This window comes from Prinia subflava, chromosome 8 (genome assembly GCF_021018805.1).
Source record: "Prinia subflava isolate CZ2003 ecotype Zambia chromosome 8, Cam_Psub_1.2, whole genome shotgun sequence".
Taxonomy (NCBI): domain Eukaryota; kingdom Metazoa; phylum Chordata; class Aves; order Passeriformes; family Cisticolidae; genus Prinia; species Prinia subflava.
The window spans coordinates 17016165-17157024 of record NC_086254.1 but is presented as its reverse complement, the minus strand read 5'-3'; the positions used below and the strand labels follow the sequence as shown (position 1 = coordinate 17157024).

Here is a 140860-nt window from a genome sequence, read left to right as displayed (position 1 = left end):
TTGTTTGGCGGGGGGGCATGTGAATTTTTTTGGTTTTGTTTTTATTAGTACTTTCCTCACTCTTATGCAATTCATTGAGTGTTGCTGTCCAAGACCAGTTTCAGTCAGTGGGAAGTTAGTTTGTCTTGCAGTATAGCATTGTACTTAAGTAAAAGCTGACTTGTCAAACTGAAGAGCAACTGTAAAAACCATGTGATTAAAAAGAAGCGGTATACAGACTCTCTGAATTAATAATAATATAAATGCATGACCGAATATTCTGTCTCTGTTGCTTAAGGAATGAACACTTTTGGGTGTATTTTCATATTTTGCCCTGGTAACTAATGTTGCATATATTTCAGTGGGATTCTCTTCTCAGTTGTAGGTATTTGGTGTTGTGTTCATGGCTATCTGTAGCCAAATGCACTGTAATGTACATTTCCTATAATCAGTTGATTTAATCCTACTCTGCTGAATAAAGTGGTCTGAAATCGGAAACTATTTGTCTTAGGGCTAGAGATTTTGATAGGCATGAAGAGGTAAGTGCACAGTCCAGCAGAAAAATAATTATGTATGTCTGTTCTTATTTAGCCTGACCCTTTTGAAAGCACTGATCCTTTTACGTCTTCCAGTATCTCATCAAAAGGTCCAGGTAAGAAGTAAACATTTTCACATGAAGATGTATTAGGAGGTATCTTTTTATGAAAGAAGAATCAAATATAAGAGTTGAGAATAAAGAGTCTTGTGAACCATTGGCAAAAAGCGTTGCAGTCTTGTTGCAGTTCATGAGAACTGTCTTCGTGGCACTATATATGTTACTTTTTTCTTGTGTTTTCCCTCCAGACAACTGGTAGAAAACCTATTCTGTGGAATTCTCTTTTAACATCTCATGGCAATTCAAAATGCAGGTGTATTTTAATGACCTCTGCCTAGTTCTGTGCTTCATTGGTACCATCAAGCATTCCTTTTAATTCTGAAGTATTATTCAAAATAACCTTTTTTTCCCGCCTATCTGTTCCAGATCCATTTGGAACACTGGATCCATTTGGAAGTGGTGCTTTCAGTGGTGGTGAGGGATTTGCAGACTTCAGTCAGATGTCAAAGGTAAAGGTTAAAAGGAAAGCAACTGTCCTTTTAAAAATGTATGTACAGACACTTTTTTAAAGAGTGTGATATGATTGTAACTTTTCAGCTGACAATCTGGTTTTGTTCATTTTTTTTCCAATCAGCCTCACCAGTTACATAGAAAAGAATTTTCTAATCATGTCAGATATGGCAAAGTCTTAGTAAGACTGGTAGATTCAGTAGGGATAAATAAATTTTTCACAAATATTTTAAAATACCAGATCAGGGAAAGAAATTAACTTGGAATTCTAACTTGTGAGAAGAGTTAGTTGTTGCGGATATTAATATATTTCAGTGTCCAGCCTTCATCTAAGTCCTGGAATTTGCATCTTGGTTACTTTGTAGTAAGTATCCTGACTTGTTTCTAAACTTAACATAGAATCAGTAAGGTTGGATAAGGCTGCTAAGATTGAGTCCAACTATTAATGAAATACTACACTACTAAAGGTACGTAAACTAACCTTACTCTGCTCTTAACAGTCGGTCTCTCCCATGTTTTAAATGTGCAATTTCTGTTCATTTCACATAGCAGATGAAGAAAAAGGTTCAGGACTCACATGAAAAAAATGGATCATGGTCTGCTGTTACTTTCCTGAGGTGGAGTTTGGAATTTACAGTTAACATCAGTGCCCAACTCCTTACATTAGTTCTGCAGTAACACTTGAACACTGTAGAGTAAATGTTAAAAAAAAAAAAATAGGTTATCATTTTACTTCGACTAATTACATTTCTTGGTGGGTTTTTTTCCTCCCCTAACTTTTACTGCTTTGGGGAGGGTTTTAGCTCTCCACTAGATGGCAACAGCCTTCACCGATAGACATGGGTGGCTTGAGGTAGAAATTTTAGCAAAAGTTTGACTGTGATTTTAACTTCGCTCTCAAAATTCCTGTTTCTTCATTTCACAACGATAAATTTCCCTGAGTGGCATAATACTTGTGTGCTTCTTAATCAATAGGAGAGTCCTTTAGAAAAGCCGTCTGAATATAAGAATATTTGAACGCATGCTTTTGGATATTCCCAAAGGTTTTGATAAAAAGTCAAATACCTGTGTGTTGTTACTATGAGACAGGTATTTACCGTGTGGTCTTGTCAGCGTGGCAAACAGCAACAGTGTGTATCTTCAGAAAAGCTTGGAATGAAGTTAAGCCTTCCGCAGTGTGCCATGTTTTTCCAGGTTCTGTTTATCGAAGTGAAGGTCAGGCTGTGGTATGACTGTTCATTGCCAAATAGTAAAAAGTAGAGTTTTACTTCCTTTTATTTTCTCATCAGCTTTTTTGCTAGGACTGAAAGTTCTAGAAGTACTTAAATGATTAAGAGCATAAGGTGTTCTGAATGTTAATGGAATCTTAGCACCTCTGTCATTGGGCATTAGCCTCCTACACCACTGACAATTCTTTACATCTGCCCTCAGGTTTTGAAATTAATGCTTTTACTTGACCTAATCTGTAGCTTCATGAAAACACAGGTCTTCTACAGGGTGCTTACATCCCTTTTCTTTTCTTTTCTTTTTCCTCGTGTAGTCAGTAGCTTCAGACCCCTTTGCCTCCTCTTTTGGAGGGGCAGGATTTGCCGATGACCCTTTCAAAAGCAAATCAGACACACCAGCGTTGCCACCGAAGAAAAATGTCCCTCCACGACCCAAGCCACCCAGTGGTAAGGAGGTTTTCTTCTTTTAAAAGCTGCTTCTTTCAATTTACGGTGTATTGCTGGATATAAGAACAAGTTGATAGTCTACTATCTATCTTATTTTTCAACCATGGAGGAAGATACGAAGTTATCAGTAAATTGACAAAATTATCAGTAAACCAGACTGAAACTCTTCAAACTGGAAAACAGATGATGAAAGAGTGCTATGACAGATCTGTAAAACCACATATGGCAGGAAAAAACAGGGGAAAAAAACTTGTATTTTCTAAGTTGGCAATACAAAAAAATTAGTAAATGGCATCTTTGAAATAAAGAGGTTTGTTTTTATATGGTAATCTAAATTTAAGATTTATTTCTATGTTTGATAGAGAATATGGTGAGTGCAAAAATTTTAAATGTTCTTAAAAAAACCCTCTAGATAATTCTCAGAAGAAACAGAGGCAACGAGGTGTCCCAAAAGCCAAAATATTGGCTCTAGCTCCTTTGTAGCTGAGTGGCAAGGCAGTCTAACTATGACTGCATCTTTATCATGTTCTTCCTAAGGCATCTGCCTCTAGATAGTAACAAGAGCAGGCTACACAGTTAGACAGACCTGTCCTGATCTATCTGTTCCAGGTAGGATCATTCTTACATTTGCATGTTACTGCATGAATTAAATAGGAAACACTTTCTGAATATGTATCGCTTTGTTCCTGTCTCACGTCCATTGTTTATGGAAATCTAGGAGGTATATAAATCTCATGTATTGAAAATAAGATCTCTCTTAGTGGAGCTTTAATTTCTGTTCTCCCTGGAGTTGTTTTCAAGATACTCAGCTACCAGTGAAGCTGTTTAAAGAACTGAAGTCATGTAGTTTCAAGTCTCCTTTTAACAACAGTGGTAGAGTTCAGTTGGTATTAAGAGGGAACTTGCAGTTGGCTCAAAAAACCAACAAAAGCTCAATTCTGTTTATGGATAGGCACAGAATTTTGCACTAAACACATTGATCGTGATGTAGTATCTTTATATATCCACAGACAGTATTAGGAAGCATAGTACAAAGAGAACAGGTCCATGATAAATGTCGCCCGCAGTGTGTGGATTCTCTGCCTTTCTGCTGGTGCATTTTGGAGCAGAGCATGCGGCCTGTTTGTAATGGGTATTGTTGATCTGGCTGGTTTTGCAAACCAGTTATTCTAGAAGAAACTCCTTGGATAATGTGACAAGTATTACTTATTACCAGACTGTCTGTAATGTCATTATCTATCCGATAAATTGATACAAGATACGAAAGATACCATTTCACACAGTAGACTTAAAAGTGCACCATTGCAGCAGCATTAGTTTGTTCCTGTTGCTGTGATTTTATTGCTTAAGAGATGCTGGTGCATCCTAAAACCCTGAGAGCAACAAATGAGAGGTTTTTTTATAGGTGAATATTGATGCAAACTTGTCAGGAAATGCTCTAGGATTGTGGAAAAGCCCTGAAGCAGTTTATTCCATGCTTGCTTTGTGTATTTTCCACTACTGAGGTACTAAAGAGCTTTCAGTAATTAAAAAAACCCTACATAATATGTCATGTGGACAAGTTTCAGTCACTAGGACAGACATGAATAAAAGGAGAAATAGAAAAGATGAAGGGAATCTTATTTGACACTGTGAATGATGTTATTTTTCTTTATTTGGTTTTCAAGGAAAGAATACAAATGGCCATCCTTCAAAAAAATGTCAACATAGAATATTTGAGTGTTAATGGGGCCTATATAAAGTTGGATTATTCAAATAAATACTAAATATACCCATGTAATCTCTTACATGTGCTTTATTTCTGCTCCTTGTTAGAAACATGATTACTCTTAGCAAATGCAGTGTAATAGTAGCAGCAAAGGTGAGTACTGACTCACTGACATGAGGGGTTTTTGATTTCTGTGTCCTCATTCTCTTTTTTGTACGTATTGAGGAATTTAGTGAATAAGCAGCTTTGTTAATAAGTTTTTAATTTAGACATGTGCACTCACCCTTTAATCAGTTGGTCAAAAATGGTTTAAGTGTGTCTCTTCCTCCCTTCTAGGGAGATACAATATTTATGAGGTTCCGCTCCTCTACCAAAAGCAAATGTTGTTATGATAAAATAGACTAAGGAGGAAACAACAGGGGTTTTTTAAAGCAAATGAGCCTCGTGTGCTTATGCAGTTCTACTCCTCCCTTCCTTCCACAGCTAAGACAATCTTCAGTGGTTACTTAAAGCATGAGAAATTATATAGTAATATAGTGCGATTGTAGCAAGAGATAAAGGCATAAAATGTGTGTTAGAATGGGCTCAGCAAACAAACAACAGACAAGAAACTTCCGTTGTTTCTTACCTTTCTTATTGGTTTAATTAAAAAACAAGTAAGTGAAAGATCTTGCTGAAGGATGAATAAATGCTAGTTATTACCAGACAAACGTGTAATTTGCCTTTCTGTTCCATGCTCTTTTTAGTAAAACTGTTCTCTCTGTTGGCGGGGGGGAAGGGTTTTAATATTGAAAAACACTTTTGTGGTTTGGTTGCATTTTGTAGGCAGGTGCAAAAAGCTCTAAAAGAAAACTCCACTTGTCCTCAAACCTCTGGAGTCAAGTAGAAAATAGAAATACTTTCGCAGAGTATTGGAAACTGTCTGATTTCCCAGGCAGTTGATAGTGAAAACTAAGCAGGATCCACCAGGGATTTTTCCCGATTATCCATGATTTGGCGCTTTTCTGTATGCGAAGCTTTTGCATGTGACATGTAAACATTGTCTGATAATGCACTTAAGGATTGCACAATGTCCTGGACCAAAGTGTGCCACAGTTCTCACCTTTCCCATGAGTCTCTGTTTTGTCCCCATGAATGGGGAGTTCGGCATCAAATCGCATTCCTTCATGAAAACAAAGGCAGCAGAAACACTTGGAACTGAGCACAGGATCAGGGAAACACTTAAAATCATGTCATGTGCTGAGTTGGAGGGGACCCATAAGGTACATAGAGTCAAACTGCTGGCCCTGCATGAAACAGCCCAACAATCTCACCCTCTGGCTGAAACCATTGTCCAAACTCTTCTTGAGCTGTAACAGCCTTTAGGCTGTGACCTCTGCCTTGAAGAGCCTGGTCAGTGCCCCCTCACCCTTAGGGGTGAACCTTTTCCTGAGATTGGTCCCAACGCCTGACATAGCTCCAGCTGTACCTGGGGTCCTGTCCCTGTCCCAGAGCAGAGCTCAGCCTTTGCCCCTCCAGCTCCCCTCAGGAGGAGCTGCAGCTCCCGAGGAACCTCCCCTCAGTCTGCTCTGCTCCAGCTGAACGAGCCCAGTGCCTATACCCAATCCTCAAACCTTCTTCTCAAGATCCTTCCCCATCCCTGTGTCTGTCCTTTGGACACTCTCCATCAGCTTTAGATTCTTCTGATCTTGTGATGCCCAAGGTGCCCCCAGCATTCAAGGTGTGACCATGAGAGCAGAGCAGGAGAATCCCTTCCCTTGCCCAGCTGGGGATGCTGGGCCTGGTGCTCTCCAGGACATGGTGACAACTTCAGGCTGCCAGGGCACACTGGTGACTCAAATCCAACTTGCCACCAACCAAGGACCCCCAGGACCCTTTCTGCAGAGCTGGTTCACAGCCTCTCATTCCTCAGTCCGTTCATGCATCCAGGGCTGAACTGGCACAGGGGCAGGATCTGGCACTTGTCATGTTAAATTGAGGATTGCCCAGCCCTTTCCTTTGTCGAGATCTCTCTGCAGCACATCTCTGCCTTCAAGGGAGTCAACAGCTCCTCCCAAGTGCGTGTCATCACCAAACTTAGTCTGCCTTCCAGTCCCCCATCCAAGTCCTTCATGAGGACATTGTAGAGCACTGGTCCTGAAACAGAGCCTTTTGGACATGACCTCTGTTTATTGTATAATGATGGTCAGAGCAAAAGGCCTTCAGATATACCTGGAAAAACCTCTAAAAGGAGGTTGTTGTTCACAGGAGTTGCTCTCATATCCAGGCTCTGGACACAGTCTTCACACACCATATAGAGAAACTTCTCTGCCAGTGTTGTCAGCAGTAGGATTTCAGTGGGTCATCAGGTCTGGTCCTACACATCCTGATGTGTTTGCTGGCTGCTTGTAAAGAGAAAATGGGTTGGTTGTTTTGGTTGGTTTGTTTATTTTTAGTTGATGTTTGGGTTTTTTCACTGGAACATTGAGGAGCAACTGTGATATGAGTGTATTAGCAGATAGTTCAGTTCACAGCTCTCTCTGGTTGGTACTATCAGGGTTAGGCAAACCCTTACTGTGTCGCATGGATTGGATACCCTTCAGATCCATATCTTTCCCCTCTTGAATACTAAGATTAAAAGAGGGTATGACAATCATGAGATTATTTAATTGGAGTTGTATCTTGGGTAGAATATCAACCTTATGCTTGTTCTCTTCATCATAAATAATTTTCCTTTTTTCTTACTCTATTGTTGACCAGTCTGTCAAGATCTTTTAGATGTTTCAAAGTCCTAATCTGATCCTTGCTTTGTCCAAGAGAAATCTCATGTTTGTTTTTACGGTAAAATACTTTACTGAGTATTTTTTCAGTATAACTGTTTAGAGGTTAAGTGCAGAATCTTTAAAGAGAATTGGAGAAAGGTTAACAACTCAGTGAATCCCAGTAGAAAATAGCAAGGAGAAGGTGTTCCAGAAGCAGCAAACCTAGATAACAATGTACCTCAAAGCTCCATCTTACTGTTTCATGAAAAGATTTGGAAAATCACTATCTCTGTCCCATACATGCTTTAAGATTCTTATTAGGTTGAGGAAGATCAGCCAAGAAAAAGTTCATTAGCTCTTCTGACAAGACTGTTCCAATGAAAATCACCAAGAAAGTGTGCATGTTCTTCAGGAAGGTGTTGATCTCCATGAAGTTCCTAATGGTCCGAGGTTTCATAGGGCTCCCCTAGGACTTGGCTGGAGTAATTTGATATTCACCAGGTGCTACTGGAGAACTTGCAGGATTCTTTGGAGAGTAGTGGAACATTTTGTTAATTTATTGATGTTATATCTTGAATAATGCTCAAAAAGTACTGAAGAAATGCCAGTGCTTTGTGTAACAAGCTGTGATAAACAGAAAGCAAATAATAGTAAAGTATCTCAACATTCTTAAACAAAGGTGCCCTGTGACAAGGATCTACATTCCACTGCACATTATTTTCTTAAACTCCCTTAAAACATTGCTGAGTTTTGTAGATTTATAACTACATTTTATTTTCTGGCAGAGGACTGCCTGTGGTGTTCAACACTACCAAACTTATGGATGCTTTATATTTCTTCTGCACGTTCTCAGGATTTATGGGACTTCTGTGTAATTACGGATAAAAAATCTGAAAGAACTGGTAGACTGAAACCTGTCAGTTAAAATGGCTCTTGTAGGTTCTCACAGATTAAAAATTATGTTTTCTGCTGTGAGCTGCAGATTGAAATCAGTCAGAGTTTGCCGCTAACTAGTTTCTAGGTAAAAGTTGTTGATTACAAAACGAGAGAAACAGATTTTTTTTTTCTTTTTCTTTTTTTTTTTTTTTTAAAGTACAGGAAGTTGCTGTGTGGGTGTCAGTGATTGGGTTATAAGTAAAATGCTCTAGTGCTTTGATCGTGGGACCTAGTGCTTATGCCCCACCCTTACCACTTCCTTTCAGTGCAGCCCTATGCATTCCACATTGCGGTTATAGCAGTGCTGTTAACCAGTGAGATTAACCACTACTGACAAGCATCTGACACATTACTCTCTATGCTCTGGACTCCTTGTCAGGCCCTCAAGTTCCTGAAGGAAGCCACTCTATATCCAGGGAGGATGAGCAACACTTGACCCTTCCTATTACAGCAGGTTCTGCCCTGCCTTACTGATGCTGTACATTAAGGATGTGAGGAGAAAACACAGGCACTGAGCTGTGTGGTGCTGCATCTGCCTTTTGTGTACCCTTTCAGACATGAGAGTTCCTTTCCGATCAAGTTAGCACCACAACAGGAGTATGTGACCTGCCTTCCAAGGGGACAAGGCACACCAGGTTGTAGGATACAATCAGTTCCCAGTGATGCCTTGCATTGTCTTTGGTTTTACCACTGAATATTCCTGTAGGCCTCCTTAGGGATGGGAGAGCTAAGTCACACACCCAAGTGTCAGAGAGATAGTTTAGCGCATTTAAGGCTACTGGTGCATTCAGTGACCCATACTCCATATTCACCACTCAGAATTCCTGTATGGTATTAAAATGACAAGATATAGTCAGTGCCACCATGTACTAGTTGGCATCCTCCAAACAAACATTACTGGCCGTGCTCAACTAGTGGTGGTCCAGGTGCACATGGTTGCTGGAAAAGCTGAGAGACAACATTTTTTGCCATCAGCAAGTTCTTGGATGAATGTGATTCTGCCTTAATCCTGCTTTCAGGAGTGATGGATGAAGTACTCAAATTTCAGAATGCGTGGAGAACCCTAGAACTGGCAGTAGGTTCAAAATGGCTTCTCATGCAAAAGTCACCCTGAAGCCTCCAAAGTGGTGCCCTCGGTGTTTCCGTGACTTGTGTTGGCAGCACTCTCACCTTGCTGCAGAAACGTGCTCAGTTATGAGGGATTACAGACAAGGGAAGCCTATCCCTGGTGAAATTTCCAGATTCCAAGTTAAGTATTTAGAAAGAAACTTGAGCATAATGGGCTGGCAGAGTTTACTGAGGAGCAGTGGAAGATGCTTAAATCACTCAGAATCATCCAAGACATAGCGGTCGAGACTCTCAGGAAGAAGAGATTTTACAATGAGTCCTCAAGCTCAAGGATAAAAATGTACCCATCTCTTGGGTACCCGGCACAGGAGGGACATGAACCTGTTGGAGCAAGTCTAGACAAAACACCAAGATGATCAGAGGAATGGAGCTGCTCTGCTGTGAGAATGAGCTGAAAGAATTGTTCAGCCTGCAGAAGAAAATCTTTGGGATGACCTGACTGTGGCACTCCAGTACCTGAAGGGAGCCCAGAAGAAAGATGGAAAGAGAGTTTTACAAGAGCTTGGAGTGACAGGACAAGGGGAAATGGCATCACACTGACAGAGAATAGGGTGAGGTGGGATGTTGGGAAGAAATTCTTCTCTGTGAGGGTAGTGAGGCACTGACACAGATTGCCCAGAGAAGCTGTGGCTGCCCTGTCCCTGGCAATATTCAAGACCAGGTTGGATGGGGCTTGGAACACCCTGGAATAGTGGAAGGTGTCCCTGCTCATGGCAGGGGTAGCACTGGATGAGCTTCAAGATCCTTCCCACTCAAACCATTCTGGGGTTCTGTGATATTAGTGGGAGAAGCTTCACCACAGAGCAGTGTGAAACTTTTAACCTTTTCTAAATTTTTGTTGCTTGCTTATAGTGATTTTCACCTTTTTAACTTTGAAAGAATGAGAAACGCAGGACAAAAATACACTTTTCAATTTCAGTGTGTTTCTTTCTTGCAATGGTTATTTAATATATGCAATTATTTTAACACTACCTTTTTTTAGCTTGTGTAAATGTTATAATTTATATGATGCTATTGTATATTAGTGAATAATAGAGGTAGTGAATATTGTATTAATAGTTAAGTTCTTAAGTGCTAATGCACTTTAAAAATCCAGTTTTTCTTTGGGGTGCCAATATGTAAATTGCAAAAAATACATTGTAACTTGGAATGCATAGAATCATAGAATCTCAGAGTCATATATGTTGAAAGGGACATTAAAGATCATCCAGTTCTAATGCTCTTGCCTGGGCAGGAACACCTTCCACTAGACTAGGTTTTTCCAAGCCCAGTCCAAACTGGCCTTGAACAATTCCGGGGATGAGGAGTCCACAACCACTGAGTAAATTTAAAGGAATAACACATTGAATTCATCCTATATAAGAAATAAATTAGTGGGGTTACTTAGCTGCTATTTGAAATACAGGTATTAAAATAAATTCCATTGGTAAATTACTATTCCAGACTGCACATGGGGAGTTTGTCAAAAATCTTCAGCTTTGTTTTGTCATCCATTTATTTTTTGTAGCTCTGGTCTATGATGGCAACTGAATATTGGCATTTCAGAAGTTAGTGGTTAACACCTCTGTGCTAACCTTTTTGAGTTAAGGGCTTCAGTTTTGTTCTCACAGTGTTTTTATTACTTGTTATGGTTTTGAAAGGTTAAAACACTGGAAAAATATAGAGGAGAGTAGCCTGCCCTGGGTTAGGAAGCATGACCCTGATTCCTTAGAGAGGTCTGGTTCTGTGGAGCTCCAGACCTCAGTGCAAACACAAAGGTTTGCACAGTGTTTGAGTGACTAGAAAGTATTAGAAAATAATAGTAATAATGTTACTGATAATAAATTTAATCAATCGAGGTGTTAGGGTTCAGTGCTTCACCAAATCACTAATTACAAGACTGCTAGATCTATTTTGCTGTCCTACCAAAAAGACAGAAAAGGCTGATTGAAGCAAAATCTGACTGATCAAGTCCTGTTTTTTCATCTTGCCAGTTGGCTCATAAACAATATCTGAACCTGTTAGTAGCTTAAAAAAAATGAAAAGGGATCAGGGGTTTAAGATCTTAACAGGTGTTCAGAATCTTAATATTGTGTTTATTGAACGAATCTGAAAACTTATAGCTCTGCTGAATGTTGTAATCCATCATCTACAGAAACACTAATTCCCTAGTTCGGGGTGGCCATCCTTTGTCTTTTCTTAGAAGTGTGGTTGCAGAAGGTTGTTGTCAGGCCCAGAGAAGCTAGAAGTGCAAAAACAATTACCAGCAGAACATCTTTCTGTTCAGTTCCTGTGGTGCAGGGAGCTTGCAAGAGAAATTGTGGATAGATTTGCCCACTCAAGTACTCACAGTTAGGGAGGGATCCCGAAAGAGCCTGTTCTGATGGCACTTTGACCTCAAAGCTTAAGTGAGTACATACCCAGATAACTGCGTGTATGCAGACATATTCCCAGGTTTCCCTGGACCAGGATTGTCCAACTGTAAGTTTTAGATTCACACTTTGAGGATGTCTTTTGTACCCCTGGGACCATTTCAGAAGCCTCTTGCTCCTTCTGTGTGTAACCAGCAGCTGGCCCAGCTCAGGGCAGTGCAGGCGATGTTTGTGCAGCTTCTGCTGTTCCCTTCCTTTGTGTTTGATGCTTCCTCCTCCTTCATGTCAATGATAAATATAGTTCTTTTTTGTATGTGTCACTTCTCTAAATTTAAGGCATTTTATGGTTTGACTGTTTTTGCCATTTTACACTTATTTTTCATCTTTAAGGCAGCCCAGGAGCACTGACAGTGCACATTGGCCTCGTATTGACACTTTCCAGTGAGGTAAAGAAAGCTTAGATCTTTGCTACTTTTTGAGTTGGACATATAAATGGATTTTAGTAGTTTGTTTGCCTAAGATGTGTCTTCAGTGTCTCAACTAGATCAAAACTAAGACTTCACAATTTGTTCAGTATCTTCCCTATAAATTCAGGCCAAAGTCTGAATGCTTTGTCTTGTGCATTTACTGGGTTCAGTTCTTGAAAGAAAATGATGTCATGTGAATACTTAGTGTTTAAACACATCATGTTTTTGTGGACTTTTTTTTTTACTTGCACCATGTACAGAGTCCCCATGTAAAAATTTCCTCTGTGTATTGAGTCAGCTAAATTTTAAAAGAAAGAAGCCATGTTAGGTATAATGGATGTAATCAGGAGTTAGGAACAAAACAAAGGATTGTGTTAATCAGAAAAAAATTTTGTCATATAATTCACTTAATTTAATTTAGATTTAACTCTAAATTATGTAGATTTATTGAAGTTGTGGGGATCAATCATTTGGTCTAGAGCAGGGTATATAGAGTTCTGTTCTTTACTCATTGTGAGACCACAGGAGTGTTGGGATGTTTATTTCTGCATGATGCCACACACCTGTTTCCTTAGAACTTTTTCAGCACCAAGAGTTTATTCACAAGTACCATGGTGCCTGTTCACCTTTATTTTTCTCCTCATCTGCAGCCAAGAGTGAGCAAGTCAGCTTCAAAGTTGCGACTGACAGGAAAAGTTTTTTTATTTTTCATGCCATCTAGAAGACTTGACAGTTGCATTAGAACACAGGCATCCCTTGTTGTGTAGGATAAATGACTCATGGGTGGAGCACCTGCCTGGCCACAAGCTAAAAATTCCATTCACGCTTTGATTCTCTTGTTTATGCTGGCCTCTCAAAGATATTTCAGTACTGATGGTTGAAAGAGATTGTCCAAAAGCTGTTTCAGAGCAGATTGTTGGGCTGAACGTGTAACGATTTCTCACCTTTCAAGAAGTTGGTAGATTGTCAGAATATTTCTCTTAAGCAAAAGTTTTCAGTGAACTTAAGGTGCAGGCTTTGCAAATGTTAAGCAAAAACAGTTCTGAGGGGGTTTTGCATGGGAAAACTTTTCCCTTGTGTTACGAAAAACATGTTGTGATTTTTTGCAAAGAACATTATCATCAAATAGTTGAGTTTGAAATACACCGCAGAAGTAGTCCCTGTTGAAGACAAAGACCTCCAAGTATTCTGTAGAAAATTTAGTTTAATGTAACTAACCTTCAGGGGAAGTTTGAAGCTAGTAATTATTTTTCTGTGAGTTTGTAAAGTTGCCTTTGTGAAGATTTTACTCTGCATAGCAGGAAGAGCTAGATAATCTTAACAGGATGGTGGCAAACATGCTGAGTAAGTTGGGAATGAGATGTAATTTGGTAAACTGCCGAGAGAAAGACGTGTTGGGAGGCACCTGAGGCTTCTGCTGCCATTTGAAAAACAGGAGAGGTGTAAATCCTGGGATTATATGTTGAGGTATAATCACAGGTATGGACTTAACTCACCTATCACTCATTATCTTCTGCAGCACAACTCTGACTTCTTCAAGGATATTTTTTAGTTTAGAAAGTCTCTTGGAAAGGAGCCCTTTTTTAGTGAAAGCGTAAGGTTGTGTCATTTCCACTCTGTCCTGTTTGCCCATGAGCATAATCCATCCAGGCTTCAAAGGCAGGAAAAATGCTGCTTCTCATAATTCAGCAAGATCCTCTTCTTAAGCAGAAAGTCAGGCCCAGCATTGGAACATCATAGACTATTGAGACAGCTCTAAATATTTCACTTTGTTGTCAATATCTTGTAATTCAGTAAGATAAATTTTGTGTTTGCATCCTACCAGTGAGGTTATATTTGCTTTGAAATACAGATCTCAGCCCTCCAAACTCAAGTTTGCTGTGGGGTATGAAATTAGATAAAACCCTTTGTATGGGTGGAGTTCACTCTAAGTAACAGCACTTGCTGTGGTAAACCATTTTGTTCATCATCTCTTTTTGCTGAAGTGAGTCCTCTGTGTGGTTTGGGTGCACCACTTGGGTAACTGCTGAAACTGCTGTGGTTTCAGAATAGGACCTTGTTTTGCTTTTTTCTAAACTTCTTTCCCCTGAAACTATTAGCAGAAAAATCAAATAAGGGTTACAACTGTTTGCCTGCCATACCCCAGAATGATAAGCAGAGTCATGAAAAAATACAACATTTTCCAGCAAATGGAAGATTAATGCAATCTCAGTTACAACTATATTTTGCAGTATTGCAATTTTACTGATGTCCAACAGTACAGCTGGTAACCTTTTACTGTGGCTTGGGTACATTTGCTTTGTGTTGTAGAAATCCCATTTGACACACTAAACATGGGACTTCAAAAATCTTTGTGTAGTTAAGTGTACACTCACTAGGATGGGAGACTACACTTGCCATAAGTCAGCAAAGGCATCAGAAAGATAATGCTGGTGTTGTTATTACTAATTTTTGTCTAATAAATGAGTAAATTTGAACATCTAACTGAACCAAACAAACTTCTGCCAGGCCTCAAAAACATGTTTGCAGAGTATGGCAAGATAAAGCAAACTGTAAGCAACATACAAAGGATACTAGAAGAGAGATTTGGACTTGGAGTTTGACTTGATGGTCTTCATGGATCTCTTCCAGCTCGGGAGGTTCTGTGATTGTAGGGCTCATTGAGGATTCTTGTGCATGCTGGGGTTGATGTGTTCAGAGTAGGTGCCCTTAAAGTTGCTCTGCAAAAGATAAACCTGATTGCATAAGGGTTTCCCTCTCACTTTTTTCAAAATAGAAAAATTACCACCCTATTCTATTCTTTAACATCTAAAAATCTGAGAAAAGTGCCACTCCATATGTAAAATGAAAGCTTTCAATATCATTAGCAGTAACTCCCATTACGTGTTGGCATTTCCTCTACAACAAAGTGATTCTTTGTGATCTTTTGTGAAGATGAAGCACGAGAAACCCTGATGTTCTGTGCAGGTTCAAAACCACCCGGTGCTTTGTGCAAAAACTTAAACAGGCCACCCAGAAGAACCAGGCTTGCTGAACAAATACGTTGCAAACCCGGCATTTGTGTTAACAGTCACCAATTCCACAAGGTGGTTTCGCTAGCAGAAGATTTAACGTAAGAAAAGGGGCAGCTTAAAATGGGTCAGTTTTGCCTCCATCAGTCCAAATTGATTTTGGGCAGTACAAGGTGAAGTATGAGGGGGAGTTTCTTGCTGGTAGCTGGCAATAGAGGAAGGAGAAATAGCACAGAGGGTCCTTTTTTGCCTTGACCAGAAGATGGAAATGCAGATACTTTAATTCTCTTCATAATTCTCCAAGGCCAGTTTGCATTGAGCTTGGAGCAACCCAATCTAGTGGAAGGTGTCCCTGCCAACGGCAGGGGGTTAGAACGGGATGAGCTTTAAGGTACCTTCCAACCCAAACCATTCTGGAATTCTATTACTCTAATTTGAAACAAGTTAAAATAAGTTGCTCTTTTATGTGGGGCATTACATATGAAATGCTGAGTTGCTCATCCCTTGCTGGTTTCTATGTCCCCTGGCATGGGATGGCTGTAGCAGTGGTGAGATCTGGAGGCCATGGGGATGAGCAGGATGGAAGTGCAACACTCCATTCCAGAGGGAAAAATCTGGCCTGTGGAAAGGTGGGTTGGAGTCAGGGAGGGTCTGCTTGTGAGGAAAGCAATTTCCTCTATATTATGTCACTTCCTTCTATGAAGGACAAACCACTGGCCTGATCTGCCTCTCTTTAGGAATTGCACAGGTGGTTGCTGCCATGGGGGATCTGTATATCCATATGTTATCCGGGATGGAGCATGTACTGAACCATGGAAAATAGTGGTGGGGTGAGCTTTAATAGATCTCCTTTATCTTCCAGCTTCAAGGCAGCTGAACCAGTGTTATTTCTGCAAACTTTCTCAAACCTCGTGGATGTGTTGATAGAATGGCTCCCAAGAGCAATGGTCATGGCCAGAAGGCTGCCAGAGATCAAGGAGCATTTGGACAATGCTCTCAGGCACAGAGTGGGATTGTGGTGGTGGCTGGGCAAGGCCAGGGGTTGGACTGGATGATCCCTGTGGGTCCCTTCCAACTCAGATGTTCTCTGATTCTGTGAATGTGATAAGTTCCCTGGGCAGTCTGGAGTATCTTTAAGTTTTAACCATGTTGTGGATTGTGTGATGTGACTCTCTTCTGGTTCAGTCTAAATCCATTCACTCCTCCATTTTTCCTCATGGAAGACTTGCAGGACTATGATCAGGTTCCCCTTGAACACTGTCAGGACTAAACAAATCCGGTTCTATCTCCTACTGCACAATGCCTAGTTTTCCATGTCTCTCTCTGTCTGCTTGTTTGTCTGGAGACTTCTTTGCTTCCCACTTTCTATGCAGCTCAATGTCTGCCAGTGGTGCCTATATTCCATCTGAGTCTGACATTGACACTGCACTAAGGAGAGTCTGCGTGATTTCCTCAGCTCCATGTAAACCTGATTCACTGAGTTCCCTGTACACCAATTCCTTCAGCTCACTGGCCACATGTGCCTCTGACTTTGGGGAACAGAGGCCAGCTGAGTACAAGAGAGGATGGCCTTTTGGCTAGCCCTGAGATAGGAGAGGCTGAGCTGGGATTTACTGGAAGTTGCTGGATAGATCATTTAGTTAGTGCAAGTTTGTTGATCTTTATTTCCCTTTGATAAAAGTATTTCTGCAGATCTGAGCATTGCTTATGAAGTTCATGAGCATGTACCAAAGTACTTTCTGAAAAGCTCCCAGGCTATGACTTAGATGTGCCAAGTACACTCTGAAATTTGGGGGTTGATTCCATTTCTCTGTGCTTTCCTAGTACATATATCATAATGGGAATAAATGATAACATTCCTGTTAAATTATTGTTCAAAGAATTGGACATTTCAAAACAGCTTTATTACTACAAATACTGTATGGAATTCAGGTTGTTATGCAGGAAGTTGTAAGTATATGTTTATTTTATAATGTTTTTAGATTTTCCTTTATCAAGTACACATTGCAATCACGAATGTTCACCCAAAGAATATTTTCCCTGGAAGCTGGACAAATAGTTGGTCAGGAGCAATCTTTTTTTTTTTTTGAAGATGGGGCAGGAGGGGGAGAAATAGATTTATCTGTTTAATTGTTTGACCTCACAAAATAGTATTTTGTCAAGGGGAATTAAAAAATCAGCCACTGAGGCTTTAATTACAGCAGATGAAATATACACATATTATTTATGAGCACACACAATCACAGCTCCCATGATTTCATTTGTTGTTGGAGTGGAATATAAGAAGAAACAGTTACCTACAAAAGGTGGGTTGTGGAGCAAATACCCCAGAGAGAGGTGGTTTCTTAATCAGCCTCCTTTTCTTTGTGTGTGTGATGGTAGAAGGATAAACCAGTTCCAGGGAAAAAAAGCAGAATGCGAGCATTCTGTAAAGTGACAGCTAAGTTACATGACTTACCTTTAACGATACATGGTTTTTTATTTTGCCTTCTATATAATACCAAACTTAATTTGAAATATCTCAAATCCTGGAAAATCAAACTCATACTTGTCAATTTTTTCTGACCAATTGTCTTTATAATGGGTTTCATAATTTAAAATCTTGATGGTATTTATATTTTGGTATGTATAAGATAATAAATCCACTTAAATAAAACAACCGGTTTAGATTATTTGCACTGAGAAATGAATACCATTATATTTGGTTAAATTTTCACTCACCCCAGGAAGGATGGATGATGCTAAAGTGTATAGCAGTTTCCTATTACAGGGCTTTGCCTTGTCCATGGTAAGTAACTTCTCTTTTTCTCCTTTTCTTTTTTTTTCTTTTTTTGTCCTAAACTTTCCAGGTAAAAGTACTCCCGTAAGCCACCTTGGGTCTGCAGATTTTCCCAAGCCCCATGATCCATTCCAGCCATTTGGGGCTGACAGCAGTGACCTGTTTCAAAGTAAAAAGGGGTTTGGGGACCCATTTAGTGGAAAAGATCCATTTGCTCCCTCCTCTTCAAGTAAAACTTCTAAAGACTCTTCCTTGGGGTTTGCAGACTTCAGCTCTGTAAGTTAAGTTCCTTGTCTCTGAGCAAACCACTTTCTGCTCTGCTTGCAGCAATCTCTGTTGGGTTTTTGTCTTACCTGCAAACCTACTGTTCCTTGCCTTCTGTCTCTCAGTACTTCATGCTGTCCTCATTGTTTTTGTATTAATATTTCTGTAATAAAAAGGTTATTTCAATAAAAAAAGAAGTTTCATACTAAATTTTCAAGGGTTTACGTGCATTTTAGTACAGTGTGCCTTTACTCTCAAATTCTTTGTAGCAGAATCTGTGTATTGTTTTTGTTGCATGGAGGCTATTTTGTAAACAGATTTTTGGGAGCCAATGATGTAAAGACTCAAAAACACTTGATAAAAACATTTCTACAGCAATTTCACCATATCCTGAGAAGCAGGTCCTTAAAGGGAAAGTTTCATATAAGTATTTGTAACTGTTTGTGGAGAAAGTTCTGACAATCCTATTGAAACATTTACTGTATATGATGGAATGTGGTCATAGAGAGACACAGATGAGACAGAGATTGAAAATCTAGCTGTTGAATTTTGTTCCTTTTACTGATGATGTAGAAAAGACAAAAGAGAAAATGAAATGGTTTTGCAGAAACAAGATTGAAAGGTCCACAGTGCACTCCAAAAGACAGTCCCAGAAGGTCTGAAAACAAAGCCAGGTCCCCATTCAATTAAAAATATCGGGTTTTCCGAAGCCTGGCTTTGGTTTTAGAGCTGGAATTGGGAACCATTGTAAATGCAATGGTTGTGTGGTTCTTATTGCTTCCATAAGTGGATAGAATCTGTTCCATCCACAGCCTCAGGCTTCTTCCTCCTTTTGCATGTTTTTGTTCTCTCACGTTGCTGCGCAGTAAAATTGCAAACTTACTCTGTTCCTTAACTCTGCTGGACACAGGTCATTGTTCAACAAGGGAAGATATTTAAGCTGAATCTTTGAGGTTGTTTCTTTTTAATGTTTTGGGGGTTTTTTCCCTAGTTATTATTTAATATTAAATGTGTATCACTTTTCTATTTGATATTGTTAGCTGAGGTCATCTGTGCAGACTTTAGGTGGCCTCAGGGCTTTAATTTATCACTTTTGAAACGTCCAAGTTCAAGATTTGTTGTATGTTTGACCACAGCTAGTTGGATTTGAAGAGTCAAATTCTGATTGTATACGAACTGGTGACATTCTTAATAAAATAAGACACAAAACCTGCTTTATCTGAAGTTTCTTCAACAACATCTAATTTCTTCCTGGAATGAAAGACAAATGATAGAATGGAATGACTGTTACCCAGTTATTGTCATCTTACTTTCCAGACTGTATTTCTTAAGTTAAAACTTTGTTTACTCTGAGTGATTGTATCAAATGATTAACCAAAATCTCTGGTCCAAATCCTAGTGGGTGCTCTAGGGTCAAATTTGCTGTGCCATCAGGTTCTCAGTTCAGATTAACTTTAGAAGATAGGGAACAAGTAGGAAAAACGAGATTATGAGCAGTAGCCACTAAATAATTCCTGTTAAATGGCATTTCATCAAATGAAATACATTTTTAAAATTTAAACTTTAAAGTTTTCTGAATTAATTTATCTTCCTGTAGGGAAAAAAAAGGAGTGTTGACTGAATTTGGCTGAAAAGACAGATTTGATCCCTTTTCTCTTCAGATCATTGGGTTTTTTACTTTTCTATAACATAATTATGCTACTACACTTGACAATTCCTAATCCTTCTGTACGATGTTTTAAGTGTTCCAGTTACCTTGAAATCATTGAGAATATTGTGCTTCTCTTTGCCCCATGGTTGGGAAACTTTGTTCATAGTGGGAATGAAAATCAGTTTTGCTTACAGAATGTTTTTGACATCTACTTTGAATCCATGGAATCTGAGAACTGAATCATCAAACAACCTGATTTTTAATTGAAACCCTTACTGTTTTAAGAAAGAGCATGAGAACTTTGATTATATTTTAGTAGGAAAATCTGGTGCTTTTTTGACGCACTGGCAAATTCATGCACACAGAGTTTCTGTATATTTTCATTGCATTCTTAACTTTGATGCTGTCATTATATATGATTCATTGGAACAAAACAGTCCTTTGCGAGCTCAGATTTCAGGTATTTCTGGATTCCAGCTGCAGTTTACACAACAACAATAAAAACCACTTTTTTGCCAACAGAAAGTGTTTAAATTTCCAAGAAACGGAACACTTAGGACTAAGCTTTTTGTCTCAGTACAAGCTAGCAATTCAGTACTCACAAGTTAGTGAAACTTTTTGTGATTTGATTAGTCTTGCTGCAGTCTGCTGGTTTCCTCATCTGTGCCTTGGGTCTGACTGTACTTCTGAAAAAGAAAAGAAAAGAAAAAGGAGGGGTTTAATCCAATTACACGTGTGACATTTATAGACTTGTTGAAACCTGGACATACGCAAAAAATCGGTATTGTATTAAATTATCTGTCAATTATCTTTTTATAGACAATCTGTGCAAGAATCTGTGGCATTAATGAACTGTTCTGTAGTTATTTCACTACTCAGTGGTGAGAGTTATCTCGTGAAAATTGTACTTTGTGCCAACCACTTGTTACAGGGCACATCCAGATTTGTTTCCAATGAATCACTTGCCTGTTTTTCCTTTTTTTTTTCCACTCAGCTCTTTTAACCACAAAAATATAACTTGTGTCCCATAAATAAGTTATAATTGGGACTCTCAGAAACTTTGGAAGTCTTATCCTAGAATGGAAGTTATAGAAGTAAAACTGGTTTCTCAACATGAAAAAAATATCCCAGATAGTTTGACCAAAGCATCTTGTATTTCTGAAAATACTAACTGTTCATTCTCCATCCCAGCTGTTGGATCTGCCTAAATCCGTGGACTAAGGAGAGAATTCTTGCTTCCATTTTTATCTGTCATTACCTTGAAAAAAATAATCTATTTAAAATCTTAGTGAGCTTTTCAATCTTACCTGTCAGGTGACATTATTTAAATGAGGAATCGTAGTAGGGTCTCTCCATTTTAAAAGTAAAATATCAAAAGGTGTGACACTTCTGTTGTATTTCAGTAACACCAAATGCAAAGATTCTCATCCAAATTTTTATAGCAGTGAAAGCAGAGATACTGGATGAAGAAAAGTATTTTTTTAATCTCATCTCAATCAAATTATGATTTTCTCAAATCATCTCAAAAGTCATACTGGGAGAAATAAAATGAGGAATGATGGGCATCCAGAAGCATGATTAAATTATGAGTAAATGAGAATTGCGCTTAGGTTGAAAGAAATTCAAATAAGCGGGTTTACTTCAAAATACATAAAAAATAAAAATGACAGATACACTGCAGAGTGGAGGAGGAAACTGGGGTGGGGCCATCACATAGTGTTTTTGCAGCTAGGCAGGGTTTAGCACTGAAGCTTGCATTTTAACACTCAGTTCAATACTTCAGGTTGGACTGGGCGGGTGTAGCTGTGTCAGTTTGTGCCATGGCACAGCAGGCTGAGCTCAGAGTCACCATGTCCTGGGCCACAAGGAATTTCTGCAGTATACATCTAGCTGAAATTTTTCTCCTCAAAAATACCCTCAAATAATATGTTTTCCTGCATACACACACACAAAAAAAATCCAAAAAAACCCCAAAAAACCAAACCAAAACCAAAACAGCACAAAGCAGATTTTAGAACTGGGCTTTAATGCAAACATTTGCATGCGGCTGTTCCCATCCTCCTCAGCAAATGCTAAAATTAACTGAGAACAGATTATATTTGAATTTGAAATTGCTATGATTTCAATTAAATGGTTTCAGATTTTGTTCAAAAAGTTCAAACTTTCGCATCCTTTAATGGTAAATACTAGAATATAATTTTGGACAAATTTTGCTGCACTGGACTTGTGTTTTGGGAAGCTCAAACAGGTTTAGGACCTGAATGTTATAAAGTATGATATTTTCTTAGTGTTCTCTGCTGAAGTAAATTGGATTCTCTCACATTATTTCTTACTGGTGAAACTGTCTGTATTTTATGAACAGCAACAGAAGCACTTTCGATAACTTTTGATTTGGTGATGAAACTTCCCACATGTCAGCAGTCTCCAAAATCACTTACCAACCCCCTCACCCTTCGCAGGAACTACCGCAGTAAGACTCTCTTTTGTGCAATTGCACAAGAGTAAACTATTAGCTTTACCAACTATTTACCAGCTTTTACCACTATTTATTCTTAAAAATGGTTGTAGTTGCTGTGATTCCACAACATTCATTTCCCCTTTTTTGTGCTTGTGGAGGGGTTTTTTGGCTGTTATCGTACCCAGCTGAGCCACAGATGCAGGGACTTGCATCCTGTGGGGGTTAATTTCCAGGTGTCAGGAAGAAGAAACTAAGGAAATAAACTAAGTAAGGAAGTAAAGGAAGGAGGAATTAAGGAAATAAATCAAGTAAGGAAGTGAAGGAGGAAGAAATTAAGGAAATAAAGGATGAAGTGAGAAAACCAGTGAGTGAATTTGTATGTCAGTCTAAAACTGCTCTAAGACAGCCTGGTGTACTTGAGCTTTATATTTAATAAGTCTGATTCTTTGTTATTTTTGTATAATTTCTTCATGCTGATTGATAATTTTAATAATTCATTTTCCATTTTCATTTTTTAGTTTGGAAATGAGGAACAGCAGCTGGCCTGGGCGAAGCGAGAGAGTGAAAAAGCAGAGCAGGAAAGACTGGCTCGGTTGCGGAGACAAGAACAAGAAGACCTTGAGTTGGCCATTGCACTCAGTAAGGCTGACATGCCAAACTCTTAAAGAGGGTCTTGGGCTTCACCCTTTTTAAGAGAAACCTTGGAACAAGGCTTTTATAAAAATACGAAATCCTTGGTTTATATTGTGAAAATAATTTTAGTCACCTTCAGATCTAAACAGGACTGGCTGGTTGTGTCTGACCAGGCTCTGTGTGACCTGTATTCTCAAGTGCATAATCTGCAGGAAATACTGTATAAGCTGTATTATATGTTCTAGATAAAATTTATTGTAAGAAATTCAGTGTCTAATCCAAAGGTACTGAAAGTTTCTTTATCTGAAACACAACTATTGCATAGAGTAAACTGCAGCTTGTGAATCTGTTTTTTTATAAACTGAATTCCACTGGGTCTTTGAGGCTGTAGTATGGATTTCAAACAAAATGTCATAAAAAGAGAATATTTATAGAATTAGCTTTCACTTGTTATATTTATTTAATAATTCATGGTAGGCTAATTAGTACTTATTCTGCATCATCTGTGTGAAAGCATAAATTCATTATTAGACGGTTCCTTTTTATCCAGAAGTTGCAGCTTTTACGAAAGAATCTGACAATTTATATGTGATGGATACAAACACTGAGCTCTGTAAAAACAGTACAAATTTGAAGACTCTAGAAATTAGTAGTTCTTCTAATTTAAACATTTGTTTGCATTGAGTTTTAATAAATGTGTGTGACTAAAAGAGGGAGTTAATTCAGCTGTAGTAAATGGGATAAATAATTTAGCAGTTAAATTATGAAGTCAAATTTTGCTTTATTGTAAGCAAACAGGATTGCAAGATGGTGATACAGAATTGGGTGCTGCTTTAATGTGACATCAAGAAATCAAGTGGTGGAAAAGTTGCCATGTTTTAGGAGTGCTCACCCCTACAACTCATTGTACCCTCATTTACTCCAGCTCCCAGGACACATACTAGGTTGTGTTACCCAAGTGACTCTCTGGGACAGTCTGTACCTCTGCTTCTTCAATTCCACCTCTTTGGGGTTACAGATCAAGCAGATGTAGCTGAAATGAAGCCAAGTTGAGTCTGATTTTAGTTGCCAAATACACATTCACACATCAATTCTGGCAGCACTGGGTTGGCTCTAAAATATAGTTTGCGGTACTCGGACCAGATAGGAACAGGTTTTATAGCATGGAATGCTTCCACCTGGAAAAGAGAACACAGAATGTGTTTGACATGTCATAGAAAAAATAAGGCTGTGAATTTAATTTGCTTACTATAAATGCCTTTTCTAATTACAGGAATTCTGAAACTTCAGTTGTGTTTGCCTTGGAATTTTCAGTCTTGTAGAGTAGGGATCTAGCAAGCATTTTTAAATGTCCTCAGACTTCTTTCCTGCCCTTTGTTCTCTGGGAATACAAAAGCTTTACATTCAGTGGTTTTACTGATGTGGCCCTTATCTTACAACATTTTCTCTTTTTTTTAAATGTTATTCCTTCATCATCTTTAATGCATTTCTATTTTTTATGTCCTTGCTTCCTTATTTTCATACTACAATGATAGTGCCTGCTCAGTGAATGAAAACAGTCGTTCCCTGTTCTGTTGGGATTGCCTTATCCTGGATACTTTCCTTACACAGAGGATCGTTTTAAGCATCTTGGTAGTTTTCAGCTCTGAAATGAAGCCAAGACGTATAATTTATAGTCTCAGGCTTTTGTGGAGAGGTAGGTAGGTGGGTGGGTAGGTGTGCAGACACACGCATCTATCTGTGTTTAGGATCTTATTTTTAGGAGTCACAACTCCCCTTTTGCTGTGTGTCTCCTGTGCTAATGGTATTACAAATAATGTGAACCTTTTATTCTCCTCAGAAGGAGAGAAGATTTATTTCTAATAACAAAACCAACCATATAATGATCTTTAATACTGTCTTTTAATGAGCCCTTTGGGATGCAATAGAAGCTATGTCTAATTTTGCAGAACTTGATTTGAAATCCCTTCCCATTGCAATAATTTTTCTCTAATATATGCTTGATTACATGATCAAACAAACTAAAATGTCAAAACATTCTCTCTTCTGTTGGTTTATAGAACTTGAAGTCTCTGAGAGCTAATTTGTGTCCATCTTTAGGTAACATGACAAAGCTTTTGCTGTGAAAGAGCATCAAAAGCAAATGGCTGCAGGATTCTGAGTGAAGTTAAACAAACTGTCCATGTGTAAGATCCTCCTGTTCACTTGGACCTGAGTCCTTGTGGTGTCTCTTCTGCTACAATAAAATTTAGAAAGTAATACCAGTTCTGGACTGGATGATGTCACTTCAGTGGGACAGGTGGATGACTAAAAAGCTTGATGCATTTTTGAAGTTCTGTACCATAACAAGACCTTCTGCTGCTTTGTCAGGGCCCCAAAATACTGAATTTATAATGCTTCTAGGCCAATGAGATGATGTTTTCAAGATGTCCAGCAAGGAGGCAGACATGTTAATTAATCCATCATTCTGTATAGTGTTAAGGCTCGTTTTTGTATTTCCTTATTGTCTCTTCCTCACATTTGCTTGGACAGTAACTGCAAATCAGCAGATGAGCAAGGACAGAACAAAACATATTGTCTATGCACAGTATTAGATTTAGGAACCTTAAATTCACTGAAACATTCTTGATTCAAAATGTTGTTGCTGCAGTAGAAGAAAACCTAGCTGTGATTTCTCACTTTGTATTTAATATAATTTTCCATGTAAAAAGGAAGATTTCCCACATTCTTTCCCTATCTGTAACTCAGTGTTTGTACAATATCTGCACTTGCTCTTTGAGGCAAAACTTTATTGCAAGACATTGATCTTCTTCCTCCAGACCAATGAAATTTAAAGCACAAACAGACTTGTTGCTATTTGGGCATGGAAAATATGTACAATGTAAGATAAGGAAAATGTGAATACCCCCAGTGCATATACAATGTACAGCGAGATCCATATTATTTGTGTCTATGTGTATATATATATATATAGTATTGTATAATGTAATCTTAGTGTGTGTATATACTCCACATGTCCACATGCTATGTCCAGTACATAGTTCCTTGTGCTGTACATAAAATGTGTATATACAGTGAATATGTAGAATATGCATATATATTCTATATATTAAAGCTTGTGTGTATGTATGAATTCTGTAACCACAGATGGATACAGAATTGGAATCTTTATGGAAATTCAGATTAGCTCATGGCTCTGAGAATTTCAAAATCCTGGTTAAAGATGAGAAATAATTTCTAATCAATTTTTATCAAGATTTCTTTCATTGATATGAAAAACTGTGTTCATTAGCTGTGCCAGGTGTAAGAGAACCCTTGCAGAAAGTAGTAATCATCTGCACTGGATGTAATTTCACATTCTTTGTAGTTTTTAAAGTACCTGTTTGGAATGTAGGCACAACTGCTGATCTTGCTTGTCATTTTTCTTCTCTGGGCTGAGGCAATGAGTTTTTTCCTGTGTTTGCTCATAGTTTCACTTCCCTCTTTCCTTTTTTATCCTTTTCAAAAAATTATTTTTAAGGAGCTCTTCCCATACATACACCCCAAACAATCACAGGCAAAGGTGGAAAACGTTTTTCTTGCTTCATTCCAGTTAGATTCATTGCACGTAATTGCCATCTGGATTCTAGTTCTGTTTTTCCTCCATTTCCACCTAAGCTTTTTCTTCAGGAGGAACGAACATGCATTGCATATTTGGCTTAGAGGAAAGAGTGGGAATGATTCTTCTTTATACTTAAATAAATTATTAGACTCTGTGGTACCTTGAGCAAATACCAAGAGTTTAGCAGGATTTTATGGTGGCACACATGTTTTTATACAAAATATATACTACTGGAATGACTTGTGGAAAGCCCTGGATTCCACAGAGCACTGAGGCACAACAGTTAAACAGGACAGACAATTATTCACATTGGACCTGCATGTGCAGACAGTGTTCATAGGATGCAGATATTGAATTACCACGGTATCCGTCACAGAACTGTGATCACATTTGCCTTGAGTAGTTTCCCTGAGTTACCTTCAAATTGTCTTGCTGTAAACCTCCCAGGCACCCTGCAATAAAAACAGATGCTCATAAAAGTCATACTTCCACAATAATGCTGTATGAAATGTTTTTATATAGGCAACCTTTTCTTCATGGAACCTCTGCCCTGTGAGGGTCATCAGTCCTTCCTGTATCTTGTTCCATGTACTGTGCTCTCAAAGTGTAGGAAATTCCAAGCTGTGTCTATCTAAGTCTTTTTATTTTTAATTCCCATCTGTCAAATCTGTTGACACTATTGTAGAAATTATTTTGTCATCTTATGCTCAAAGATAATTCACTTTTCTTGAATTCTTCTTATAATCCTTTTGGGGTTACTATTTCTTCTTTAGTGTTTCTCCATTGAGAAGAATATTTGTTCTGTAGAACCATGGCCCAAGGAGTTTTGGTCCAAGTAGACTTATTGCTTTCCCTTGTGTAAGAGTTTGATTTCTCCTTTCTTCTGCATTTTATTCCTCCCTCTCAGGAATTTAATTTCTGCTTAATCCGCATTTAGAGCTGGAACTCTGTTGAAGTGAATTGATCTCTGCTGCTAGTGATCTAATTCAATTATCTTCCTATACTAGTGGAACAGCCAAGTTCTTGGTTATATATTTGGTTACATATTGTATCTATGTAGACTTCACAACCATCTTTTCATAGAAAGGAATTTTGCTTGGAGTATGATGGATGTATTTTTAGAGTAAATATGTTAGCTATAATTCATTGACACATCTGTTTGATCAGTTGATATACTGCTCTTTTTACTTGAAGGTTTTATAAATAAAGGGTAATTTGTCATAAAATGGAATTTTCATTTTTCCAACGTCTGCCTCTACCTTTGAGTTTCAAAGGAAAACTCCTAGTGACTGTGGTTTCTTCTGCTGTTGCAAGTACAGAGTGCTCTTCTGGTGTCCCTTTTAATATATCTTTCTTCAGTCTGACCTGAAAAAGGTGGAAACACAAAGTGGAAACTGCAATGTTGACCTAAATCTGACTAATATCTCCAAATATGTACATTACTATGGTTATATTTATCTTTCAAATGTTATAACAAATTGTAAGGTATTTTAATTTTAACCCATCTCATGTGCTTATTGTTTAATATAATAAGAGAAATGTTATTGTTTAATATAATAAATGAAAGTTACTTTTTGGAGCTCTGAGATTTCAGCACTCTTTCTTTACTTTTTTTTTTTGTCCGCAATTTCACAAGTTCTGATGTTAAGTTTGTGAATCTTGCTTTGAACAACAACTCTATTCTCTGCACTGAAATCTTTTTCCTGTTGGCTGGTGCCCTCTGCACTGTTTTTCCTCCTGTCCTTCCCTTTCTTCCTTGTCCCAGACAGATTTGGGCTGAGCAGACCAGTCCCAAATCCAACACCACATCCTTTCCAAGCAAACTATGCAGCAATACTAGGTGTCCTGGCAATTTACACCAGGAGTGGGAGATTACTAGAGACAACCTTTGGCTGGCTGTCACCAAAACACACTCACTATTGGGCTGTTCCATTTACTCACTTGGACTCATTCTTTTCCCAGGTATTCACTGGCTGTTCCTGTTCACCTAGCTAAAGTGAGCAGCAGGTTGCCAAGGGAGGTTTCTCTCCAAGATTTTTAGTATGTTGACATTTTGGAGGATATTATAAGATCAAATAATTGTGGCTGAAAAATCAGACCTCAAGAGAGTAAATCAAATATATTTTCTGCCTAACAAGTTTAGGATAAATTGGTACATCATTTGTGTGCTGCAAGTGGAAGGTGGTAGTTTGTGGCAGGGGTTGCTCCCAGTCTCAGGTGAAGTGATAGGGAATGAATTGTTTGGGATCAAATTATACAGAGCTTTAAGGAGTCTCTGGGAATCAGCACATTGAACTAATGACCTCCAGGGCCTGTGAATTGATTAGGTTACTTTAGGCTACCAGTGTTGGGCTTGTAAACCAATTACTTCTCCAAATGAAGTGGGAAGTATATACATGGCAGAGCCTGGGCCGTGGTAGAGGAGCTGCTGCAGTACCAGAGTTCAAAGCTCTGCTTCACTCACAGCACATAGGACATGTCTTGGGCAGGCAGGAACTGGGACAGAGCCAACTGAGAGCAGCTGCTTTGAGGACACCAAGGAATTTTAAGGTTTGTAGATGCCACCAAGTAGGTTTCTGATGCTAGCAATGGGGATGGCTTTCTCCTTGTTAAATTACTTGGAGGTTGGGTTGCATTTTTTGCTAGTAGATGTGATGGCTAGTGATGGCTAGATGACTTTGTTGTAGTTGTTTTATCTAAATATAGCAAAATAAATTGCTAGAGCTTGGGGTTCTGGCTTCAAAAATTCAATTTAAGCAAAGCCTAACGGCTACTCTGTGTTAGAGGTGCACAAAATAGCTTAAGAAACCACAGAGCTGCTATGACAGAAAACCACAGAACCACACAATCATATAATTTGAAGAGTGGACAAACTTATTTTGGCATTCTTGTGGAGGAAAGACCAAAGTTTAGAGCCAGTCAATGTTTTCAGGTAGTTTGTACATGGCTGTGAGTAACCAAGGGCTCGCACAGCCTGAAATGCCTCATCCTTGCATGAAGTGAGCCTTGTCCAGCACTAAATCTTCGGCTCTCCCAGATGTGATTAGCTACAAAACTGAATATTAAATAAACTTCCAGTAAAGCCAGGGGGTTTCTAGTCCAGCCTTCCACTTTAGGGTTAAAAAAAAGAGATTTGAAAGTGCCCTGTCTGCTGGTTTGCTGGGTGGTGGTTGAATGCAGGGTGCTGGTGCAATGCTGATTGTGTGCAGGGTGCTGGGGTGGTGGTGCTGGGCCATTTCACAGGGTGCTGGTGTGGAGCTGGGTATGCACAGTGTGCTGGTGTGGTGCTTGGGTGGTGCTGGGCTGTTTCACAGGTGCTGCTGTGATGCTGGAGTGGTGCTGGGATGGTGCTCAGTGAGCACAGGGCACCGTGTCACCTTCGAGGGCCCTGTAGTGGCTGGACCTGGTCCCACTCTGGGCTGTTTCAGAATTACGGTGTGTTCTGACAGTGAGGTCCCATCTCAGAGGAGTTTAACTGACTCTTCTCAAGTCACTGGGTGAGGACAAAAACATTTTCAGCAGAGTGAAACACAATGCTCTGAAATTTCATGTAGAATGATCTGACTTTGAGCAGTGAGTGCTCTGGATGGTACCTGAGTTTGGCAATATTTACTAAAGTTTTCACTAGGATCATTGCACAGGATTTGCTTGTTTCTGCACTTAACCTCTCCAGCTTATCTCACAGTCTATCTTACAACAATAGGGAGCCCATGGCTGTGGTATCTTATATTAATATGTGTGAAAATGTTGTTTTCAGTGGACTCTACATTTCCTCCCATCAGGTTTAACTAGAACTTCTGTAGTATTTTCCTTTCCCTGGTATGTCAAAATCAAATCCAGGACAGCTGCAGGTTGTAGTCTCTAGATGCTCCCTGGGAGGCAGATGGTTAATTGGAACAAAATTACTTAAGAGATGACAACCTGATGATCCGTTATTAGAAGATGTGGAACATTAGTGGTTTTCTGCTGACTAGGGGAGGCTTGGTAGTATACTGGAATTATAGTGACGTATCTTTGGATGTACTCATTCAAAATAATTAAAGGCAAAAAAAAAGAGTTGACAATTACTCATAATGGAATGTGAAAAGAATGAGATCAGCATCTCTTTTTTTTCTGCTACAAGAGGATCTCAAGATTCAAGAACGTGCAGTTTCCTGTAAAGACCACATAGTAATTGTCACAGATGCCCTCCCTTAAACAATTACAAGAAAATGTATTGTGAACTTTTATTAGTGATTTGTCCCCCCACCCCTTTCCACTTTCAGAGGACTGACTTATAGATTATAGATTTTTATATTAAATCTTCTATATTTCTGTATGAGGATTCCTCTGCTCTATTTTCAGTTGAGTCACAAATCTAAAAACTCAAGAAAGCACCACCTGCTCCTCCTTCTACATCTCCACTGCTCATCAGGGTTCGAGTGCTATTTGGTAACATACTATCAGGCAGATATCATCTGTTTTATCTGAAGACTTTTTAGTGAGCAGGAACAGAGGTGGCAGAGGTGATAACCCTCACAGCCAGCTTTTCCCTGGAGCAAAGGCAGATTTGGATGCTCCCATGCTGAGGCAGTGAAGGAGGAGGAGAAGGACCCAATGTAGTGGGTGCTGCAGAATAGCCACATGGGGGTTTTTTAAGGGTTGGTGACTGTGGTGACATTTATTCCTGCACAAAGGCCCTGAGCAGTACACAATGCCTTCGTGCCATTCACTGGCTGCAGCTGACTTGGACTCACAGAATCCCAGAACGGTTTGGGTTGGAAGGGAGCTCCACCCCCTGCCATGTGCAGGGACACATTCCACTAGATCAGGTTGCTCCAAGCCCCATCCAAGCCGGCCTTGAACATTTCCAGGGACGAAGCAGGCACAATTTTTCTGGGAATCCTATTCCATTCCTTCACCACCCGTACAGGAAAGAATTTCTTTCCAAATGTCCCATCTAACCCTGCCCTCCAGTGGTGTGAGGATATTCCCTCTTGTCCTGTCACTTGTCCAAAGTCTGTCTCCAGCTCTCTTGGAGCGCCTTTAGACACTGGAAGGGACTTTGAGGTCTCATTGGAGCCCTCTTCTCCGGGCTGAGGATTTGGAAGGGAAGAAAACTGGTCTGACCAGCAAGAGGTCAGGAGAGTGCTGTGGAGAACCAGAGCCAGATAAGTATGTTACGATGTTGTGATGCTTCCAAGATCTCTTCCATCACTGGAAAGCTCTGGCTGGGCCCTTCCCAAGGCAGCTTTGGGGCTGGGCACTGAGGTGTCACACCTCTTTGCCTTTTAAATTGCATCACAAAAAAGGGAATCGTTTAAGCTTGCACTGTATTGCTGAAACCTGGGTTGTAACAAAAACTGGGAGTGCTGAAAACTGGGAATGACTATAACCATTTCCAAGTTCTTCAGAAAGAGCAAAGGAAAGCCAGGTGAATATGAAGAGATGAGAGTAAGAATTTTAAAAGTTGTTTTCTTAAAGTTATAAACACCAAAGGACATGCTGAAATATGAAAATATTCAGCTATGGGGAAAGAGAAGGAAATACCTAGAACTGTTGCAACAATGAATGTGCCAAGTTTAGAACATCTTTAAGTCATCCTCACTTTCTGGAATTAGATTGAGCAATTTTTTTTCCTACCAAATAAATGAGTTTTGTTTGTGATGAAGAAACATTAACGCTCCCTTATATCTCACTTTGAAAGAACTACAAAAGTGAGATGTGGAACTCGTTCTTCCATGCCAATGATTAGAAGCCCAAAATACATCTGTTCCACATGAACAACTTCAGCCTTTGCTTTCACAGAAGAACAGCTATATTTGTAGTTACTCTAAGTGCATTCCTGTTGATTTCATTCTTGTGTATTGTAACACATAAAAAAAGAAAAAAGGTCACAATCTTAATTAAAACTGAGTTTCAGGTATCCAGATGTTAAGGAAAAAATGCTGCAATATTTAGCTGAATCTGTGTATTTGGTTAGCAGTGATGCACAAGTATCAAGACTCACCACAACACCAGAGGTGTAAAGACAGAGGATGCCCATCAGACTGTGAGAACAACTGCTTGGATTTACTGCCTGGCCTTCTGAGCTCATTTACAGCTGTGAAGAATTTTTTGGGAGCTCAATTTGACTTTTGTAGCTGTCTTTACTGCTATAGCTGTTGCAGTGTCCAGTTTACTTGCAATTACTTTAGTTTTCAGAATCTTGATTCCTGGCTGATTTTTCCCTCAAATAGTTACTAACTTTCTCAAGTCCTGAAATCTAGGAGGCACTACAAATTATTAAGCGAATTTAAGTTTTGGGGAATGAGTTATGAAGGTATTTTAACCTGTGTTGTGAATTCATGCTTGAATTCCACTACTGTTCTATTGGAATTCTGCACTGAGCTCTTGAGAACAAGGATAAATTATGTATAAGAATGCCTTAAAATAAGCCTCCATAATTACAAAAATGTAGTGTTTAAATTTATAGTAAAAACCCACACATTGCTGGCAAAACTATAACTGCATCTGGGAAACATTAAGAATGCTATTAAAACAGTCCAGCATAAACTAGAAATGAGACTGAAATTACAGTGTTGCTTACTTAACCATTTTTACGAAGTATATTTTAATATGATCTACTTTCCTATTTGATTTTTTACTAAAGCACTGTAGTATGTCTTATTTACCACTGAGAATACCTTACTTACTCTGTTACCTATTTCAGAAAAATTCATGGCTCAGATTTTTTTTAAGTGTCTTGTTACAGTTGTCAATAATTTAAAACACAACCACATGGTTGCTGGTCCAGCCATCAGGGAAAAAGTAACAAGGATATCTCAAAGGAGAATAAAAATCACAGCATTTAAACCCTTATTTTATTAAAAAGATGGAATGTTTCCAAACATTGAAAAATTATGTTTTTATAAAAACAGAAATAGGCAAAATACCCATTTGTCTTCTATTTACATATACAATATTTCTCATTGTATAAAATTATTTACAATATATAAAAAAATTACAGTCAATAGGTTATTTTCTTACAAGACATCAAGCCCTGTACTTCTAGTGTAGATCATGGCAAACAAGAATACTATTGCACCTGTGAACCAAACAGTCTAACAAGAGGAGTGTTCTCTTAGCCATGCCTTCAACTGAGATCTAAACTAACATTGTTAGCTACAGTAACATTCATTTTATCTCTTCTAGGGTCAACTTCAGGCAGTTTCCATACAAACATTGTCTTGTAAATCTTAGGAATGGGCAGTTAGAATTGGGGAAGAAAAACCATATTTACAGCTTCTTCTATACAATTTGTATGGAGTCTTACAGAGTTTACCCTTCACAGAAGCTGCATAAATAACCCCCTGTTCTCCTGACCGGGACGGGCAGGTCACTGATTCAGTCATGCCAGATTCTCTGCAGGAGAGGCCTGGCTAAGCCTCCTTGTGTCAGATGTGTCAGATCCTCAGTGTCCGTCCTGGAGCGTCGGTCGGTGCCTCCCTGTGTAGTACCAGCTACAGATTTTTAACGCTTCTGCACCTGAGCAGTTAAATAAGGTCCACTGTTGGCAGGGCAGAGTCTCTGGGGCTACATGTGCCGCTTCATGTGCAAAGCCAGGTGGTCTGACCTGGAGAAGGCCCTGTCACAGAGGTGGCACTGGAAGGGCCGGTGGCCCGTGTGCTTGCGATAGTGACGGGTGAGCTCATCAGAGCGCGCAAACTTCCAACCGCAGCCTTCCCAGTTGCAGTGGTAGGGCTTTTCACCTGTTTGGGAAAACCAGAAAGCGTGACTCAGCATGGCATTGTATACCAGGCAACCTGCCGAGTTTTATTGCAGCATATACCTTTATTTGTTACCAAGCCCTTCCACAGCAAGATCCAAAGGCTTTTAAGCTAAACTACTAGAAATTCCTTTACCCACCCATACGTGCAGTGAAAATCTTTGGAGAAAGGACTTTAGAAGCCCTTAGAAAAGCTTTGACTACATAGGTAAATACCTAGATGTTACAGACCCGACCGGTCACGTAGCTCAGCTGTGAATTTAACACACTACAGGGTAAAAGCCCAGGCTGCAAACTGTTTTACAAGGGCTATCCCAGCCGGCACACAGCACATCTCCGTATGAAGGCCACCAGCAATATTTACCTGTGTGTGTCCTCAGGTGCGCCTTCAGGTGTGAGCTCTTGGTGTAGGTCTTGCCACAACCGGCATAGCTGCACGTGTGAGTGGCCGTCCTCTTCCTCGGCCAGGACCGGCGTCCTCGCTTCGGTTTGGAGTCCAGCAGCTCGAGAGGGGAGGAAGGAGGGGTGAGCATGCCCCTAGGAGCCGAGGGCTGTAAGGGCAGGCTGTCCTCGAAAAGGCCGAACTGAGAGGTGTTCTGGTACTGAAGGTGGGTCTGGGGGTGGTGGAAGCCGGAGGCTGGGTGGTAGCTTTGCTGGTAGGACACGGACGAGGGGCACATCATCTGTGTGTGGCAGTCATTCACCATGAGATCGTCGGGGCTCAGCGGGGGCGTCTCTGCCCCAGGGATCTGGGGGGAACTGGCCACCCGGGGCTGCTCGTAGGCCCTCATGCAGGTCGCGTTCCCCTCCTGCTTGATCTTTGGGCAAGCCTGGGGCACCAGACCCAAGACCGGTCCATAATTGTCCATGTCGGGCTCGGGCTTAATGTTCTCAACGAACTGTGGGCCCCCGAAGGTGGGTGTCACAAAGAACCGCCCGTGGACGCTGCCAGAAGGGCAGTAATTGGAGTCCATCTCGGAACGCATCATCTCCGGCACGATGCCGGCGTTGTAGGGCGGGGGGCTGCCCTGCTCCAGGGCATTGTAGCATCCCGGGGACGGGTTTGTCTGGTAAAAGCCACCGCTTTCGCCTTGGGCAGGGGGATAGTCCCCGCCGGCAGCGCCCTGGCCATAGCCATCGCTGCCCATGGAAAGGATAAAATCCAGCACGTTGTTGAGATCCTCATCCTCTTTCCGTGGGGAGAGGCCGCCCCAGGTGCCGGCGGGGGTCTTGGTCTCCTGCTCACACTTCCATCTCTGGGGAGAGAGAAGAGGGAGAGGGTTAGAGGTGCCGTTCGCCTTGGGGGACGGGGAGGGAGGGACTCGGGGCGCAGCGGGTCCGCCGCCCCCCGGTGCGATGAGCCGTCCGTGCTGAGCGCGGGGGACACTCACTTCGTGCAGGGCTTTCTCGCGGCAGGGGCTGGCGAAGGTGGCGAAGGAGGGCAGGGCGGTGTCGCTCAGCGCCATGGTGCGGGACGAGCGCGGCCGGCCGCCCTCCGCACCTTATAACGCGGGCGCGGGCGGCCTCAGGCCAATTGCAAGAGCGGAGGAAACGCGTCCCGGACGGGGCGGGCGGGAGGCAGCGGCTCGGGCGCAGCCTAAATTTAGCCCCGGTATAAAAGGACGCGGCGGCGGCAGTCCCAGCCCGAGCGGGGCGGAGCGGAGCGGGGCCGGGCTCCCTTCGCCGCCCTCCCCTCGGTGCGGAGCTCGCGGGCGGCCCGGGACCCCCGACCCCCGCCTCAGAGCAGCGGCCGGGGACGGGACACGGAGGGGTTTATGTCCCGAGTGAGCTGGAGGAACGCCAAGGGGACTCTACGTCCCTGCTCCAGGGACACTGAGAGACCCTGTCCTGTGCTAAGAGAGACTGTGAGGGCCTTCGGTGGAAAGAGGGGCCACAGGGGACCCTGCCGTGGAAGCACCTACAGGACCGTTCTTGCCATGAGCAGACCCTGTGTGAGATGCACTGTGAGGGACCTGCTGCGGGGTAGAGGCCATCAAGGGCTCCCTGACTTGGAAACACCGAGGGACCTGTGTGTGACAAAAGGGGATGCTGATAGCTACAAGCTTCAACAGGGACTATGAGGGACTTGCTCTGGGGTGGGGAACACTGAGGGGTCCTTGCCCTGGAGACACTAAGAAAGACACTATGAATTAGAGGCTTGATCCCCTCACACCTCAGAGCAGCTGCCCCACAATCTAGCCTCATCCCTGGGGCATGTGGTGCAATCAGACTCAGAAAAAGAAGTAGGTGGGAGTGGAAGGTGTCAGGAGCACAGTGAGGGAGAGACATGCCCTGCTCCCGTGGGTAAACTGCTGAGCTGATGATGGGGGCAGTTTATGGTCTTGGGCTTGATTTCTCAAAAGGGAAGATTGTTCTCCCTTACCTTGACCTCTAGCTCAGATGCTATGTCTGAAGGAGCAATTCTACTATTTCTGATAACATGCTCCAGGGCTCCTGTTTCTGAGGATCATGGCTGCTTGGCCATCATCCAGGAGCAAAAGTGGCAGATCTGAAAGGGAGAAAAACTGTGATCTGTCAAGGGACAGACTAATTCTTTGAACACCTGTTCAAAGAAAGAGCTATGCTTTCTCCTCTCCTCCTCCATATTTCCTCTGCAATCACTTTTAAAGGGGTTTTTAGGTGAGCTGGAAATCAGGAGAGTGCAGGAGAACAGCTCTCACTTTTATGCGGGGTGTGCCCCAGTAGGGGAAGGAGCAATGCCCTTGATGGGCTCTGGTTCTCTGAAGCACTTTGAGCCTGTTTACCAAAGCCCATCCCAGGCTTGTGGCTGTGTTTAGCCACCTCGGGAAAACTCAGTTGCTAGGGTGAGTAAATGATCTTTTCAATAACCACACGTGTTTTAAAATCAGGAATATCTCTTGTTTAACTTTCTGTAGTTTTCATTCTAAAAGTTCACAGGTTGGCCAGAAGGAGCAGCCAAACTTCTGTGACTGGAGCAGAATCAATACACTGAATGCATGGTAACGCTGTACACAAAGATGTGTGACTCATGGCTCTGTAATGTCACACTTGTGTAATCTTTCAATGTAAACTCTTTTCCTCTAATAAAATGTCCGTAAGCGAATGATACGTATATATGGGGCTGTGAGTCAGCCAAGAAAATATACTGTGATGAATTCAGAATGAATGTGAATGCTCCCTTGATAACACACCCTGAATGTCTGTGTCATTTTATGTGCTTGTGATTTCAGCAACAGCTATAACAAAATATTTTGTTTCTAGGATATACAACTGGACGTGTAGGTTTCACTGAGAAGCTCCAATTGGATGCTGCCTTGCAGTAGACACTGGAAGGACTTTGTTTATATCCCTGCAGTGGCTCCGTCACCAAACTCTGCAATTTCTTTGTGTAAAGGAAATGTTTAGTGGGCAGAGAGAATAAAAGCCAAGCACACAAAATAATAAATTCACTACCTTTAGTTTGTTTTTTGTTGGTTTTTTTTTTTTAATATTTATTTTTATTTTCAAGAAAAGCAGGCTAAAAATTGAGATCTGCACTAAACCTGGGGTGACAAATGTGAGAATTTATTTATGTTGTGAGTCATTGGTTCTGCACAAATTGAGAACAACTTTGCCATGACCTTCCACTCGGTCTGTGACAGTTGTGCTGACATTTTCTGGCTTTTAGCTGCTCACAACTCTTATTTTAAATACCTAAACGAAAGATCCTGGCAATGATCTCATTTAGCATAGATCAGGAGTGATGCCACTGGTGTATAAATGTGAAGAATGTGAGATTAGAAAGTATTTGTTAATCTTCTATGGGTAGAGGAGAGCTAAATGATGTGTGATTTGTCTTCCAGCCAAAGCAAACACGGACTCAGCCATTTTTATATGGCAAAGTGCGTTTTCCTAGGTGTTGCTGCTGCTTTTAGATCAAGGAGAAACTTTTTAAGGGACTGCAATCAAGATTTTGCATGTTAATAGAAGAATCCAAACTAGGGCTGTGCTGGGCTGAGCCCACTGAAGCTCGCAGTTGGCTGGGTTGGTGCAATACCCACGTCACCTGTCTGCCCCAGCTCTGAGTCATTACAGAACTCAAACAAACAAAAAGCTCCTTTCTCATGGATTGTTCTCAGAAAGTCCTGACTGCACCTAGAGCAAACTAGTAATAATAGTAATAGCAGGGTAAACGACCCGAAAATGACTCCTCTTAGCACGTAGAGTACAAGTACAGGTAACACCGTAACCAACCCCTTCATATTGAAATGAGACGGAGGATTTCCTTGCTTGAGTCTCAAATTGTCACAATTCTGTTGACTATACAATTTTTTTTTCTATTTTAAACTGCAGGTTCTGAGTTAGCACATTTTAGAATCTGCTGTCAAGGAAGTTGATAAAATTATGTAAACAACCACATAAAATGAAATATACAGGTATATGTCAGAGACACACATCTTAATTTGGAGAAAGTGATGTAATCCCATGGGGTTTTTGTCTGAATAAAGTAACATCATTAATTAATTGGAGAAAGGAGCATTTTTGACCAGACCTTTCATGATTGGAGATAATTCCCATGCAGGGACTGACAGATGAAGGTGAACCATCCCTTTCATGAGCTGAACTTGAAAGGGCTCATTAATTTTTTGAAAAACGTATTTTCCTTGAGTATCTTTTTCCTTAGTGATTCTCCTCTGAACTCTGTGTATTGTCAAAGTCTTTCTTGAGGTTTCAGCACTGAAAAAGTGGAGTAGCAGACAAATATGACTCACTTTTCTTTAAGGATTTGAGTTGTGCTCTTTGTCATGGTCTGCTGCTGAGTAGCTGCTTGGCAAAGGCCTCCTCTACCCAGGCCACCATGTACACCCTCTGCACTCAGTGTTGGCTCCCAGGCTTTTTGAGAAGGTTGAATTTATGATAATGTTGAAAGCAGAGCACATGGGATATGTGGGAAGACTGGAAGGTGGAACAAAGCCCTGGGAGACCTGATGAAAATGCTGGTGGCAGAGCTATGAAACATCAAGAGAGAATTGGAACCGCTGGGAGAAATCCAGCTTGTTTAGGGTTGCACAGATGGAAGGTAGAGGCTGCAGAAAGGTACCAGGAAACATGATGTCTGAGAGCAGAGCAATATTGGTGTCCCAGTTCTTCTGAATAATTCCCTGTTGGACTACAGAGGAACCTATTTTTGTCCATGCCAAAAAGCAGGGCTGCTTGCATGTTCCGTTCCTAGAACTGTGGCCTTCAGCTTCCCTGTATTGCCATGAGTGGGGTTTGTGTCTGCCTGGATAGTTAAAATAATCCTTTAACAATGACATGTTCCTCAAATTATGTTGCACTTCTGTGATCCTTGTCATCTAGGATTTTATCAGAAAGATTTTCTGTTTTCTTCTAGGTTATTGATAAGAAAACTGAATGGTAAGTAATGATAAAAAAGATCAAAAACCAATAAACCTGCTTGATTAATATCTAAATTCCATTTCCAGATGTATCAGCCTGTGGTTGGACCAATTTGCATGAGCACACCATGGTAATTTGTCATGTGCTTATTTCTCACTGTGAAAATCACACTGCATGGAGGCTTGTACTTATTTAAAATACCATTACAAACATCATTAACCAAACCATCTTTATTTAGAATTCTTTTTATGTCTCAAGTCCTCCCTGTCGCTGCCCAGGTTTATGTAACACTGACAGGCATATCTGGGTCATTCTGTTTACCCTGTTGCAATATTGACATAATATTAACATTTTCCAAGTTACCTGGGGCTTCCCCACTGCGCTGAAATGAATTTATAATAAACATTAACCATCTGGATATGTCCTTAATTGGTTCTTTTGAAACACTCACTTCTAAATTACCCAGACTTGCCAACTTAATACTATTTGAGATGAGTAGCAGTTGTTTTAACATCCTCCTTAGTTACTGTAATGGAAAGTATTTCAACATCATTATTGTCTGATCTCAATACAGCATCTGGCCTTTTCCCAAAGAGAGAGCAGAAATATTTTTTAGCACTTCTGCTTTTTCAGTGTGATTATTGACAGTTCTATCCCTTCCATTCCTTGTGATGGCAATCTTAACTGGTTTTAGTGGAAGCCTTATTAATTTAGTTCCCAAAGATTAGCAAAAATCAAGCTCTGATGCTTCCAACCTGCTTCAACAAGGCAGACTCCCATCAATGCAGAGGGAAACCAGCTTAAATTCCATTTAAATAAGTAAGTCAAACTATGTAAATAAAACTTTTCTCAGAAATATGCAAGAAAATGTGTTCATGGTTGAATAAATCATGCAAAACACCAGCTATTTAGTGAATATAATTGAGGTTATTATGTATAGCTACTTGAATTTGCTGTGTGAAGAACGATAACATTCAGCTCTAAATGATATTTTGTAATTTTTGATCTGGGGACTCTTCAAACCTGAATAACATATGCCACTTTTTAAATGATCAGCCTTGATTAGGTATGTAGTTGTGTTTCTGCCAGCTTTTACTGGTGTGTGTGCTGAATGCCCATATGTTGTACTGCAGATGTCCCTTTCAGCTGTCAAATAAAAACAGGTTTGAATTTTTTTTTTTTTACAGAACTGTGAGATGATACCACAGTTTCCAAAACTTGGCAAGAGTGTTGAATCGTATCAGCAAAACTGCTTGAAATGTCAGCCACTGATCATGACAAGTAGTTTTCAGTTGCTGCCAAATACTTCAGACTACAGAACCAAATATTTAATGGAGAAATGGGCAATTTGGGCATGGAATAACAGGAGTATAGGGCAGAAGTGCCTATGTGGTTTCAATCAGAAAAATTACTCTTGTGGTTAACAAATATTTAATGGGCTCTACAACATCAGAAACCCAGGAAGACAAAACATTTAATTCTGGAATACAGGAGTGTTACACTTTGAGTGTTCATACTGGTCATGTCATTCCTGGCCTGCATTTTTAATAGACAATTTGTATAACTAGTTGGAGATGACAGGAGGAAAAGAGAAATGATGTCTTGTCTGTCATGTCCACTTAGGACAGTAGGTGTTGTCAGGTGTGCCAGGTTAACTGGGTTTAGAAGTGAGAACTGTGTTTGGGGTTTAATAAATGCAGAGAAGAAAATCTGTTTGAGGGAACTTCAAAGCCCTAATCAGCAGCACTTTTTTCTCTTTTTAATTTGTGAGATATGTTTGCAGTCTGACTCAGCAGGTGCCCTTCTTAGCAGAGTTTTTTGCCACTTTGAAGTTTACATGTTTTAACTGGGGCGGAGTCAGGGAGTGGGGAGGGAGAGAAGACCGGACAAAGCTTAAAACCAGCCACAAGAAGAGAATTATTTAGGAGTGAGGAAGGCTTTGGGGTTATTTCCCTTGTTGGCATGTAAAACATGGTTATACATTATGGTTGGATGTGATAAGTGGAGCTTTAGTCACCAAATATACCAAGTAGGAGTTCATGTAGGGTGTGGTTGCAAAGCCTTGTTTAACGTGATGAAAATGTGGGGTTTAGTTCTCCTTCATAAAATACCTTCTATGTACTGCACCTGTATGATTTATTAGTCATATGTCCTGCAGTAAAGTAATGGGAAATATTGGAGCAACCATTTCATTAACAGTGATGCTCTTAATTGGTATTGCTGGCTGCCTGGAATTACTTTCCCTGTTTGAATACATGGAAGTATGAATCAGAGGTATGAACTGGCAGTGAGAGGAAGACAGGCACCTCTGCAGGACAGGCTGCATGCATAGAGCAGCTGAAGTCATTTGTCTTCCTGGCTTCTCAAGTCCTTGCAGGCTTAGATCACTGAAATATTCAATATGGTATATAATTTTTTTCCATGATCACAATTAGTCATATAAGTATGATTAAACTTTGAAACTTCAGTGCGATATTTTGGGATAGACTTTTTTTCCCAGATGTTTGTGTCCATTGTTGTGATTTTTTTTTTCTTGAGCTATTAATGCCTACACTTTAGGATATATATTTAAATTCCTGGCTATGTCTGAGCTTGGGAACAGTGTTTTGTGTTTCATAGAAAATGCTTTCTATTCAGAAGCAAAACTTCAGCTAATTTTGTTCCTCACACCTGAATTTTACTCCAAATTGTTCAGCTGATGCCTGTGAGGAATGTCACACTTACTGCTGAGGGTGGAATCAAGTGCCAGTTGTCAGGGTTAATACTGATCAAAATTATTAATATTTGGTGCTGTAGTGTATATAGCAATTGTAGCAGAAGAGAACAACGCTTTTGAAATCCCTTGAACGGTTACAGCTATTCTTGAGCAATAAAATGCTTTTTCAAGGGACAGCCTGATAGAATGCAACTTTGTAGAATGAGTTGTGAAATTCTCTTTTCATTTGCCACTTAAAGTGCCAAATAAATGTTTGTAATAAAAACACTAGCCTGGGAAGAATGTGTTTTGCCAATTACAGCATAATGTGAGCTGCAAAGAAGTGCTCAGCATGGACTGCATGGGGCTGTTAGTGTCAGGTTACAGCAGGGGAAAAGGTGCCTTAATTTACCAGATAACCAGTGTGGGTTTTATCCCACATTTGCAAAGAAAACCACTGCTTTGTGAGAAAAGAGATGGGCCTAATCCCATGCAAAATGAATTTGGAGAGGAGAAGCAGGGTGAGAAACCAAGGCAGGGGGACTGCACAGCTCTGATTGATGGTGGGTAGCCAGTCCTTCAGCTTGTGGTTGCCACATGCATGTCCTCAGCTGGGCGAGGGGGACACAGGGTGGGACTAAACCTTCTGTAGCAGAAGTGGTACAAGCCACACTGGGCCTGATGGTAACAATTTAGGGGGCCCTTTCACCTATTGCTCAAGACCTTGCATGGTTCGCCTTGTTCCCCTTTTCAGGTTTCATATCACAGAAAACCGAGTTATTTTTTCCAACATAACTTTTACTTCAGCCTAAAGTTAGATGCTGAAATGCTCCGTGTCCACGGCTGTGGCTCAACTCAGCCTGACAACGCTCTTGAAATAAAGCCTGGATCCTACTTGCTGGAAACTCAGTAAGAGCTGCCTTGTGTTCAGCTTCTCTGCGGGCTGTTTTCTGTCTTCTTCTGCTTAAAAACCACCTGCTCTGAGGGGATGGCAAAGCATCTCATTCACATGGAGTCAGCGCGAAGCAGCAGCCAAGAGGCAGCAGCGAGTGTGAGTGAGAGGGGATCCTTTGCAGCCTTTATATACCAGAGTTATTTTTAACCACAGCCTCCATGCTTATTACAGTGTTTCCTCTCTCAGATGCTCAGGAAGCCCACTTGGCTCTGTTTCCTGCTAACATTCAGCCCTGGCTCACAAAATCTTTGAGAACAACAGGCCTGAGACTGCTCGGCTCCATTAAAAAAACTGGCAGCTTTTCAAGCCCTGACAGAAAACCTTTGAAAACTCTGGATTTCCTCCAGCTAATGTATGAGGCTCCTACATCAGTGACAAATTAGACTGAAACAGCACAAAACACTCCTATGTAAATAGTCTTTTTCTACGTTCACTCTTTTAATAGTTCAAACATTATTTATAGTTATTTCTCTGGGTGGAAAAATATTTTTATATTTTTCCAAAGATGGGTTCTAGTGAAATGTTTTCTTTGTTTGTTTGGATTTTTATGTTTTCTTTTTTCCTTCGAGAATTTTGTGACAGTTTTCTTAGGCTCCAGGAGCAACCTTTTCTTCCTGGAAACCAGGACAAAATGGTTGTTGTGAGTTCTTCACTGAAAGACCTCTGTCCAACACTGAGCACAAGTCTCTAAATGCTGCCATTCCCCCAACTATTAAATAATAGTTATAACAGGCATGACTGAGTTCTGATTGCCTGAGAGACAACAGGAGAGCTCAGCCGCACTTTAAACACTGACTTTTTACATGTAATGTAAATTGTATGGAAGTTTTTCTTCCAGGGTTTTCACTTCAATTCCAAAGGGACTCCTACTTCCAAAATTTCTTTCAAGTATCAAAGTAGATGTGATCCTCACGGCTGCGAATGCTATCTTATTCCTGCCATTGTATAGCATACTAAGAAATCCTAATGTTCAATCACTTCTTATATCTGTGAGTAAAAATGACCTGGAATCATAGGTGATAAATTCAGATTATTAGACTGGTGGGGTTTAATACTAGGAGTATTTCTAGTGTTTCACATCCTTTTCTGCATCAGCACCACCTTAAAGGTAATTTATTGCCCTAGGCATGAACAGAAACCATCAGTAACTTCGCCAGGTCCTTTGTAGTCTCAGTGTCTGTCTCGGAGTGGTTGGTGATAGCAAGTTCACTGGAGCAGGAGCATTTCCCTGATTTGCCCATTTTCTGGGCAGTAAGGTGTTTTTATTGTCTCCCAGTTTTAATCATGCCCAGCTTGAGTGTGTAGGCTCAGAAATGTTAAGTCTCTGTACTTGAAGGAAAAAATGATGGAGAATTCATCCTTCCCTGGGATGATAAGGCCAGTTCTTACCCAGCTAAAGGCAACTGTAGCTCATACTATTGCAGCTCTGCAAATACAAGAAATTCTCTTCTGTTTTCGCCTCAGAGGATTACCTTCACTCCCTTAGTTGTGCCCTGAACCACTAGATTGTGCCTATTACTCTGTTTTTTGAGGCTGATCATCTCTGTGGGTTTGTATGACAGTAGCATTTTTGCCATCTGCCTTTTGGAGCTTGACTGTTGTGAGAGAGCATCTCCAATGGGAAAGACCATCTGTATCACGAAGAAGTGTCTCAGTTAACTGTTCAAACAGCTGTGCTTTCCTATACCAGAGGCAAGAAAATACTGAAGGGGGAGCTGAGTGTATCAAGCATGATCTTGAACAAGTAACTTCCACCATCTCTAAGCCACCATCTCTAAGCCACCATCTCTAAGCCACCATCTCTATGATGACCCTAATTCTGATTGAAATCACTTTACTTCCTGATTTATCTACATTTCACACAGATGTGGCTAACTTGTGCAGTTGAAAATTACTCTTATGAGAACAGAAAAGTGTAAACAGATCCTACATGTGAAAGAATTGAATTCCACATTTTTTAGCATTTAGTAACTCGTTGTGCAGTTCAGTTGCTTTTTGGGGCTTTTATCTCACGTCATATCCAAGAACGGGGTTTTGGCTGTGCCAAGGTTGCGTTCTTTTGAATGGATCTTGGCAAGTGAGGCTTTTAAATCCTGCATATCATTTTGGCAAGTGATCCTTATTTTGCAAATATAAAATGGTTCCAGTCATAGCTCCCAGCACTTACCCTTGTAGTTTATGGAACATGTGGTATGGAATAACAGATTCACGTTTACTTTCAGGCAGGAAGCCAGTAGTGCAAAAATGCCTCATGAACTGAAGGTTCAGGGTGAAACTTTTTTAAAAAATAATCAAGGTGGTTGGGTGGTTTATCATGCACAGCCCAGAGATCTAAAAATTACTTGTTTTGATGCTATTTGGAGCTCACTGTAAAACTGACTTTGTGCAGATTGACTTTCTGCGTCAGCCCATCTTGGGACAATAATACCAACAAGGACAATTAGTTTAACTGTCACTCACAATTTCTGTTTGTCTGTACTCAGTGGTTTCTGGTAGAAGCTGCAGGATGACCCTTCCATTCCCCCTCTTGCCAGCAGCCTCAGTAATTGCCTAGCAGTCACTGAACGACAGACTCACCAAGGACTTTCAAAGCTCACTTACCCTCCTTAAAATATAATTGAAATTTATAGCTAGCAGCTTCTAAAATAACTCACATCACTGCCACCTCCAAAAACAGCTCTGGAACCATGTGGCCTTGTGGTTATGGCTCTTGGGTTGTGGTGGTGAAGTCAGAGATTCAAATCCAGTTGTAGGGAGATAAAAAGCTTCAAAGAAAGTGAAACTGGTTTTGCCTTGATTAGGTGGAAATAATAACACCTCATTATGTTTACAACTGAAAACCTAAATGCATAGCCAAAAATAAGGTACAATGCAGAATTCTGTATTACAGCAAGAGATGCACTGAGTGTGAAAGCGTGTGGTGGCTGTGAAGACAGCTCATGCCAATTGTCATGTCAGACAGGGTTTGCTTCTCTTAGTACGTAATATCGAGGTGTGAGATGATAAAATTCAAGGTCTGAAGCCTTCACAGGCAACACAGACAGAGACTAGTAAGGTCCACTCTATTTTTCAGTGTACCTTTTGGTTGAGTAGCTGTTTCAGGTAGGACAGGTTTTGTTTCTTACTACCTTAGAGCTGCCCAGAGCTCTCTCTCTAAGCATTTAGGCAACATTTGCAGTTGTGCAAGAATTCCATAGATGCTACACTGGAAATTGTTATTATTGTACAATAATTAGTAAATGCAAATACAATAATAGCTCTATGATTTTACATTATACAGGAATTACAATTAGAAGGAGCCAAATACAAACCAGACAGTTTTAAAGGTAGATGGCCTTAGCCCTCAATACCAAAATTATCAGAACCTGGACTAAATGTATATAGATTTCTGAGTTATGATGATAATGTGCATCAATGGTACATATTGTCTCTGCATAAAAATCCAAACCTGATTCTTTGGTGAGAAGCTTGGCAGATTATTACTGCGTTAAGTCTGCAGTAGAGACTGATCTGAAGCATTTACAGAAAGAGAACTGATGTTTCCATTGTTGAAATCCAGTGGATATCAAAGATGTCTTTGAATTTCTACAATTAGAAGGAGCCAAATAAAAACCAAATAATTTTCTAAACATATGGCCTTAGCCTTTGATACCAAAATTATCAAGTTCCCTACATAGTGGTTTTAAGATAGATGTTAATGGATCTTTGAGCAAGAAGCCTTAGTGATCTGGACTAAAGCAACATTTTAATTAAAAAGTTGTACAATAACAGACTCAAAATGTAAACTTCAAAACATTTAAAGCCTAAATTACCATGGGTTCAGAACTGGCATTGAGTATGTAATTTTTAACATTCCAGACTGCCTTCATTATAGCTCAAGAAGCCACAGAAATACACCGTTATGAGCCAGAAATAGTTCGTCCTTTTATTTGGAAAGAGAATTACAGAGGGAGCTATTGGGAACTGAAGTTAAGTTCCTAAAGCAGGAGCAGGCTACAGTATTTTTATACACAACTGCAACCACAGACTTGCACTCATTCAAACATGCCGGACTAAATGGTGCCGGCTGTATAAATACTCAATGCTAAGTTAAAACACAGGTTCTTTTTTATTTCAGCTTTGAAGGTTTATCATGCTATTTCTACATTTTCAATATCATTTAAAGTCTAGGTCACATATATATATACACATATATATATATACACACATATATGTGTGTGTGTATATGTATACATGTATATACACACAAGTGTGCCAGCAACTTAAAACTACAAATTAAGACCATGGTTCTTCAGTACGTTTGGAGAAAGGCTGATTCCTTTCTGGACATTGTTGATGGACACAAAGCTTGCTTTCATTTGTGAACATCCACTTAAAATGACAAAGTAAATTGTTGTATTTTTTTTTCCCAGTGAGTTACTCCACAACTGCATCATAATACTCATATAATCTTTTTTTCAGAAATTGGACTCACATAACTTGTTGGAATGCAAAATATGTAAGGCCCCAGTCTGTTCTGAATTACACTCATACAAACCGTTGAAACTTAAAAGGGAGTTTAAAATGCGCATGAGTAAGGAAAACAAATGGAGCCTCACTTGGCAAAATGCCTTGAGATCTTTAGAAGATTTTCTGGAGATCTTTACAAGATCACTGTACACTTGGTTACCTGTACCTTCAAGAGAGGGAGAGGTTCTGATTCTTAAGCTACTGTAGTCCAAAACAGATTTTATCAATGCTTTTGATAAATGAAAATGGTAGGAGCAGCAGATGCCCCACATTAATATTCTAAACTCATTATAATTAATTAAAAAGCTCTAACAGAAAAATATCCTAAATCTCATGGCTGGTCAGAAATCAACTCTGGTTTGGTTTTACCAAGAGCAGTAAATAAACCATAGACATGAACGGACATTGTAGAAGTGGTTGATTGTGATAGGTCTGCCCAGGAAGCTGCTGAAGAGCACCACAGACTGGCTGCCCTCTCATTTGTTGTCTTTTTTTCCCTGCATTGTTATAAAATCAGGGGAACTGATTTTGCTTCGTGACATTGGTTGACTTGGATGATAGAGCTGCACTTCTAAAGCCTGCACTTTTAACATGCTTTTCAACCTGTTTTGGCTATTTTCAGAGTGACTATTGAACCACAGTGGAAGTCTATGTATTCAAGATATTCTGGGTGATTGTGTAACTGGAAAAAACTGTCCTGATTTAAAAGTATTTTTGGCCTACAAGTGGAAATAAATAAGCAATTTTAGAGACTCACTGGAAAGTAATTGCTCCTGCAGGATGCTGGCTGTGCCAGGAACTCTGGCAGATGCACTGAACCCTCACTATTAAGCTTCAAAACCCCCTATTTTCTGCTAAAAAGGATCAAAACCAAGGATATATAATCTAAAATGTAAGAAACTTGGACAGAACAGATGTCTGTGAAGGGAAATGCCTAAACATACGAATTACATATGCAGAAGGGAATACAAGGGAAAGAAGGCTTGGTGAAGTCCAGAGACTCCTTGGCTTGTCGTGATGGGATGCAGGAGCTGTGGTGGCAGTGAGAGTGCCGAGCTGCTTGTGACACACAGACCTCCAGGGTTATCAGATGTGAGACCTTGGGCTGATCAAGAGCTTGGGGAGGAAGATCTGCTGACGACAATGACAAGAGAGAGAGCAGGAGCAAGAGAAGCACCTTGTTTTGGGTGACACTGAACTACTGGATTGCAACCCTTTGATAAGAACAGTCTGTCCCTGCACTTCCATCCAGTGATTCATCGGTGACTAGGAAAGAGTCATAAAAGCACCACTGTCAGCTAATGTGTCATTAAAGGAAATGTTCTGCTTGGTTTTTTCCTAAACAAGAAGTTAACAAAATGTTATTTTTCCCTGCTCACACTGTAAACTGGCATTTCAAAGGCTGGAGTGACTTGCCTTTGCTGTTTCTCTACCTGCATCTCAAGGCTGTAATTGAATTCACCCAGGCTGGTTTGCAGGTCTCCACTGTCTGTTCTCTCCAGGGTTCCTTCACAGAAATCCCTGCTCTTACCTCCAGCAGCCCAAGAGTTGATCAGAAAACGTCAAGAGGCTGTGGACAGCCACATACTCTGTAGTAAAGGACACAGGCAGCTTTGAAACAGAAAGAAAAGTTTTTCACCTGCAGAAAAACTTCAAGATATATGTATGACCAACTCCCTCTCCCTGAGTCTACTTTTGTTTTTCCTTTTCCTTTTCTTTTTCCTTTTAATTTTTCTTTTTTCTTTTTTCTTTTTTCTTTTTTTTCTTTTTTCTTTTTTCTTTTTTCTTTTTTCTTTTTTTTCTTTTTTCTTTCTTCTTTTTTCTTTTTTCTTTTTTCTTTTTTCTTTTTTCTTTTTTCTTTTTTCTTTTTTCTTTTTTCTTTCTTCTTTTTTCTTCCTATATTTGCTTGAGCTGCCCTTTCCCTATATTCCCAGACTGGGGGCTATAGCACAGCAGTAGTTTTTTGGTTGCGTAGATTTATCTTCATTGATGCCTCTTTCCCAATCCAGCCCAAATGGGCATGTCCAAAGAACTTTAGCTTTCCTGAAGCACCCAGAATAGTTCAATACAGGATGACAACAGAAATAAAGGATTTTAAATGCTTCAGGATGTATGACTTTGTCTTTAGGATTTGTATCTGGGTTCAATCAATGCAGTAGCAGAGTAGTTAATCAACCATATGAGCATTAGCTCTCTGTTTACTCTGATGGGACACTCAATTTCCTTCTGAGACACGCTGAGAGGAGAGCGGAAAGCCTCCAGAGAGAGACAATCTTCCCAATTACAATAAAATGCCGGTGCCATGGTGAAATGTGCATGTCTCTGTTTTTCTATAGTGTCATAGATAGTAAGTATGAGCTGCTGAATTCATTAATATTAGCAAAGGTCCAGTTTCCTGTCTGATAGAAATTTTTAGCATCATAACTCATTTTTTGTTGCATTTTAGAGCAAGCATAGTGAAGTCATCGCATTCTGATTAAATTATATGTATTTATATATTTATAAGCTATATTTACATGTACACACACATGTATATGTAAATTCAAAGATTTTATCTGAAAGCGGCACTGACAGAAGGCTACAAGAGGAGAAGGGCCAGTGCCATCTGTGCAAAAAGAAGCTGTTTAGCCTTAATGCAGGTTTTTAAAATAGTTTCCATACATTTTTTAGGAAAAACAAACACCCTTGTTGTATAATAAATCCATGTCACATGTATAAATACACCAGAAAACATCACTAGCTCAGCATCATATGGCACAAAACAAGCACACCCCAGTTAAGTCTCCCGAGATAGCCCGCCCAAAGCCACAGACTTAAAAAGCTGGAAGAAAAAAGTGCAAGGTTCAGGTAGCTAGCCCATGGATATAAATCTCGTAAACTCTCCTGTCACAAGCTCATATGGGTCGTTGTGTTTGCCTGGGGTTTTTGCTTACAAGCATCACCCCTCCAATGATATGTTGGCTCAGCTGGGCTGTGGGAAGGGTTGTTTTGATGGGATGTGATGCCAATACTGTGCTTTTTCCATCTTGTCACTGCCTCTGGCTGTGTGGCAGCACTTCCTGAGTAAATGGGCTTGTGGCAGCAGAGGAGCAGCTCAGTTTTTCACCCCAGGAGCTTCTGCAAATGGATGATCCTGCAGAACATGAGTTCACACCTTCCAGGAGGCACTGGCACTGGCAGGAGGGAAACTGGCAGCTTTGGGAGTGTAACAAGTTGCTTCAGGGACAAGGTGCAGGCCTTGTACTGGCTTTTCATTGGTCTGTTTGGCCTAGAGCACAGCTGAGTTTTCGACTCCTCCACAATTTCATATCAACCGAACAAGTCGTTGGTAACCACCGAAACTCAACCCTCTATGAAAGCAATGGTTCCACAACCCTGATCTGCTGAGCAGCAACTGATGTAGGGTTTGAGCTGACATGGTATAAATTACAGTGACTATTAGCAATGCTCCTTTTTCCCTTTAGAGCTGGTTGGGAGAGTGCTGCTCTGGCCAGGGAAGACACTCCTGGAGGACAGGACAGCTCTGCGTGCCAGGCAGTGAGACTTGTAGTTGTCCCCTCCTCCTGTTGGTTTTCTGAGAGCTCAGTCTTTTTGACAGAAAAGCAAGTTTTCAAACTTATTGTCATCTTTGAAACTGTTGCCTGAGCACAAACAAAACTCGTTGCATCTCACCAGCAGCATTGCCTGAGCTCTCAGCCTGTGCTATCACTGACAGTGGTGTGCACGGTGGGAAGTGCACGGTGGCCCTGCAAGGAGAGAGACAAACCCAAACAGATTTAAATATGAATGACAAGTGAGCTCTAATGAGTGAGCTCTTTAGGCAAGGACTGATTTTCTCTTTGGTGTTTGCTCACTCTGGGGTGCAGGGGAGTTTTTTGCGTGCTTGGGACTTCTTGATACCACAGCACAAGTCAGTGCCAATAAAATAACCTGAATCAGGCCAGGTCAGTACCAGGAGCAGTGCGTGATGTAACACCACCGAAAGCAGACAAGTGTCACTGAGAGCTGCAGCGCTTCCAGCAGATGTGACTGATCCACCGCAGGAAATGCGAGAGAAATTCTCTGCCCCCTCTGGTGTGGGTCAGATGGGGAATCACAGCCCTCTTCCAATTCTCTCTCCCCCTCCAAATTACTCTTGGCTCCTGCACTGGTGCAGCTGGTAAGGACATGCTGTGAGGCAACCCTTACAGGCATTCTGGATTCTGAAATGTGCTGCTCAGTGAAGCAAGTTAGTAGTTGTCATTCCCTCAAAAAAATCCAGAAATAATATCTTAGAGCCAAAGTGAAGCCTGCCAAGGAACGCATGCCCTAGGGTGGAGATTAGTGATGCTGTATTTGTTATACTAGGCAGGAGAGATCAGACCATTCTTTAAAATAAGCTACAGTAAACAAGTTGGGTAGCTGAGCCCTTCAAAAGTTTCATTACTGATGAGTTTTAACGTTAAGAGCTTCTATCACACAAATCTTGATAGAGGGAAAGATAAATGTGCTGTTTTTTAGCATTTCACTACAAACATGGTGTTTGTGCCAACTGACACAATGATTAAATATGATTGTCTCTTCTGAGAAATGAGGAGAACTGTAACCACACCGAACTCTCCGCCGCCGATTTGAGATAAAAAGAGTCAAATCATATGTGGTTTCCTTCAGACCAAACTTGTGGTGTAGTGTTTCGTGAATGATGTTGTCCAAAGTCAAAATAATCTGTTTTGCCAAAGGTATTTTTACAGAAGACTGCAAGAGTGTATTTTTCTCCCATGGAATAATAGAAGTTAATTTATCCTTTGCACTATACTCAGGGATGGCTCTTTGTTAGTGCAGAGCTTCAATGCTACAGTGTGGGATGGGAGTTATTATATGCCCAATTACTTTCATTCTAACAATGGCTAAAAAGGCAATAGCCTCAAAACAAGCTAAATATCTGATGGGTTTTTGTAATAAGATCTAAAACTCAGGCCATTTTCCCACCACTGTGCCCTAGCCTCTGTGCCTCCTCTTCCTGATTGGTGCCCCCAATACTCCTGAGACAGGGGCTTAGCCCAGCTTCATGCAGCATTGTGGGGCTGTGACAGCAGCCCTGGCACTGACGGGTGTTGTTTTACACAGAAAATGAAAAGCACCTGTTTCTTTCTTTTCAAGAGTATCAGAAAAACAAGAGGATGGTTCCCCCCCTATGTGGGCCAAAGGCTCTTTCAGCCCTTTCACTTTCAGCCACGCTGGTAGCAATAGTTCTCTGCCTTTCTCTGAGGAGGTTTTCCAATTTATTTTACTGTTGCTGTTTCAGGCCCATGGGAGTTAGCTACAACTGTCCTCCCCCTGTTACAGACCAAGATAAAAGCAGTGGTGGAGACACCCAAAAAACCCAGAGAAGCAAAGAGTCACAGCCACAGACGGCTCAGCACCCTGAGGGTGCTCCACACACTGTGCTCTGCAGCCTCTTGAAGCCCTGCAGAAGGCTTGGTTTGCTCACTCTGGGGAGGATGCCTCACCCTCCTGCCTCACCAAGTGCAGCTGGCTTATGCTTCCTTCACCACCAGCTCTGGTACCTCACTGGTACCTCCAGTCACCAGCAGCCCCTTTTGCCAGGCTCCACCACAGCATGAATCTTTGCTTGGCACAGCTCGGTGGTGGCCCATTCCCCAAGCTACAGCAGGTGTATCCCAAGTCGTTTAAGCTCTGCTTTAAGCTCTGCTTTATAGGACTCGGGCTCAGGGCAGTGCCCCGCTGTCCCAATAACCTTCTGGACACTGCCAGGAAGAGGATCTTAGAGGAGATTCATTGTGATTGACAATTGTGATTCATCGTGACTGTCCTGCTAATTACTCCTGTGCCCCAAGATAGTCCTGAACCCACAATGTGGTATTTAAACCTTTCCTCTGTTGATGAAGCTGTTTAATGTCTCTGAACCAAAGGCTATCGCTGATGGGATCTGACATGGGGCACCATTGAATGTTGGGCCACAAAATAGGAGGCTGAGAGCCTCCCTTCAGAACTGCATTATGGATGCAGGGAAAAGCAGCTGTAACATTTATTTTCTCTCTCACTCTCTGGCTATGGGGAAAGGAGGTGGTCAGAAGCCAGGAGATGTGAGGCCAACATCCCCCACACAAGCAGCAATCCAGCAGCTTCTAACCCATATGGATAAGGACGGGGGAACCAATGGCCTGGAGGGGAAAGGGAAAAATACCTGGTGCTCAGTCTGAAAAATGGGGCAGCATTCGCAGCTGTGGATGTGGATGGAGGGCAGGGAGCAGAGCAGTTTCGGTACCAGCTACCCAACAGGGCAAATTGGGACACACCATGTGCCACTGTACTTTCCCACAGCACTGGCTTTGGCTGTGCCCTCGCACAGCCAGCACTCTCACCCAGGATTCATGCAGGAAACGTGGGTGAGAGGTTCTCCGAGAGCAGAAATAATCCTGCCCCCAGCCCAGCCTCCCTCCGTGCTGTGCTGTGCCTTGACTCAGCGTGTGGCGAGTCACAGCTGGGGATGTCCCATGGCACCTGCAGGAAACTTGAACTGAGTGTGGAGGTGGTGGTGGTGTGAGGGCAAGAGCTTTGATGAGTGCAGCAGGAGAAAAAACCTCTAGGAAGGATTACGATAACGTTTTGGAGGTGAGGAGCTCCTACAGTCCTTGAGAGCATCACCTGCAGGGTCCACACCTAAGGACAGGACCTGTGGCAGCAGCTCTGGGGCTGTAATTTTTGGAAGAGGTGTATTTTTTGGACGAGGTCCCCCCCATCTTCACAGAGGATTCCGAGCTCTCCCCTGCATCAATTCTCTCAGCAAATGTCTGCACACAAACATGCTCTCCTGGAAGCAAACTCTTCTAGCTTGACTTTGCTTTAACTTCCAGGCATTGCAGCTGCTGTTTCTTTTCTCTGCTGAATTCACACTCTCACCCCAATAAAAAAAAAATCTTGCATTGCTACAAAATAATTTCACTTCATTAATCTGAATCCCTCTGGCTTTACTGTCACAACATACTGCTTGGAAAAGAGAAAGCTGCTTCAGTGCTGCTGCCTCAGAGAGTTTGGGAACTCCAACACTTCAGTCAGGAAGACCTAAGTGTTCCCTCCTTCCCACCACCTCCACCAGCATGTTGCAAGAGTGAGCAAGAGGAAGGAAAAAAGCTCTTAGTGCCCCATCTATGACTGTGTCACACCTCCAAAATAATGCCTGTCATCATCAGCCCCTGGTATTTTGGATATTTGACACAATACTGCAATTGTGAGCCTTCAAGCACGGCACCTCCTGGCTCTGGGTTTGCTTGGAGATGTCAGGATGTTTTGAGGCAGCCATCAGTGAGGGCCAAATGAAGCTTTTGTGACCAGCTAAGTGTTCAGCTGGGCCTGCAAACTTCTAGTTTGGATTAGTTTTTTTAGGGTGTACTCTATAGATTAAAATGGAAAGAAAATCCTGACTTTTCTCATTGTAGAAGGCAGTTTTATTGGTAACCAAATGATCCTTTTGTCCATATTTACCAAAAAATTTGCTACATAAAAGATAGCTTTGATTTCTGATGCCAAGAGACATTTAAAAAAAATTGTAAGCAGAGTGGAAGTTAGAAAACCTGGCTGTGTGAGCTAAGAGCAACACTCAATAGTGCATTAACATTTGTGTAGTACTGATTATTCTGAAGGATCAAAATGATCCTCAAGTTATTAGAATTTCTCATTATGCACTTTTTAGGAAAAATTTGGGCAATCCTCAGGCTGCAGGTTTGGTGTTGTAGTTTCTCCTTCTTGGTAGTTACAGTTACTTTGGATGAAAACAGTGAGGACAGCTGTGCAAAAACCCACTCCAGCTTTATCAAACGGGCCGAGTGAGGCTTGTTATAGTCAGCGAATGGTGTAATTCCATACAGAATATTAATTGCAATATGGGCCCCCTTCCAACAGAGCTCTTTACAGCTTTTTCGAAACACCTATTTACTCTGATTTAACACTAGTTATAGATGTTACTACACTTTTTTTGCAATTAACTGTGTGAGACAGAAGGGCTGTTCTGCTCCAGATATGGATCATGCAGAATTCTGCTCATTTCAGAGCCCAAATATAACATTTTATCATCGAGTGAATCTGAAATTTGCCTGGATAGAGCTCAATCTTGCACCATAGAAGTCTATGAGTATTTAATGAAAGCTAAACATGGCCTGCATTGATATGATTTATGGATTTGTTGTTTATATGCTAAAGGCTTCTTTACAAGGCTTATATCACCATATTAATTCCTTTAAACATGTCCATCTGCAGTCAAATAATAAAAATACACATATGGACTGTAATGAAATACCATCCTGAACCATGCAGGGCAAGAAAATTCGTGCTGTAACTATAGCAACTACTAAAATAGCAAAGCACACTGATTTCTGACATGAACCTGTTCCTAATGTCCAAGAGACACTGTGTGCTGCAAGCTTTATATACCAGTTCCCAAAATATCCGAGTCCTGATAGGATGAGAAAATACTGTCATGTTCTTGCACCAGGCCAATTACAAAGCTGTAGTTCCTGTGCTGGTAAAGATGTTTCCTGTTGATAACACAACAGGACAACATAGCACTTAGCTGCTAATGTTATCTGGAACCCTTGTGACCTCTTGGAAACTTCAACAATTACAGAGTCCGCAACCCGCAGAAGCCTCTCTTCTTGTGCTTTTGTTTGAATAAATAAGCAAGAAAGAAAATAAACACTTGTTCCGCAGCCATGTGCTCATTATTGGTCAGGGAGTAACTGGAGGTGGTTGAAAGAGAGGAGAGCTCAGCTCAAGGAGCAACAGGTTCCTACCTCTGATGTAGGGCAGTGCTCGATAAGTCCTTTTCTAAACAAATACAGTGCAAAGGTGGAATTCTACATTTAATTTTTTTGTCCATTTAAAACAAATTCCTTTTCTACTTTATAGACCGCTGTTTTGTGTTTGAAGATGAAAAGGCAGATTTGTTTATAATGTCAGCATTTCTGAACAGTTCTCCTTCATTATCCTTTCCCTGAAGCTTTTCCCTCAACTTTTATACTGAAATTTCTTCAAATCCTTCCTGTCTGTGAAGTTTTGTCCCATTTCCTTGGCCAGACAGCAGCAGTGACAGGTACAGCTTGGAGCAACATTCCAGGAGTTTTAAGAAAGGACTTCTTGAAAATATAAAACTGCAGCTGAATTTGGGTGTTATATTACTTCTCAATAACTGGCTGTTTCTGACACACCTTTGAATTCTTCTACACCCACCACGCAAATAGATATTTGCCAGCCCACAAAGCCCTTCTGTAAAACCCTCCTAAATCTTAATACTACAGGAAACCCAGTGCCCCTACTTGCTCCTGAACTTTGTGGGATAGTTGAATTCTTCATTCTCTGCTGGGAAGGAGCCAGCAGCTTCTATGACCTCTTTACTTAAAGTGGAAAAACCCAGAGCAAGATTTGCCCACTTTCTGATTTGGAGCAACACCCAGTTCTCATCAGTGCAATCCAGTCTGTCCATAAAGAATCACTCTGCAAAGCTTTCCCTGAAATCCAACAGGTACATCAGTGATCTGTAACCCAGTGGCTTGAAGATCCATAAATAACACATGGATGGATTTACCCTATGTGCCTGATTTCCCTAGATATTCTTCTATCCTTCAAAGTCTGTAGTGCAACCACCATACTGCCTCAGATGGTCTAAGAAATTCTCAGCTGAGGTATAGGACATTCCTTGAGAAGGACCAAAAAGCGCTTAGTAGAAAAAAATATATTTAGAGCCTTATAATTGAATATTTGGGCTTCAGTTCAGTACAAAGAGTGAATCCTTTCAATGGTCTTTTAAACACCCATTGCTTTTCACCTGCCCAATTGGAATAGCAGAGGTAAACTGTGTCAGCATTCTCCTTGCTCCATTGTTATTCCTGCTGGAAAGAGGCAGAACTTCTTGCAGTGGTTTCCTTTGAGTGGTGCTTATTCACAGCAAGTCACAGTGGGAGTGGGTGGGAGGCAGAGTTCATTCATTTTTGTAGCATAACATAGAGCAGATTGTGTTTGGATTTCACTAGATTATTTGTTGTTTTATGTTTCTTTGCTTTATATTGGAGAAGGGCCTGCAACAAAACTTTGATCCAAGGTACAAATCCACAGCCAAGGTTTGAACTAAGCCTACAAAACTTTCTCCAGAATGGCCTGTAGCCCAGCATGCTGACTCGGAGAGCACCTTGTTCTTCATGTTCTTAATCATTTGATTCAGGCCTGTTTCTGTTTATTTACTTGAACATCAGCCTGCAAACAAACTTGGAGGCTCCACAATCTAGTCCATCATTTGTTGAGAGGAACTCAAAGTAAAACACCTACAGCAAAATAAAGTTTCATTTGTTGCAATGCTGCAACTGTCAGGGCAGGACATAAGACCAGATGGACATAAAAGGATGCAGTGTCAAGGAGGAATGAAATAAGAAGAGAGAGGTTATAAACCGGGCATAGCTTCTGATGTTAAACTCAAATTTGTCCAAATCATTTGGTTCCATGAGTTTGTCAACAATTGCAGAGCAGCAGAACAGCTCAGATGGGAAAAGTGGCTTTAATCTTCCACTGTAATGCCATGGATTTTGCAGGGCTATGGAAGGTCTCAGTTTCAGATGGCTGTTTGCACCAGCTTCTTGGGAACTTAGTCTGGAATGTATCCTGATAAAACAACACTTCTTATTTTCAGAAGAACAAATACAGATCCAAGTTTAGCTATAACTCCTATCTCTAAAAAAAATGCCCTATATCTTTCTTTTTAAAAGCTGGTGTGAAGGAACAGAGTCAGATGTGCTGCTGCCCAGAGCAATGATGACACTTTAAAGAGCCCACACCATGATTCCCACATAGCCCCTGCACTGCCAGACCCCAGGAGGTCAGTCACATTGCAGAAAAGTTACAAGGACCTTAAAGCCCATCTTGTTCTATCCCCTGCCATGGCTAGGGACACCCTCTACTAGACCAGGTTGCTCCAAGCCCCATCAAACCTGCTCTTGAATATTGCCAGGGATAGGGCAGCCACAGATTCTCTGGGCAACCTGTGCCAGGGCCTCACCACCCTCAAACCCCAATTTTTTTTCCTGATATCCAAGCTAAACCTTCTCTCTGTCAGTGTGATGCCATTCCCTCTTGTCCTGTCACTCCAGGCTCTTGTAAATAGTCTCTTTCCATCTTTCTTGTGGGCTCCCTTCAGATACTGGGAGGTCACAGTTAGGTCATCTCAAAGATTTTCTTCTCCAGGTTGAACAATCCCAATTCTCTCAGCCTTTCCTCATAGGAGAGCTGCTCCATTCCTCTGATCATCTTGGTGGTTTCCTCTGGACTTGTTCCAACAGATCCATGTCATTCCTGTGCTGGAGCCCCCAAAGACCCAAAGTTATCATAAATTTATCACTAATTCCCTAATGTACAATAACTACAAAAGGGAACCTCCTGCATCTGCCTGCAGCAAGCTGTAACTGCGCTTTCACAAACTCTGAGTCAAGACAACGTGCTGTAATTAGAGGAGAAACAAGTTTTATCTGTGTGTAGGGAGGGCATGACTTAGAGAACACATTGAATTGCACAAAATTCTGTGGAAAAAAGTTTTACAATTGTTTGTTTACATATGCCACTTCTCCTGTGGCATAAATAACATTGTTGCATAATTAATTACCACGGCAATTAAGATTACTCATACTGTCCCTTAACTTTGCTATTTCATGCTGTTTTCTGCAAGGCCATCAACCCTCACCATGCCAGGGCTGCTGAAATTACAAACAGCAGTGGGTGTCAACCACAGAAGGGAAAAAAATACTGAACACATTGCAACACTGCATTTGGCACAAGATAAGGACAGAGGTGCCAAGGTTTAGCCTTTTTATTTTCACAGAATAAATTCAGAAATAAACAGGTGCAATCTTCTAACCAGAGGCAAAGCCACTCCAGATAAAGTCTCATTGCTTTCTGTTTGTGTAAGGATGTTTCATAGCCAAAACCAGCTCAGACTAGAATTGGGAAGCAAATATAAGCAGTCCAAACAGTATTCCAGCAGAAAAAGTTCCCAAGAAAGAAGGAAAAGTAGGAAAACCTTGAAAAACACACAATGAAAGACACTCTTCAGCTGGAAGACCAAGGTGGAATGAAACTTTTCTAAGGTTCATTTTACTTGATTGGGAAGTAGGTTCTGGCTTAATTTATTGAGACAAAACCAGTTTTCTCTAGAGCTAATCAAGTGTGTGTGGGTAAATAGGTCCTCTTTCTTTTATATTATATCACACAGGAGCTTTCAGACCACCAGCTGACGTTTAATTTGTGACCCGGCAATGTCCAGCACCAATGTAAAACCCCGAGTAGCTGCTCCTGTGGTGCTGCACCGGGTAATCCCTTCCCTTGGCACCAATCCCTCCACTGAGCTTTGCAGGAGTACCAGTATCAGCCACACGAGAGAAAAAGAAAGAAGGTTAAAACTATCCGGCTAAATTGAGAAGTTGCTCAACTCCAACAATCACACTGCATAAGGCTTACAAAATAATTTAATTACATGTTTTGGGTGGTTTTTAATGCACTCGGAGTCACTCAAATAGCTGTGCCTTCCAAATCAAGGCACGTTTGGTACATACCGTTCGCGCGGCTCTTACCGGTCTCTACTGGGGATCGTCGTGCTCGGAATGCCATCTACTGGAGAGCCGGCCAGGGAGGGCAGGGGCACCAAAGTGCTGGTTTGTAGCCCTTCCTCGTTCTAAGAAAGCCGAGAGCTGTTACACACACGGAAATAAAACTCCTCGGACAGGGAACGCCACTGACGCACCTGGAGAGACAGTTATCTAATCTGGGAGCAATTAAATCGTGCGTAACAAAGTGACAGGTCTGCGTGCCTGTGGAGGGACAGGGAATGGTTCCTGCTGCGAGGATCTGGAGCCAGTTGGAAACACAACTATGAAACCACAGTGAGCTGAAAACACAGATTACACACTTCACTGCGATTTGAAACATGCAAATTATCTTTTAGAAGTCCTTTGTATTAGGCACTTACCTATAACATGGTGGCAAACCAAGACATTTACATTTTACCACATTAAGCAGAAAACAAAGTTCAGTGAGATAAAGATTTAGCAGTTGGTCAAAGAAAAGACTTGCAGGAAAAAAATTACTCATAGGATGACAGACTAGTTTGTGTTGGAAGAGATATCACAACCTAGCTCATTCTAAATGGGACACCTTCCACTGGCCCAGGGCACTTCAAGCCCTGTCTGGTCTGGCCTTGGACATTCTCAGGGATCCAGGGGTAGCCACAACTTCTCTGGGCAGCCTGTGCCAGGGCCTGCCCACCCTCACAGGGAAGTTTCTTCTCAGTGTCCCATCCCAAACTGCCCTCCTTGTGTCCCATCCCAAGCTGCTTGATCTCATGATCAAGCACTGGACTATCATCCCTTGTTTCTGTCTTTCTGCCTGTCCAGCTACAGAGGCAACCCCATTGTAACAATGAATGGATGAAAAGGACGGGGGCCATTTTGCTCTCTGAGCACCAATTTTATAGTGCATAGGTAGATTTTGCAGAGAATAGAAGAGCAAGTATTTTTTCAGAACTTGGTAAATAAATCAGGAATACCAGTACTTCCTGCTTTTATAAAGTTCTATTCCACTTATCCAGGCCTCAATTTAGAAGAGCTGAGCATCCTCTGAGATTAGATACTACTACCTGGTGTAGATCAAACTGAAAAAGAAATAGGCGAAGTACAACCGATTCAAAGAGGACTTTTTGCTCTTTATTACCTTCTGGACAAGCACAGCTGATGCCCCATCATCAAAACAGTCAAACTGCAACAAAATAGGAGAAAACATGGTTCTGGTCCGCAAGACCTAAACTTCAAGAGGAAAACAAAGCTATGGAGGGTCACATTTTACAGGCATAATTAGAGCAAACACTTGGAAAAATAAAGTCAGCAGAAAGTGATTTGTCAACCAGTTACAGTTTTAATATAAAAAGTTTTAGTCCAGTCATAAGGTTAATTGTTCAAATGAAAATGAGTAGTGGAACTGAAATCTTGAACAAGATGATTTCGTTTCAACATCAAGCTTGTTGGGGACAGAGTCAGAATACACCTGTCCACACCCACGGCTGCTGAAAACTGGGTGTCTGGTTCTTGCCAAACACCACCAGACATTAGATTTCCTGAGGCATATCTTCTGTGCTGTCACAGCAGCTGCAGCTTGAGTGAATTTAGCTGATTTTTGGCTAATTGTACATACAGGTGTATCTATATACAGTCTACAAGGATTCGGTGAGGACAGTGACTGAAATACCTTCTTGCTCTTTGTGGACACTCCTGGACTCTCCCACCAGTGGAGAATTTTGCACAGTGTATTATCACATCACATCTGCAGACACAAATATTTAGGTTTTGATGGTTTGAGTTTAGCACCTCTCAGGAGTACTAAATTCAACCCCAAACATCCTAAAAGTTGTGTAAAGAAAATACTGATAACGGTCACAATTTTTCTGAAAAAAACCCTCACAAAAACCCAAAATAACTATGTACACCCATGCCAATCATAGCTCCTCAGAAAAAAATGAATACGCATGTAAAAAAAAATAATACCTTTAAGAATAACATTGTGAAACTGTTATTCATTCTGCCAGGAATACAGTTAGAGCTGTTTACAAACAGAAAAGACCGAGAAAGAAAACGTCTCTCCTTAAAGCAAATGAAGTTAAATAATTCTAGCAAACTATAGCAAAAAGGATAAGTATTTGCCCTAAATTAAGACAAAAGGCAAGCTGGAAGAAAGATGGCAACTGTATTTTTGTCTGCCTCTTCTTATACACTAACTTCCAGGAAGAGCTTGGCGTATATTACTATTATCTGGAAAAATAATAACAAATTCCCAGTTTTCCTACCAAATTACATCACCTCTAGAAGTGTTTTGGTCTTTTAATACCTAATCTAAGGCTTTATGCCTACATATTACAATTGAAAACTTGTTTGATGAACAGAAATTTTGAAAAGCAAATACTGGCCAGTTGGCAGAGGGCTTCCAGGCCCTGGGGTGTCACACGGTTGGAACTCTTTCATCTGCATTCTGACTGACTGGAGCCAGCAATCCTGCTTCCACAGACTCTCCCACAGACATTTACTCCTGTCATCTCTTGTTCTCAGTTAATTAGTCTTTAACAAACTCCTATTTTTGTTTCCAAACCTTTCACTTGAAGCTGTTCTCTTAGATTAATTCCTTTGAAACCATGCAAAAAAAAGCTAACAGTATTTTTTGACTTCAGATAATTTTAACTCATATTCTGTATTTTTTTAAGTTAACAGAGCTATAAATGAGTTAAGGCACCCAAATGCCCAGAAAAAAAAAAAAAAAAGAAATACCTTGGGCTAAATACAACGAAGTGTTTAGCAGTCATTTAATTGCACAATCATCTCCCTAAATTTATAGCACAATGCTGCCAATGTCTTTAGGGATCCTAAAATACAAATACTAGAAACTCTTCAACTGTAATGGACAAGGCATTGACAAGACATTCCCAAGGTTCATTCTGGATTCCTGGCTCCTCAATGTAACTGCTACTCCTAATGTAATTAGCATTTAGCAGCAAGATCAGCATGTTCTAAGAATGAAATAAATATTCACACAATCAATACTAATGGTTCAAAAGCTCAAACACATTATTGAAATCAATATATTTCCAATCTTTCTTCTGTCAATCCAAGATTGCAGAAATGAGACCCTTGGCAACAACATTCACAGCTCTCAGGACCACAGAAGCTTCTGCAAATGAATTCTAGGCCTGAAGGTTTGTTGTCTGTGGTGCCTGTAAGGTGTTCTACTGTGTTCGGAGCTGGTAGTCTGTAAAGGGGAAAAAACCAACAAAACCCCAATTTTAGTAATTTGTCTCATTAAAAGGAGTAAAGCAGAGCCGCAAGTTGGGATAAAGTGATAAAATGCAGTCTTATATTAATATATATTAATAGAGGAATATGCAAATACCAGTAGAACACTGAGAGCCTTGAATAGCCTTCAACTGAAGGAGGGCAGGGTTAGATGAGATATTAGGAATAAATTCTTTCCTGTGAGGGGGGTGAGGCCCTGGCACAGGCTGCCCAGGGAAGCCATGGCTGCCCCATCCCTGAAGGGTCCAAGGCCAGGTTGGATGGGATTTGGAGCAGCCTGGGATAGTAGAAGGTATCCTTGCCCATGGCAGAGGTGGAATGAGATGAGCTTTATGGTCCCTTCCCACCCAAACCAGTCTGAAATTCAACAATTCAATAAAATAAACTCAAATCTTTGCTTAGAATGGCCATGAGAATGAGCTCTAAAGAGATAAAGGCAATTGTGAGCAGTCATGCTTAAATTACAGAAAAGAATTAACTAGAAAAACAGAAACAAAAAAAGTGAAAAACAAACTAATTTAAAAAAAAACACAAACCACCAAAAAACCCCACAAACAAACAAAACCAACCACACAAAATGACAACAACAATACCATCACAGCAAAAAAAACCCCAGTGAAACCAAACCCCACCATTTCTGCTTGCTAAAAATCTAGTATTTTGTACTAGCATTTTGAAGTTGGCAGAATGATATGAGTGAGCATACTGCTAATGATGTGTTTGTTTTTAAATTTACCAGATTCCAGCTCAATCAGAAAATACTTGAACAGCATTACCACTCTACCCCATTGGCCCTTTCACTAGGACACAAAAAAGGGGACTAGACAAGAAACAGAGTAGCTTAATCTACTGTGTATCTAAACCAGATAGTTCCACACTCAAAAATATGAGCTTCAATTTGTAGGTGTATTCTGGAGAAATAAAATGTTCCCTTCTTCTCACCTCCATTCTGGGTGATGTACCGAACCCACGGCAAAGCCTGGTAGCCACTCTTTTCGATTATCTTTAAGTAACGAACCTGGAAAGAAAGATCTGTAAGATATAAAGTCTCCCATGTTGGCCAAGCAGCATTTAGCAAAAAAGAAAAGCAAAAAGACCTTTTTATGGGCAAAAATCTGTCTTATGGACAAAACTGTCATCAAGATGAGAAACACCTCAAGTGTTAGAGCCCAGCATCTGAATTTATCAGTATTTCTGTTTTCAATCACTAACCTGGATTCCTGAAGTGGTGAAATACGGAATCTCAAACTTGACACTAATGGGAGGTTTTCCTTCTTTGTCTTCAGCTTCAACACTTGGAAGTCCAAAGTGAGCTCTCATCAGGTATTCTTTTCCACCCTACCCAAAAAGGACATTTTTTTTTCTTGAAACAAAAAAATAATAAAAAACTTGCAATGATACAAGTAGTTTTCTTAACATCAAACTGCTGAACTCCTCTATTAATTCCATCTCTTCTCCAGGGCTTCAAAGTAACATGTGTTTTTAATTTAAAAAGCCTTTTTTTAAAAAATGATGCAGATCCAGTCTGAGGCATAAATAATTTTCTTCTAGCCTCATACTCAAAAATTCAGATTAAATAGTGACACACAGCTGCACTATCACACCATTAGCAGTGAATAGAGCTCATGCTCACGGAACCACCCAAGAAGTAGAGCCTGACGAAACTGAAACAGCTGCTACTGAAGCCAGGCCAAGGATTACACCACCAAAAGACATCACTCAAAAATCTGCCCTCTACTTGGGTTCTGAAAAAATATCCAAGTGAAACAAATATAAACAATATCTATTAGCAAGTTCTTTCCTGCATGAAAAAAGAGGAAGAGTCCGCTGCTACTTGTCTGATACTGATGGAATTTATTTTACGCAAAGTCTAAATGTGAATGAAACATTAGTGTTAAGTAATTATTACACTCTTGGGTGGTAAGAGTAAAAACTAACACTTACTGGAAAAGATTTAATGGACCAGACAATTTCACTGTTCTCTGGAACCCATTTGACACTTCCAACAGTGGTTTTAAACTTTGGCGAGTCTGCATCATTTGGAACTGGGATGTGAATCTCCACATTGTTGGCAGTTGATCTACGCTTAAATTGGCTCTTTGCCTAAAGAAGAAAATAAATAAAGTAGAAAAGCAGGGTCTAAGTATTTCCATGGTGCTGCTGAGCTCAGAGAGCTGTGAGATACACAGCTCCCCTCCACCCCAACCTGTATCCTGAGAACTAGAACTGGAACTGAGATCATAACCCAAAAATGAAGTCTTCAAAGGTATTTAAGTCCCACAGAAATACTGAATACTTGTACAAAAATGCATATACTGCTCATCAAGCTTTGAAAGCAAACAAAAGAAGACTAAAATTAGCCCTAATTATTTAAGGATGTCTGACCTTGATCATGTACTCGATGCGGCTGTGGGAATGTTTCTCAATGACAGACTCAATCCAGATCAAGGGTTTTACCTGGTGGTGAAAAAACATATCTCAGCTCTGAGTTTTACTCTGACAGAGTCACTAAAACGTAGCTTTCCCATAAAACTACACTCAGTAGTGAACCACACAGAAAATGTAGCCTGGGGTGTTCAAAATGATGGAACTGTGGTTTTATAAGAAATAATTATACAAATGAGCAAGCACTGATATACCAATGAGCAAATGTACAAGAATTTATATAAACTTAAAAATGTATGTCTCAGATTAATACCTAATAACAAACACTTGCATTGGAAAATATTTGATAGTTTAACATACTAGAGACTGAACTATTTCTTTGCTATAGACCTTTCCTCGATTGAGTTTTTTGACTTTTCTGAAACGAAGGCCATCTTTATCACCATGGCTGTCATACTCCAATAAAACTAAGTGACATAAATACTCTTGTTAACAAGCACAATGAGTTGTTACACTGACATTATGTAATTACATTAAAAACATAACCACAGTATTTCAAAAACAGTTTCAATAGTAGTTGAAAATACAGAGACTTATTGCAAAGTTAAGTCTAAACTTTCTTCTTTGTCCAGAACAAGGGAGCACCAAGTTTTACTATTAACAGTTGACTCGAAAATCCATGTGCTGCCCATGTTTTAAGAAAAAAAAAATGAAGGGAAAGCCATTGTGGCTACGATCTAAACCATTATCATTTTAAGAAGGCAAACATCCAGACTCACATGGGTATTGAGACGATATGACATGAGTTCAAACTCCCCGTCAGGTGGAATGAAAGATATTGTCCTGTCATTTTCAAAACGGGACAGACGAACACACTGGTGAAACTTCACATCTTCCAGTTCTACTGATTTACTTTTCCCACCTAGCAGAAAACACACAGGTCACGCAAACTATGGCCCAAGTCTCACCACAGCACAGCTGCTGCCTGTTGACATTCCTCCCCTCTAGCCAACTTCCTAGGACTGGGGCAGTGACCAATCTCCCTGTACTGGGCACTCCTGAGGTACCTCAAATCCTGTGATCAGTTTTGGGCCCCTCACAACAAGGAAAACATTGAGGGGCTGGACTATGTCCAGAAAAGGAAATGGAGCTGGGGAAGGGGCTGGAGCACCAGGAGCAGCTGCAGGAGGTGGGGGGACTCAGCCTGGAAAAAAGGAGGCTCAGGGGGAGCCTTCTTGCTCTCCGCAACTCCCTGAAAGGAGGATGGAGCCAGGTGGAAATCAGGCTCTGCTCCATGGGACAGGACAAGAGGAACTGGCCTCAAGTTGTGCCAGTGGAGGTTTAGGTTATATATTGGGAAATCTTATTCACTGAAAGGATGGTTATGCATTGTCACAGGTTGCCGAAGGCACTGGTGGGGTCACCATCCCTGGAAGTGTTCAAAAGGCCTGTGGATGTGGCACCTGGAGACATGGGTTAGTGGTGAACACAGAGGTATTGGTCAGCATTGGACTCATGATTTTAGAGGGCTTTTCCAACCTTCACGATTCTATGATTACAATGCTACCCAAATATCCCAAAACCAAAGACTCCAGGTAGCTTCTGTCATGATTATCATGATACTGCAACACTCACGGCCTGTATTATCAAAGAGAACTTTGTCATTCAACCCAAGGCGCAGCTCTGGCATTCCTGAGAGGAAGACTCTCATTTTAATGGATCCAACTATCTCACTCCGTAACACGTTTCCATTGGCACTGACCTGAACAAAGATGAAGAGGAAGGTAAGACATCTCTGATGTGGCACCTTGTGAGATCAAGAAACACTCCCATCCTATCCCTATGCCCTGAGTTTTCTTGGATGTGCTTCTTATGAGGAATTGATCCCCAGTAGAATGAATTAGATTAGGGATGTGAAGGGACACAGACAGAGGAGGAAAGGACGCATCAAAAAAATCAGCAATACACATAATTAAAGCATTATTTGTACTGGATTTCCTTGGGGGAACATAATGATTACACTGCTTTGAGTGTCACAGCACACCATCTGCAGTCAGACTTTTTATTGCAGGTTTTCATACCAAAAGCCCTTTTTAATACTTCCTGCTACAATTCTCACACAAAAGTTAAAGTACAAGGTACCCACCAAAAGGTTAACAGACTCTATGACATCCAGGAACACCTCGTTCTTCCTGTATTTTATCCCTTCTGATCGCCAAGAAACAGCATTTGTAACAGTGGCAGGTGGACGTGGGGCTCCAGTTTCAAGTTTGTGGCCTTCCTGAGTGATGTATCTTCACAACCACAAAATTGGCATGGAAAAAATGAAAAGGAATATTTTTGATAATTAGAACACACCAAAACATTTGTTTGCCTATGGAAAAAGGCTCAAAACATTCCAAGGGCTTTGTTGCTGTAAGCGATGCAGAGTGATACTTACTCTTGTAAAATTTTACTATCAGTGGTTTGTGGATAACCAAAATCCATAAGCTCATCTAACAACTCATAAATAATAACAAAATTATCCCTAATGCTTTCTTCTTCCAACTCCTTGAAATATTCAGAAAAAACCTGAAATGCAACAACAGGAGGGAGAGGGAAAAGAAGGACATTAACTGAGGAAGCACAGCACATGCAGAAGGTATTCTTCCATCTCAAATAATAATCTTCTAGAGTTTCAGCCCAAACCCCATACTTTCCAAATGGCATTCTGCTCAGAACAGCCCCAGGAAACTCACAATTAAAACAGATATAGAGAATCCTAGAAGAAGCTATTATGAAAAATACTTATTCTGGAGAAAATATTTTTCACATCAGGTACAGATGAACCAGAAACAGGATCGGTGTGAGGCACCACGACACATGCACCAATTCAGCCTCCTCCAGGTGCTCAGGTCTCGTGTAACTACTTAGAGCACTGTGCCCCATCCTCTGCCTACACAGCTACAAAACATCAGTGCCCCTATTAGTGGTTAAGAAGATAGTTCTACAAAATAATCAAATATAAAGTAAAAATGGTATTATCAAAGTTCTTAAAAAATGTGAAAGGTCTATTTAGACAGAAAAGAACACAAATTTCATTGTTTCTGAAATATACTCACCTGAACTACTTTATACAAAAATGAAAACACCAGTGATACACAAGCATTTTTTTTAGAAGTTGCAACAACTGATAAAGGATGTTCAGGAATGTGCATTTTTAAAAAGTTTACTAAGTGCATTTTAAAAAGCCTGATTTTAGTCGGTTAGAGTCGTCTAGAAGAATTATGCATTAACTACTCAACAGCACCTATGATCTAAGGAGATATGAAGATAAACATTCAGGAAGTCATTAATTAGAGTAAAATTAATAAAAACTTTTCTGGACCTTATACTACTGGTGCATATTGCACTATGTAAAGCCTAAAAACCCCTTATTTAATATAACCAACTTTACTGAATATAGTCTCTTTATGCCACTTCACCCACTCTCCAACTTTCATTTTTGACATTAAAAAAAACCAAACCAGCAATCCTTGGCATGTCAACACATGTAGCATAAAGGATACGATACAGGTTATTATGTTTAATCCACATGAAACGAACTCCTCCATGTGCTAGGATAGGAGAAAGCGTCCCCTCTTCTTCCTTTTCCATAAGGATTGGCATAAAATGTTCCACCTCTGACATGTCCACATCTCCGCGGTAATTCCGACAGATAAGAACCTACAAAGAAAGCAAGTAAATCCTTGTTTTTTCTCTTTCATAAGGACGTTATCATGCAAGACACAAATGCTTGAAAGACCTCCAGCCTCCCTCGAGCCTCTCTGCATTTATAAGTGCAAATCACAATCCCAAAATACTTTGCCGATTAGAACGTAAATACCAATACTGAACTGCAGTCATGAATCAGTATTTTCCAGACCTAAGCTCCTATTACTGCTCACGCTCTAACAATGATTTTAGGATAGGAAAACAAGCAACTCCTCTGAGGCAAAGCAGCTACAATAATGACAGAGATTAATTATCCCGGAGATGCCGCCTCACTCAACATCTCTCTACCGGGAAGGGGCTAAGGGCCGCAACTCCCCTGTCCCCGCTCGGCTAATCCAGGGCTGGCAACGAGGCGGTGCCCGGAGGGGGAACGCGGGCCCCCCAGCTCCGCGCCGGCCCCGTTGAGACTCCGCGGCCGGGCCTCACCTTCCCCTTCAGGTCCAGCACATAGACAGCGCTGGCCGACATCGCCCCAGCCGGGCCGCGTCCCACCCGCCTTCCGCTTCCGCGGGAAGTGACGCCACGAGCCGGAACCAGCGGCCGCGCGCAGCGATACGCGCGGCGGAAGGACATCGCTGCAGACAGCGGCCCTTAAATAGTCCCGGCGCGCCTTTCCCCAGGACTGTCCCGTGAGCGGCGGCATCGCCCCGCCCGCCGCGGCTGACGGGGGACCTGGACACACTGAGCACCCAGGGCTCAGCGGTGCCCTCGGCGGAACCTAATCCGGGTTCAATATTCCGATTTAAGTGTCGCGTTAGGATTGCGAAGATCAAATATACACATATATACAAAAATATATACAAATTTCATCCCTCAGAGGGGGTAAGAATAGTAAAGGCAAGTTTGGCGTTTCAAAACTCCACACACAAACCTTGCTCAGCGCTCTACCATGATTTTATAGGTATATCAGCACCAAAAAAAGGGACGAAAGTAGAGTTTTAATAAGTTACATCGAAGTTACAAGTTGCAGCAGACCCCTTTGAAAGAGCTCAAGATAGAAGTGATACTGTTTTCCACAAAAATCGGATCCAATACTCGATGCACAGCAAGCCAGTAATTAACACACTCGAGAGACACACTGATTATTTATTTCAGAGTTGCACAAGCCTGGGTGCTCGGTGGTGCTCCAGAAATCCAGCACATCAGATCCCAATACTTGGACATCACGTAGAGCTTGTTGAATGCTTTTTATTTCATGGATTAAGCCTCCCTTCTGGCTGATTAGTCTTGAAAGTATACAAAGATCAAATATCAGATGTCCTTTCATAAGACAATTTTACATATTTCAGATTTTGCAACATGGCCTCTGACAGAACTTGATAAAAAGTAATTATTCAATTCACATAACGTACAAGAGAAACTTAAATGCGAGACTGTCAGACTCTTCACTTCAAAAAGGGAGAACTGTTTGAACCAAACAAATAAAGGAATGTTTTCCATCTGGCTCGCAGCAATTAGTTTTGGCCTTAATTTCTCTATAAAAAAACAGCCCTCTGCATCGACATAAACCAGAGCTCCTCAGCCCTGAGGAGACATTGCTGGATGTTTGGTTTTAAAAAACAAGACTATAAAATAAGACAGCATAAAGTCATAAAAGCTCGGAAGATGTATTAGACAATACGGAGAAAAGACAGATTTACATGGCAACTCTACTGGATACAAACAAAACACAACTCCAGCTCCAGAGCCGTGAAAAGCAGTCCGGTCATTTAGTCCAGCTGACTTTGGGAATGTCGTAGTGCTCAGTCAGAGTATCCAAGTGCCTGTTGAAGTCCTGGGGGAGGGAAAGACAAAGAAAACGGGTGCTGACATCACCAAGTTGAACCACAAGACCCCTGCGTCTCTGCTTGTTTTTCAGAAGGAGAAACAGTTCCTTCAGCCCAACAATAAATACACGCTGGCCGGAGGAACTAAGGACGGTTTTGCTCACCTCCACTCGCTGCTTGTGGGTTTTCGACGCTTTCTTCAGGATCCGCTCCATTTGCTGCAGGAGACACAGAAGGCCCAGTTACTCCCGGCACTCGCCGCCCCCTCAGCGGCCGCACCCGAGGGGTGACGGAAGTTTTTAAAGCCTTACCCGCTTCTCCTGCATCTTCTCGTAGGCCACCTGCGCCGGGGTCCGCTTGTCCAGCCCGCGCTTCTTTTCCTCCTCCTGCTTCTTGCTGCTCACGATCTGCTCCAGGATCTGGGCCTTGTCTTTCGCCTTCTTCTTCTTCCTACGAGGAGCACCCGGTCAGCGCTCAGTCATGGGCTGTGCGTCCCCTCCTCTCCCACTGTTCTCCCGGCCGCTCCTCCCTGGCCCCCGTTCTGCCCCCGTTTCCCCCGACCCCCCTCACCGCTTGCCGGCGCCCAGGGCCCCCCCGCTGCCCTTCAGCCGCAGGGGACCGCGCTGCACCGCCTCGTAATCCGCCATGGCGGAACGGCCGCGCCCGCGCCCCCTGCCGGCACCGCCGGGGAACCGCGCTCGAGCCCCGCCCGGCCCTGCGTGAGGGAACCGGCGGTGAGCCCAGGCCGGGGCTATCTCCGTGAGGGGAACCGAAGCGGGACTTGCTAAATGTGGAATATATCAAGATTATTTTAAATTAGAATGTTTTTTGATGTAAACTCTTTGTATACTTTCAAAGCTAATCAACAAGAAAGGAGACCTAATGAGTGGAAAGACAGCAGGTAGCAGCCCTTAGTCAACGACCAATGGGAACTAACAAGCTTTAGGGATGTAGTAAATCAAAATAGTGGTGTACGGGTATGTATACATTGATAATTTGGCAAAGGACTCAAGGTCTGTATACCCTACAGCTGAACTATCTTCATTATAATACTTAAGATCATGTCTAAGGGTCAAAAAGACCCTGCCCAGGTGGAGACTCTCCCCCATTGCATGTGAAGTTAGCTGTGGATTGGCTAACATGTATGGAAATTACTATATAATAGAGGGGTTGACCTTGGAAAAAGATTAACTCTGAACTTCTGTAAATAACGGTGTGGAAAGTCCAGTGGGGTGTGTTGGATTTGTGGAAATCCACCAAGAATCCAGGCTTGTGCAAATAATGTCTCTCGCAAGCGTGTAATTATTGGCTTGTTGCACACCACATAATAAATGATTTTGAGGACAACAGGACGGAATTGCCTTGAGGAGAACACCCAGAGATCCAGGCTATACCAGGGGAAACCAGCCCCATTCCCCCTACACTTTCTGTTGCACCCTGAACAGAACCATTCCAGATAGTTTTTGCTATGTGAAGATGTCCTGAGGAGCAAGCCTGCCCCAGGAACAGATCTTCCACCAGCCAGAGGGAACCAGTGACCCAGAAATAGACTTTACAGACCCATAGAAATGCAGCCTGCCACATGCTGTGCAAGTTCCTCCTTTTTTCCCGTTTTTCAACTTTCATACAACCTATAGCATCACATATCTGTTCACATATATGAACTATACACTCACACATCTTTTCAGTGTAAATGACATATATTTATCAGTATGGATGGATGTCATGCTAATAACCATTAATTAATAATAATATGCATCAACAGACGATGCAGAAGAAAGGGAGTGAGCAGACTTTATGGGTACTACCTCCAGTACAACCTACCATCACAGCATTAGTGTATTATAACAATGTGCATTAAGGGAAAATACTGGCACAGGCTTCCCAGTGGTGGAGTCACCCTCCCTGGAAAAGTTCAAAAAACATGTGGATGTGCCACCTGGGGACATGGTGCAGTGGTGACCTTGGCAGTGCTGCATTAATAGTTGCACTCCACGATCTAAAAAGGCTTTTCCAACACATACAACTCTGACTCCATAAAAAGTGAGAAGGAAAGGAGGCAAAGGAGGGAAAGGAGGAGGGGCTACCAAATTTCCATCATTTGGTGTTAAATTTTAAAGAAGAAAAACACTACTAACACTTTTCAGTTAATTCACCATGTCTGAAGGCATGAAAAGGCAGGATTCACTGGGTCTACCTGCAGCTGAAGGGCACTAATGAACAGCTATTACTTATTTGGCTAAATCCTGTAACCCGAGTCTTCGTGGTGCACTCAGGAGACGGGTGAATGCTGCTGGATAAGAGCCTCAAGCAGCCAGACTAAAGATTTGATGAAATGCTCCTATTATGATACTTTGCAGCCTGTAGAAGTTGGTTACCTGATCTCCTGTGCTGTACCTGAGCCTCATTGTTGCAGCTTTTAATAACTGAATATCCAGACAACCTATAAAGGTGCCTTTGAGGAAAGAACTGACAAGAGTCAGTATTTCCAGCTCAAAATGGGCAACAAGCAAACCATTTTCACTCAAGAGCAACTGGATGCATATCAGGTATAAAGCAAACTAAATGGCTGTTTGGACAGGACATTGAATAATGGCAAAGGTGTTGTTGGGTTTTTTAAAACAACATCTTTTAAAAATTAATAAGTAGAGGTAGTGAATTGCAGCAAATATTTTAGTAACATAGTTTGATTTTTACATCAAAAGGAAAGGTTATAAAATACTCCTAACTGTATGTCAAAAATAAATCTTTAATTCTTACACATACACTACAGTATAACTTCCTTTAAGTCACTGCATGGGAAAAGTTTGGACCAATGCATGCTAAAACCTGTCATTGATATACCTTTTCTCATTTCATAGGACTGCACATTTTTCACAAGGAAAGAAATTCTGAGGTGAGTCTTCTATATGCATGTTGTGAGTAAAGGGCAGAGACTGCCATAAAGGCAGGTTACATATGGGGTAATGCATTTCAAAAATAAATTTTTAATTGATTTACTCAAATTTAAAGTGATACCTTGGGGCAATCTGAGCATTTTTGTTGGCTTTTTTAATTTACAAATCCCATCCTAAACTGAGTTGGAATTCTAAGTTTTGTATAAATATTCTAGTCCCTCTTTATTTATTAGCTATAAATGTAATGAATTGTGTTTTAGTGGCAGCGACATCCACGGTTCTCTCACATGGTTTTCAGAGAGATGCTTCAAAGTGTACTGTTAGTCTCTGGAATACTTTGCTGGTTTATGAAAACTTTAATGATTATGTCAAGCTTTTGTCATGTTTTCTCGTAAACAATTACACTGCTGCTCCAAGATGCATTTTTCCTGAAGCCTTCATGTGCCTCATTGAACTCCCTATTTAATCTCTGGACAAAGGATCTGATAAAGGCAGGATCAGGATTCTGTTCAGGGACTGAGAGTCCTCACTGAAAACATGAACATGTTCTCCTCTCCTAAGGGTTTGGCTGCATGTCCTGTGTAAGCATTTTCACCTAACAGTTCTATAATGAAGCTTTGTATTTTTCACCAGTTGCACTATATTGCTTATTCTAATAATGGTTTTTCCAACAAAAACATACTGTTACTTAGTGACTGATCTCCATCTGGTAATAGATGCAAAGTGTGAAAAATGAGGCGGAAAAGCAAAACATCTTGTTCTCAGAAGTCTGCAGAACCCATTCAGCCAACAAGCCTTTCTCTCTGTCTCAGGCTGTTTTACAGGTACCGAGACCTGGCCCCCCAGCTCGTTCCCCTTGACTACACCGACAAACCAGCCGTGACACTCCCCTACGAACTCATCAGCAGCATGCCAGAGCTCAAGGTACCCAGCACACGACTCGAGTGACACATTTCATCTACCCTTTCTGAATAATTCATCCAGTACTAATTGCTGGCAGTCTGACAAAGAAATAAATTTGGGCTATCAAAGTAAAAAGTCTTTCTGGAAGCTTCTAGCAATTCCCAGAAAACACCCTGAAACAGCACAAAAGTTAAACAGAGTGCGGCTACATCTGCTTCTGACACAGCATTAGACAAGAACTTAAGGGCAGAAAAGGGAGAATTCGCCAAAAAGGTGTTTCAACAAAAGTAATTTCGCTCCATTTGCCTTACCTGCACTGAAGTCAATGCTAGTAAGGATGACCTTCCCTTGCTCCTGTGCTCTGTCTCCCAGGACAACCCCTTCCGCCAGCGGATAGCAGAGGTGTTCTCAGAGCATGGAGACGGCAATATGACTTTAGATGATTTTTTGGACATGTTTTCTGTGCTAAGTGAAATGGCTCCCAGAGACTTGAAAGCTTATTATGCTTTTAAAATTTATGGTGAGTGAGACATGCATAAAAAATAAGTGGGGAAATCCTGCAGCTTCATGTAGGGCTGCAAAATCCTCATTTTGTTGCCATCATGATTTCTAGTTACCATTTCTTTTAATTGCACTTGAATGTTTGTTCTCCCTCTTCTAAAAACTTCTGATTTTCTTTATCCTTTTGTCTCTATTTGGTATTAAAATTTACTACAAAATTTACAACTTGAAATTATCTGCAATTTTCAAGAGCTGATAAATATTAAGAAATATTTCTATCTGAGAGGCTGCTTGGAAAAGTACAGCACAGGGGATTTGGCTGCCCATGAATTTGTAGGGTGGATGTGGGAGGGGAAGGCAGGGAAGCAAACTGCAAGCTTTTTTCTCCAAGGACAAATGAAAACATCTTTTATTTTCAAGTACCATTTACAGTTACTTTCTTTATGATCAGCTAAAGACAAACAGTATGTCAAACCAACACAAACTTGCTGGAATGATTTAATGATGGCTAGGCTATCTTTAGCCATTAAACTACTTGCGGTTGTTACACTTACGTATGAAAAGGAGAAATTAAGAGATTTTTATTTTGTAACTAATTTCTCTTACAAACAGATAGATATAACTTCATTTCTGATTTGAGAGTTCTACTGATAAAAATCCATCACAGCCTCAGAACCAAACCCTTCTATTGGGTCTTGGCAAACAACCATATAAAATGCTGACCTTTGTCACTTTAAATTAACTTTGTCTCCTTTGTCAGACTTCAACAACGATGATTACATATGCAAATCAGATCTAGAGAAAACTGTTAACAAATTAACCCGAAATGAACTGACCCCAGAAGAAGTCAGCCTTGTATGTGAAAAGGTGATTTACGAGGCCGACGTGGACAATGATGGCAAGCTGTCCTTGGCAGACTTTCAACATATGATCATACGAGCTCCAGATTTCCTCAGGTAATATTTGCTTTTAATTTCTAACACAAAATTCTCTTAGTTTCCTTCTCAGAAGCCTGACAGAAGCTACACAGAAATGTGTATTTACATCTCCTCAGCATTTGCAGATCACCACTCTTCCCTGGCAGGTTCTAGTAGAGCTGCCCACTGCTAACACTACAAAAATAGGTGCTTGAAAAAGCCTGGAGGCTTGTTGACTTGCTTTTGAACTTCCAAAGTACTTTTTAAATGAGAGAGGGTCCTTGTAACTTAAGTTAGTATTAGCACTTAGGCTGCATTGATAAATGCACAAGATTTGTTCACTCAATGCTTAACATAATGTTAATGTGGTTTCTGATGCATATCTTACACAAAACAGCACTCAAATCTTGCATTTATTTAATGTACCCAGTCTTTGCAAATACTTTGAAAAATAAAGGTTCCAATTTATCACAGTCCCACAATTAATTGTAGTAAATCCTTTAAACAAAGTGATACGTAAGTATTCATGGCTTCCTTTTTTAACAGCACCTTTCATATTCGAATCTGAATCTAGTCAACCACGGGGACAGGAGCGAGCCCTTCTGGGACTTTTAACTATTACTTCACCTGAGATTACCAACCGTGAGAGCACAAGATGAGAGGGGCAAAGAGGACAACTTCTGGTAACTGAACCAGTCAGAGTTTATCTCTTTAAAAGGAACAATTCATTAAGCTCTTCATCAGGATTTCCCTGTAATTTAGCAAAATGTCTACTCCCCACCCTCAGCTAGAACAAACTTGGCCTGGACAGTCAGAAGGGAGGTATTTTTTTTAAAGTTCAGATACCACGAGGTAGTAAAGGAATTTGTATCAAACTATAACCTCTAAAAATTCACCCAAAAATGCCTTAACCAGTAAAAAAATCCCTTTCGTTTCAAAACCGTAAGTAACTTCTTTGATTATTTATGGTCTTAATAAATGGTCCAGTGAATCAATTCCTGAAGTATTCTCCCACAGTGCAGGATTTACAATGAAAAAGTCAGCATAGTTCAGAGACAAAAGAGTCTGCCCCAGGTCCTATCCCTCTTCTCCATTTTCAGAAATCTCCTATTTTCCACACCCACCAGGGTCCCTACGCACAAATCATGAACGGGACTGAAAACTTCCGTTTGTAAAATTCTCTTTGCATAAGAAGTTTATTTATGCAGTGCTCAGGGTCCTGCACAAGAGAGTAAAAACAGACATACTGTAACAAACAACAGTTTTGTTTTAATACAAACATGAAAATCAATGAGACGTGTTTAAGAAAGCAGTTGTAATGTGGGAAGGGTGGCAGCCAAAAGTGATCATTCGAAAAATACAATTTACAGTTATTTTAACAAATTTTGGGATGCATTAAATTCCCTTCAAACCAAAGTCGTAAGTCCCAACTCACACTCAATGTAGAGCAGATGATTCCTGCAGAAAGGCTGAAGAGACCAGTTAACCTACCAGTTACCTTTATTAACCACAGAAACTCTAGGGATCAGTTAAGGACAGGTCAGGGAATAAGGCAGCCTGGAACACTCAAGACTGCAGCTACCATTCACATTCCTTTGAACAGATCTTTAGTTAAGCTAGAAATGAAGACACAAGTTAGTCATCATTCTTCCCCAAGCCCTAAAACTTCTACAAGTACAAAGGAGCCCATCCTCCCACACCTGTTTCTGCATCCCCCTGGCAAGTCCAAGAGAACATAAAATCATGGCTGTTTTGAGCATGATCATCAGCCAAACACACCACCACAATAACCTCTTAGCAATCATGAGGGAGATGATCAGCATCACATATGAAAGGAGAGACCAAATAATTTTCAGCAGCAGTAAAGAGACTTACAATAATCCATAGGATTTATAAATCTGAGGCTGGAAATCTAATGCTGGCACATTAAGGTTCTGATGTCAGGAAACATGAGCTGTGTCTGTCAGCACAGGACACAGACAACACGAGTGTTAAGTAAGTGTTAGAACAGCAGCTTCACCATTTATTGACAGACTGACAGGTCTCCACCCTAAGGAGTGAAGACTATGCAAAGTACTGCAACCAGCCTCAAAAATAAGGTCAACCACAGAATTCCATGATACTCACTAAAATAAGGGAATTTGAGGACATGCTCAAAAATGGGTTTGTTTCTCTACAAAACAAATGTTAACCCATTACCTGACATTTTAGTGGTATTTAGACACTGCGGATGTGTAGTAAGCGGTTAGTTTTGCAGACCTACTTCAAGTCCTCAGTTTTAAAGATTTTGTACCCAATTTCCAATTTTTTCCTCCTTTGTTGAAGAAAGCTTAGACACATGTAGATTATTGTATGTATTTACACAGTACCTCTCCCACAATTGCATTTTTTGTTACATTCATACTTAATAAACACAATAAAGTAAATGAATGATGTGATGAAAACATACTGTACTTCTAGATTTGATGCCTGTTTTTAGTGACACAAAGCTAAGCCCGTGTGCAGTGCAGTATTTAACCTTTTCCTCTCTTACACCTGCATTTTAGGTTTCATGTTGCTTACACAGATTTAATGTCTGTGTAGAGCCTTCATACCCAGAAATACAGTGATGACTCTAGTCACAGTAATTGTATGAGACTTCCTGAGATCAAGCAATAATGTTGTTGTTTGTAAACCCAACCATTTCAAAAGAAATTTTATAATTAGGTACATAAACATATGCAACAACCAGTGTAAGTTTAAACAGAAGGTATTCACATACAAAGAATTCTGAATGCAAGAGTAACTTCAGATTTAGAAAATGAGTGAAAAATCACAATACCATCCATCATGTTTTACCCACTTGTAAATGAATATGGTTTACTTTCCCATCTTGAGATGAGTTAATGATACAGTCCACAGGCAAGAACCAGCATCATGGCAGACCCATGGTATCAGGTCAGATAAACCACCAATTTTCCAGTCACTCTGAAAAATAAATCTGGCTGAACATCTGGCTGTATAAAGCACAAGACAGATCCAAGACAATCCAGAGTTATTACTAAGCCAGAAGCAAATCGTTACACAGTTATGTAGGCACCACCCCAGTTGTGCCTCAATCATTTCTTGAAGCACACACTGACTCTTTCAAAACCTCCTTAGCTCAAGACAGATGCTGCTTGTCCAAACTACAGGTCTGTGTTAACTACATTCTGAAGCACACACTAGAAGCCTCCTCAGTAACTTTACATGGTTTTATCCTATAAATACATCTGTGTGTAAATCCACTACAGGACACATTCATCAAGTCCTCATGCTAAAAAGCCACAACAAAATACCAAACCATCGTACGGTTCTGGTTAGAGGAAAGCTTCAATCAGGACACAGATCATCTGAATGCATCTAAAATGCATTTTTACAAACCAGTAACTTAACACAGTGAAATCTTTTTCCATTTTAGAACAAGCAGTATTCCTGTTGGGCCCAACTGCATGCTGCAGATTTATATATTTTAATTGTGAATCCAAACGATATTTTACTACTTAACAACATTTATTAGTGCTGAGGCCCAGAGTTCAACACCACAAACTTGAAGAAAATAAAACTGGTGAGTAAATTCAACAACTTCAAAATCAACTTTAATTTTACCCTTAAGTGCAGTTGTCAATGTAAACAAAGCATGTTTCAGTTCCAGAGCTGCAGGACACAGCTGGTGTGCTCACTGGAGGCAGGCACACCATCACTGCAGTCCCTGGACAGCAGCCTCGGAAGCTGATGCTCTTACCAGCCCCTTTTGTCAGTCTAATCCAGAGCCAGGCTCACAGGACCTGAGAGCAACCACCCACCAAGGAGCTGTACTTGGCTCTTGCATTTCACACATTGGAATGTGCTGGACTAGGCTTGTGGGAATGAGTAACACAGACTGTTCCTGTGAGGACTGGACATGCACTGACACATGCTGTGAACAGGCCGTTGCTGCGTGATGGCTGCAGCGATCGACAACAAGCAGCAAGGCCAGTCTCAGTCTAGGAGAGTCTCTTTTCAACAAAGTGTTCTGATGTGCATCATTTATTTGCGTATGTGAGCAAGTGTGCTTGGGAACACATGACTGGGAGCAGTGCAATACGTTTCCTTGCCATGATTTAAAACTACCTACTGTGTCATGATAGGTCTGGAGTTGTTCCTGGATGGAGAGTGGTAAAGCCACCCACTGTAAGGTGACAGATTTTGTGTGAGTGTCCCTGCCTGACCCTGGTTCTTCAAAAACAGATGACAGATCATTTGTACAGGACTCAGTGTAGCCACCAGCTCCTGTTAAAACACGTCTGAATGTCTGGAGTACTTAATTAAGCACAGTCAAGTCTAACATGGATGAATTACCAATGGTAAGGACCCATTCTATTTACAGCACACATTCTTTTTTAAAAAAATAGAGATTCCCTTGAGGAGAATTTTTTTAAAACTTCAGTTGTACTTGTAGATTGTCTAGAGTTACACAACTGAGTAAGAGACAGGCAGATAAAGGAGTTTCTCTGTAGTAGTAAAGAGGTGGAGCTGCAGAAAGCTCCCTCGTACCTCCTGGGAAGGCATCAGCCTGCACTGCTCACCTCGGTGCATTCCTGGGATGGTCTCATGACACTGTTCTGTGTGCAGCTACACACTGGATATGCACATGTACCATGTATGCACACCTGTACTTTGTTAACAGGAGCATTTAAATTTCTTATTTTGATCATAACTTCATCTTTCTAAACTGGATACATGACAGATACGAATGAAGATTGAAGTCTGTCAGTAATGGTGCTGCATCCCAGGTCACATGTGATCTGTTCTTCCTCTGCTACACAATACACATGCCCAGTGGCATTCTGACAAAAATAAACTTGTTTAATCTCCAAAACTGAAGAGTCAGACAATTACCAAAATAAACCATTTCTTATTCAGATAGTCACAAAGTGACAAGGTGTGTTGGGAGCACTAAGTCCATAGAAAGAGGAAACCTCACTTAGCACAGGCACAGTCCAGCTCAGATTAAGGCCATGTCCCTCACAGAAGAACGCATCGGAAAAAGCTGCTTTTCTTTTGCTGGTCTTGTGTGATTTTGACTCCCTGGTTGCTGCCTTGAGGGCTATTGCCTTCCTGAAGATGGAAATAATATCCAGTTACTTATTTATATTTAACAGATTCTTCCATCCATACTTCATCTGGCCATTCTGTTAAACCAAGCCTGACATACACAAAAACCTTTCCCACAATCAGTAAGAGGCTTCACTCATTTATCAGTCTTACACCAGCTACAACAAAAAGCTGGAGAACTGCACCTGCAGCTTTTGGCTTCAAGCGGCTCACACTGTGCCTTTGCCTCAGCTTCCATTAGCTGAGATTAAAAACCAATAAATTACAGGGCATGTCTGGCTCTTGTTGAAAGGCCTAGGAATCATAAGCAAGACCCAAAATATCCCACTGCATCAGTTCATGTCTGGTCACATGAAGGTGGAAATACCAGTAAGAGTAAAAAGAACCTTCATTAGCTTCATTGCATAATCCTTAAGGAACAATTCAACATCATTGTGTATTTATTTGTTGTAAAAGGACAACCAATTTTTGCTTAGTATATTAGTGCAAAGATTTTCTAAAACCATTTATCATTTACCTATTCTTAAACAATTTGAAGTTTCTACCCCAAACTATGACATGTGCCTCCTCTATCTCTAATTTATGATTTTCAGACTGCAAGAGTGAGAAGTATCATTAAACTGCTCTACCCCCACCTGACTTTTGATAAAACAAATAACAGATAATTTTATTTAGAAAACTTCAACCACTGCAGCTAATTCCTGAAATGCAGAGACAGCCAACATCACAGCACAGCTTGACAAACTAAAAATACATTTCTAGAACTTTCAGTGATCCTTCATAAAAAAGAATATGATACATTTTTTATACAGTGTGAAACAGTTCTTACAATGTGGCTTTTGGTTTGCTTTTTTTTTCCTATTTAAATCCAGGATGGATTAAATCACAGTTACTCACCAATTTCTTGTCCATTTTTGCTTTGATATCTCTTGCAAGAGTGAAAAATGCCTGTGACAAGTCAAACAGTTCAGTGTTACAGGGCAAATAAAATGTTTTCTAACAGTTTTGTTTAGCAATAAGCTGCCTTCCCAAGTTTCAACATACTATACAAGAACATTAGGCTTTCACTATTTTCCCCTCTGCTTCAGGTTTTAATGCTCCTTCTCTAGCTCCACAATCTTCTTTCTGAGGCCCACAGCCACCTCCAGCCAGGGTCTGTGCTGCAGGCAAGTGCTTAACAACCCATCTGTGGTACCCAACAACAGAGCTCTGCATCCCACCAGGACAGGCTACTGCTGGTTTGCACGAAGAGGACAATAAATACAAGAGAAAGGCATCAGTACTTACGTTCTCTATGTTTATATTTGCTTTTGCACTGGTCTCCATGAATTTAATCCCAAAACTTGCGGCAAGCTGAACAAAAGCAGATTGCACATTAGCTGAACAATTGCAGGAACAGCTCCAAACACACCCCTGGGCACAGCATCTGTCCCTGCTGCCACCAGTCAGTGGAGCTGGGGATTTACTCATGCAGAACAATTTGCAAAAATTAGGAACTGAATCTCACTGCAATTGGCATCTGTTCTCACTGGCTTTGCTCTGCTCTTTTACATGCTGCACACATTTTAGCTTGCTCTTTTTCATTTGTTTCTTGCATAGGTACCATGTCAGTCTCATAACAACCACAGCGCGGAAAAAAACTCTGCCTGGACTAAGTAAGACCTAACATGAGAAAAGACAATCCTATCTACCTTGTCTCAGTGTCTTTCAGCCAAAACAGACATTTTCTCCACATCCAACTCTAGCATCTTTTTCTAAAAGTTCCACTCATTGCCTTGCATCTGTTAGATAATTGACAAGAAACCTTAACACAGGTTCTGCTTTTGATTCCAGTGGGGAAAAGCACTGCCATGACAGCTTGGGCAACGTTCAGTCATTCCACTCAGGAACACCACTGTGGTACCATGGCAGTGTGCATACAATCATCAGTGCAGTTTTTAGACTCTGAGAGTCTAAGTCAAAATACATTGAAGCCACAGCACTTACCTTCTCCCCTTGCTCTCTAGAGACTTGTCTTTTGTCATTTGCATCACATTTGTTCCCCAGGATCATTTTTTCAACATCTGGAGAGGCGTGCTGAAACAAACATATACTAGAGACTTGGGCTTGGCTTTTGTTGATAAACATTGTCAGACAATTGTCAGACAGATGAGGCACCCACTGAGTACCCAACACAGAGATGCCAGTCCTGCGAATGCTCCACAGATTTCCAGGTTCCCCCAACCCCTCATCCCAGCACGTGACCTGCACCATGGCAGTTCTTGGATCAACTGTTGTGGCAGGAAACCATCACATTAGGTGCCCTCAGAAGTACAGGGACTACAGCCCTCACAATAAATTACCATCGGCCAAGGTGTTCCAGAAGGTATTACTGATTTCCATCCCACTTACCTTCCAAGTACCCTGCAGCACATGATGAAATGCAATGCTTCTGAAGCAATTAAGCTTCAGTAACTTTCAGAGAAAGAAATGACACCTTTAACAGTCAGTAATAAATAAGAGAAATTACCTCTTCAATATTCCTCACCCAGTTCCGAATATTTTCAAAAGACTTTTCATTGGTGATGTCATACACTAACATAATGCCCTGAAGGTAAAGAAAGATTGTTTCAGCAGGAGTTAAAGGTTTATCCATAGCAGAGAGGAGCAGCTCAACAACAGCTATTTGTAACAACTGGTTCCCAGTTCATGGCAGTGAGATAAGGTGGGTGGGATGTGTATGAATAGAGCAAAACGTGGAGGAAGCTGCCTTTCCCAAGTCCCTTATCATCCCAGCGCAGCTCCAGTACCACTTGGAGCAGGAGCACAGCCTGTGAGTGCCCAGCCTGGCAGACCACCACACTTGGGAGTGTTCCACGTCAGATTCAGTTGACCTGAGCCCCCCAGCCGGGTTTATCACAGCCCCTGTCACCAGATCACCGCTTTGCTCCTACCATGGCTCCCCTGTAGTAGGCGGTGGTGATGGTCCGGAACCGCTCCTGCCCAGCCGTGTCCCTGCAACCGACAGAGCATGGGGCTCATGCAAACCACCGCCACATGAGCTCCCGTTAACATTACCAAAAGATTTAAATAAAGTTGAACCAATCTTCAGAGCACTAGAACTACCTTTTGGGTTCTAAGATACCATAAACTACTGAACAGCACAACTAGATACGCACACCACACAGCCCCAGCTATCAGAGGGGTTCTCACTGCGGCAGAGAAGCCTTACCAGATCTGCAGCTTGATTCTCTTGCCATCGAGCTCTATCGTTCTAATTTTAAAGTCGATACCTGAAAGGAGAACCAATTACTTGATGCACAGGTCCTGCCAAAAGGACAAATCCAATGGCTTTCCCTTCAATTATGCTGCTCAGTTTCACGTCCTCAGTGCTCCCTCCCCGCTGCTCCCAAGCACCCGCCGGCTCCCAGGGGCTGCGGGGCCGGACGGAACAGCCCCGCACGAATCCCGCGCAGAGTCCCCCGCCATGGCAGCGGACTCGCCCCTCCGGTCCCGCGGCCCGAGCCCGGAGTCGCCGCCAAAGCCCGGACCGGGACGAGCCGCAGCCGCGGGACCCCCGGGTAGGCTGCTGTGTAGCGCAGCGAGGCGAGGCCCTGGCCGGCGCTCACCGATGGTGGAGATGAAGGTGGCGTTGAAGGCGTCCTCGGAGAAGCGGAACAGGGCACAGGTCTTGCCCACGCCCGAGTCGCCGATCAGCAGCAGCTTGAACAGGTAGTCGTAGGTCTTCGCCATGTTGGTGGGCAGCGGCCCCGCCCGCCACACGCTCATTGGCCGAGCCCAGCGGAGCGCGCACGGAGCCGCCGCGCCACTGGCGGGTGTCCTTTACCCGCGGGTAAGCGCCGCTGCCATTGGCTGCCGGCCCCGCCGCCCGTATCCTGTCACTTCCTGCTACGGACGGGCGAGGCCGGGTGGCGTCATAGTGACGTCACTCCCGCAAGTGCCCGCATAGTGACGTCACGCCCCGAGCAGCAGCGGTACAAAAAGCGGCGAAGAGGCCTCGGTACTGTGACAAATTGTTTAATATGAAACGGCAGGGACAGGTGCCCGCGGAGGTGGCGTCCACTGCTCGGGTGCAGCTTCTACCGGGGTTTATATGAAAGGACTAACGAACCGTGAGAACAGCCAGGCACAGGACACGCAGTGGCCCCAGGGTGGCGGGGGCTCCCCGGGGGCTCGCCGCTTGATGTGGCCCTGAGGGATGCCCAGAGCCTGTCTTGTGGCTGTGCTGGTCATAACTTAATTGGCTTTTTCAGAATACAGAGAGAGAAAGGAGAGAGGAGCGATGCAGGGCCAGGCCTGGTTTCCGTTGGGTGCTGTCAGCTCAGCACCTTTCATATACAGTTCAGTTCATTTAGTGTCTGGTCCAGTGTCTGGTGCAAACCCAAGTTCTCCTCTTTGGCTTGAGCAAGTTTTTCTGGGGAGAAAGAAGAAAACCATGAGATTTAAATCACATTATTTTATAGCCTTTTCTACTTAAATAAAACCTGAGGTAACTTACCCTTTTATTTAAGACATCTTTACAGCTGTATCATCAAAATGCGGTAAATTTTTTGTAATTGTTGTCCTTAAGGACGACATGTCCTTTTGGACATGTAATGGAATGTGAAAGACCTGTGTTTTAGTATGTCCTTGTGTCATTTATAGGACACATCCTGCTGCGTTTTCCTTGGACTGAGAGGTTTTTAACTAGGCTAGTGGACCACAAGTAGACACTGAGTGCACTTAAAGCTTTTCGCTGACACCCACATTCCTGGGAACACTAAAATTCAAGTGTTTGCCAGAGCCAGGTCCTGCCCCATCCTCACCGTGTCTTGCCCAACCCCACATAGGAGCTGAATGTGTTTTCAGTGTCATCACCAGTGTATTTTGACGTAATTTATACAGAAGTATAAATGAAAAATGAAAGACAGAGGTATCATGTTTTATTGAGCTCAGTTCCCACAGAGGTGGAAGGTTTGCTTGTGGAAGTGGCACAGGAGTGACAGGGATTACAGGCAAGAAAAGTTTGAGAAACACAGTGAGTGGGAGCCCCTGGTGTCCCCACACAAGGGCAGGTCACAAAGAGGTCATATCGTTGAGGGCATGGTCAAGCTCCTCACTGATGGCTTTGTACTTCAGCTTCTGAGCGTAGAGCTCATCTGTCAGTCATGAGGGCAGCAGCAACAGGCCAGCAAGAAACGCAGGCAAGAGAAGAGGCCACAGGAGGAGAACGGAGACAGGCAAAAGGCAACAGCAGCCAAAGGAGTTGGGGAGAAAAACAAAAGAAAGAAACAGAGGCACAGTTGAGTATCATTTGGAAAGCAAAACACCCACAAAGCTGCTGGGCCAGAAGTTTCACCTATGTGAACTTTTTGTAATCTCACACTTATTTCCAGATTAAGTAGGGTGGGGATCTTGAACCCTTGAGTCCCTCTATTTGTAAATTGCCCAAAATCAGGTCATTGTTACCAACTTTATGAAAGAAAACCTTTTTCAGAACTTCCACCACACAGGGCAAGTGCCCAGTGGACACATCACATTCATCTACCAATATGCCTGACAAGTGCTGCTGTTCTTTCCCAATAAAATGCACCACCTACTCCTAGAATTTGTTCTCTGACCCCTTTTAAAGAAACCTGAGTCATTCCATACCTTCCAGGTCATCAATAGACTTTTCCAGTTTGGCAACAGTTCTCTCTGCAAATTCTGCACGAGTTTCAGCCTAAAAAGATGAAATAGCATCAGTGGAAGCTCCTACAAAGATTATGCTCAAATCCAGTTTGGGGATGGCCAAACTTACTTCTTTCAGCTTGTCAGAGAGAATCTTGATTTCTTCTTCATATTTATCTTCTTTTTCAGAGTACTGTGAAAACAATACACTCTTTAAGGGAAGTTGTAGCAATGATAATAAATGTTTATGATACTGTGGCCTATTTATAAGCACTCTTCCTTTTAGAACGGCTGCAAGCACCATTTCCATGCTTTTCTCCTCTCCGTCAGACCTTCAGGCTTGTTTGGGCAGAACTGATGGGAGAGGTATTCACAAGCAGGCAGGTAAAACCTCTCATTTGCTTTGTATTTCTGGTTTATTTCTATGAATTCTACTTACAACTTTCGGCTTTGCCCATATCCTTTAGTTTACTGAAAGAACCGACCTTTTCAGATTGAGCTTCCAAAGACTTCAGGTTGTTTGTGACGTTCTTTAATTCCTCTTCAAGGTCACTACATTTCCTATAAGGGGAAAATAGAAGTATGAATTAGTAGTGTTCCTGTCATGATTTGGAGGTATCTTAAAAATACAAGGGAGGAAGTAATTAAGTCTAAAAGAAGAAAACCGGCTATATAGTGTACAAACAAACTTTTCTACAAGTACTAACTATGTGCCTGCCCTGCCAGGAGATTTTTTTAATGATCAGTTGATCTTCACTGTATTCTAAAAAGTTACTCACACTTCAGACACCTCTGCACGCTCCTCAGCTCTTTCCAGTTCACCCTCCAAAATAACCAGTTTACGGGCAACCTGTAAAAAGACAACAGCTGTGTCAGACCAGTCTGTAGTTCACAGAATCAAAGGATGGCTTGGGTTGGGAGGGACCTCAAAAATTGTCCAGTTCCATCCCCTGCCACAGGCTAGGACACCTTCCTTACAGATTTCAAAAAGCACTCAGAAGTACTCCATTCCTGCTTCCCCTGGAATAAGGCAATTAGGTTAAAGCATACACCCACAGATGTAACAGCCCTCCCCAATTAGTTACGGTTTGCAGTATTTTTAGCATTAGGGACCTAAGATGCTGCAAATCACTATTAAAATTCCTCCTTGTTGGGAACGTTCCAAGGTTGAAGCATCACCCAGTGCCAACTGAACAGAGGGACTAAACTGAAGAGTAATGTTATTGTTCATGGCCCTCCTGTACGTTTCATCATTTCCTTCTCCCTTTTACCTCCTCATACTTGCGGTCGGCTTCTTCAGCAATGTGCTTGGCCTCCTTCAACTGCATTTCCTGAATTTCCATTTTCTCTTCATCTTTCATTGCTCTGTTCTCAATAACCTTCATTCCTCTGCAGAAGTCAAAGCATGTTTAATGTAGAAGCATTTTGGCACTTGTATCTCGAGTTCAGAAAAGTTGAATTTGATATTTGTAACCCAAAAGTGGCCCATTGTGACCGTTTTCATCAAGGATAACAGAATTACCCACTCAAGCTTGTAAAAAAGTTTCAAGTCTGACTTGCAGCCCACATGCAGAGACTAAATTATACAGAAATATTTTATTCATATATATTCATTTTTTAAACACCAAAAAATAACAAAAGAACATACCTCTCGCTCTCATCTGCTGCTTTCTCAGCCTCCTCCAGTTTCTGCAGGGCTGTGGCCAGTCGTTCCTGGGCACGATCCAACTCCTCTTCCACGAGCTGGATGCGTCTGTTCAGAGCTGCCACCTCACCTTCAGCCTGCATGAAACAACAGCCCAGAAAGAACCCGGGTTACACAGGACACTTACTGCTGGCAAATGCTCCCAGCTAACCATTTTCCTTAAAACTGCAACAGCACTTCCCTGGGACATGCAGGGGAGCTCAGGGGCCCTTCTGCCTCTTGCTTTTTTGTTTGCTTAAACTGTGGCATCTCAGGAATGTCAAGGTATGGAGTATGTGCTTGGCCTTTCTTTTTTTTAATGGCATTTATCATTCCTGCCACACAAAAAGGAACTACAGGATTGCAAATGGATCAGGGTATTTTTGGAGCACTTCACAGGGCTCCATCTATCCAAACTTTGAAAATGAACTGTTTCCACGATGGCCTAGTTCCAAAACCTTCACCATTGGTTTCTCTGTCCTTGGTTTCAGTGACACCCTGTCACAGCTCACTGTGAAGTCTGAGCCAGTTCCTGGTCCATCCTGGCTCCTGAGCCTGTAAATGCTGTACAATCTACACAGTCAGCTGGGCACAGACAGTTGCCTCAGCATGGCAGTCAGGCTTTTTTGGAACAGAATTGGTTAACTTTGCTTCCTGCTGCACATAAGGAATTGGGCAGGATGCATTTCTTAATAATAAGACCTATTTGTGTATTACTGAATAAACTACACAGTAACTGGAACACTGTTAATGTATAAAAATAGACTAATTAATAAATGGAGGAGATTGCTGGGAGAAATGCTCGATACAGACAACATGGACAAATTGGTGTCCATAAATATGTGTTTATTAAGACACGGCTCCTTTTACTGCTTGTTTTTGAAAGAAAATAAAGCCCTGCTTTAATAACTGCCAGGCTTAAGCACTTTATTGTCCCCAAATCTGAGAAGGATTGCCATATACAAGATTAACTTTTCTTTTTTCATAAACACTTTTATGGGATACAGGCCCTGGAGGGGCAACTGTTTTATGCTTTATGTTAAAACACTTTGGAAAAAAAAAAAGTGTTTTGCTGCAGCTTAGCAAATTTGGTCACTGACCACTCCTAAGCTGGAGGAAGTGGTTTCCATTCACTTCTGAGCCATCTTGGAAAGGAGTTCAGTGGCTGATCCAAATGGAAACTGACCCATGATTCCTCTAGTCATAGATTATCCAACATTTCATCTGTTTTTACCCAGTGCAGTGTTTAACTTCCCGATTTATACACAAGGCATCGATCATGTACAAAAACTGGCATCTCTTCTGTGGCAGCAACTCCTTCCACTAGACCGGGTACTTTTAAGTCACATTTTAATTCAGCAAGATTCCAAAGCTATGGAGCCGGTGCCACTGGGAATCTGGGGTGAGCCTGGCTCCACCTCTCCCAGCAGCAGTCCGCAGTCCTTATACGGTAAAACTAACTCGCTGACATGTGATAAAATAGCAGGAAGATGCCGGGAAGGCTGATCGCACACAAATCTAAGTGAAACCAGCTGTCCAACCCCGGGAGAGCCGCACGCTAGCGGAGAATTCTCATTTCTCTGTGAAAACCAGGACGGAAAGTTATTTTTCAGCAGTTCGGACATTTCCCAGCTGTCCTGAAGCCAGCGGTGCGGCGCCGAAAGGCGGGAACTCCCCGCTCCGTGTCATGCAGCGCTTTTCCCTAATTAAACAGCCATTTCCTACTAAACTCTCAACCGCTCCCCAGTGCCGATAGGTGCTCGAACGCCTTTTCCGCAGGAATGAGCCCCAAAGCGCGATAAGCGGCGGGCGCCCGGGCCGAGCACCCGCACCACCCGGTTCCCCCGCGGGCCGGTGCGGGCGCGGCGCTGCGGCAGCGCCGGCGGCTCCCGCGGGCGGTGAGTGCAGAGCGGAGCGGAGCAGCGCGGGGACAGCCGAGGGATGGAGGCAGCCGGCGGCCAAGCCGTCCTCCCGCAGCGGGGGAGAGGCGGGCGCGCCCCAGCGAGAGAGAGCCAGAGACAGGAAGGAAGGAGCAGCCCGGGAGAGAGCGACCGAGAGAGGCGAGCAGGCAGCCCGGGCAGTCTCACTTTCTCCCGCAGGTCCCGTTCCAGGTCCAGCTCCCGCTGGAGGACCTGGGCGCGATCCTCCGCCTCATCCGCCTGTTGCTGCAGGCACTGGATCTTCCTCTTGACGGCTTCCAGGGAGCTCGGCGCAGCCATGGGCGCGGCGCGGACGGCGGGCTGGGCGCGGAGGTGCTGCACGTGGCGGGCCCGCGCCTTTCAATGGCCCGGTGACGTCACGCGGCTGGAGGTGGAGGTGGTGACGTCGCGCCGAGCGGCGGCGCAGGCAGGGCCGGGCGGTCGCGCCCGCGGCCGCCCCGCTCGTCCCCCGGCCGGCCCGGGGCATGTGTTCCCCAGCCGCGGTCCCCGGACCCCCGGCGGGGAGCGTTTCACGCTGCTGCCGGGCCCTGCCCGCGCTCCCTCACTGCCGCAACGGGGCGGGGTGTGGCGGAGAGTCCGGACTGGCCTTTAACCCTGCCGCGGGGATAAAGGCAAAGGGCATCCTTATGCCACGGCGTAGTTCTGCTGCCGTCCCATTTTCCATCAAAAGTCACCATTTTGTTTCCTTCTATTAAAGGAAATTTCTCCTTTCCTAAAGAATTCCCATCCGTTTCGGGGGTGGGGAGGGAGGTCCCCCATGGTCCCCTCTGGGTGCCCATCGAGCCTCAAGTGGTGCTGGCTCCCGGGGGCAGCTGCGTGTGCTATGGTCTCGGTGCAGAATGGACCCCTCCCTTTAGCAGAGGGGAGAGGAGATTAAAACCCTCCACCGGAACCCCGCCTTTCTATGCCTCGGCAAAAATGCATATAAGCAGTGAAGTGCACACAAAATACACAGAGCAGAGTTACAGGCAAGTGTTAGCCTTTGATACGTACATCAGTGGCCTTCTTCTCAGCCTGCTCCAGTTTTTCCTGGGCATCTTTGAGAGCCTCTGAGTACTTATCCAGCTCATCTTCAGTTCCTTTCAACTTCTTCTGCAGAGCTACCAGCTCATCCTCTACCTTTCAAAAGAAAAAAGCCCCAAAGTGAGCATACTGAAGTGAGCATAACTGTAGTATCAGCTACACTTGAATATGATAAAACCACTCTTTACTATTACTTTTAACCCAATATAGCATACAAAAAGCCACAGAAGAACAGATCAAAGTTCTACTGGTGACAGTAGTCTGCAAATGACTGGTAGCAGCTGTCAGGGAAGGATCATTAAAAACATGTCATCCTTGAACAATATTGCCTACCACCACACATACAGGATCTGGTTTAATACAGAACTTAGTATAAGCTTTTTCACCTAACCTTTTTTTGGACACCCTGCAGCAGTTTGCAGCATAATTCTAGATGTTTTTAAATTATGTCCTTTTAGTGTTTGTACAAACACTATTACCTGGTGATTTTTCAGGAAACTATTCAATTTCTGTACAGCTGAAAAAAATTAGTCATCCTTCCTTAATGATCTTTGTGTGGTTCAGGACACTTCAACCCAAATGAGATACTCTGGATGTGGGAGGGAACAGGGCTGGCCTTGCTATAGGTGGGACTCGGTGATCTTGGAAGGTCTCTTCCAACCTGGATTATTCTCTAACTGTGGCTCAACACCATATGCTTCATTATATGATGAGGCTCAGACTTCTCCATACCATATAAATCCATATTGTTCACTAGAATGGTGCTATTTATAACCTGCTGGGAGACTGTTTAGTGACAAACTGTCTCATGCTCCCTGAAGAATTCACGTTATCAAAGGCTTGCTGCTGATAAGGGTAGGCCTGCAAACCCATCTGCTTCATCCTTTCATTTGCAACACAAAACAGCTCTGTCTGTTGAGACACTGATTTATCCATTTAGCTCCACCTTCACAGAAATTTACTCTTATCAAACTAGTTTGTGTTTTGGCGTACTTCCTTCATTTTAGTTTCACTGATAGTTTTAAAGACATTTTTGGTAGAGTGCTATTCTGGAATGTTACAGAGAGTAACCAGATAGTGTGAGAGAACTGCAAGCCTTGCTTGGATGTTCTAACAGAGGGACTGTGAACAGCATGAAGCAGATGCTGGCTTTGTATATGAATATTAAAGTAACTATTTGAGTGCTGTGCCCACATTAAAAAAGAAGCTGAAATTTTTGAGACAATTCAGAAAAGAGAAGTAAGATCAAAGATTTATTTTTCTAAAGAAGAAGAAATATTAGGCCAGATGAATGCTTTTAACATAATAGAGCAGTGTAGAAGATGTAGAAGCAGCCAAATTTAGAGAATGTAAAAGGGAAAGATATGGTACTTTTACAAGAAGTGCTGTAAAAACTTGAATGTAGTCAGCTAACATTTCAAGATCATTCTGGAAATATTAAAGCTCAAATAGGAGACAGACACACAGAATAAAGACACTGAAATGCAAAAGAATATGACAATGTTATCATTAGACTTCTGTTAAAAGAGCAACATTCAAACGAAGATATTTTCCATTATTCCTGACCAAAAAACTAAGAGAACCTATCTCCTATTGAGTCTCAGCTGGCACCTCTAAGAGGCACTCTCTGCACCAAGAACTTGAAGTGAACTTTATTAATTCACTTCAAGGAGAGGCTTAATTAATGTTTAGACACAGCCGATTCTATTAGCACTAGTCCTACAGGTGTCAGGGTTTAGAGCTTTGATTTTAAATATGTAAAGGCCTTTTGCATGGAATCAAAGCAGGAGAAAATTAGGACAATTATGTAAGGTTCAAGGAAACTTAGACAAAGTACTGTTAATAATCTGTGGATGATATTAATTTTGGAAGGACTGAGATGGCTGAGAAGTTACTGCTTAGTCCTGGCTGTGCAAGCATGACAAAAAGGCAAAAAACTTCAAAAGATTAACAGAAAACTGACTTCAAATTATTTTGCTTTCTGAATCAGAACATTGCCACACAGTATTTTGTTACACTTATTTCCACAGCACACACATGGCCAGTGATTTTATTTCCACTTACCTGCTTGCATTTGTCCTCAGCCGCCTTCTTATCTGTCTCCGCCTGCTCTGCTCTGTCAATAGCATTCTCCTTGTCTAACTTCAACATCTGCATCTTTTTCTTGATAGCTTCCATTTTTGCTCAAGGACAGGCTGGATCTGTCACGCAACTAAAAGAATCTGATGAGTAAAATTTTAGATTTTTAACAGCTTGGACAGAGAAAGAAGTTGTACCCAGGCGAGTCACAGGGGAAATGAGCTACAAGTGGTTTTAGAGAGCTTTAAACTCAGAGCCCCCTGGACAAAACCCAGATCTATTGGCCTCTTCTCCGGTGTTCCATCCACAGCCTTTCTAAGGAATGAGCTGGAACAGACTCACTAGAGCAATCTTCAGCACTCCATCTCCTTATTTGGATCCTGTTTTCTTAAAGAGAAATCTGTTTCCATTTTTAAGCTTCTGACAGAAGCAAAAGTGTTGACATATGAACACATGCTTGAAGAAAAGCTGATTAGCTCCCCTTTGTGTGTGCAAAGCAATTAACCAACCCAATGAGCCTTGGGGATGGCCTGCTTTCCTGGAATAATGGCATCAGGCTAATGAAGGGAAGGATGTTTCTGGGTTACTCCAAAATAAATCCATACATAAAATAAACAAATAAGTTTTTTAAAAAAATTATGCTTAAGAGGTAGCTAAATTTAAGTTATAAAAAGAAGTTATAAAAGGATATGAGACAGCAGAGGTTTTTGCTGTAAAAATAAGCACTGGTGGTAAGGAACTAGCTATAATATGTGATAATATAACGCATATCAGAGCTCAAATTTAGATGTCAAGTTCAGGCTCAAGGCAAACTCAGTGAGTTTGAGTGCCTATCCTTGAAATTTCCCTCACTAAACACTTGGGGAACTGAACAACACCTGAAGTTGCAGTCTGATACGCACCGTAAGTGATTCCTTCTGCTGTATGAAGGAGTCACCTTCACCCTATCAAGGAAGAGCAGGCTCTGGGGAGAACAGGAGTAGCTCCACTGACAGAGGACACCAAGCAGAGCATCCAACAGCCCCAGAACGAGCTCTGCTTTCTTTTGCAGGTCTAATAAACACATTCCCAAAACCATTCCATCTCTTTACATGCTGAGCCTCACAGCCCAACACAGCCTTGTCCTGACTGCTCTGAGGTTCTGCTGCACTTTCCAGGGCAGCCTAGCAGAACTTTCAACTTTCTGACTTTACTACCCTGGCACCTGCATAGAGCCATGGAATATTCTGAGATGGGTCCCACAGGGATCATCAACTCCAGCTCCTGGCTCTGCACAGATACCCCCAACAATCCCATCCTGTGACTGAGAGTGCTGGCCAAACGCTTCTGGAGCTCTGGCAGCCTTGGGGCTATGACTGTTCCCTGGGGAGTATGTCCAGTGCCCAACCACCCTCTGGGGGAAGAACCTTTTCCTGATATCCAGCCTTCACCTTCCCCCAGTTCTTTCCCCCATCCAGGTCTCGTTGCCCACACCGTGCCCCTTCCCTCCTCGGTTCTGCCGTGCTCTGCTCTCTGCAGCCCTGTGCTGCCTCCCAGGTCACACAGCCTCAACTCCCTGCACAACCCCTCAGTCCCTCTGTCACAAGTGCTTACAGCATCCCCAGCCATGAGGGCACCAGGACACTCGGCACAAGACCCACAACTTCCCCATCCTCTGGGGCTGAGCTGGTGCAGCATTGAAAGGTATTTGGGAGAGACATTTAAGGAAAAATCGGCCCTTTATTGAGCTAAACATGATGGTAGAGCGCACACAAAGCCAAAACCAGCACAATGCCTGTGGCTGGGACAGAGCTAATTTCCTTCCCAGTGGCTGGTATGGGGCTGTGTTTTGGATTTGCTCTGAAGACAGGATTGAGAATATAGTGACTATAGTGAATATATTTTTGATATTGCTGAGCTTGCACAGAGCCAAGGCCTTTCCTGCCACTTACAGGACCAGGCTGGGGAGGGGGCTGGGGGTGCCTGAGAGATTGGGAGGGGACACAGCCAGGATATTCCATTCCAGACCATCTGACATCCCACTCAGGATATAAATGGGGAGCAGGAGGAGGGAATGGGGGACTTTTGGAGGGATAGCATTTGTCTTATCATGTCACCATTCCATGGGACGAGGCCCTGCTTCCCTGGAGGTGCACAACACCTGCCCTGTTTTCCTTTGTTGGTGTGCACAGCATTTGTTTTTACTATAAAACTTTCTTTCAACCCATGAGTTCTCCGGCTTTTACCCTTCTGATTCTCTCTGATCCTGCTTGTGGGCAAGCGAGTGGCTACCTGGTGCTTGGTAGCCAACTGGGGTTAAAACACGACAACGATTTACAGCTGTTTAAATCAAAATTAATTAATTTTACGAAAACAGCCTGATGCGTGGCCTTCGCCCCCCGCCCCAAAATGGCTGCCGCGAGCCCCCAGGGGCTGTGCGGAGGCGGCGCCAAGATGGCGGCGGCCGCGGACTGCGGCTCCCGGCGGGCTGTGGGGATCGGCCCCAGCCCCCCGGCCCCGGCCCCGGCCCCCCGGCCCCCCGGCCCCGGCCCCGGCCCCCCGGCCCCGGCCCCGGCCCCCCGGCCCCGGCCCCGGCCCCGGCCCCGGCCCCCCGGCCCCGGCCCCCCGGCCCCGGCCCCGGCCCCCCGGCCCCGGCCCCGGCCCCGGCCCCGGCCCCCCGGCCCCGGCCCCCCGGCCCCGGCCCCGGCCCCCCGGCCCCGGCCCCCCGGCCCCCCGGCCCCGGCCCCCCGGCCCCGGCCCCCCGGCCCCGGCCCCCCGGCCCCCCGGCCCCGGCCCCGGCCCCGGCCCGCCCGCGCCGCCCACCCTGCGGGTGGCAGCGGGTACCCGCCGGAGCCGCCGCTCTCCGGTCAGCTCTCCAGCCCCCTTCCTGCCACAGGCTGGGAATCGGGGCTGGGGAAGCAAACCCCGAACAGGATTCTTCTTCTTTCTATTTCAACTGCAGGAAGATATTTTTTCTGATCAACTCCATTGCATGACTCAGACACACACTTAGAAACGAACATCAAGAAACATGTCACCCTCTGTAGCCCTTCAACCAGGTACATGCCCTTCTTCCCTTCCCTGCTTCACAAAATGGAAAGAAACACCTGAAGAATTCAGTGATGATAATCCATCAGTCCCACAGCCTTTGGTTTTCATTAGCTTGGGAAACAGTGAGCAACCAAGAGAGAAAGCAGAGCACTCTAAACTTTTTTTTTTTTTTAAGGATTGTTTGGGCTGAGCAAAGCTTGGCAAGGTTGATGTGTAAATATGAGAGGATACCAGAAGGAAATGAAGTTGGGTTGTTGGAGAGTGTGCTCATTCCTTTGGCAGCAGGCTGCCTGGGAAGCTTGTCCCATGCATCCGAACACACTGGGGCTGGTCAGACCTGTGGCCTCAAGTCTGGCAGGTCTCAACATTTTCTCTACTGTCAATCCCTACTCCTTTTTTTGTGGCCCACCAGTTAGCTGAGACCCACAACATGGCCCATTTCACTAGGTGGGAAAAACAGACACTTTATATTGCCCAGTTTCTCCTGCAGCTCCTTCTCTGCTCCAAACTTCAGTCATAAAAGATCTTCCTCTCTTTCACAGTGATTGAGCTCCAACTCCTCGTATACAAAGCTGCATGTATCAAGGCTAGAAGCAACTCAAAGCAGAAAAAGCTGTTGATAATCCTTTACCTTTAAAATTAAATTCCTTCATTTTACTAACATATCTCCTAACAATCCACTCTCTTGTAAATTTTCTGTTGTAGAAACTATATAATATGGTGTATCAGTAGAAGAGGTGGCACTAGACTGAACATCAAACTTGTCTCTTCCTGACATTACCTTTTAAATGACAAGATCTGTAAACCCTCACATCTCAGTGAATTTTTTGCTCTCTGGGCTCTTGCTGGAGGATGCTCTCCCTCTACCCTTCTCAGTGTGTGTGCTATTACCAACCTGAAACACGCTCTCTCTGAAAATGTTCTCATTAAGTATCCATTACTGACCACTGATGAACAGTAATCAGTTCTGGGCTGGGTGTGATGAAAATAGTACAAGGGTAATTTACCTCTTTTCTTTAATAATCCTGGTTACCTGCATTTCCAAGCAGGATCTTTGAACACCTGAGATAATGAATTTTACACTGTTTTGAATAGGATGGCAGAATTCATTCGATACCTGAAATATATACCTGCTTGGGAAGCCTATCTCTCTGCCAGCATTGGGTGCAGGAGAAGAAAGCAAATGCCACCCTGAATGCATGCTAATATTTCTGACTAACATATATGGAGTGGATCTTAGAAAAGAAGGAATCGGCAGCCTATACGAGAAGATTTTGGCTGCTCTTCTTTTCCCTGGACTAGTCTTCATCGGTGAGACCTTTCAGCTGTAGAGGCAGGATTTGCATTTAAAGCAAAGGACTATCCCTGTAGGCCATCTCTCCTCCTTGTTTTTTACTGTTCCAGCCCATGGCTGGGCCACAGCCAATGCTTAAGCTCTCCCTTTTCACTAGATGGCAGTGCAGATCAACAGATCCTCTCTTCCTTGAGCCTCTGGAAAATGATGGTGCTGCAGCTGGAATGGCTCATAGAGCCTCAAATCTTCTATTTCCGCCCATCTTACTTTTGAAGACTCAGGCATCTGAATTTGTTTCCCCTGAAAGAAATGGAGCTGGCTGCCTGGGATGGCTGCTCCTCTGAGTTCTCAGTGGCACAATCATTTGCTCTCTCTCCATCCAGGCCCTCCTTTGAGCGCAGAGGTTTGGTTTTTTCGCACTTTCATCAGTTAACTCATTTGTCTTTTGTTTTGCTATTTCCACCACCATTTTGGTGTCTTGCCTATTTCTCAGTTTATAGTCAACCCTCTCAGGCAAGTGAGTCATGGCCTGCCTCAGGCCAAACCCCAAAGATACAGACTTCTCCTGAGGGTCATGAATCTCTCCTCTGGGAAGTTATAAATAACTGCAGTGAGAAATAGCTGCCACTACAAAATGCTTTCCTCCATATCAATTTTTCAGTTTTTCCATTGTCTGCACTTGACTGGTTCATTTAACATGTGCATTACCAGGTTTTTTTTTTGCCTGCACATTGCCTTTTCTGCCAGAAAATGTCACCAACTCACATCCAACTGTTGCTAAGAAAACTTGCAGGTTCATTTGTGTTCCAAAACCAGACAGGTTTGCCCCTTCAAAACTAAATACCTTTCTTTTTCCTGGAGCCTGTTTGAAGTTCAATTCCATACCAAACAGTCCACCAGCTCCCAGTAGTGCAGTATTTTTGCTGGGCAGCCGGCCACAGCAGTTATAGGGCCTTTTGGAATCTGATTTGGATACTTGCAGCAGGATCTGCTTTACTTGGTGATTTCAGCTGTATTACTGGCAGAAATCCTCATTTGTAGCAAAAAGAGTGACACTACCATCTTTAAAAAAAAATCTATTATACTGGTGGAGCAGATGGAGAGCTCCTGACTGTGGCTTAGAAAAGGGCAGGAAGATGCTGACACTTTTCCCCATGCCAGGCAAAGATGGGAGGTTGGGGCTCTGCTTGACACTCATAGCTCCCATATACATTAAAGTAAGCACCTTCAAGCTTTTCTGGATTTAAAATGTCTAAAAGGAGGATTTTGTCTTAATCCCCAGGAGAAGTGCTCCTCTATCACAGAAAGGCTCTTTTTTCCTGCACAAGAAACTAATAGTGTTCCTAAGCCCTCTTGCAGATGTGAGCAGTGTGCTGCAGATAAGTTGTATCAGGAGAAAGCGTTATCACTTGGGCTTACATATTTTGTGCTTATCCATTGGACTCTTAAAAAGCTGTTGCATTTAGTTATTCATTTCTCAAAGAATTTACTAATCATTTATTAGCTCTTTGTTCATTTTCTGTAGATGTAACTTGACATATAAAGTGAGCCCAGTCATTTCATAACTAAGCTCATCTCAGGAGGAGTAAAACACTGAGTGATAGGAAAGGCCTTACTCATCTTGGCATGTGGTGGTACAGCTCTAGTTGAGGCCTCTAGTACTTTAGAAATATAAATACCAGTGCCTTAAGCTGCCCCATCACCTGAGATATCTGAGGCACTGATGAATTAGGTGACAGCTGCATACTGGACTGAATATTTATAACCTTGTTTTATCACTGCCTGCACAGCCATTCACTCTATGAATGAACCTTTCCCAGCCTTCTGCTCCCTAGCACCTATTGTGGGTGCTAGAGTTCACAATGCTGTAGCCTTCCCTCTGCACCTTTGGTTAATGGAGCAGGAGAACAGTGTTTAGGTTGAGAATGTGCCCACCAGCTGAATTGATTCTTTTTGGGAGTCTGTCAAAAAGCCCCTCTTTAGTGCCCAGTGTTGTACAACTGCAGGTCTAAAGTCTGGTCAACCTGACCAGAGAGGTCACCTCTCATGCTTCATCCATTGCTCTCTCTTTACTCCCAAACACAAAGTCAACCCAAAGAGACATCAGAGGAAAATCCTTTGTGTTCAGCACTACCTACCACAAGTCCTGGGATCAGAGGGCTTCAGGGAACAGCAAAGGGTCTGCCTTGGCAGAACAACAGCACTGGCTGACTGATTTCTTCAAAGACCTATAGGTTCTGCAGGGTAATCAGGATCAGTTTTCTCCCAGATGTTTCAGTATGATTGCCACCAGAAAATAAAGAAACCTTTATTTCCTGGTAGCAAGAAACCTTTATTTCCATATTGAAACCTTTATTTCCTTATAAAAACCTTTATTTTATTGGGCAGCATTCCACTTCTCTGTGGCCCTTTTCAAGGAGAGCAGCACAGCAAAACAGCAAAACAGCTACTATCAAACAAACAACCCCACCAAAAATGCACCCGCCTAAGAAATGAATGTCTCTATTCTGTCATTATGAGAGGAAGTTATAAGGCCCAAGATCATCTCAATCATCTAGAGACATCTTAACAAAGCACCTAATTTAGGCAGGTGTTTCTCTTTTGCTCTAGTCAATGGAGTAAGGAAGCTCTGAGAACTGAAGAGGAGACTTATAAATGCTGTTGTTTTATTTCTTCTGTCCATTAAAAAGATCACAGCCCACCTGGTTTTTAATTGCTTTTCAGGCTTTCTTAATGAATGTTTCTGAAAATTTGCATGTCTTTTGTTTTGTTTGTTTGGGGAAAAGTTTAAGTCAACAAATTTTTATTTGATTTGTAAATAATGCCAGAGTGACGTTTTATTATGGATTCCCAGAACTCTGACTCCATGTTTTATACTCCAGATATGACATGCCAGAGACATTACCAAAGACAGGCTGCCAAGTGCAGGGTATGAGAGAGAAATTAAAATAATTTTGAGGAAAAACCATCTAGAACTTTACCCTGTACCTCTGTTTAGCCCACAGACTATCAGGAGCTGGTAAAATAATTGCTTTGGACAGATAATAAAACATCCTCAAGCAAAACTAAGGTATTTAATATACTGCTCAAGTCAATTTCCCTTATTTCTGCTGTCCTCTTGCTTTTAATAGTGGTTTAATGAAAAATCCAGAATTAATTGAAACTGGCATTAGACGTTCACATGTTCCAGTGAGGATTTCATTGCTTCAATATTTCATAAGCTGACTTCACTGCTATGCTTCTCCTTATCCTGCTTTCATAGGCTAGGATATCATCCCTTTTCATAAGATGAAGGGTCCAATGTGGGCAGATGGGGGTACATGAGGAAAGTTTGCAACCACATCATAGGCAAAGAAATAAAAATAACAGCTGCTTTCTTCCTGCCACCATCCCTCCTTTCTCTCTAATGATTTGCATCTGAACCTTGATGGGAAAGAGCTGTCCTAAAAATAAACAGGATCTGTCTGAAAGGTGTCTGAGAGAAGTATTTGGCAACTGTCAGGCTGTCACGTATGCTAGAAGGATGGAGCTGATGGACTCGCTGACACCAGACAGGCTCTGCTGAAATGAGAATGCCTTATGCTCCCCTTGGCACTCACTGGACAAATTGCATTGGCCAGAGCTATCAGACCACGGTGTGTCTGGGGCCTGTTCCAGGTCTGGCTGCTGTCAATGAGAGTCTGCCCTTGGATGACCCTGGGAATTGGATCAGACCCTTACTTTACCCCGAGACTATGGCTTTACACCAGGGATGAAGTTTGGCTCCCTAAGTGAATGTCACCCCAGTGGAGAAGGAATCACCAGGCCCTGGGCTTGAGGGTTTCTGCAGGTCTCTGAAAATGAGACCCCTTGCTGAGGTTCCTGGATACGGGGACCAGAGCCTGACCTTTTGCCTTTTCTTGGTTATAACAGCTTTATCCCTCAGTTTCTCCATCTCTAATTGGGGTAGTGTTGTTCTGTCCTCAAGGTTATTGGCATATTTGTAGATCCAGGCATCCTTAAATGATCCCAGACCCTGACTGTGCTAAATGCAGTTCCTGTTTCCTACAAGGTGCTTAATGAACATGTGTTACACCATAAGGCAGTCGGTGAGTAAACAGAAACATGAAGGCATGACATGACTCATCTCAAGCCTTTGCAGCAACTCAGTGGCAGAGCAAGGACACAAGAATCCTAGACCCCACCAAAACAATCATACCTTTGGAGTGACGCAAGCGGAAAAGAAAATGCAGTGGAAGCTTCAGTTCTTCTCAATTGCACAGGGAAATCTCCACTGCCTGTGGTGTAAGTGAAGATATTTGCTGCTGCTGCTCTTGGCAGAGATATAATGTGCTGGGGATGGAAAAGGGAGGTGTGAAAGAAAGGTGGAAACCTCCTTGTTCCCCCATGGGAGAGTGGACACTTCTCTTATTCTCAATGGGAGCTGACTGCTGCCTTATCTGAAAATCAGACTGTTTTGTTATTTGCTGGGCAAGAGCAGCTCCTTTTTAGTGAAGAGCAGACCCTGAACTCAACTGTCTTGCAGTACTTTGGTCTGAAAATACTGGTCTATGTTGAGAAGAATGGACAAGGGAATTAATGCTTTTAATATGGGCTGCAGAAAAGTTACCTACAAGATAAGAGAGTGACTTGATCTTTTTGAGTAAAAGAGCAAAACCGGCTTCCTTATCTTCGTGGTGTTTGCTCTGAAGTATCATCTTGTGACTGCCAGAGTCTGCCTTGCAGGATCAGTCTATTACAGCGTGTAGCTGACATCAAGTCCCTCCTTTCAGAGGTGGCATTGTATTTCCCGAAGTATGGCTGGTTCCTCTCGGCACTTCAAGGCCCCTGTGCCACCTGTTTGCCTGCTGTGCCTGCAGCCCTGTGGTGCTGATCCCACTCACGTGTTGCTGCACAGGATACGATCAGCCCTGCAATTAGACAGCGATCTGGAAGGAAGAGAAAATCAAGATGATGAACCATCGAGGAGCAGGTGTGAGTCAGTATCAGATACATTGAGGGTATGATGAGGAGTGAATGAGTCCTACCCCTTCTGGAGGGTCCCAGATTGTTTGTGAACAGGTAAATCACCTGGGGGAATCTGCACTGCCATGATGAGAGGTGTTCACACAGCCAGGCTCTGTCTCATCAGGGTGCTGTGGCTCTCCTCTGTGAGGAATTTGTCACTATGCAGCTGTACTTTTCTTCATTAAAGTGGCCATGTTAAATAGCTGTGAGGTTGCTAAATGCCTATTCTGCTAACTGATCTCTCCAGCTGGCAGCTTTTTAGAGCAGGAGACAGGAGGTTGCTAAACCCATTCATTTCTCACATGCACCCACGTTTCTAATGTCTGTAGAGATCCGGCCTTAAAAGTCCTCTGCAAGCCATTGGAATGAAGAGTACTTCGTGAAGACGTTGTAATTATTATGGGATTTAGGGGTGTGTGGAAATGATTCATGGAGATGTTTCCCAGCCAGGAGGCTCATCGAGCCAGGTGAGCTCTTCCCTGGAATGTGAAGCATGCAGCGTGGCAACTGGGAGAAACAGGTTTGACAGGACATTTTAAGCTGTTTGCAGTAGACAGCCTCTTCAGAGCCACATCCCTGCTTTGCTGATCTCCCAGCTGGATGCTCCGCTCTGCCACTCTGGCCCTGCTGAGCTGGAGAGGATGGACACGCTGCGCAGGAGCCTGTCTCGATGGAAGAGGTATCACATTAAGGTGCACCTGGCTGATGAGGACCTGATGATGCCCCTGACGGTCAGGCCCAGGGACACGGTGATGGACCTACGAGCTCTCTTGGTACGGGAGGGCATCACTTCCTGGAAGAAGACATTTTATTACAACTCCAGGCAGCTCGAGGAGCACGAGACCCTCAAAGAAGCCAATATCCAGAATGGTTCTGTCCTCCTTCTTGTCAGCAATAAAAGGTAGGCAAGGAGCTCATCTGCCACGGGGGCGGTGCAAAGGAAGGGAAATGCTTGGTGTGTCTCAGCCCTGTGGGACTCTTTCTTGTCGGGTTTGCAGAATGCAGACCAGGAACTCAAATCCTGCCATTTCCAGCAGGATTGAGACTCCAGGCTCTTCATATCCAGACATGCTGTGCTGTGAAATAAGCTGTTCAGAGGAGGAAATCTGGTTGCTGCTGCCTGTCCTGTCTCTGGTCAGGTCTTGTTTTCCTGGATATGTGGCCAAGCACAGAGGGAGAGACATGACAAGAAAAAGGGCAGGGGAGATTGTGCGACATGGGAGAGTGTTCTGGGAACCTCTCACTTGTCCTTTTCTGTTGAGCCTGTGTCTCCTCACTTTTTTGTAGTAAATACTTTCTGCAGGTATTTGGGGGTGGCACAGTCCTGCTGTGACAGGAGAAGAGCTGCAAGCTGCCAGCTTACAGCAAAGCACGAGCAGTATTGGACTGGGATGGCAAGAAGCTGCAGCTGCCCAAAATGTGCCTGAATCACAGCAGAAAGTACAGTGAGACTAGAGACTCCCAGGAGAGCCAGTGCATGGGAGATCAATCACAGCAAGCACTAGGTTCTAGTGGGGATGAAAGCTGAGATAATGGACCTTGGACTCATGGGCCCACAGGACAGTTTTGATTCAGTGTGGTGAATTTATGCCCACCTGCACTGCCTTTCCTAGTTCCTGGTTGTTGCTGCCAGCATGATTAATTCTGTGAAGCATTTTTGGGGATACTGGGTAGCAGGGGTATGTGGTGGGTATGATGTGTCTAATTTATCTTTCTAAATCCTGAGCCCTCTGAGTTATGTGTCTATGCTGATCAGTTTCCTCTGCAGAAAAGCCTGCTCTAAAGACTTCAGTTTCTGATTATATCCCACACACTGGAATGGTCCTATTTTCCAGTCCAGAGGCAGCTTGAAATCTCACACAGAGAAGATTTAATAAAGCATTTCCTTTCGGAGCTCAGCCAGACACAAGAGATTTCACATCACTCAGCTAACTGCAAACCCCAAGTCACCCACGGCCTCTTTCTCCAACATCTCATTTCACTTCTCTGATTAACTTGGCTCAGCTTCTCCTTTTCACCTGTTTTTTAATGGCAGAAGCACTTCTATTTGTTGTTTCCAGTATTTATTTTCCTGATTTTTACAGTCTGAATTTTTGAGAGTAAAAGAGGATTTGGAGGATCTGAGTTGATGGAGTGCACATACTGATGCTTGTTTGGTAGATGCCTGGTTTCCATAGTGTGCTGTGCACCTTCCCACATGCTGCAGAAGTGGGGTGTAAGTGCAGCAATGCAAAACTCACGAAGAGATCCTGCCCTGTTGTGCTGAGTTCAGAGGGCCCAGCTGAAGTCAGTGGCCACTTTTGAAAATCTAGAGTCTGTTGCTCAAAGTCCCAGCTCAGTTTTTGTAAGTACATTAAAAAGGGAGTGGGATTTCTAATATTTTTTTCCTTGGACTTCCTGCAAACCTTCCAGGTTCCTAAACAAGTACCTTTGCTAATCTGCTATTGCTTTTTCCAGGGCTAGGTGCAATGTGGGAAGTGTCCGGTCTCTACCTGAAGTCATGTCTCCTTGATTTTTTTGATGTAGAGGATGATTGGGTTGTCTCAATCTCACCCACTCTCAAGGGGTTTTCTGTGGCATGTAAATGCCCAGATACTGGGGAGACATTTCTGTAAAGGTTCATGGGGTGACTGAGCTGTGGTAGGATAGTTCCCTTAGATATTTCTGAGATGTGCTCATCTGTGTGGCTAGGCAGTCACTGCCCTGTGTGGGACAGCCCTGGGCTGAGGGCAGGTTATGACTCAGCACCTTGCCAGGTCTTCAGCACAAGGAGGATTTGAGAGGATTTTAAATGTCTGTCTCTCAATGCCACTGGGACTTAGGAAATATAGAATGGGAGAAGGCTGCATTGTAACTGAGATTACAGTACCAGTTTGAGTCTTAAGATTACTCTGGCAGATCTTTAGGTATTATAAATCCATGTTGCATCAATTGTGTCTTTGGAAATACACTGGTCTGTATCAGCTGGGCAAGAGTGAGTAACTATGGGGACTGTAACAAGAGTAGTGATGTTGGGACTGTCTAGAAGGCATAGGAGCAGAGAGGATAGTGAAAACATAGTGCTACAATTGGCCAGCAGTCCTGAGGATTTAAGAGTTGGTTTTAGTTTTCACCAACTCAGTGAAGTATAGACCCTTCCCATCAAAAGCAAACATCTACTTCTTCAGTTGCCCCTGAAAATCTTAATGTCTCCTACTAACTCTTTTGTACTGAGGTACCAGCCAAACAGAGTGCTGTTAATTCTAGAAGTGGAGTTGCTGTGATTGCTAAGGTCTGCAGCTCAGTGTCATGCCTATAAATATTAATGGTCACTCTGCATGCTGTGTGTTCCTACAATGGGCTCATGGAAAGTTTGCCTTGAACCAAAGAAAACATGAAAATGACCCTATTTTTCATCCTCCCCTTCCCGCTTAATGCCTTTGTAGATAATTGGCATTTAGCAAAGGCCAAGTCAGCATTTCCATTTCTTGCTTGTATTTTCTGGGGTTTGTAACTTAGTCATAAAAATTCACTTAAGGCAGCAGCTTGGCAGGAAAGAGATCAGCATACCAGCTAATGCTGAAAATTTATTTAGACCTTAATGTTTAAAAGTTCTTGCAAGCCATTTTGGAGATCAGTCAACATGACCTCTCACCCTGGGAAAACATATAGGCTGGCCAGAACTGTGAATATCACATCCACCTAGGATGCAACTCCCCTTTGTACAGAGCCTGTTAATCACATTACTGCTGTGCTGACTGAAATTGCAATTCTGTTGCAGTAGAGGCTGAGCAAAGAACTCGCTGAAAAACAGTTTCTGCCCTAGAGAGTGACATATTACAATAACATGATTTGCTAGTGGGTAAAACAAGCAAAGCAGGAGCTGAAATGGGAATGAACAAGCAGAGAAATGCTCCAGCTCAGTGGCCATGGGCCAGCATGTGGTTTTCAAGACATCAGTGCCTAACAGCAGACCAGCAGTAGGCATGAGCAGAACAGCCACCCAGCATGGATGCAAAAGCATCCACAGGCATGCAATAGGCTGTCCCAAACGCCCAAGGTGTGATCAGTCCTGGCACTGCGGACCACGCCACGGCAGAACCCGTTTGGCTCGCTCTGGAGGCGGCACAGAGCCCCAGAGCCAGGGAGCTGCTCAGCTGGTCTGGTGGTGACGTGGGAGTTCCTGAAACTGGCATGACTCTTCCCCAGTTTTGTCTGCCACAGCGAGCTGCCCGGAAGCTCTTTGCTGGCTGTGTGCTGTGGAGCACCAATCAACAAGGCCACCCATGGGGCAGTGAGCAGCAGTGCTGGATAGTGGGCATATGGAATTAGCTGCTCCTTGCTGATCATTTGTTGGCTGTGTTGTGATGTTCAGTGGGAGATGGAGGAATATTGCCTTGGGCCGGTGAATCCACTACTTAACCCATGAGCTATTTCAAATAGAGGATGTCAGTGGCTGATCCAGAGTGATCCCTAGACATGCCCAGTGTGCCTCTCACTGCCCGTTCCTAGGGATGGACAGCTCCAGCTGGATCTATATGTGGAATAAGCACAAGCACATATACAGAGCCTTTGGTCCTGGTTCCAGGCTCCTCTCTTGTGCAGTCTCCTCTAGCAGTTACCCAGGCAAAGTCTGTGCTGATAAATTAAGCAGTGCCTGGACTTCTCTCTGTTATAATGCTGGAGTATTGCACTGCAATTTTTAGCAAAGTCCAGGTGCATTTCAGGAGCCAGCATGGGTCAGAGACTTCTCCTTATGGGATGCCTGTATGTGTCCACGCAGGTTTGGAGAGTAAGAATGTAATAGGAAAACCTTGGCCATTCTGTGCCAGCTGTTCTCTAAATGCAGGAGAATGTCCCAGGCACATTTAATTTACTGGCACATACTCAGCCACAGGACATGGGTCCCCTCAGCCTTTTGGAAGCTGTGGTTCATTGAGGCCAGGCAGCTTTTCTCATCATATATGGCCTGCCTGGAGAATGGAGTTCAGGAAGTCATTGGTGAATAGGTTAAATAAAGTAGATACCAGCACTGAGTTCAGCAGAAGTCTATTATCTGGAATCTGTTGGTGTTGATTTTCTGGCCTGGAGCCACTCTGTCTCAGGGCATTAGCTCAGTTACCATAACAACTCATCTAGGAACAACTCCTGACAGCTCCAAGAGCAAGCTAAGGTCCCAGATTGTATATTGTAGCCACTCTTAGGTCAAAATAAGCATGTCCAGGTTCCTCCCTCTCATGCAATCCAGCCTCAGCATTCCTTGTGAGTGCCAGTCCTTATAGAAGTTTTGACATGTTTGGGAACCTGTTTTATTCTTTAAAGGCTGCTCAGTCTAGTTTTCCAAAGGTCCATCCACTCAAGGATGGATATTTTACCTCCTGCCAGAATAACAAACTCATCCATCCTCAGGGAGCCCATTGCATTCCCTTCTTGACATTCAGTTTACAGTGTCTGATTTTTTGGAACTGTAAGTGAAAACTATGACTGAGTCACTTGCACAAGGTCCGGTTTAGCTGATGCTAAACTCCTGCCTATGTTTGACTGCATGATGACATGAGGACCAATGACAGGCACCCGGCAGTAGCTCATTCCACACTCATATCACTATCCTATCACCCCTGCTCACTGTCACTGGAATTGCCTAGGACGCAGTCACCAAGCACAGCAGGTGATGTTAGACCTTTAGAAACAAAAAAAGAGTAATGGGATCTACGCAGTTTGGCTCTGAAAGCTCAGACCTGAAGTAAGTTTTTTATTCTTGAGTTTCAGTGTGGTTTTGTGATGCCTGCTCTTTGCACTGACCCTCCTGCTCCTGCAGTTGCTCAGCAATTACTCCTCAGCATGGAGGGGAGACTTTTCACCCTCATCCAACTTTTACAGCCTTGCCCTGTTAAGCTGAGGCCTAGCAGTAGGCTCTGAGGCATCTTGCAGTAGGATAATGATCCTTTAAATAGCACTGGGAGTCTCTCTTCTCAGGGAGAACTAATTAAGTTCTTTAGTACATGCTTAGACATATGCTGACCTGGTATGGCCTTAACAGGTCTGCTTCCACCTACCAGATAAATAATACTGGCTTAAAAATATCATCCTAGAGATGTGTTACTGAGGCAACAGCCAGGTTGGGGGGCTGACAACATCTCAGTGGCTGAAAGTGGTATTTATGTGTGTTACTTGCGGGCCAAGCTCTCTGCTGGTGTACTCAGTTAAGTGATTTTTAAATTCTGAAAGCACTGGTGCAGTTACCTGTGCTGACACTTTACAGCACACAGGCCAGACAGTCACACCTGTATGTAGCTCCTTTACTTATTGTTCAGCCCAAGAAGCTAATTTTAAAAAACCCACAGGGCTGCATCGATAAAGAATGTGGTCCACAGGATTTGAATTCCTCCCTGTGTAGTTGCATGGGATTCCAGTAGATGAAACTGAGCTAATATGTCCCCCGGGGGTCTGTCTTGGCTCTAGGCAAAGAATTACTGAAGGCTAAGTACATCCTAAAGTAGGTTTCTTTCTGGTATGATACGGCCTAGCTTTCCTGGACTTGTCTGTACTTGTGTTGATTTATATCAGGTGAGGATTTTGCCCAGTTGGGATAAATCCCCCCTCCTGTGTCATGCTGTTTTATGGGGCAAATGTGCTACAGGGTGGGCTCACAGCATCCTTGCTATCAAAATACCCTGAAATTTCAAGTGAAGAAGAAAGTGCTGAAATATGGTTGTACAGAAAAGCCAACCAGTGACTGATATCAGCCTCACTAGAGTGATCCTTTGCTAGAACACAGCAAAAACTCTCACCCCAAAGACTTTAAAATTCTCTAAGACCTGATGAAATATTTGCAGCACAGGCTCAGTTTCTTGTCCTAAATTGAAAACATAATTGCAAACTGCAATTCACAGGAGTCAAAAGACTGAGCGCTGCTCTTACTGGCTCACCTGGGTAGGGTGGCTGCCTGGTAGAGTTGCTGTGGGCCATGAGAACCTTAGTTGCAGTCCAATATAGGATAATGAGCTCTCCAAGCAAATCCCAGCCCCGAAGAGGTACTCCTACAAACTTGGAAGAGCTTTAGGCTGTCTTCTGGAGACCCCAGGGGATTGCATTGGGTGATTTCTAAGGGTTTTCAGAAGAGTAACTTAGAAAATAATTCTACTTTTGCTAAGTTTAGGCCTTCTATGGAGGGTCTACACTCCTGTCAGAAAATGTTGATGGACCCATAGCCCCAGAAGGCCACCATTTAGTGTTAATGCCTGAGGGTGAATGTGTTGAGAGTGATTCTGTCTTACTGCGAACATCCTCAAAGTGTTCCTAAAGCTGCAGATTGCCCTTGTTCTAAGGTGAAAAATGGATTTCCAGGAGCAGGCACTAAAGAGGAAGAGCCTTGCTTATAAGAAAAAGGCTTCCAGACAGTTGTGGATTATCTGAAGGAGGGTGAAGGCATCTTCTGTGGAAGGATAAACAGGTTTGAAACCCTGTAAGCGTCTTATTCTGAGTGATATAGTATGACTTAAGAACAAAACCAGTTAGAGGATGAGGTTTACCTTCTCCACAACCCAGGATCAATGCCTGCTTGGTCAAATGCCATTTCTGATTCCATCTCTATAGTGCTCCAATTATTTGCGTCTTTCTTATTCAGATAATGCCAAAGAGCACAGCCAAAGCCATGAGAGACGGGGAGTGTGACAAGGGCTGAAGGGAAGCAGATGGAAGAGATCTTGCCCATGGAAAGGCAGCCTGGCCACCAGTGTTGGTAAGTCCCTTCCTGCACGCCAGCTCCAAGACTGTTCAAAAAGCAGCTCCAAGTGTTTTCAGCATGGTGCCCATGAATAATTAACCCAAACAAAACAACAAGTAGTGTTTCCTCACCAGCACGGCATGTGGTCCAAGCTGCCAGTGGAGGAGTATGGTAAGACTGACTCAGCTCCTGAGAGTAATGCATCAGTGAAATGATCAGGAGAGGGGATTTCTGCCGGGGCGATGGAGCGAGAAAGAGCTGAGGTGGACTTTGCTTAGGGTCTTAGATGGGGACATGGGATATCTGAGTCTCCTTCTGACTCCTTCTCAGGATTTTGCAGTAAGTTACTGGTCTTGGCTTTTGTTTTCCTACATGTAAATGTGAGACAAGTATTTTTCCCTTTCACCCTGTCCATCCAGCTGTAAATGACTCAGGTTATGGACTGTCTGGGCTCCAGAACACTTTCTATACAGTGGAGCTCCATTCCCACGTTAAAGGCTCTGTACACCAAATAAGTGTGCACTAGAGACAGTCCTGGAGCTTGGCAGCCTCTGGATGTCCAAAGGAGAGGAACTGGTTGGTGTCTCTTACAGCAACCACCTCACTTGATCTCAGAGACCCACATTTACACCAAAACTGCCTTGTTTTGGAGCCATGTTTATATGGCAATGAGCCTCCTTGTATTCTTCTATCTGCAGCTGGTCCCCCACTTTGCCCCGCTCCAATAACTTCTGAACCAGCTGACCTGATTCAACCCAATTTCATTGAAAGAGAGAGGTCTCACAGACCCAAGATTTGTACAATTTTCATGAACAAAGAGCAGCTGGATAGAAGAGAGACATTTAAGTTAATGTTCTGTTGAAGGAAAGGTAATTACATCTCTCACTCCCTGCCTGTTTTGGGATGCAGCAGCCAGGTGACCAGCTGACATTTAGATATGACTGGTCAATCAGTTCCTGCCCAGCTTCAAACCAGCCCCTGCACTTTCTACCCCTTCCCTGCAAAGCAAGAAGCTGCTGGAACAGGCAAGGATTTTGCTGGGAAGGTCTGGAGGGTATCAGGTGCCCTGAGGATACTGCAGTAAGCTGGGAGCACCAAGAAAGGAAGAAACAAAAAGCAGTTGTAATACAAATCAGAAGAACTAGTTTCACCAGTTCCTTACTCACAGAACAACTTGATTTTTAGGTTCAAACTTATCTTCAGGACAAAAAAATGGATGTTTCACTAATCTCTACATTACTTTCCCCAGAAAAATCCAATGACTAGTAACTCTTACAAAATGCCTCAAATTACATTTTCTGGGTTTTTTGGCCATGAGAAAACATTCAATTATTTTTTTACCACACAAGAATTTGACAAAATGCTGTGGAAAATAGAATTTTTCATTTTCTTTTTCCCAAAGAACAAAAATATCCCCCAAGAACGTACTTAGACTTTGCACAGAAAGAGATTCTAAGACAAAAACATGAACATAATCACAGCTGAACGTCTTTCAGTCCAAGCAACTGGGATGGACAAATAGTGGGATGGGACTAAGTATGGGAAGAAGGAATGTGAGTTTTCCAAGATCAACCAACAGGGCAGGCGCTTGTGGAGGCCTGGTGCTGTTGGGCCAGCAGTTCTGCCACTTGACCATGTGGCGCCTCTGTGAGTCTGTCCTCAAATAAAGAATGTCTTGGAGCAGAGCCAGTACTTTCCTGAGTGCTTGGAAAGTGCCTCACACAGCCCTGGGTGTAGTCATAAATAGTAATTAAAATAATAGTAATAATAGTGAAGTGGATGTGTGCCACTGGAGATGGGACAGAGTTCTGATGAGCAGCAGAGTTCTAAATCTATGCCCCTCATCTAATAAAAGGTACAGTTTGCTTCACAAAGCCTGGAAGACAGCATTTGCTTCCCTGGACTTGATAAACAGTCTTTTGCTCTGCAAAAGACAAACTGACCTGAGCTGAATTAGGTCCAGTATCTACTCTAACACCTCCTGCCTGTAGCTGGCAGCTCTGGTCAGCTCTGGAAGGCTTTTTACAGCTCAGGGGGATATCTGGAAAGACTAAATTAACTGTGGTGGTGTGGGGAGCTGCCTGGACTAATGTTTTTTTCAGAGATAGGCTTTGATTGACACTTCAAATCTGCCTGACAATCTTTTATTCTAAGCGCAATTGCTGCCTTTCTTCAGAGCAGGAAGAGCTGGTTTGGTTGCTGTCCTTCAAATGATGCATCTTATCACATGGGAAAAAGTAGGAAAAACCACAAACCACCTAGAAAGAGCCACAGGACCAGCATAAAAAGAGGTAAAACTAGATCTATTTGATGTATTTCTGCCTTTTTGCTCTATGCCACAATCCAATGCAACACACTTGAGAACAGGCACTGAAGAACAAGAACTGACTGGTTTTTTCCTTTGTTTGCCTGTTTATTGTGTTGCTGTTTCCTGCAAAAGATTTGTTTAATGCTTTGCTAATAGAACTGTGCAACTCTTTAGTGATGAGAGAATGATGGAATACCCTGAGTTGAAAGGGACCCACGAAGATCATTGAGTCCAGCACCTGGCCCTGCACAGACACCCCAACAATCCTGCCCTGGTCATCCCTGGGAGCAGTGTCCAGGCGCTCCTGGAGCTCTGGCAGCCCCGGGGCCAAGACCGTTCCCTGGGGAGCCTGGGCAGTGCCCACCAGCCTGTGGGGGGAGAACTTTCCCCAGCATCCAATCTAAACCCCCCTGACACAGCTCCAGCTATTCCCTAACATTTCCAGTCCCAGTGTTGGGAAGACAGAGGGATAACCTCTTTTACTCAGTTGTTTTACTCTGCCTCTTCTACTTGTCCTCCCCATGCTGCCTCTTCCTCCCAGCTGCAGGTATCCTTAATGTTTGCTGAGTGGTGGGATCACACCACTCAGCTGCTATCAGAACAGATGGAAGCCACTTTTTGTAGTGTAATTTAGATATTTGGGGTTTACCTGAGTCTGGCCAAGAGGGTTGGATCACCAAATGGGCAGAGGGATGCTTTGAATCCTCTTCTGGACACACATCGCGGAAAAATAAGTTTTTTATTTGAGATGTCCTGTCTCTCCTTGCTTTTCTAGGTCCTTCAAAACCAACCAGGCACTTTGGAGTTTTGCCTTTCTGCAAAAGGCAAACAAACCTGAGCTGGATTAGGTCCAGGATCTACTCTAACACCTCCTGCCTGTAGCTAGCAGCTCTGGTCAGCTCTGGAAGGCTTTTTGCAGCTCAGGGGAATATCTGTAAAGACTAAATTAACTGTGGTGCTGTGGGGAGCTGCCTGGATACCAGAAAAGATGCTGACAGTAAGAACTACTGTGAAATGGATGTTTCCCTTGTTGTCTGTGAACACAAGTGTGGACAAGACCAAGGCCCACCACTGGAAGGTGTGTTAGGTCCTGACTGTATTGCAAGATAGAAAAGTTTGCAACTTCACAGTGCTGCTCTGTGGATGGGACTGCTGATTGTTGGGACTGTTTACCTTTGGGATCTGCTGCTGATGGAGCATCACAGACAGGATTATCCAAAGCACTGCTGTTTACCTCCACCTTGGAGCTGCAGCCAGGCCTTTCCAGCAGCTCATTCTCTTGAGCTTCATGAGCAGAAGACAAGCCCAGACAGGTCATCTCCACTAGTGACTGTGCTCTAGTCAGGCAGCTCACGCTGGGGCATGTTTCAGTGGCTCCTCTGTGCTTCTGCTGTACCTGAGACATACATGCACCAGATATTTCAGTTTACAGGGCCATCATCTTGCCCGCTTTCCTCACTAAATTTACTTTTTGTAGTTACATCAGTGTTGTATCCAGAGGGAATGGAGGAACAGATGCAGCTTGTGAAGCCTGGCTTCAATTCACCCACCTCATTTAATTTCCTGCCCTGCCTACTAATCAATGAGTCTGCACTAGCGTCTCTGGGAACACCACGGTTTTTCCACATCCAGGAGAATTCAACACAGTGGCTGAACTCCCGGGGTCTCAAGCAGGCTGTGTCACTCTCCTTTGAGTGGATTATGAATTTCCCTCCCCCAGAACCACTTGCAGACACTCTCCAGCCCATGGCAGCTGCACCTCATTTCCTTGCAGGACCACTGGCATAGGGCAGCTCTGCCACATTATCCTCTCTTAGCCTGTGTGGCATTCCCTCCTGGAAGTGTTCTCCTTCAAGGTTTTCAGCCCCAGGCCTTGCTTTTCAGGGCCATATGCTTCTTTCTGGGGCTGTGGTCACGGCAGCTCTGCCACACTGCTGGGGCCATTTGTGCCTTGGCACCTCCCAGGGCCTCCAGTGGGACCAGGAGAGCCTGGCAGGGGCTCCTCTCTCCCTCACAGGGCCCTGAGATTGTCACTTGCAGGTGTCCCTTCTTCAAGGACAATGACATCATCTCAGCTCAGTGGTGCTACCAGGCACTGCCTCAGACATTCAAGGCTGTCAGGAAGTGCTAGTGAAAGAGTTTCTGGCATTTTTGCTTTGTTTAAGCAGACTTTCTATGTACTGGGTTTTTTTTTGGGCTCCTGTTAATTCCAGGCAGTGCTGCTCTGTTGTTTAATCAGCTGGTGTCAAAGCTCTGGAAGACAGGAGGGCTGCCTTTGCCTGGTAGTACCTATTTTGTGACACCACTGCTTTACCTCACTTATTATAATCTGTACCAGATTGCTCTTTGCCTGCTAAAATGGACAATTAGGATCCAGTTGTAATGCAAATCGCACAGCGGAATAAAAGCCTATGGGGAACAAAATCCCAAATAAGTAGTTATGTCAGCCTTTGTTATGGCATGATGACTTCAACTCTGCTCCTGCTCTGTTGAAGGATCAGGAGGAGAGAATCTGTTGGGCCTTTGAGCTCTATGTAAGGCTGCCTTTAGGCACTGGCGACCCTGATAGCGTGCGTTTGTGCAAACCTAACACAGATTCTGCCCACACTGGAAATTTGATGATTACCTTGTTTTTTCAAGGCTCTGTTTTATATACCACAGGCCGAACCCATGGGGTAATTGCCAGTCTCTGCACAAGGGCTGAGATGATGTGATGAGAAAGAAGCATAGAGATGCTGAAATTTCAGTCTGCCACATAATGTGCTCCTAATCCTGATGGCCTTGTAATTGTGATGCTGTCACTGGTGTCATTGCAGTTGTTCCTGTCACTGTTTTCCCATGTTTAGTGCTAAATATTGTAAATGAAGAGAAATGTTTAGATTTGTAAAGGAATCTAAATTTACTGTGGAATTAAAAACACAGGAGCCTGAAAAGTCAGATGGAAGAGGTATGTTTTCATTTCAAATGGCAAGTCATAGCAATGTAAAGCAGTATTTTGTTGATACAGCTGCTTTTACTGCAGATCTGCTTTGCATTTCCCCAGGCCATGGGTAGCAAAGAATGAAGGTGAATGTTTTCTCATCCTTGAGAACTGAGGTGGAATATCTGTGTTTATAAAGTGTTAGAGCTGGCAGTCAGGAGCTCAGTGTTATAAGGGTTACCTGAGTTTGTGCACTACCTGTGAGATCCAGAGTGAGAACAATGCCTGTCCATATCTCATGGAAACGGTGGCTTCCAGAGGAAGGAACAAGTGTGAGAGGTGGTGAAGTCAGATGGATGAGCTGAGTTCAATGTCCTCCTAGAAGCTATGGTAACATAACTTGTATATCTACTCAGTAAAGCCATTGCAAGTACCATAAATGACTTTAAATGGCCTTATTTTCCTGCTAGCAGTGAAATAAGCAGCTTCAATGGGGAGGAGTAAATCCACTTGATTACACATGTAACCAATGTAACCAATGTTATTGGTTATTATTAATAACCCAATCTATTACTGGTAGCGTGGCTGCTGAAAGAGGCAGCCTTATCTGCCAGGGAATAACTGTACTGCTCCTAAATTCCCAATTACAATGGAACAAGGCGAGTCAGAAGGGCCTCAAGGGAGGAAACTCAGTAGGAAGCGACGTCAACATGGAACATTTTGGTTATAAACATTGTGTGTGACAAATGAAATGTATTGGGGCCAGTCTATCTTTTGAGGAGGATTTCTGCCAGGCAAGGTGAGCTCTTTGTGTCCTGACACTTTCCTAAGGCCATCCATGGTGTTTTGTGTCAGGTCGTGAGGTGATGGAGGTGTTGGCCTATTGGCTAATCTTCTGGAGGAAAGAGGGGCTTCTAGACCTTGGATGTGCAAAGCAGCTCAAGTTCAGGGCTTCAGTCCAGGATTTAGATGAAATTTCTCCATTGAAATCAATGACAAAGCACCTGATCACCACAGCAGGAGTGTTCTCACACAGCAGTGCCCTGGGAAATTCTCTCTTGGAATAGACAACAGTCTGCTCTTATTTATGTAATTATAAATTTAATGTAGCTCTGTTTGAAACAACTGTTTTCACCCAATGCAAAAAAGATCAAGATCTGGTCCATGCTGCTTTTGTACACAATGGAAACTGACTGAATTATGGAAAACAGGAAACAAATCTAATGTAAATCAGAATGGAAATATCATGCTCTCTGTTACATCAGAATAAATTGGAAGAAAGTCTGTTGATTCTAGTGGAATTCTTCTGGATTTACACCAGACTGTGGTCAGCATTTGTCCACTGGCTGCACACTGACATCTAAACTCAAACCATGCCACCTCATCTGAATAGCTGTGAACATTTTCACCCTTTTCCTTTATATTTAAGCAGATGCCCTCTGCATCCTGATGGCTGATTAGCCTTTTCAAACAAATAAACCCCTGCAAACAGTCATCAACAAATAAGCCTTGCTTTCACTAGCCTTTGCAGAATCTAAGTGATGAATATGAATTACTGAGCTTGGGTTTAGAGTCACTTAAACTTGCTCCTGCTCCTCTGTGTTCACACTTTAGAGCAGCAGGATTGAGCTCACAGGGGGACAGATCTTGACAAAACCATTCTGATTTCCCTAAAGGAGAGAAATCCCAAAGGAAAATTCATTGCCCTCTCACTAGCATTGGCCAGCAGTTTCCTAGGAGGCACACGATTTACCCTTCAGTAGATCAGCAAAATATTGTCATTCTTTCACTCTTGCTGTTTTCCGGTAGATGGTCAGAATGGAGCCAAAACCCTCCCTAATTGGAAATTCCCTAATCTAATAGGGAATCTAATTAATTTATTAGGGAACCAGCTAAAGTCAAATTTCCAACCTCCTTGGAGAGTCCCAGCTGCATCACTGGTCTTTACTCGCTGCCTGTAAATGATCCAAGTGCACACAAGAATAAAGCTGATATTGAGGTGGATGTAATGGGGCCACCAAAAGGAGTCAAGAGAGAATCACAATTGCAGAGACATTTTCTGCTCCAGCAATACAGGAAGATAGGGGGGGAGTTTTTTGCATTTATAGGAGTAAAACTCTTTAGGCAAGGACCTTAAAAGTGGGAATAATTATAATTTGCTGTTCACACGATGCAGTGGGGAATCAGGCCCAAGCTTGTAGCTACAAGCTTTAGCTATAAATGCTGTGAACTGACTGTTCTGTACAGAGATTTAATGAGTCACACTGATTTCAGAACTGCTTTCCCCAAGGAATGGTACTGTTTTATTCCAGTATGGTTGTGAGACCCTGATTCTGATCTTATATTCTGAAAAATCAAGTGATTTTTGGTGGATATATGCCTGACTTACTTGCATATGCATGTAACGTGCCTTCAAGAGCTGATACAACTTTGATAAGATTCTTATTTAAGTTATTCTTCTAATTAAACCCTATTATGTTGGGAAGAATTCTGTCCATTTCTTGACAGACTCTGTGAATACTGAGCTGGGTCTTATGGCGGGAATCAGGTTTGCCCATGATGGCAATAGAACAGGTTAGCCTGTAAACACAGAGTAAATTTGCAAGCCCGATTTGTTAAGAAGAAATGCATTAATGGATTCTGTGACTGATCTCCTGAAATGTCGTTTGAATGGTTTTGACTCTGTGTTTGTTTTATTCCTGGGAAATTTCACAGTACAAAAAGACTTCTTTTCCCTTCTTCATTTGCCAAGAATCTCTTTGAAAGTTGTTTGTAATACAGATGGAGGTTTGGGCCAGATCTTTAGCTCACATAAGCAGATGCATCTCTGTTGACTTCTCTAAAAATATTCTGATATACCTAAGATGAGGATCAGATCAAGGAAATGACAGAAAGAAACTGCTAGGAATAAAGCTTTTTGACCAAAAGAAAAAAAATAAAAATAGTTTCCAAAATTATAAGCTTCTTCTTTGGGATATGAATGCCTAGAACAAGTCTTCCTGACCCAATGCCATTCTTCCATCAATCCCTTATTATGCTGTTAATCTGAGGCCTTTCCCGTTGCTTTCCTGCTCTGCCTCCCAGGGCGTATGCAGGAAACACTGGGTGGTTTGAATTAAAATATTTCATTGTGAAAAAAGTAAAAAAAAAAAAAAGAAATATAAAGCCTTTGCTGACAATGAATTGGAGAATGTGGTCCTATGGAAGAGTCTGGATTATTTTAGATTATTTTAGAGCTTCTAAAAGCAAATGCTCAAGGAGAGAGGTGTTCAGAAGGACTCCAGACATAAAGTCATGAGTCAAAGCTGTATGACAGTGAAGAATGTAGAAAAAGCACAATTCAGGGCTTAAGCCAGGGTTTAAGTTCTGGATATATTTGGCTAGATCTGCTCAGTTCTGGCTGCTTACAACTTCCTCTGAAGCTTTTAGTACAGTGAAAGGATGTTGGAAAAGAGGAGTCTCCTGCTGCAAATCCACCACCATCATGGGGGAGGTGACTCTTTTGTAGTTTAATAGTGGGTTGTCAGTTTTCAGGCCTGTCAGTGCAGTGCCTTTCTCCCACAGCCAGGAGCTCATTTCATGTATATGAAGGAGGACAGAGTTGCTTTTTCTCTTAAAAGGAGAGAAGAAATACTCCTGACAGAATCGCAGTGAAGGTGCTGGATTATCAAATGCTGGGAGAATTCCCTAAAACCATTAATTATGATAAAGCCAAAAGCAACACAAGCTACACTGAGAGATGATACAGGAAGGGTGCCCTTGGTGAGGTGTAGGGCGAGGACATCAAACAGCTGCAGGTGCTTGAGGAAGGAACTCTAGACCAGGAGATGCAAAGAAGTGGCCTTTCCTATTCCAGCTTCTGGAAGCTCATGCTTTTCCCAGCACTTCTCCTTCCTGTTGCTATTGACTGAATTATTGTTTCTATTTTCTGTCACTTTGAGCAAGGGGAAAGAAGAAGCTGGTCTACAAAGCAATTTTCAATGTGCTTCCCTGTCTGCTCCCTACAAATAGTTGTTTTTTCTTAGGGATAAAGGCAGAAGATAATTCATTTAAGTGGCAATTGAGCTCCAGGTGGCTGTAGAAAGCTGCAGCTTTCTCCAGCTCCTCCAAAGGCACAGCTTGAGTCCCAGGTTTTCCTACTTCCCTAAACCAGGAGATTTTTTTTCCTGGCTTTGTTTTGTGTTTGGTTGTGATTATACTTCTCCAGGGTAGCCCAAAGTGATTGGAGCAGCAGGGAAAATGACAAGCTGAGGATGCTCCATAAACTGCCCGTGCCCTTTTTCTGAAATGCACTGATTTCATAGAGTAGAGAACAGTTTCATCTCAATCCTGATATGAACACCTCGTGTTTCACCTGCAAAACCTCTGTTTCCCAAGCAGTGAGCCCAGTCCAGTTTCCTTTTACCCCTGCTGTGCTGGCAAGCCTTAGGAAGAGACTTTGGATTGTGTTGGATGGAATACTAAGGGCTGGTGGAGCAATACTTGTGTTCCAAGACTCCAAGTGAGTCTCATCTGCAGACTTGTGTGATGGCTTTGTCTCATTAGCTAATGAGGTTAATGAGAACACCTGTATGAGCCATCTGACAGCAAGGGGCTGTGTCTAGCTGTGGTGATTGTTCAAGATGACACAGCAAGTCATTGGCAGAGCTGGCAGCCAGCAGAGCCCACCAGAGCCCACCAGGGCAGAGTTTCATCTTCAGGTCTGAAGCCATCTCATCCCCCCTTTGGAGCAAGTGGATGGACGTGGACATAGGCACAGGCGTCACCTCAAGGACATGGGTCGTATTCAATGAGTCTTGTGAACCTTGAGAGCTTCAGAGCCAACCCACACCTCCACCTGCAAGAAATGTGAGCCACTAACTCTGAGGATCTCTCTTCCTCAGACAAGCTTACTATCAGTGGCATCTAGTAGCAGAATGTTACCATTTCTACTTGGTTTTAGTGATTTATCACCCCTGAATTATGCACCATGGGTGACAGTAATGTTCTCTGATGTGGACAGGTGGATGGAATCACATCTCTCTCTGTTTGGTGTGCTAACAGAATCAGAATTAATATTTTGTTTTGCCTGGCTTATCTTAGCTGGCAGTAGCTATTATTTCACCTACTCTCTCTTTCCCCTCTCTGTCACAACTGAAATAATTTGAATTTGAGCTATGCTTGAAATAGGACTCACCTCAAATCAGATTTCCAGTTCCTTGACCGCAGTCCGATCCCAATGCTATCAATCTCCACTGAGTCCAGGCAAAGTTAGTCATGTAATTGGATGGATCAAGCAGGGAGAACACATTTTGTGGGTGATTGCAGACACTTGCATGCAAATCCATTTGACTTTGACATGCTAGGCGGCATGGGGAAGAGTAAATGAGAACCTGCTCCACAGCAGCCAGCACAACACACAGTGCTGTGCCGCACGCTATGGACGTGCAGTTCCTCACGAGGATCTTGGAGACATCCCTGGAAGTGTCAGAGGGTCCTTGCAATCCTGCCGCATGGCTCCAAGTGTGTCTGGGCACACCTGTGGGTGAAAGCAAACAGCATTTGATTACTCACAATGTGCTTTTCTTCTGTCCTTTCTTTTTCTGTGCTGTTCCCACTAGTGCTGAATTACAGTCACCACAACGGGTTCCCGCCTTCCAGTGTGGGATTCTATGTTGTTTAGATTCTATGTTTGTATTAGATTCCATACATAATTGCATTGTTTGCCTTCTTTATTTCCCTTTCTCCTCCCTGCTCATGGTTGTTTGTTTTCTCTTCATGTGTGGCATAAAAAGGCTGTGTGAAAAGAAACTACCCAATACAAATGAAACAGAATGTTGCTTTTGGAAGATCCAACTAAAGCCTGAGCAGAACTGATAGTAAATTATGAATTAGCTGGAGATTTTTATAACTTCTTTTCTTTGTCCTTACTTTTTCTTGTCTTTTTTCCCCACTCCCTGTATATTTTTTAACCCTAATTAAAATGTGTTGGGCTCAAAAGTGTAATGAAGAGTTGGACTCATTACTTTTGTTTATGCCAAAATCCAAGTGGAACAGAACTCTAAATGGGCTCTGGTTGAGTCTCATCTCCCTCTATAAAGAGTGTAATAAATATCAGCCACATTGATTTTCCTTCTCCTGAACCCTTCCTATTTGTTCTGGTCTAAGTGCACTATGTTTTCCTCTGAGGTTCTTTTGCTCTAACTGTTCTATTATCTGTTGTTGTTGTTAATCTGTGTTGAGTGTGTAATTGAGATCCTAAGAGGGAGGTTAAGAGAAACCCCTCAGGAAGACATCTGACCTACATGAAGAAAGAGAAAAATACAATAAATAACCCAAGCCATTGAGGCCAACTGCACCATTTACCTGGTTGAGCCATTTCCTTCAGCAAGGAATTTCATCCACTCCAGGCTCAGCTCTCTTTCAGTAATTAGTTCTGTGTGTGTTTTTAGCTTCAACTTGATTTTTGCATTGATTCCTTTGCCTTGGGGGGACATTTACCTGTTCATTCCTTACATCTGATTTTCCCACTACCTGCAGTTATCCACTGAACTGGTGTTACAGGCAGAGGCAGGATGTGGCCCCTTTTCTCTTCCCCTTCTCCTGCTGTGATTTAACCTGGCCCCAGTGATACAAGTACGTGTTGGGGGTGATGTGGAAGATGTCTCAAAGCACAAACACAGCTACTTAATTCCCCTTGGGTTTCCCAGGGAATGAGGCATGAGCACGACTGAAAGCTTCCTGAGAGACTGGGAAACCACATTCACCCAGCCTCAGACATTGCTTTCCATCCTCCTCCAGCCTCCTGAGCTGGGCACTCTCTGTCCTGAGCAGTTGAACTTCCTGTTCCCCTTGTTCAGCCACTGCCTCAGGGGTGTATTGCAAATACATGGAATCCATTATTGCCTGCTTGCTGTACCAGTTCCCAAATCTCAGCAGATAAAGAGTTCTTAGTGTTTTCTTAATGTCTCTTTGTAGTTTATTAAAGGCCTAGGAGGCAGGAGGGGGAAATGAGAATGTGACTCAGAAATCCCTGTTCTCAGCCACGTGCTTCCTTCACAATCTCATTTGTAACCAGACTGTTAAAGTAAATTATCTCAGCCAAGTGGCAACACTGAAATGGATAGGCTGGAGGGAGGAAAGCAACACTTCCCTCTGGTGCCTCTAGATGTGAGCAGCTTAGTTCAGCCACTTTCATCTGCCCCTTTCTGCCCATATTGCATTTTTGCCGTTACTACAGGAGGATTGTTGGCATTGACAGTTGCAGAGATGACTGGCTTGTTTTTCCCTCCAGACTTGATGAAAAAGTGTCCCTCTTGCCTGCCATGTGGAGATGTTTCCTGGGGCCAGGAGGAGGAGAGTGAAGTGCCTGTGAGGTGCCAGCTCTGCTCTCCCTGGAGAACCCCTTGACTGAGAGGCCCCAAGCTGACAGCTCGACTTGCCATCATGTTTCCATGGCATTGCCTTCATGCCTGCTTCCAGGGATATGTGATAAACTGGAGAAAATTGGGATGAGGGATTATGAGGCATCAAGTGGTGCTGCTAAGCCAAACCTCCCACCCTATTCATTATGAGGAATCTCTGTTTTCTCTGGGAGACTGCTGTGATCCAAATGGAGCAGGCTGAGGAGGTGACAGCTGCTGTGTCTGGGCTTGTGTGAAGCAGTTGGGGCTCCTCCAGATACTGGCTTGTCTCTCAGTGAAGGTCAGCTCCTGTTTCTAGTGAAGCAATTTTCTATTTCTCAGTAGAGGCTGGATCAAGCCTTTAAGGAATTAGATTCTGTTTGAGTTTGTAGCTCAACCTCTCAAAAATTCCCTTTTGATCTCTCCTGTTCTGTTCAGGAATTGCTCTGTGTATCTATTGACTTTCCATGGGAAGTGGACATGGCCAAGTAAAAAACCTTGCTGCTGAATATTTTACAGGAGTAATATTGACCTTCCTTGATAGATACTGAAGATAATAGAAAGTCTTGATTCTCTGCAAAACTAAACTGAAATTGTATTTGATGAGTTCTATAAAATGCTTATAGATTTTTTTTTTTCCTACTTTGGCTGAAACATCTTTTTTTTTTTCTCTTCTCACAAAAGCCAGATGCAGAATATTTATGGAGAAGAGGGAAACCTTTCTCTTTGAAAAATATTTGTACTGGCAAATCACTGCAAATTGGTTAACTCCCAGATGCAACTAAATAAATAATAGTAGAACTTTGGCTGCATTTGCAAAAAGCCCCCAAACACTGGATTTATGGGCTTCAGGTATAATTGGGATCTAAGTTAGGCTTACTGAACATTTACAGATTTTATACAGTTTCCAATGGAAGCAGTACCTGTGCAATCTTTCAAGAGTAAATCCAGGTCACAGCCACTCCAAAAACAGCTCAACTCCTGTTTTTATTGGCAAGACTGGTTGCTGCAGGGTGCCCTGCTGTGGCCACAGGCTCACAGATCCTCCCAGAGATGTCACAGATTTTCCAGTGGTGACATCAGTTCCTTCCTTGGGTGAAAAGCTGAGTTTCTGCACACTGGGAGAAAACAAGCAATCCAGGGTTAGGTTGGATTTAGAGGGGTATGAGCTCACAGGGGTTGTTCACTTGCCAAACTTCACCTGGTGCTGGGCTGGGCAGAGAAAGAGCCATCCTGTTTCTGGTGCTCAGAGGAATCCCATGGCCTCTTTTGCACTTATGAAAAGGTGCAGGAAAATAGCAATTTTTCTTAAGAGCAACTCAGATCTCCTGTTCTTGCTGCTCCTTGTCTCCTGTGGCTCATATCCTGACAGAAGCTTATCAGCAGTGCTTGCTCTGAACCCTGTGGCCATCAATCAGTCCTCTTCCCTCTCTAGGCAAGAGCATCCCCAGCAACCACGGAATATCTTAAAACAACAACCAGGTCTTTATTTGCTTTTTTGGCTCTCATCTTCGTATTTTCCAGGTTTTGTGCCATGGACAGAGTACAGAAATATTCCTTTAATTTTTAAAGAAAACTGAGATAATCTATGCACAGGAGACAGAGCACTGCTAAAGGTTTCCAAAAATTTTAAGGAGCTCCCACACAAGATACTGTGGCCACAGCAACCTGTTGTCTGACATAGCCTAAACCAACTGATTATTACAATGTACTTAAATTATCATTAATTAAAAATGTATAAGCTCTTTCTGTGTGTAAGCTTCAGAAAGCACATCATCCCTACTTTCTTCTGAAACCTTCTTCTTTCCACTGAGTCTTTTATTTCCCTATCAGCTCTCTAAGTCTTCTTTCTCTGTCTTTTCTCAGCCTCTGATGGCTTTGCTCAGTTCATCCTCTGTCATTTGTGTCTGGATCTGGAAATATTTCTCAGGACGTTTGACTCATTCATCATTTAGATAATCACAAGGAAAAAAACCCCAGTTTCCAGCTATGAACATCCATAAAAAGCACAAAGGAAAAAAACCCCTCACCTTGAACTTCCCTTCCTGCTTTGCTTTTCATTTAATTTGAGAATCTGACTTGACAGTCTTTGCTCTGGCAAAAGTCCCACTGAAGTTATTAAGGGCAAGAGCTTGTCAGGATTAAGAGGAAGGATTTGAAATATCTGTGAGTGATAGCAATATCCCCAGTTCTATTAGGCCAGATAAGTATTCACAAAGGACATTAACCCTGGAGCCTTGAGCCAGCTGCTGACTGTCCTGCAAGGGAAAGGAGATGAGGTTTACAGAGAGGAGCACTGCTTCACAGCTGCTGTAATCAGGTTTTTCATCCCTTCCCTTGCAGAGCTGAACTCAGACCCCTTCCTCTTGAAGTGTCCATTTGACCGTCAGCTACACGGTGTTGGGAGAAGTGAATAGGCACTGAGGAGCCTAAATGAAAATTAAGACTTAAAAGTTGTTGCTGGCACAGAGCCTGGGCATGCTGGTGTCCATCAGAGGGGATGGCACAGGGGTGCAGCCCAGTCAGGCAGCCATGGCCAGCTTTGAGGGCTGGGTGTGGAAAGGCCACCTGAACTGCACTGCAGCCTGTGGGTGCAGGTGTTTGGGAATGAGAAGGAGCAGGGGCACCACAGATGGCTGTAACCTGGGGTCATGTTTGATATCTTCCAGCAGCTTAGCACCCCCTTTTGCTGATGGAAACTTCTGCTGCTTCTCTGCTCTCATTTCTCAGGGAGTGATTGTTACACAGATCAAATGCTCATATGGCCATTTGAGGGGCAAACACGACTTTAGAGGCAAAGGGTTGTAGAATGGTTTGGGTTGGAAGAGACCTTAAAGCTCATCTCATTCCACCCCCTGCCATGGGCAGGGAAACCTTCTATTGTTCCAGGCTGCTCCAAGCCCATCCACAGGGGCAGCCACAGCTTCTCTGGGCAATTTGTGCCAGGGCCTCCCCGCTCTCACTGCCAAGAATTTGTTCCTGGTATCTAGTCTAACCCTGCCCTCTGGCAGTGTAAAGCCATTAGGACAAAGGTGAGTGGATCAGGAAAGGAGACATCAGGACTGGGTCAGTTAAAAAAGCTTTCCTTGCACATTTTAATGCTTTCTTTGAGCCTGCAGTACTGGACTGATTCAGGGATTACATGTATTCCCAGCTAGGCACAGTGAAGGACAGTTTACACAAGCAGCAACCCCTGCCCTGTGCAGTGAATTGAAGAGCTGATCCCACTTTTGCCACCTTCTCTGCTGTAATTCCTGCCCTGACACACATGGCATCTATGTGTGCATGTGGTTCTCCATCCCTCTAGTCAGGAGATCACATTAATGCCAATGTTGAAACCAAATAAATACTGAAATAAATTTAAAACAAAAATAACATTTCCAAGGCTGTTCCATCCCCACCACCCACCACCATTTATAACTAATTGGGGCTTTGTTATATTCCCTCACCCAGTGACAGATAAATACTAAACTCCACTGGTTAACAATAATCACCCTAATTATGCCAAGATGACATTTACAATACAGGCAATTGCTAATCCATTACCTCACTCTGCTGAATACGAGAACACTCAAATTAAAAGTTATTCACCCACAAAGAACAATGTTTTAGTAGCTGACACAGCTTAGTAAAGGAATTTATTAAGGTAATTTGCAGTTTTCCCATAAATAAAACATTCTAGTGTTCCCCCGTCCTTCCCCCTCCCTTCCCTAAAGTAATATTTTGTGATAAATCTTTTTTATTCTCTCTTGTAGCACCCTTAAGAAAATAAAAATTGAAACCGTCAGGCAGACTTACATATTTAAATTTGCTCACCTGAAAGACAACAGAGAGCTGCCCATCCATCTCTACAGATTCTTTCTGGAGAACAGGGGTAGTCTGGGGTTTGTGATGTTGTAGGAGGTCACTCTAATAAAACCTTCACCAGCGTGGGTTTCAGTGACACCTAATGATGGCTCTGACTGTGTCAGGGAGTTGTGCAGTGTGTTGTGGTTGATGGTCTGCGGTGCCAAACCAGAAATCTCTGGCCCTCATCAGGAAGATGCTGAGGAAGAAGCAAAAGGGCTGCGAGTCAAGCACAGACTGGAACTCACAGGGCTAAATGCTGCAGCTCCACTTATGTGCCATCCCAAACCAAAGCCAGACAAGTACCCAAAGGAAGTCTGTGTACCCCAGCCTGCAACAAGCAGCATCAGTGTGGGGAGAGGGGGGGCACCTGCACCTTTATTCCAGTACCTGGAGGCCTTTTTCTTTCAGTGATCTCTTCCTGACTCATCTCTCATCATTAAAACACAAAAGGGGAAAATCTCCCTCAGTTTCATTACCTAGGAAGGGAGAAAGTCCTGCTGACAAATATGAATAGAGAGAGGAAAGGGTGAAACAGACACAAAAAATCAAAGCTGGGTTTCATTGCACCCTGTGAGCAGCCCCTTGCACCTAGTGCTGGCAAAACCCCTGCCAGTAGCACATCCACCTAAAGGATGGAGCAGGAAGGCATTTTGGGGGGTTTGATTTTTGCTGTTATCACAGCAGCACTGCCCAAAGCTATTTGCAATAGATCAGTGAGTCACAGGCAGCCAAGAATCCCTGCTACCACATCCCCACTATGTGCTGACCTGCAGCCAGCCCAGCATCCCTGCGACGCCAGTGCCAGCTGAGGGGCCTCGTGTGGGTCTCAGTCCCACCTGGAGCGAGCAGCCCGTGGGAGCAGCCGGGTGTTGGAGGCAGGATCTGCCAGACCCATCCCTGCCTGCCTGCCATCCCTGCCTGCGCAGGAGGCAGCTGGAGGACTTGGAGCAGGGCTGCAATACATCTGTGGCTCCTCACAGAGCCTCTCTTTCTGCCCGGGCACTCCATCCCAGTGTAAAAAAAGGACACGAGCCATTTCCCTGGAATGTTACAGCCACAGCAGCTGGGCTGGAGGAGTATTCAGAGTGGAGAGCAGATGTCCAGAGACCTGGTCAAACGGCACCCGTGTATGTGCAGCTGAGCATGGACCCTCGGCTCTCTGGTGTCTCAGATTTACTCCATTTATTCAGGTTGTTGTTGTGGCAAACAGGCTGTGACTCTGCAGCGTTGTGCCCCATCCCTGCACACCACGGTGTATAGGACCATCCTCCTGAGCAGCATTTTGGGCACAAAAGAGCGCCCTGCTTTGATCTGTGCTGCCCCACAACCGTTCTGCCCCTTGCTGCAGCGGAGGGGAATTCTGGAGAGGAAAAGCACTGGCACTCTGCCCTTTGGACCAGGAGTGCTCAGAGCACTTGAGCGCAGCTGTGGAGCAGCAGCTGGACAGCCCTGCACCCTAACCCTAACCCTAACCCCAACCCCTCGTGCTCTGCCAGCAGCCCCTCAGCTCCAGCCCCCCCAGCACGACCAAGGGCTCCTCGGATGTGTCTGTGCCACGGGACAGATCACAGGATCACAGCTCTCCTAAATGATAATCTGCCAGTCCTGTTTTCACCACTGCTCCATCTTCTCCCCCAGCTCAATTAAGAGAGTGTTTTCCTGCTCACCCCTCTGCTGTTATTTGCTCTGTCTCATGCTCCTGTGGAGTTTTTCCTGACCTTCCTTCTGCTTAATGGACTGGGCTCCCCTCCAGCTCAGAGCTCCCAGCCCTGTGCAGGCACCCAGGGTAGCAACGAGACAACTTCCAAAACTGATCCTAGGAAAATGTGAATTTTTTTCAAGGAAAGGCCTCACTGTAAAGGAAATTCAGTGAGGAAAAGGGGTGCCACGAAAGACAAGGCTTTAAAATACACACTGAACTTCATATGGGCGTGATCCTATTTGGAGATAAAGTGGTGTTAATTTGAATGAACTTTATTCCTTCCCGGGGAAGGTAAGTGCAGCCTGATTAAAGCCACTTGAATTCTGAATCAGAGAGTCTGCCCGGGGAGTTAATGGCCAATAACAGGCAGAAAACAAAGCCGGGTAATGCTTGTCACAGCAGGGTTCAAACTTCAGCACATAACTTCTTATGACCTGAGAACTGTATTTCATCTCAATATATAAACTGACAACCCCAATTTGTACAGGCATATCAAGACAGCAGTATATGCCATTTTACTTGTTCCTGTTCAAGGGCACACAGAGCCCTGAGTACACAAGTGTGGGGCAATCACAGATCAAAGAAGATTAATTTCTGTGCTTGGAGGGATGCAGTGACACCATCACCTCAGCCCTGCTGCTCACCCACTGTGGACCACATCACACTGCAACTATTAAAGCAAATGCAGAAGTTTGCTGAGCTTACTCATGCCAGTTAATGACTACTGTCTCAATTATCACTGTAACTCCCCATCCATTTTCTTATTTTCCAACTTGTTGCCATTAATCTGGTTTTTCATTTTCCCCTCTACCAAATTCCTGCCCAGTTGAACCCAGTAACTCTGACTCATCTATTTCTCTTCAGATGGAAGCTCAGCCACTACTTCAGTGGCTGTTCAGCTCTGCTGCTTGTCATCCTGCCTGTACAAGATACCCAGGTTAGGCCTTTGGATCTGAATGCAGTCATGGATGCTTCAGCACTGGAACTGAAGGTACAATTTCACACAAACTGGAGCAGAGGGAGGCAGTGCAGTGACTGGAGACAACTGAAGAATTTGTTCTAGAATCCAGCATCTATTTATAAGGAAATGAGAAGACTCCACAAGCTGGAATACTTATTTTCTCTGACTGCAAATCTGAATTTTGGTGGTCAGATGCATCCATGACTGTGTGTTTGATCCCCACTTACCCTCTGCCATTAACAATGCAGAAAATTCATTATTCCACCAAACTTGGGAAAACTGTAATTGTATCTCCTGGTTGGGGGACTGTGAGGAGTAACAGGGGATTTCTTGCTCTCAGTTGCTAAAGTAATGGAAAGATGGAGCTCCCCTTTTCCTCATTAATCACAATTATTTCCTTTTTTCCATTTCTGAGCTACATATTTCTTCCATGCCAAGCTCCCACATCTATTGGACAGTGCCTGGTCCTTATACTGAGAGTGTACAGAAATGATGGAAAAGAAAGAAGGAATGAAAGAAAGAGGGAGGGAGAGAGGGAGGGAAGGAGACTAACACTAAAATCAACAGTTTCTCTTCCTCTCATTTTAGGTCAGAAAAACTCTTCCCAACTTTATGAAAGGCATATTGAAAAAAAAATCAGTAAATTCATGAACATGCAGTTATTACTTAGGAGACAAATTGCATTTCTTCCAAAATGTTCCAAAATGCATTCATTTTCAGAGTACATTACTTTCATAATACTGTGTGGAACATTAAATGAGAATTTCCCTGACTTGGCTACAGAATACATTTTTATATTTCAGTGTCTGACACAGAGCCCAGGGTAACTAATGAAAATCTTTTTGAAAAGTGACAATCTTGTCTAGCAGCCTTGCCTGTTGAAGAGATTGCAACATAAAACAGATGAGTGCCCTGCTTGACAGCTAATTGTGTCGGGCTTAATTACAACAAGCAGAATTTAATCGGCTGTGCAGTGCAGTTTTTTAAGATGGGGGAACCATCTGGAATATACCTTGCTCCTGGGCTGATGGAGGGGTGGGCATCAAAGAGAGGGGAGCAACTGTGTGCAGATTTAAATGCAGAAGTGGTTCCCTCCTTAGTGTATTTAATTTGAGCTGTTTGATGAATTTTAGAGATATTTATGCAAACCTGCATGCTGTTGCTTCATGAGGACAAGGTTTTGGAAACCTTCCCAGTTTCAATTTGATGAGGCTCATTCCCCTCTCTGGCCCTGTGCTGTGGCCAGAGCTGACACAGAGCTGTCAGGCTTCACATGTTGAGTCACTCCTGCTCCCTCACCTCGCAGCTCCTCCTGACTCCCACCTCTTCCTGCCCCTCCATCTTCTGGATGGCTCTGTCAGGCGTGGCCAGTCCAGGTGAGGGACAGAGCTCTGGCAGAGCCAGAGGGAAGTGCTGCACAGCCTTCTTTCTCAGGGACAGCTTTGTGTCACTGGCCTGTCCTGCTCTGCCGCCTGACACGAGGATCCTGCACACAGCAGCACCAGGAGCTGGAAAGCTCTGTTTATATTGGCATGGAAGTATCTGAAAGGGAAGGACCATAAGTCTTGGAATCATGGAATCATGGAATATTCTGAGTTGGAAGGGACCTGCAAGGATCATCGAGTCCAACTCCTGCCCTGCACAGACACCCCAGCAATCCCACCCTGTGCCTGGGAGCAGTATCCAGATGCTCCTGGAGCTCTGGCAGCCCTGGGGCTGGGACCATTCCCTGGGGAGCCTGGGCAGCGCCCACCACTCCCAGGGGGAAGAATCTTTCCCCAGTATCCAATCTAAACCCCTCTGGCACAGCTCCAGCCATTCCCTAACATTGCCAGTCACAGTATTGGGAAGACAGATCAACCTCTACTATTCAGTCATTTTACACTATCTCTTCTACCTGTCCTTCCACTCAGTGTCTATCCATGGCTGTTCCCATCCTGAGCATGGCCTCTCCAAAGGGAGAGGCAGGGAACACACAGGATCCAACATCCCACAGCACATCCTCTCCCAGGCCTGTTTAACCCACTGCCCTCCTCACCATCACTTGCTGAGTCCATGCCTCTGTGATGCCCATCTGCTTCTCCACTCCAGCTGCTTGTTTTGTCGTGGCTCCATGGGAATTTCCTTCACCTCATGCAGCGTTTTCTCAGTGTCATTGACTTAAGGTGTCTTCTTTCTTTTTTCTCTTGCCCTGTCTTCTGCGGTTTAATCTCGGAGATGCTGCTGTGATTTCAGTGCTGGGCTGACATTGCTGCCACAGCTCCCATCTCCTCCAGTGGTGATGGAGTCATGGGCAATGACAGTGTGGTGTCAGAGAGGTGTTTGTGCCTCCCCTGCCCTGATGCTGCCTTTGGCCCTACAGCATCGTCAGGAAATGACCCCTCTGCACTGAACACAAAGGAGACTGCAGGGCATCTTGAGCAGCCTGGGAGTTCTGGGGCTTGGGGGACAGTCCAGGTGACTCCCCTTCATTTTCAGTGCTTAATCCACCCAAAGCCCTGCCCAGTGCACCCCAGATGGGAGGGCTTGTGTGTGATGACAGCCTTTACAGCCTGTCTGTGAACAGGCAGCACCTGCAACACTTGGGTTCATTCCAGATTTCTCACACGACCTTGAGCAAATCGCTTGACCTTACATTTTTTGCCCCTTAGTTCAAAAGAGAGGAATGAGACCATATGTAGGAAACAGCTTTGGGATCTCTAAAGAAGCAGTTCCTGCACCCCACTCTCATTGCAAAACCTTCCTTCTGTTTCTCTTCCACTCTTCTCTGTAATTTTCAAGCCAATAATCATTAGCCATCCCCTAACGAGTTCCCCACCCTGGCAATTAGTATCTTTTATTTTACGACTGTAAAAACCAAGATGCAAGGTCAGCCACTGGCAGACTGGAGGTTAGAGGCTGGAGGAGTGTGAGAACAGCCCATTTTCCATACCAGCATCCCTGCTTTGACCACTAGACCTTGCTACTCTCAGAAACCATATCAGGGAAAGCCAGACTACGAGCATTGTCCACAGTGCTAATCTTCAGAGGACCATATTAGTGCAATTTGATGTCAAGACGCCTTATCTATCACCAAGCAAAGAGTAAGATTAAAGGACTGGAGTTACAAGTGCCTTTTTGTTTGCACTAACTGGCGGAGTGTCTGTCTGGAAAACAGAGACTTTCAATCTAAATTGCTGTCACGTTTGCTATAGAGGAGTAGATTGGTCTCAGCACCCTTATTAAAAATACTACTGGCATTCTACAGCAGCTGCTCCAAACGCTGCAGCTTTCAGTAATGAGTTGTGAAGTGGATGCTGAACACCACGTACTGATCACTGCTCTCCTGGTGTAAATCTGAAGCTGCTTTCCCAAAGTCAGTGGAATAATTCCTCTATTTACACCAGAATCCTCCACTGGGGACCTGCTGGTGTTCCCCACCCTCTTTGCACCAGCTCAGCTGCAGTGGGCTTGGATACAGCTGCACAGCTGCATGGATTTGCACTGGGTGATGCTGCCTTCAGTTTGTCACACTAAAACAAATATCCCCACTGGTGCAGGAACAGTCAGAATCAGTCCTTCCCCCTGTATTGTGTCTTGGTGACGTGTTACTCCAGATCATCCCCTTAATGACTAGAAAGTGGAGGAAGGTAGAAAAAGACTAGATTAATTAAAAAAAAAAAAAAAAAAGAGAGAGAGAGAGAAAGAGAAGAAAGATGGGAAAAAAAGGAAGAGGATGGGGCAGGAGAAATGCAAAAAGGAAAGACAAGGAAGAGCACAGGGCAGAGTCGTCAAAGACTTTCATTGTGTGCTAATGATGCTTTAATCCCGTAATGACATGGAGGCGCACGAACATGGATATGGAAGGCAGGTACATCCAGGATCAAACAAGCTCAGGTTTTTTTTATGTTTTCACCTAAAATGCATCCAAACCACACTGTCAAACAGCATTTGCTGCAATTGTGTCTTGCTGCTGCTACTCTGCCTGGCAGCTGCACTGACACTGCTCCAGCAACAGGGCAAGGGAGGGAAAAGGGACCACAAACTTCCTTGAGGAAGAGGATAATAACCATAACACGGCTCAGTATCTCCCGAGACTGCCGGGCTCTGCTGCTGGCACCAACAGCCCCGCAGATGGCAGTGGCAGGTTAAAATCCAGCTCAGCTCAGAGCTGTGCTGTGCTGCAGCCTGCGGATCTCAGCACATGCAGCTCCTCCAATACCCACCAAACCAACAACTTTTACCTGGCCCATGCTGGTTATCATCCTTCTTCAAGGGAAAGGTTTTCTTTCTGTTTCCTCTTGCTCCCTGGACTGTAGAGGAGCTGAGACCATTCTCAGAGCAGTGCTGGGAGAAGCAGGGTGGCAATGGAAGACTGACACAGGACTGTGACATGTAGAAAATTGGAGATATAAAGGCAAAACTGTGGAAGCAGGAGAAGCAGTGTGAGGTAGACGGGGGGCAGATGGAGAACAAAGCTGCCTAACAGGGAAAGGGGAACATATTGGCACAGGTTTCTCAGGGAAGCTATGGCTGCTCCATCTCTGGAAGTATCCCATGCCAGGTTGGACAGGGCTTGGAGCAACCTGGTTTAGTGAAAGTTGTCCCTGCCTATGGCAGGGGAGTGGGACTGCTTTAAGATCCTACCAAGCAAAACAATTCTGTGATTCTACACCTTCTCCATGGCACTCCTGCAAGCTCTGGGGTGAACCCCATGTTCCCTGTCCCCAGGGGTAGTGCAGATGAGAGGCATCTGCTCATTACCCAGTATTTATTTGCATGGTGCCATGAAAGCACAAGGGACTTCATAAGAGCACAAAAATGGAATCCTTACCTTTAAGCACTTTGCAACTCAGCAAGGAGAGAGAAGATTAATATGAGCTGGTGCTTTGGAGGGCAGAAGAGAGACAAAGTGCAGGAAAGGGGATTTATATCATCAAGGCATGGAACCAGGAGGTGAGCACAGGGAACTTAGAGGGGCAGGAACTACATATCCTGGCATTAAGCAGCTGGATGTTGCCTTGCAATATCCTTTCCACCTGCTCTTCACTCAAATTTCCATCAGGAAAAAAGAATATTCCTGAGTCTAATTCCTGCAAGTTCAGTGGGAGAGGCAGAAATCTACATTCTTTTATTTGAATATTTTAATTATAAGCTCACCAAGACACTAAACAGTGGTTTATCCTCTCCAGAGCTCTCAGTTCCCACCTAAAGGAAAGGGATTCTGTGGCACTGCGGATTTCCTTGTCCTGTACCCTCCAGGGCAAGTGATGACACCAAGTAACTCAAGAGCTGAGTGCAGATCCCTGCCCTAAGTTCAAACTTCGCAGTGTGGATGTGTATGGATGCATGCACCAAGGGACAGCTCATGGCAAGCTGCAGGTCTCCCCCAGCTGCTCGTGCCTGACTCCAGAATCCAGAACAGAAAACTTCTCCAGTTTGTTCTGAAGCTGCCACCGAGGACACAACATCCAGAAATGCTCCAACTTCACCTGGGCGCATTTCACTGCTGGCTCTCTGCAGGAGCAGCACAGAGATACAGAGCCCAATCCCTTCCCTATCCTTCTGTGTCTGTGTCCACGGTTGGTTTTCCCACACTGGGTGTTACGGTTTCTTCTGTGGCTGCTTGGACAAGCATAACCCAAAGCCAGCCTTCCTCACAAAGCCAGCTGACCAGGAGATGTAAACTCCTGCCTGATTTGAATCAGGTGGACTGCCTGGATGTCCTCGTGGGCTCCCTGTGGAGGGGAAAGGGCTTCCAAATGGGCGTGTCTGGATTCCTCCTGTTCCCATCTACAGTATCAGGACACGAGCTGTTGCCCAGCAGCTCAGCCATCTCCTCAAGGAGCAGCTCTTTGACCTTTGGGTGTGCTCTGCATACACTGCACCGTGGGTTTAAATGAGGTAGAATACTGAGGATAATCAGTGTGAGCTGATTCCAGGCTGCCTGAGCTGGGAAGGGAGCAAGCAGATATTAACATTAATCTATCACCCTTTGCTTTATTGTAAAAGTTGAGCAAAATTACTCCAGTGAGTCAGCTCCTATGGAAGAGCCAAGCAAGTGCTGGGAAATCCTGAGCACTGGTGGCAGCTTCAGCACTCCCCCTGCTCCTAGCCTTGAAGCAGCAGGTGAAGACAGCACCTTTGAAAGGTCTTTTTACTCCCTTGGTCTTCCCCCCTCACACTTTTTTGTCATGTACTTCTCTCTCATCCTCTCCCTCTTACTAGAACGATGGATCTGTCGTCTTCATGTTTCCAGGGTAACGAAAAGAAGTTTCCCTCCAGCCCAGAGGCAGAACAAACCCATTCTGTTGGAAAATTCAAAGTGAGGATTAAAATTTGTAAAACAGCGCACAACCTAATGCAGCATCTCCCATTCCTGCCAAGTTGCCCAGACCACTGTGGATAAATGGCAGTGCTCGTGCCACCTGCATGGGATTATCCAGAGGAACCCTTGTGGTAGTGGAGGGACAGTGCTCACCTGCATGGACAGAGTTTTTTTTATGGAGTCTTATAGCCACCAGTGGGTCCCATGGCTCCCTCAAAATCAGCCCTCATTTCTTTGACTGGGTGCAGATATGGCCTGGAGAGTGGCTTTATTTTTCACAATGATTCTGGATCTCCCAGCTGACATGCTTAATCCTGTCCTGTCTAAACTGGCAGCATTAAGGACAGCAAGGAAGGATTAACAGAACAACTTATGCCCAAGTAGGAGTCCAAGTGGTTTTTAAACAGGAGTTGGTCTGGGTTGATTGGTTCCTTGAGAACCCTGAGCAACAAAGGTAATGATGTCCCAAGGCACCAGCTGAAGAGACGATGGTCTGGAGCAAACGACTTCACAAGACTTAAAGGGTAAGAAATTATGCATTTAGTATTTCAGGCCATCAAACATATTTCCTCCCAAATGAAACCTCTGGGTATTAAATACCTGAGTTCCTCTCTGGAACTGATTCTAAGGCACCCCAGTCTTTAAATGCCTAAATTTTTCCAGTGCCTTTGTTCTGCCTCTCACCAAACCATGCTCCCTGCCCGTGAAGGGTTTACATCCTAGTGATAAGACAAGAGCCAATAGTTTGATGCCAACAGATGGAAGCAATAAGCAAGAACAGGGACTGTAACAGAAATAATAAATAACCACACATAGAACATTTTCTCCTACGCTAGCCAAGGAAAGTCCATTAATTCTCATCTGGAAATCCCTGTAACATTTGCAGCGAGGATCTGCCATGGCTGTTCATGCTGGTGCCCCGCAGCACACATTTGCCTTGGTAATGTGAGCCATCACCCAGTAAATTCTGCACTTTTCTCCTACCAGCTCCTTTCTTGATACCCAGGGAAGAAGAATATACTGCCTGGTAAGAGCTGGGCAAATGAAAGGAAGAAGGGTTTGTAGCTTGGTAAACAAGCAGTATAGAACCCATAGCCAAACCTGCTTTGCCCCAAGAAAAGGGAGAGGGGCAGCAGGTGAAATATTGCTGAGGAGCGGCTCCAGACAGTGAGGACCAAATAACCCAACACCTCTTACCACACCAGCCCTAGCCCCTGCATGTGTCCAGCCCCACTGGGCTCTGCAGCCACAGACTGTGGCTTGCTTGCTCTGAGGGATGGGCAGACACATCAGCCTGACTGGTAAGTCAGTACCAGCACTAAGGACCACCAAGCCCAAACAACAGACTCACCTCGACAGCTCTGAACATCTTCTAAGAGCTACTGCTCCAAAACTTGTATTCCTTCCCCGGGGACTGATCTTCCCCTTACATACCTTTCCCAATCCTGAGCATCAGCTCCATGGGTTGCTCCACTGGGGTGACTATGATGGTTTCTTATCTGTCCCCTCGTTCACCCATGCCCACACTCAGCAGCTCTTTGCCTCTCGCCTTGGTCACATTGTAAATGAGAAGGAAGTTGATGCACCAGTCATCAGTGAAACAGCAAACTTCTTTCTTCTTGACATTCAGGCAGTTGAAAAGCTCCTTGTAGGGTCAAGCACAGTGGCTTTTAAATAATGCATCATGTTTGTTAGTGTGTTGGCATTTAAATGCTGGCTGAGAGGAAAAAAGCAACTGGGGTTCCAGTGCTCTGTGTTCTTTGTAATGGGGCCATTGGAAGCCCTTGTGCAGACACAACACTCACACACTCACCTGGCCCTCCACTCACCTGCCTCCTCTCCACATCACATCCTGCACACATATTCTGGCCCCTCATACATGGTCAGGGACATGCTTCCACCCTCACTTACTCATCCCGTCCTTCTCCACATCCCCGTAGCTCTGAGCTCACTCAGAGCTCATGCTGCTGGGCTTATGCTACTGGAGAACGTACAGATAAACCTAATACATAGAAAAATACATTAATAATAAATACAATAAATAAATAAATGAATAAATAAATACAATAGATAAATACACCTGGCCCTAAAAGGTACCTGTGTCCCTCCTGGTACACTCGCTGCAAAACAGCATGAACCTAATGGCTGTGGTTACCTCGGTGTCTCATTGCTCTGGGGATGGGGAGGAAGAGATGGGTTTATGCACCAAATCTAGGCTATGACATAGGTTCTTTCAGAAGAACAGCCCTAAGCTGCCTCCAGAGCCTGCTGTGATAGACTGACCTTCTTTCCAACCCCACAGCCATGGCCTTGGTCCCTGCTAGAGCAGGAGAACTCAGAGGGTGTTGTGGTCTGTCCTCCCCCACCACTGTCTGTGGACGAGGAGAGAGGGGCAGCAGCCAGAATTCACCTTTCTAACAATCAGCTAAACATTTTGGAGGACCTGGGTTGAATAATCAGGCTTGTGATGTGTTGCCAAGAGCTGTCACTTCTACTTGGATCAGTCAGCTTGAGCAGTGTGTTAGCAGGTGGTGTCACACCTCTGCCTGGGATCAGTGAGCGGAGATGGGGAAAGGAGCTGGAAACACATGTGACCTTCTGCCAGTGCCTCTCCTGCTGCTGTTTGTCACTGCATCACTGAAGTCATTCTCCACTGCCTTGTTTTAAAGCTGCTGGCAGGCAAAGGCGAGTTGGGATGGAGTCACATCCACCACCCTGCTCTGGGGCCAGCATGTCTCCTCCCTTCCCAGGGTACAGCAGCCTGGGGAGGCTGTGCCAGGGCTGTAACCTTGCCCATTTTCCCAGTGCTTTCTGAGGTCCATGGTTAAATGCCTTTGATATTGCTGGTAAATATGTGTTTGGAGGGGGGTCTGTGCTCTGAGAACAGGTGGGCTTTCCCAAAGGTGTGCAGTGACATGTGACAGCAGAGGCAGAACCTGGGCATGCCCTCTCCTGCTCCACTCTGCTGACCAGCAGTTTATCCCTTACCAGCCCAGGAAGAGAGTCCTTGCTCCCCCAGTCTAAACCTCTTTCCACCCTTGAGATCACTCTCAGCTCTTTCAGTTTGCACTGACCCAACCCTGCACTTAAGTGCAGTGACATCAAAGGACTGAAAAGCACAACTCGGAGCAGCAGGGAGAAAAACAAAAGGGGCAAAAAACAAGAGGCAAAAACATAGAGATGATTTTTCATCCATCTGACACAACTGGACTGACAGCCCTGTGACACCTGCAGACAGCTCAGTGCTTCTTGGGCCGCACCATCTCCCTTCCAATGGAAACACCACTGACCCTGTGATGTGCCTCTGGAATTGGTGTGCAGCAATAAATAGAGGCTGTATTTTGAGGAAACTGCTGTTCTGCAATACACACCTTTGCCTGCAATACCATCCTTAGTGTGCTTGAAAGGGCTTTGTCATATACCACAGATAACCATGCAAACATCATGGGATCTGCTTCAGATTTACAGCATGGCAGGAAGAGAATTGTTGCCCAAATAATTTGTGTGGGGTTTTTCTTTTTTTCCTTCCTCCCCTTCCCATCTCCCCACCTTGGCAATTAATTAACCATGGTGGTTTACAGCAAATTGCCTTCCAGCAAAAATCAGGCCTCACTGTGATAGCAGTCCTTATTGCCATGTCAGATATTTCCTAGCCCCATTCATTCCCTAGCACCATCAGCTATTGTTATAAATTAATAAAGCCTGGACACATCCCATGTTTAAGAATGAATGCACAGAGAGAGAGTGCGATGGAGCATTAAAAAGACAGGACATCTGAAGGCTCCTGACAGGACCCCAAGGTTCTGATCTCCTTCCCTGCTTTCCAAAAACAACAACAAAATAAGGGACTTCCTAAATGCAGCTCCCTAAAACCTCATCCCTCTGCCTAAAAATGCATCCATTCAGAATTACAGTGTATTTTTAGACTGTAAAAGAGAGCAGATATAAATATGTCTTCATTCCTGCTGCAATCCCAATGGCTTAATCAACTACATCACTGATAGGTTCGATCCATGACATCCAAACAGAGATTCTATTACAGAGTGAGCATGCAGAGCATATACATATGTTCATGCCTGGGGGATGTATCTGTTTTTATGTATTTGTTCATAATATATGCATATATTTATATACAGGCATGGACACACATACCCTTCCCTTTTCTATT

At 43.1% G+C, this 140860-nt stretch overlaps 8 protein-coding genes and 2 long non-coding RNA genes across 16 annotated transcripts in view; 3 read left to right on the top strand and 7 right to left on the bottom strand.

Moving 5' to 3' along the window:
• EPS15L1 (epidermal growth factor receptor pathway substrate 15 like 1) overlaps positions 1 to 28064 on the top strand; it is a 46671-nt gene extending 18607 nt beyond the window's left edge. For 2 of the 4 annotated variants that reach the window (XM_063403615.1, XM_063403614.1), the window contains 5 exons: positions 571 to 631; positions 1001 to 1083; positions 2625 to 2757; positions 17949 to 18154; positions 22770 to 28064. In XM_063403615.1, coding sequence (XP_063259685.1) covers positions 571 to 631; positions 1001 to 1083; positions 2625 to 2757; positions 17949 to 18154; positions 22770 to 22916 — 630 coding nt within the window. In that variant the 3' untranslated portion in view covers positions 22917 to 28064. Of the gene's footprint in view, positions 1 to 570; positions 632 to 1000; positions 1084 to 2624; positions 2758 to 4424; positions 5175 to 17948; positions 18155 to 22769 lie in introns of those variants that run through there. The other 2 variants (XM_063403617.1, XM_063403616.1) reach the window with 2 other exon arrangements.
• Positions 28065 to 33305: 5241 nt separating this feature from the next.
• Positions 33306 to 35782, bottom strand: KLF2 (KLF transcription factor 2). Its single transcript, XM_063403613.1, has 3 exons — positions 35624 to 35782; positions 34597 to 35488; positions 33306 to 34215 (listed from the first exon to the last, which is right to left on the bottom strand). The coding sequence occupies exons 1-3, from the start codon at positions 35696 to 35698 to the stop codon at positions 34040 to 34042; spliced, it is 1143 nt and encodes a 380-aa protein (XP_063259683.1). The 5' UTR covers positions 35699 to 35782; the 3' UTR covers positions 33306 to 34039.
• A 25681-nt stretch (positions 35783 to 61463) lies between these two features.
• Positions 61464 to 70311, bottom strand: AP1M1 (adaptor related protein complex 1 subunit mu 1). The gene is made up of 12 exons (XM_063403605.1): positions 70180 to 70311; positions 69549 to 69705; positions 69102 to 69169; positions 68441 to 68571; positions 68147 to 68294; positions 67636 to 67762; positions 66780 to 66922; positions 66001 to 66072; positions 65560 to 65718; positions 64828 to 64953; positions 64558 to 64633; positions 61464 to 63571 (listed from the first exon to the last, which is right to left on the bottom strand). Exons 1-12 carry the CDS (start codon positions 70219 to 70221, stop codon positions 63549 to 63551), a joined length of 1272 nt encoding a protein of 423 aa, XP_063259675.1. The 5' UTR covers positions 70222 to 70311; the 3' UTR covers positions 61464 to 63548.
• A 1025-nt stretch (positions 70312 to 71336) lies between these two features.
• FAM32A (family with sequence similarity 32 member A) lies at positions 71337 to 72243 on the bottom strand. Its single transcript, XM_063403611.1, has 4 exons — positions 72090 to 72243; positions 71831 to 71969; positions 71684 to 71737; positions 71337 to 71527 (listed from the first exon to the last, which is right to left on the bottom strand). Exons 1-4 carry the CDS (start codon positions 72164 to 72166, stop codon positions 71459 to 71461), a joined length of 339 nt encoding a protein of 112 aa, XP_063259681.1. The 5' UTR covers positions 72167 to 72243; the 3' UTR covers positions 71337 to 71458.
• Positions 72244 to 72249: 6 nt separating this feature from the next.
• Positions 72250 to 77784, top strand: CIB3 (calcium and integrin binding family member 3). Its single transcript, XM_063403612.1, has 6 exons — positions 72250 to 74068; positions 74381 to 74415; positions 75229 to 75340; positions 75692 to 75839; positions 76581 to 76776; positions 77284 to 77784. Exons 1-6 carry the CDS (start codon positions 74018 to 74020, stop codon positions 77303 to 77305), a joined length of 564 nt encoding a protein of 187 aa, XP_063259682.1. The 5' UTR covers positions 72250 to 74017; the 3' UTR covers positions 77306 to 77784.
• Positions 77785 to 77914: 130 nt separating this feature from the next.
• Positions 77915 to 85747, bottom strand: RAB8A (RAB8A, member RAS oncogene family). The gene is made up of 8 exons (XM_063403610.1): positions 85461 to 85747; positions 85064 to 85124; positions 84786 to 84846; positions 84362 to 84439; positions 83839 to 83928; positions 83140 to 83205; positions 82750 to 82800; positions 77915 to 81855 (listed from the first exon to the last, which is right to left on the bottom strand). Exons 1-8 carry the CDS (start codon positions 85618 to 85620, stop codon positions 81763 to 81765), a joined length of 660 nt encoding a protein of 219 aa, XP_063259680.1. The 5' UTR covers positions 85621 to 85747; the 3' UTR covers positions 77915 to 81762.
• Positions 85748 to 85853: 106 nt separating this feature from the next.
• Positions 85854 to 96697, bottom strand: TPM4 (tropomyosin 4). 4 transcript variants are annotated; one of them, XM_063403606.1, is made up of 9 exons: positions 94213 to 96691; positions 92119 to 92244; positions 89150 to 89283; positions 88773 to 88890; positions 88281 to 88351; positions 87987 to 88062; positions 87632 to 87694; positions 87484 to 87553; positions 85854 to 86266 (listed from the first exon to the last, which is right to left on the bottom strand). In XM_063403606.1, the coding sequence occupies exons 1-9, from the start codon at positions 94324 to 94326 to the stop codon at positions 86184 to 86186; spliced, it is 855 nt and encodes a 284-aa protein (XP_063259676.1). In that variant the 5' UTR covers positions 94327 to 96691; the 3' UTR covers positions 85854 to 86183. The 4 variants fall into 4 exon arrangements, with proteins under 4 accessions (XP_063259676.1, XP_063259678.1, XP_063259677.1 ...); XM_063403607.1 differs by lacking the exon at positions 85854 to 86266 and adding an exon at positions 86286 to 86990 and having other exon boundaries at positions 94213 to 96697; XM_063403608.1 differs by lacking the exons at positions 92119 to 92244; positions 94213 to 96691 and adding an exon at positions 91273 to 91713.
• Positions 96698 to 103553: 6856 nt separating this feature from the next.
• On the top strand, positions 103554 to 111278 carry TINCR (TINCR ubiquitin domain containing). Its single transcript, XM_063404967.1, has 2 exons — positions 103554 to 104459; positions 111165 to 111278. Exons 1-2 carry the CDS (start codon positions 104200 to 104202, stop codon positions 111166 to 111168), a joined length of 264 nt encoding a protein of 87 aa, XP_063261037.1. The 5' UTR covers positions 103554 to 104199; the 3' UTR covers positions 111169 to 111278.
• A 3072-nt stretch (positions 111279 to 114350) lies between these two features.
• LOC134553660 (uncharacterized) lies at positions 114351 to 128605 on the bottom strand. The gene is made up of 4 exons (XR_010081133.1): positions 127690 to 128605; positions 124797 to 124991; positions 121668 to 122009; positions 114351 to 114967 (listed from the first exon to the last, which is right to left on the bottom strand). It is a non-coding gene; the product is annotated as an uncharacterized LOC134553660 (long non-coding RNA).
• Positions 128606 to 140465: 11860 nt separating this feature from the next.
• Positions 140466 to 140860, bottom strand: part of LOC134554419 (uncharacterized) — a 9891-nt gene continuing 9496 nt past the window's right edge. The window contains exon 3 of the long non-coding RNA XR_010081231.1: positions 140466 to 140860. This exon is cut by the window's right edge and continues 1310 nt beyond it. This is a non-coding gene — a long non-coding RNA (uncharacterized LOC134554419).

Bases quoted from the DNA above. Each gene is read 5' to 3' on its own strand.
- KLF2 (XM_063403613.1), bottom strand. From the start codon at position 35,698: ATGGCGCTGAGCGACACCGCCCTGCCCTCCTTCGCCACCTTCGCCAGC. The intron at 35,489-35,623 runs GTGAGTGTCCCC...CTCTCTCCCCAG, and splicing joins GCGAGAAAGCCCTGCACGAA to AGATGGAAGTGTGAGCAGGA. The intron at 34,216-34,596 runs GTAAATATTGCT...TTTCCCAAACAG, and splicing joins GCACCTGAGGACACACACAG to GTGAAAAGCCCTACCACTGC.
- AP1M1 (XM_063403605.1), bottom strand. From the start codon at position 70,221: ATGTCGGCCAGCGCTGTCTATGTGCTGGACCTGAAGGGGAAG. The intron at 68,295-68,440 runs GTAAGTATCACT...GTGGTTGTGAAG, and splicing joins GATAGTAAAATTTTACAAGA to ATACATCACTCAGGAAGGCC. The intron at 64,634-64,827 runs GTTAGTGATTGA...CTTTCTTTCCAG, and splicing joins TCACCACTTCAGGAATCCAG to GTTCGTTACTTAAAGATAAT.
- FAM32A (XM_063403611.1), bottom strand. From the start codon at position 72,166: ATGGCGGATTACGAGGCGGTGCAGCGCGGTCCCCTGCGGCTGAAGGGC. The intron at 71,970-72,089 runs GTGAGGGGGGTC...TGCTCCTCGTAG, and splicing joins GCCCTGGGCGCCGGCAAGCG to GAAGAAGAAGAAGGCGAAAG. The intron at 71,738-71,830 runs GTAAGGCTTTAA...TGTCTCCTGCAG, and splicing joins AGAAGATGCAGGAGAAGCGG to CAAATGGAGCGGATCCTGAA.
- CIB3 (XM_063403612.1), top strand. From the start codon at position 74,018: ATGGGCAACAAGCAAACCATTTTCACTCAAGAGCAACTGGATGCATAT. The intron at 74,069-74,380 runs GTATAAAGCAAA...CTCATTTCATAG, and splicing joins AGCAACTGGATGCATATCAG to GACTGCACATTTTTCACAAG. The intron at 75,341-75,691 runs GTACCCAGCACA...TCTGTCTCCCAG, and splicing joins GCAGCATGCCAGAGCTCAAG to GACAACCCCTTCCGCCAGCG.
- RAB8A (XM_063403610.1), bottom strand. From the start codon at position 85,620: ATGAGCGTGTGGCGGGCGGGGCCGCTGCCCACCAACATGGCGAAGACC. The intron at 85,125-85,460 runs GTGAGCGCCGGC...TTCTCCTTTCAG, and splicing joins CACCTTCATCTCCACCATCG to GTATCGACTTTAAAATTAGA. The intron at 83,929-84,361 runs GTAATTTCTCTT...TGTTTGTTTCAG, and splicing joins GGGTGAGGAATATTGAAGAG to CACGCCTCTCCAGATGTTGA.
- TPM4 (XM_063403607.1), bottom strand. From the start codon at position 94,326: ATGGAAGCTATCAAGAAAAAGATGCAGATGTTGAAGTTAGACAAGGAG. The intron at 89,284-92,118 runs GTACGTATCAAA...TGTTTCATGCAG, and splicing joins CTGAGAAGAAGGCCACTGAT to GCTGAAGGTGAGGTGGCAGC. The intron at 88,063-88,280 runs GTGAGTAACTTT...TTCCCCTTATAG, and splicing joins CGTGCAGAGGTGTCTGAAGT to GAAATGTAGTGACCTTGAAG.
- TINCR (XM_063404967.1), top strand. From the start codon at position 104,200: ATGGACACGCTGCGCAGGAGCCTGTCTCGATGGAAGAGGTATCACATT.